The 126,081-nt window shown below is 45.9% G+C and overlaps 2 protein-coding genes across 3 annotated transcripts; both read right to left on the bottom strand.

Moving 5' to 3' along the window:
- Positions 1–41,040: 41,040 nt before the first annotated feature.
- On the bottom strand, positions 41,041–58,088 carry LOC140209557 (venom prothrombin activator oscutarin-C catalytic subunit-like). The gene is made up of 4 exons (XM_072277821.1): positions 57,927–58,088; positions 47,185–47,345; positions 44,981–45,011; positions 41,041–41,899 (listed from the first exon to the last, which is right to left on the bottom strand). The coding sequence occupies exons 1-4, from the start codon at positions 57,988–57,990 to the stop codon at positions 41,748–41,750; spliced, it is 408 nt and encodes a 135-aa protein (XP_072133922.1). The 5' UTR covers positions 57,991–58,088; the 3' UTR covers positions 41,041–41,747.
- A 5,962-nt stretch (positions 58,089–64,050) lies between these two features.
- Positions 64,051–116,389, bottom strand: irf6 (interferon regulatory factor 6). Of its 2 annotated transcripts, XM_072278966.1 has the most exons (9): positions 116,017–116,386; positions 92,155–92,331; positions 83,028–83,232; positions 82,301–82,380; positions 80,426–80,459; positions 75,264–75,407; positions 74,156–74,548; positions 69,914–70,032; positions 64,051–66,010 (listed from the first exon to the last, which is right to left on the bottom strand). In XM_072278966.1, the coding sequence occupies exons 2-9, from the start codon at positions 92,326–92,328 to the stop codon at positions 65,783–65,785; spliced, it is 1,377 nt and encodes a 458-aa protein (XP_072135067.1). In that variant the 5' UTR covers positions 92,329–92,331; positions 116,017–116,386; the 3' UTR covers positions 64,051–65,782. The 2 variants fall into 2 exon arrangements, with proteins under 2 accessions (XP_072135067.1, XP_072135068.1); XM_072278967.1 differs by lacking the exon at positions 75,264–75,407 and having other exon boundaries at positions 116,017–116,389.
- Positions 116,390–126,081: the final 9,692 nt, after the last annotated feature.

The following is a 126,081-nucleotide window of genomic DNA, read 5'->3' as shown; positions in this document are numbered from 1 at the left end:
CTGGTCACTACAGTGTTGCCATGCTTCCGGCGCTAACAGAGCATGCACACAACTCACTAATCCCAAATAGCACGTCTTCGGAATGTGGGAGGAAACCAGAGCACCCAGAGGAGACACATGTGGTCACAGGAGAGGGCAGCAATTGAACCTCAATCATGATTGCGCTCAATGGCTCTGTAAAGCATTACACAATGTTCTATGCTACTGCGCAGCCCTTTTGTTGTGAGGAAGCAGGGTCACGGGTTTGGTGAGTGAGACAGAAGACACTGATTATGAATAAGCACATTAACCGTTTATTTACAAAGAGTAAAACATCTAACATGTCAATCAAACATTCAAGCCATCCCAAGTTACAAAAACTACAACACTGAACAACCAGTAACACTTCAAACTCAACAGGTACTTCATTAAGTCTTTCCAAATTACACAACTACAAAACTAAACATTCAACAGATACTTAGCTAAGTGTGCGTGTGGGCCCTCCTGTATCTGTAGCATACTTTCCCAGTGGTTCTTCAGTGCTAGTCACGATTTCAGTGTGAAGTGAGCCCCTGGAGACAGGACAGACAGCCAGTCTCTAGCACGTGCTATTCTTATACCCCTGAGGCACTCAGAACCAGACACTGGCGCCGTGGCACACAAGGCAACTAGTGGGAAGGGGCTGCCGCACTCCACAAATGGGTCAATTGCCAACCAGCAAGGCGTAAGTGACTGTGGACTGACAAGTGAACTAAGCCTTCACATTACACATTTCTATTTAATGACTAATTCATAATTATGTTTAATTTTGTTTTTTCCTGTGAACGCAGCAGGAGGAATTTCTTTAGGTAGAGGGTGGTGACTCTGTGGAGTTCATTGCCACAGGCAGCTGTGGAGGTCAAGTCATTGGCTGTATTTAAGGCAGAGGTTGACAGTCAGGGCATGAAGGGATACAGGGAGAAGGCAGGAGATTGTGGCTGGAAGGGAAAATGGATCAGTCACGGTGAAATAGTGGGGCAGACTCAATGGGCCAAATGGCCTAATTCTGCTCCTATATCTTATGGTGTTATATGATGCTAATGCAGATAAATTTTCATTGCACATGGACTTGTGCAGACGACAATAAACTTGGCTTTGACTTTGTCTTTCCCCCTGCACCAGCTGACAAAGATGGCTCACCGCCACCTCAAACTCAGTTGATGGACAATCAACTTTGGCCTTGCTAACATTACCCACAATCCACATATAGATAAATAAACAGTAATTATGACATGGGATTAGGCTGCCTGATGCCGGCCCCCTAGGCCTGAGTCAACGTAGTGGTAGTATTAGGCTGTCTCAATTTTCTGTTGCAGTATCAGCAGAGAGTTAGTGTAAACTGAACAGGATTAGATAGTTTCGCCACTGCTAATAGTTCCTGATGACCTAGGAGGAGGATATTTGGCCCAACAAGTTGATACCGGCTAACAGACCAATCCGACCAGCCACATTCTTCCATTTATATCCCATCAATCAATGCTTTTTCATATGCTCCTTAGTGCCCCCTAGGTCCTCCTACCACCAGCTGCATTGGGAACAATCTGAACTGCTCAGGAACAGGGAGGCACAAGGGCGTAGTGGTTAGCACAACTCTTTACAGTACCAGTGACCTGGGGTCTGTGAGGAGTTTGTACGTTCTCCCCGTGACCACATGGGTTTTCACCAAGTGCTCCACTCTCCTCCCACAGTCCAAAGATGTTACCGGTTGGTAGGTTAATTAGTCATTGTAAATTGTTCAGTGATTGAAGGCCTCTGCAGGGCAGGACCAACCATGGATGTTGCATCCTGGCTGTCCAGATATGCAAGCCAGGGTAGTACAATATGGAGAGCAAGCTGTTGCCAATGCAGCAAGCTCCCCCTCTCCACACAACTGATGAATCTAAAGGAATGGCAGAGACCGATACAGTTTGGCACCAGCAGCCTCGCGAGAGTTACCAGTTCAGCATTGAACTCAAGTACGACTGCCTTAGAGACTCCAGCTCCAGGGTTTACTCCCAAAGCCTTCCCCATGAATGGGTATAGCTGCCAGGCAGCAGAGAATTGAGATCCTAGATCAGCTGCCAGGGACGGCTGACGAGCCTCATCTGTCCAGTGACTGGACTAGGGTTACATCAGGGGGTTACTGGGCGGCTCAGCTTCTGTGAGAGAGAGGAAGGGGGAGAGAGATAAATAAACACTTCAGCACTGTGCCCTGGTCAGATATGTGCCATTCTGATGTGTTCCCAATCAGAACAATACTTAATTCACATCATGAGCTTGCTTAGGCCCTGCTTCTAACTGGAAAGCTCCCACAGAAAGGACTTGATACGGATCAAAGGCTCACCCAGACAAATTCACCACAGAGACACAAGATTCTGCCGATGGTGGAATGTGAATCAACACACAAAGTGACATTTTGGGCTGACACCCTTCTATTATGCTGCACCATGGACCCAAGCGCAGGATCACACTGAGACCTGGAAGGGTTAAACAAAACTAGGAATTTTATTAACAAAGGAGACAAAACAAAACAGTACAACTTACAAGGTCTTGGATAACTTGACTAGGCAAGGTGTAGGACGACTGAGAAATGAGGGGTTAGCACTGCTCTTTAAATACACTCTATGGCATGTAAGAATTTAATTGGATACCAGCAAAGTCTCGGAGAATTAATTGGAAGTAATCAAGTGAATGGCAACTTAAATGTAAACTAGAAAAGGCCCAACAATAACTTTAAAAAAATGAAGCTCAACAATATGGATATTTATATTTAATACAAACACAGAACACAAAAACAAAACAACAGCAAGAACTTCGAGCCCACAGAAAACTCTACTAATGACCTGAGGTTGTGACATCTCACGTGGACTAAGGTATGGAAGGGGGGATAGCCAGTGAGGGGAAGGGGTGGAGCCAGAACTGGTAGTTGCTTGGCAGGTGTGATTAAAGGCAGATGATGATGGAGTCTGTTGGGAGATAAAGATCTTCACCTGAAGTGTCTCTTCAAAGGACACTGTAGAGATCCTCTTCAACATTGGCATCTGCTCTGTACACTTGATACCAGACGGAAAGGCAGCATGGGATATCAGGAGAAATCTTAAAGCATAGAATACAACAACACAGTACAAGCCCTTCACCCTATGATGTTGTACTGACCCTATAGCCATCCATCATCAGGGATCCCCACCCAGGTCATGCTCTCTTCTCACTGCTGCCATCAGGAAGAAGATACAGGAGCCTCAGGACTCACACCACCAGGTTCAGGAACAGATATCACCCCTCAACATCAGGCTCTTGAACCAGAGAGTTGAACTTCATTCAACTTCACTTGTCCCATCACTGAACTGCTCCCACAACTTATGGACTCACTTTCAAGGACTCTTCACCTCATGTTCTTCATATTTACTGCTTATATATTTATTATTATTTTCTCTTTTTGTTCTTTCACAGTTTGTTGTCTTCTGCACTCTGGTTGAACATCCAAGTTGGGCAGTCTTCCACTGATTCTGTTATGGTTATTATTCTATGGATTTATTGAGTATGCCCACTGGAAGTGAATCTTAGGGTTGTATATAATGACATATATGTTCGTTGATAAAAATTTTACTTTGAATTTTTGAACTTTGAACCTATTTTAAGATCACTTTAACCTTTCCCTCTTATATAAGCCTCCATTTTTTTCTAGCTGAGAGTTTCCTAAATGCCCCTAATGTACCTGCCTCTACCACCATCCCTGCAGTGCATTCCTTACACCAACCAGCCACTCTGAGTAAACACCTCCAACATTGCCTCTATACAGTACTTTCCTCCAATCATCTTAAAATTAACCCTTGTATTAACCATTTCTGTGACGGGAAAGTGTCTATGATCTATGCTCTTATCTTCTTGTAAAATTCTATCGGGTCACCTCCAATCCTCCTTTGCTCCAAAGGGAAAAGCCCTAGATAGCTCAGCCTCTCCTCTAATCCAGCCAGCATTCTGGTAAATCTCCTCTGAACCCTCTCTAAAGCTTCCACATGTTTCCTGTAATGAGGCAACCTGCATTACAAGTGTGGTCTAACCAGGGTTTTATAGAGCTGCAACATTACCTGGTGGTCCCTGATCTGAGTTCCCGGATTAATGAAGGCCAACACACCATACACTTTCTTCACAACCTTTATCAGTTTGCTGGAGCAGAAAGCTTAATTGTTTTTCAGATTTCTGTACAAGTTTGCAGGGTCTGACTTCCCTCTGGAAGCTCAGACCACAGTCCAGCGTTGAAGGGGCTGTCACCGTGGTGTGGCATAATGCCCGGACCTCCGGGAGTGTACATTCTACCGTCGAAGCTCCCAGCCTAGACACTCCACCTCCTGCTCCCAATCTGCCGCCATCCTCCGTGGCAGGAAGTGGAGGCACCTCCTGGTCTGTGTTTCCAGCAGCACGGGGCGCGGTTACCTGACCTGTCCATTACAGACACGTCCACCCGCATCACCAGCCGGCTTTAAACCCTTGGGAAGCCTCTGTAACACGTCCGGGAAAGGCCAGTTGCTTTCAGCCGTAGGTTCTTTGGACTTATTGCCAGAGGAGATGAGACCATTGCATGGAGCACCACGCTTCTCCAATACATGGGAGTCTACCGCGGGGGATCTGGCCAGAGAACTCGCAGGACCTGGAGACTACAATCGCGACCCGAAGGGGTGGCTGGTTCGGCTTCCTTTCCTACCGAAGCTGGGTGGTGCTCATGAACCAACTGCTGGTCTTCATCTCGCGGTACCGGATGGACACCATGGTGATATCTGCAGCGTTCTTGAGTCTCACATTTGGTCAGGGCAGACAGTCGCTCGTGTGTGTCCGTACACGGTCGGCGCTTCTCCCCCTCTTGACCCTGAAGAGATTTGTGTACGTCGAGCGCCCTCCTGAGCAGCTTTAGGGGCCGCTGTCTTCGCGAAGAGACGCGGCTACCTCCGACGCTCGTCAGCCGCGCTGCTCGGCGGAGGCTGCCTGGCTTCCATCAGGACCTACTTAAGAGTCCGGAACAAAGCTTCCTTCGGCTGGTTCCACCTCCGCTGGTGGAGGGCGGTGTCCCGGCTCAAGTCTATTGTGTACCGGAGCGAGTCTGGCTGGGCGCACCTCCGCTCAGCTGGAACAGCTCATCTCACTCAGGCCCCAGAATCTTCAGCGGTCTGTCATCGACACCTACAAGTCCCATTCAGAGATGTAGGTAGAAGGTACCTGTATGGACTGCTAAGCCACACCATCCATTTCCTAGCCATGGCAGTCCAATTTTCAACTGAAAGTCCCTTTATGAGGCGTCCCCCACTTGCACGTTAGGGTCCCGGGATGGAGGCTGCTGGACAGAGCCGTGCTCTAGAATAAATTTCATTTGCTTCTACGCGGATCTCCCAAGTTGCCTGTCGCTTCTGTGGGCTGGGAGAGACCATGTACCACAAGTGCACGGGTGTGCGAGGCTGCGGCCCCCGTTCGCGTAACCGCGGAGACCGCTCCTCGCCTGCTGGCTATATTTCAGCTTCGCTCTGTTTATTTGCGGTCATGGGGGGGCGGGAGGGGGGTGGTCAAAGAAGGACGAGGATGGTTTAGTAAACATGCTCCTGGAACAGGCAAAGATAGTTTAAAGTGGAGTAGCAGAGCTCCTCCCACCGCCCCCCCCCTCCACCCCCGCCGATTTGCCTGGATATTTTCCAAGGTCCTGGCCGCTGTCATACGGATGGAGGTACAGAAGATTTAGGTTCCCACATCACTAGGTCCAGGAAAAGTTATTACCCTTCAACTATCAGGCTCCCGAATCAGCGTGGATAACTTCACTCTCCTCAACTCTGAACTGATTCCACAACCCACGGACTCACTTTCAAGGACTGGACAACTCCTACTCAGTTTGTTTATTTGCCTCTAACTCTGGAGACATTTTTTATAAACCTACTGGTTGCCATAATTATCTTGACTATAACTCCTCCCACGCAACCTCCTGTAAAAATGCAGTTCCCTTTTTGTCCGTTTCTTCGCCTCCGCCACATCTGATCCCGGGACACGGCCTTCTGTTCCAAGACATCAGAGATGTCATTCTTCTTTAAAGAACGGGGTTTCCCACTGATGCTACCCTCGCCCGCATCTCCTCCATTTCTTGAACATCCATGCTCACCCCATCTTCCCGCTGCCTTAACAGTGATAAGAGTTTAAAAACGCAAACACGAGGAAATCTGCAGATGCTGGAAATTCAAGCAGCACACACAAAAAATGCTGGTGAACGCAGCAGGCCAGGGAGCATCTCTAGGAAGAGGTACGGTCGACGTTTCAGGCCGAGACCCTTCGTCAGGACTAACTGAAAGAAGAGCTAGTAAGAGATTTGAAAGTGGGAGGGGGAGCGGGAGATCCAAAATGATAGGAGAAGACAGGAGGGGGAGGGATGGAGCCAAGAGCTGGTCAGGTGATAGGCAAAAGGGATATGAGGCTAGAGAAGGGAGTGGATCATAGGATGGGAGGCCTAGGGAGAAAGAAAGGGGTGGGGAGCCCAGAGGATGGGCAAGGAGTTATAGTGAGAGGGACAGAGGGAGGAAAAAAAAGAGAAAAAAAGGGAAAAGAAAAATAATAAATACACAAATAAATAAATACATACATACATACATACATAAATAAATAAAGGATGGGTTACGAAGGGGAGCTGGGGCATTAGCGGAAGTTAGAGAAGTCAATGTTCATGCCATGAGGTTGGAGGCTACCCAGATGGAATATAAGGTGTTGTTCATCCAACCTGAGTGTGGCTTCATCTTGACAGTAGAGGAGGCCGTGGATAGACATATCAGAATGGGAATGGGACGTGGAATTAAAATGTGTGGCCACTGGGAGATCCTGATTTCTCTGGCGGACAGAGCATAGGTGTTCAGTGAAACGATCTCCCAGTCTGTGTCGGGTCTCGCCAATATATAGAAGGCCGCTTCGGGAGCACCGGATGCAGTATATCACCCCAGCCGCCTCACAGGTGAAGTGTCACCTCACCTGGAGGGACTGTCTGGGGCCCGAATGGTGGTGAGGGAGGAAGTGTCAGGGCATGTGTAGCACTTGTTCCGCTTACGAGGATAAGTGCCAGGAGGGAGATCGGTGGGAAGGGATGGGGGGAATGAATGGACAAGGGAGTCGCGTAGGGAGCGATCCCTGTGGAAAGCAGAGGGGGGGAGGGAAAGATATGCTTAGTGGTGGGATCCTGTTGGAGGTGGCGGAAGTTACGGAGAAGTATATGTTGGACCCGGAGGCTGGTGAGGTGGTAGGTGAGGACCAGGGGAACCTATTCCTAGTGGGATGGTGGGAGGATGGGGTGAGAGCAGATGTGCGTGGAATGGGAGAGATGCATTTGAGGGCAGAGTTGATGGTGAAGGAAGGGAAGCCCCTTTCTTTAAAAAAGGAAGACATCTCCTTCATCCTGGAATGAAAAGCCTCATCTTGAGAGCAGATGTGGCGGAGATGGAGGAATTGCGAGAAGGGGATGGCATTTTTGCAAGAGACGGTGGGAAGAGAAATAGTCCAGGTAGCTGTGAGCGTCTGTAGGCTTATAGTAGACATCAGCAGATAAGCTGTCTCCAGAGATGCTGAAGAAGTAGGCTCAAAGATGGAGCCAGCAGAAGAAGAGTTCAGCGTCATGGCAAACGCAGAGCTCGCTGAGGTGTGGGCGAAGGAGGACAAAGGTAAGGCCCTTACTCAGGACAGAACACTCTGCCTCACCTACCATCCATTGGCCTCCACATTCAACACATCATCCTCCGCAACTTCTGCCATCTCCAAAGGGATCCTACCACTAAACGTATCTTTACCTCCCTCACCCTCTGCTTTCCAAAGGGATCGCTCCCTCAGTGATTACCTTGTCCATTTGTCCCTCCCCACTGATCTCCCTCCCAGCAGCAAGCGACCAAAGTGCCTCACCTTCCCATACACCACCTCCTTCACCCCAAACAGTCCTGCTAAGTGAGGCAACACCACCTGAGAATCTGGTGGGATCATCTTTTGTGCCCCATGGTCCCAATGTGGCCTCTTCTACATTGGAGAGACACATCATAAATTAGGGGACTGCTTCATCAAGCACCTCCTCTCCATCTTTTTATTCTGGCTTTTCCCCTTTCCTTTCCAATCCTGAAGAAGGAGCTTGGCCCATAACATCAACTGTTTATTCCTTTCCATGGGTGCTGCCTGACCTGTTGAGTTCCTCCAGTATTTTGTGTGTGTTGCTTGGCATTTCCAACATCTGCAGACTTCCTAGTGCTTGTTAGTTTACTTATCTACCTATATTTTTGTGTTTGCATAATTTGTCTTTTGCACATACTGGTTGTTTATCAGTCTTTGTGTGTAGTTTTTCATTGATTCTATTGTATTTCTTTGAATTACTGTGAAGGCTTCAAGAAAAATGAAGCTCAAGGTAAGATATGGTGGTATATACATACTTTGATACAACGTTCTCTCTAATTGTTATTTACAGCTGAGTGGACCAACTATTGCTCTGAGCAGGTAATTTTTACATGGGCTGAAAACTGAGCGGCTCTTTAATAAAACAGTAGGTAAACCAAAATTCCAGCTGCATGGCAACGAAGGCTAGTGCCTGGGAGCATTTCTGTTACTGCGTGGCCGCACACCAGTGCTGCTTAGAGGGAACATTGCTTTGATAATAAATTAACCTTAATTTGAATTTGATTAGCTGTAGTTACTTTCTCCGGCAGCTCATTCCACATACACACCATCCTCTGCATGAAGTGGTTGCCCCTCAGGTACTTTGCCCCGCAGCTCAGCAAACCCCGATTTAACCCTAGCTTTATCACGGGATAATTTGCAATGACCAATTAACCTACCAACCGGTACTGTCTTTGAACTGTGGGAGGAAACCGGAGCGCGTGCAGGAAACCCGTGCGGTCACGGGGAGAAGGTACAAACTCCTTACAGGTGGGAATTGAACCCGGTCCGCTGGTACTGTAAAGCATTGTGCTAACCACTAAGCTGCCATGCTGCCCCACCTTGAATCTGTGTCCACTACTTCTTGATTCCCCAATAAGCCATCAATTTCCATTCAATTTCTGTGACGCCATCTAGCAAGTATGGCAAGTATTTTATTCCAGTGCGACAGGTAACCAATATTTTACATAGCATTGAAATTTTATCACATAGGCAAAATGTTGATGTTTTACTGTATATTATTCTGCTTACTCAAAACTGAAATTAACATGCTGAGTTTGTAGTCAAATTACACATTTAAATCTTGATGTTCATTGACAGGAGTCTTTGTTCTGCATGAAGATGAGGGAGTCGTATGCCACATTAATGAATTCCTGTGCAAGTTGAATCAGATTCCGGCGACTCTTGATAATTTCCTTCTGCTTTTCAGTGATTCTTCTTTGGAAGGTGAGGATGGAAGGGAAGTCACACTTGTTCCAGGATATTGCTGAGCGTGGGGAAGAAAAGATTGAACAGTAAAGTCTCTTAAAGAGCAATGGTTAAAGCTCAAGTTCAAACTGCAAAGTTCAAAGTAAACATTGTTATCAGAATACATAAATGTCACCATATACCCCCCTGAGATTCATTTTCCTGCGGGCATACAGCAAATCTGTAAAACAGTAACTGTAAACAGGATCAATGAAAGAGCAAGTAGAGCACAAAAAACAACAAACTGTGCAAATGAAAATATAAACAAATAGCAATAAATAACTAGAGCATGAAATAACAAGATAAGGAGTCCTTAGAGTGGGAACATCTCAATGGATGACTGTAGTTATCCTCTTTTGTTCAAGATCCTAATGGCTAAGGGATAGTAACTGTTCTTGAACTTGGTGGTGGAAGTCTTGAGGCTCTTGTACTTTCTACCTGATGGTTACAGCATTAAACCAATATGAGAACATAGGAGGTTTCAGCACAGTACAGACCCTTCAGCTCATGATATAGTGCTGACCTCTTAATCTACTCTAAAATCAGTTTAACCCAGACATTCCCAATCTGGGGTCCATGGACCCCTTTCTTAATGGTAATGGTTCACGGCATAAAAAAGATTGAGAACTCCTAGTCTAGCACTTCCTTCCTGCATATTCCTCCATTTCTTTATCATACATGTATCTGTCTAAGAGTTTCTTAAATGTGCCTAATGTATCTGTCTTTACCACCACACTTGGTAGGGTGTTCCACACACCCACCACTTTCTGTGTAAAGAACTTTCCTCTGACATATCCACTATACTTTCCTCTAATCACTGTAAACTTATGCACCCTCATATTAGCCATTCCCACCCTCATAAAAAGTCTTTGGCTGTCCACTTGATCTCTGCCTATCATCATCTTGTATATCTCTATCAAATCACTTCTCATCCTCTTGCTCCATGGACAAGGATAGATCTGGTCCTAGGGTTGAGGTTCTGAACTGGAAGAAGGCCAAATTTGAAGAAATGAGAAAGGATCTAAAAAGCATGGATTGGGACAGGTTGTTCTCTGGCAAAGATGTGATTGGTAGGTGGGAAGTCTTCAAAGGGGAAATTTTGAGAGTGCAGAGTTTGTATGTTCCTGTCAGGATTAAAGGCAAATTGAATAGGAATAAGGAACCTTGGTTCTCAAGGGATATTGCAACTCTGATAAAGAAGAAGAGGGAGTTGTATGAAATGTATAGGAAACAGGGGGTAAATCAGGTGCTTGAGGAGTATAAGTGCAAGAAAATACTTAAGAAAGAAATCAGGAGGGCAAAAAGAAGACATGAGGTTGCCTTGGCAGTCAAAGTGAAGGATAATCCAAAGAGCTTTTACAAGTATATTAAGAGCAAAAGGATTGTAAGGGATAAAATTGGTCCTCTTGAAGATCAGAGTGGTCGGCTTCGTGTGGAACCAAAGGAAATGGGGGAGATCTTAAATAGGTTTTTTGCGTCTGTATTTACTAAGGAAGCTGGCATGAAATCTATGGAATTGAGGGAATCAAGTAGTGAGACCATGGAAACTGTACAGATTGAAAAGGAGGAGGTGATTGCTGTCTTGAGGAAAATAAAAGTGGATAAATCCCCAGGACCTGACAGAGTGTTCCCTCGGACCTTGAAGGAGACTAGTGTTGAAATTGCGGGGGCCCTGGCAGAAATATTTAAAATGTCGCTGTCTACGGGTGAAGTGCCGGAGGATTGGAGAGTGGCTCATGTTGTTCCGTTGTTTAAAAAAGGATCGAAAAGTAATCCGGGAAATTATAGGCCGGTGAGTTTAACGTCAGTAGTAGGTAAGTTATTAGAGGGAGTACTAAGAGACAGAATCCACAAGCATTTGGATAGACAGGGGCTTATTAGGGAGAGTCAACATGGCTTTGTGCGTGGTAGGTCATGTTTGACCAATCTGTTGGAGTTTTTCGAGGAGGTTACCAGGAAAGTGGATGAAGGGAAGGCAGTGGATATTGTCTATATGGACTTCAGTAAGACCTTTGACAAGGTCCCGCATGGGAGGTTAGTTAAGAAAATTCAGTCGCTAGGTATACATGGAGAGGTGGTAAATTGGATTAGACATTGGCTCAATGGAAGAAGCCAGAGAGTGGTGGTAGAGAATTGCTTCTCTGAGTGGAGGCCTGTGACTGGTGGTGTGCCACAGGGATCAGTGCTGGGTCCATTGTTATTTGTCATTTATATCAATGATCTGGATGATAATGTGGTAAATTGGATCAGCAAGTTTACTGATGATACAAAGATTGGAGGTGTAGTAGACAGTGAGGAAGGTTTTCAGAGCCTGCAGAGGGACTTGGACCAGCTGGAAAAATGGGCTGAAAAATGGCAGATGGAGTTTAATACTGACAAGTGTGAGGTATTGTACGTTGGAAGGGCAAACCAACGTAGAACATACAGGGTTAATGGTAAGGCACTGAGGAGTGCAGTGGAACAGAGGGATCTGGGAATACAGATACAAAATTCCCTAAAAGTGGCGTCACAGGCAGATAGGGTCGTAAAGAGAGCTTTTGGTACATTGGCCTTTATTAATCAAAGTATTGAGTATAAGAGCTGGAATGTTATGATGAGGTTGTATAAGGCATTGGTGAGGCCGAATCTGGAGTATTGTGTTCAGTTTTGGTCACCAAATTACAGGAAGGAAAGAAATAAGGTTGAAAGAGTGCAGAGAAGGTTTACAAGGATGTTGCCGGGACTTGAGAAACTCAGTTACAGAGAAAGGTTGAATAAGTTAGGACTTTATTCCCTGGAGCGTAGAAGAGTGAGGGGAGATTTGATAGAGGTGTATAAAATTATGATGGGTATAGATAGAGTGAATGCAAGCAGGCTTTTTCCACTGAGGCAAGGGGAGAAAAAAACCAGAGGACATGGGTTAAGGGTGAGGGGGGAAAAGTTTAAAGGGAACATTAGGGGGGGCTTCTTCACACAGAGAGTGGTGGGTGTATGGAATGAGCTGCCAGACGAGGTGGTAAGTGCGGGTTCTTTTTTAACATTAAAGAATAAATTGGACAGATACATGGATGGGAGGTGTATGGAGGGATATGGTCCATGTGCAGGTCAGTGGGACTAGGCAGAAAATGGTTCGGCACAGCCAAGAAGGGCCAAAGGAACTGAGTAACACCATAAGTAGCCTTTACAGGGTGTCTTTTATGGAAATGTTCCTGCAATCATGATGGTTTCATGGCTTCATTAGACAGTACAGTATTACAAATGAGACACATGGGCCATCACTGATCTGACGAGAACTGTGCTGTAGTTTCTATGGTTTCTATGCTTTCCAAAGAGAAAAGCTCTAGCTTGCTCAACCTTTCCTGATAAGACATGCCCTCTAATCCAGGCAGCATGTTGGCAAATTTCCTCTGTGCCCTCTGTGAAGCTTCTATATCCTTTCTATAATGAGCAGCTGGAGTGCTTGCTGCATTTTACTCATAGTCATAGTTATAGTCATAGTTATAGTCATACTTTATTGATCCGGGGGAAATTGGTTTTCATTACAGTTGCACCATAAATAATTAAATAGTAATAAAACCATAAATAATTAAATGGTAATATGTAAATTATGCCAGGAAATAAGTCCAGGACCAGCCTATTGGCTCAGGTTGTCTGGCCCTCCAAGGGAGGAGTTGTAAAGTTTGATGGCCACAGGCAGGAATGACTTCCTATGACACTCTGTGTTGCCTCTCTGTGGAATGTGTCTCTGGCTGAATGTACTCCTGTGTCCACCCAGTACATTATATAGTGGATGGGAGACATTGTCCAAGATGGCATGCAACTTGGACAGCATCCTCTTTTCAGACACCACCGTGAGAGAGTCCAGTTCCATCCCCACAACATCACTGGCCTTACCAATGAGTTTGTTGATTCTGTTGGTGTCTGCTACCCTCAGCTTGCTGCCCCAGCACACAACAGCAAACATGATAGCACTGGCCACCACAGACTTGTAGAACATCCTCAGCATCATCCAACAGATGTTAAAGAACCTCAGTCTCCTCAGGAAATAGAGATGGCTCTGACCCTTCTTGTAGACAGCCTCAGTGCTCTTTGACCAGTCCAGTTTATTGTCAATTCATATCCTCAGGTATTTATAATCCTCCACCATGTCCACACTGACCCCCTGGATGGAAACAGGGGTCACCGGTACCTTAGCTCTCCTCAGGTCTACCACCAGCTCCTTAGTCTTTTTCACATTAAGCTGCAGATAATTCTGCTCACGCCATGTGACAAAGTTTCCTACCGTAGCCCTGTACTCAGCCTCATCTCCCTTGCTGATGCATCCAACTATGGCAGAGTCATCCGAAAACTTCTGAAGATGACAAGACTCTGTGCAGTAGTTGAAGTCTGAGGTGTAAATGGTGAAGAGAAAGGGAGACAAGACAGTCCCCTGTGGAGCCCCAGTGCTGCTGATCACTCTGTCGGACACACAGTGTTGCAAGCACATGTACTAAACAAAGAAATAACTTTCTCTGCAGGTGAACAGAGGATTCTTCAAAGGGATCTGAAGAATGGCCTCATCCAAAAACGTCAACTGTTTCTTCATTTCCATAGATACTGCCCTGACTTGCAGAGTTCCTCCAGCATTTTGTGTGCGTTTCTCTAGATTCCTAGCATTTGCAGATTTTCTTGTGTAAAAGATGATCCTTGTTGTTTTCAGTCATGAAAGGAGGAGCAAGTTAAGCTTGGAAAAAGTTTATATGAAGGCCATTTCTGTCCTCCAAGCTCTCAAATGAACCTCTTGACCATGGCTGCATGTTTTTATCCACTGAGCTGCTGCCACATGATTCAGTGATTAGATATTTGCATTAATGAGCAGGTGAGCAGGTGTTCCAATAAAGTTTCCACTCAGTGTGTGTTGTGAAAATCCCAGGAGATCAGCAGATTCTGAGATATTCAAAACACCCCATCTAGCACCAAAGATCATCCCACCATCAAAGTCACTGAGGTCACATTTCAATCCCATTCTGATGTTTGGGCTGAACTACTGAACTACTTCTTTTCTAGTTACGTTTAATGGTGGTAGGCAGGCCACCGTAAGGTGTATTACAGCCATCTACTGACCATCTAGGTGGTGGGGTGGAGATACATCTCTACTAAAGGAGGTGTAAGGTGCTCCTTCCTCTGTTAGCCTGCAGGTCACCCTTGGGCAAGGTGTAGCACCTGCTTAGCCCCCTGATCAGGGTCATGTGAAGTCATGGGAGCAGGTGGTGGATGGTCATATGAGCAGCTGGTGCAGATCACAAGTCCTGGTTATGTGACCGCTGACACCAGGAAGACAATCTCTGAAGAGTATTGATAATGGCTGGAGTCACCCATCTTGTACAGACACTGCCCAGAAGAAAGCAAAGGCAAACCACTTCTGTAGAAAAATTTGCCAAGAACAATCATGGTCATGGGAAGACCATTATTGCCATGACATACGACAAGGCACATAATGAACGAATGAACAGAGCATCATTCAAGCGCACCAAATACTTCTCTTCCAGAAAGTCTCCTTCCAGCACCCCTTTCACATCTGTGTCACTACAACCTCACATAGTACTATGAATATTAAATTCCCCTGACCATTATCTCACCTTACATTCCATTGTAGGACTTTTAAAAAAAGGAAAAAAAGAGGGGGAAAAAAGAAAAGAAAAATATTAACAGTCCTTCTCCGACCATTAGCTAGCAAACATTTAGCATTCCATTGTGAAAAAAGGGAAAAAAAAGAGAATTTCTGAAAATTATACCAAAACAATAAGTACTAAGTTTCCAACACCAGTGTAGACTTGTTTTCTACACTCCAGCTTGCTGTCTCATTCTGTGCTCTGAGGATTCAAAGGGTTAGGATAGTCAGACCAGAAGACACAGGAGCAGAATTAGACCATTCATCCCTTTGCCACCATCCTATCACTGCTGATTTATTATCTCTCGCAACACCATTCTACTGCCTTCTCCTGCTGCCACCCTGACTAATCAAGAAACTATCAACTTCCACTTTCAATATACCCAATGATTTGGCCTACATGGCAGTCTGTGTCAACGGCTTCCACAGACTTACCATCTGGCTAAAGAAATTCCGGTTCATCTCTGTTCTAAAGGGAAGCCTTTGTATCCTTTGCATTCTTTCCCACTGTCCAATGTGTCAACTTATAATGTTCCACCAATGCCCAGGTTAGAACACTCTCAGCCTGACATCTCTGTACACTTCACTCCTTGGCTGCCTTGTCCACAAAGGTGTACCACTCAGTTTAGTTGACAGGGTGAGTGAGAGGATTTATGGCTGAAAGGAACTGATCAGAGCAGGCACCATCTGAGAAAGAGCAAGCTGAAGATTGTTGGTCCCATTCCTCATGTTATTGTGAGGCCTCACTTGGAGTGTTGTCAGCAGTTTTGGGCCTCTTATCGAAGAAATATCCTGCTGACATTGGAGAGGGTCCAGAGGAAGTTCACGAGAATGACCCTGGAAATGAAAGAGTTAATGTATGAGGACTATTTGATGACTGTGGGCCTGTATGTGCCGGAGTTTAGAAGAATGATGGGCAATCTCAGAAATTATATGGTGAAAGGTAGAGCACTGAGGAGTGTGGTAGAACAAAGGGGTCTGAAAATGCAGGTTCATAGTTCATTGAATGAGGCAGCTTAGGTAGATAGGATCGTAACAAAATCTTCTGGCATGCTGGCCTTCATAAATCAAAGTACTGAGTACAGGAGGTTGGATGTTATGTTGAAGTTGTATCAGACATTGGTGAGGCCTAATTTGGAGTATTGTGTCCAGTTTTGGTCACCTACCTGCAGGAAAGATATAAATAAAGTTGAAAAAGTACAGAGAAAATTTACAAAGATGTTGCCGGGACTGGATAACCTGAGTTATAAGGAAATATTGAATAGGTTAGGACTTAATTCCTTAGAAAGCAGAAGATTGAGGGAGATTTGATAGAGGTATACAAAATTAGATAGAGTAAATGCAAACAGGCTTTTTCCACTGAGGCTGGGTGGGACTATAACTAGAGGTCATGGGTTAAGGGTGAAAGCTGAAATGTTTAAGGGGACATTGAGAGGGAAACTTCGTCACTTAGAGGGTTGTGAGGGTGTGGAACAAGTTCCCAGTGCATGTGGTGCATACAATCTTGATTTCAATGTTTAAGAGAAGTTTGGATGGGTGCATGGGGCACTATGGTCCTAGTGCAGGTGGATGGGAGTAGGCAGTTTAAATAGTTCTGCATGGACTAGATGGGCCAAAGGGCCTGTTTCTGTGTTGTGTTTTTCTATGATTCTATTACTCTCTCTCATTGAAACTTAAAATATTGAAAGGCCTAGTCAGAGTGAACGTGGAGAGGCTACTTCCTATAGTGGGGGAGTCTAGGACCAAAAGGCACAGCCTTAGAATACAAAGATGTCCCTTTTAGAACAGTGGTGAAGAGCAATATCTTTAGCCAGAGGGTGGTATATCTGTGGGATTCATTGCCACAGACAGCTGTGGAGGCCAAGTCATTGGATATATTTAAAGCTGAAGTTGATAGGTTCTAGATTAGTGAGAGCATCAATGGTTACACAGAGATGGCAGGGGAATTGGTTTTGGAGGCCATGATAGAATGGTGGAATATATTCAATGGGCTGAATGGCCTAATTCTTTTCCTATATGGACTCAATTTTGCTTCGCCATTTGGTGGCTGATCTGATTTTGGAGTCAGTTCCACTTTGCTCATCACTATCAGGTGGCGATCTTCACCCCTAAGGTAGTCAATGACTCCAGCGAAGGGTAATCTTCTGAAAAGATACTCAGAGCGCAAGGCAAAGATACAAGTCAGCATTTTGGGTTGTAGCTCCACATCAGGAGTATGGGGGCAGACGAGAAAGGATGGACTATAAGATAAGATTAGCTTTATTTGTCACATGTCCATTGAAACATACAGTGAAATACTCCATTTGTGCCAAGGACTAACACAGTCTGAGGATGTGCCAGGGGCAGGCCCAGAAGTGTCACCATACTGGAAGAAAATAAATCTCAAGGTCGTATGCGGTGACTTAGGCATACTTTGACAATACATTTACTTGACTTTGACTGTCTGTGCCAACATGTATGCCAACCCTAACCCATATTCTTTGGAATGTGGGAGGAAATTGGAGCACCTGGAAGAAACCCACACAGTCACAGGGAGAACATACAAATCAATTACCGATAGCAGTGGAGTTTGAACCCGGGTCGCTGGTGTTGTATTAGTGTTGCGCTAACCACTACGCTACTGTGCCGCCATATTCTAAATGTAAACAATAATTTAGAAATTAATCACTTGTGCTTCTGAGTATGTTAATCACTCAGTCCACAATCCAAAGGTCAATGTGTGACCTCATTGACCTTTAGAATTTCATCTGTACCTCTGATCGACCTTTGCCCTTTGATCAACCTTTGGCCTTTGATCAGGACCTCTGATCAACCTTTGGGCTTCTGACCAGCCCTTGGTTTCGATCCAGACCTCCAACGAGCTTCGGGCTTTGATCTGGTCATCTGACCGACCTTTGTCATTTGATTCAGACTGTAGTGGACAAAAGTCTTGGTGCGTGTGAGGAAGGAACTGAAACCCTCCTGCCTGTACCACTCCCCATCTACACGCACGGGCGAGGAGACTCACCCAGGCTGGACCAGTCGAACTCAGCTGGAGACACTGGCTGTCTGTCGGCCGCTGTGGAGCTATTTGCTTCTATCGTGGTAGTTGGCTTCAGCTTCCCAGGAGCAGCGTGCTCCCCCCTTTCATTGACTTCATGTGAAAAGAAGATAAGAACATTAGAGGCGTTCAGACAGGCAGATAAACAAACCAGGAACAGAGGGATATGGATCATGTACAGATGGATGAGCAGTTTAAATTGACACCGGGTTCAGTACAGACATGGTAGACCAAAGGGCCTGTTCCTGTTCTATATTCTATAACGTGAAAAACTGAAGTGGGAGGAGGACATTCAGCCCTTTGTCTCACAATGAAACGGAGGCTGACTATTTGATCTTAGTGACACCTTCCTGCTCTATCAACAGGCAGAACTAGTGAGAGAATTAGGGGGTTCTGAATGAAGGTCAGTACTATCACGCATCACTTAAAGATAAGGTTCTTTATTCATCGGAATTCTAAAACCAGAGGGATGTGGGTGATGGGCGTGGTTCCTTCTAAGGATGTGTGGGTGCATGGCTGCACAATAACTGCAATGCTCATACGCACATAGCCTTTGTTGCCATGCAGTTAATATAATTTGGAAAGTGTGCTAGTATAATTTTGAAATCTGTGTTAATATAATTGTGAAATACCCTGTAATTAATTTTGTGTTAATGAATACAATCCACAAATTTTCTAAATAATATAAATTTTACTTTGAAACATTTTAGCACTTCAAAATATTTACATTATCAGTGTTTCAAGTTACAACACTGTTACAAATTGTAACATTAAGCACAGAATAGAAGTCAGACTGGGTCATTGTTAATAACCACCAGCCTGTCAAATACCAATACCATCTAAGTTTAAAAGTTTATGAAACATGAAAGATTTTCTTTGTCATATTGTATTTCATTATACCCTTCAATTGATAAATAACATCAAAAGTATGTGATTTTTCAATTTTCATTCTAAATATTCATAGTGTGCATATTACAATAAAATAATATTTAAAGTGCTGTGTATTTTTTAGACTGTGTAAAAATGTCCTGCTCAGAGCAATGGTTGGTCCACACAGCTTTTAAAAAAAGAGGAAACTTTGATCACCTGCCAGGGATGAAGAGAGTGCAGAAGTCTCAAGCTATGATCTGACAATTCCTATCAACAACCTTCACCCAAAGTCACCAACGTGGGAGGAACACCGTCAGCTGGGGGAGTTGTACAGACGGGAGGAACGGGTTGCACTGAGAGTTCGTTGATACTTACCATCATTTGTGTGACAGCCAGTGGGAAGCAACAAGATGATCCCGTAACTTGGGGCGAGCGTCATCTTGCTTTGTCACCGTCCGATCCGATGTATTGGAGAGACACGATGGGGGATTTTGCAAATGGATCTACCTCATTCAGATCGCAGTTACACTCTTTAAATAGTCAGTATTTTGTCTTTGTTTTGGAAATATTTATGTTAATAAGTAACCAACGATTTTGAAAAACTTTCACAAGAGTACAGAGAACATGAATTTTTGGAAGTCAGTTCTGGTACTGAATAAACTCTTCTCGCACTTCCAGCCAGGTACAGGTATTGATCATAACCGACTCTGCCATCTCAATCAGGGATGATGCCCGTCTCGACAGGTGATATTTATATCTCCCCCACCCCACCCCTCCGGAGCCCGTCCTTCCTGATTGGTTAGTCCTTATCCAATCAGGTTTCCGCTCTCCCACCTCGTTTACAGTCGAGTTCCAGTTCTTACTAAGGGCTACTTAGGCTTTGTTAAAATTCTTTTCCTCTTGTTTTATTTCAATGGCTTCTTTTACCAGGCGGTCCCAAAAGCCGTTGGCGCGGCACAATAGTTGTATGCCGTCAAAGTCAATCTTATGGCCATTTGCGAATGCAGTGTTCCGCTACGGCCGATTTCTCCGGGTAACCCAAACGGATACCCCTCCTGTGTTCCTTGATACGCGTTTCCACCGTGCATCCCGCCTGGCCGATGTACGCTGCTCCGCATTCACAGGCAATCCTGTAAACGCTGGCCGACCCGAGTCCCAGATCTTCTTTGACCCACATAAACTGTGATTTGCGCTTCCTTGCGGGTTTGTGGATGGTATTAAATTGGTAATTTCTCAGGATCTTGGCGATCCTTTCTGAAACCATGGAAATATAGGGAAGACAGGCGGTAGTGACGGGTTCCTCTTCCTAGAGATGCTGCCTGGCCTGCTGCGTTCACCAGCAACTTTGATGTGTGTTGCTTGAATTTCCAGCATCTGCAGTATTCCTGTTGTTTCCTCCTCGTTATTCGGTTTCCTGGGTTTTCCTTCGGACCTCTTGAGAGCCCGATTGATTTCCTTCACCTTGTAGCCATTCTGTAGGAATGTCGTGCATAATCGTCTTAATTCATCTGGGAGACTCTCTGGGTCCAAAATAGTTTTCGCATGGTTAATTAAAGTAGAAAGAACCGCTCTATGTTGAGAGGCGTGATGGTAGCCATTCTTGTTGAGGTACAAGTCCGTGTGAGTGGGTTTCCGATAGACGCCATGTTCATTGTTCGCAGTAGTTCCCCTAACAGAGGAAGTCCGTCGATCTAAGTGTGTGTTCCAAAAGGTCAGTGGTGTCCTTATCAAACCTTGACCGCCGGAGGTCCTTAATGGGAACTCTTGTGAACAGGGACACCACGTCCAAACTGACCGTTATGTCCTCCGGGTTCAGCTGGTTGTTGGTTATCGTTTGATGAAGTCGATGGAATTCATGATGTGGTTCTCACAGCCCCCAACAAAGGGAGAGAGCATGATGGTTAAATGACCCATAGTGCCTGGAGGGCCAGTCGTTCGTTAAAAGGGGAACGACTATGAAAGAAGGGACGGAGTGGCCATATGTTGGGATTGTCTTTGTCACTGGCTATTGCTAATTTCTACATGGAACACTTTGAGGAGAGAGCTCTGAGTCATCTCCCTTAAGCCCCAAGTGCTTCTTCAGATACGTCAATGACACCTTCAGAGTGTGGCCTCGTGGACTCCGGCACTGCAACAGTTCCACGACCAGCTGATCAGTATACATCCAAACATTCAATTTACAATGGAGATGGAGAAGAATGGTTGCTGACCTTTCCTGGACATTCTAATACGATGGAAACTGGACGGTAGCCTCGGACATGGCGTCTGTTGGAAACGCACTCACACGGACGTATACTTCGGCAATAACAGCCACCATCATGCCTCCCAGAATGGAGCGGTTCTTTCTACTTTGATTAACCGTGTGAAAACTATTTCGGACCCGGAGAGTTTCCCAGAGGAAATAAGATGATTATGCACAACGTTCCTACAGAATGGCTACGAGGCGAAGGAAATCAGTCAGGCCCTTAACGGGCCGAGGGAAAAACCAGGAAACCAAACAACGAGGAGGAACCCGTCACTACCGCCTGTCTTCCCTGTATTTCCACGGTTTCTGGAAGGATCGTTAGGATCCTGAGGAAATATCAGATTAATACCATCCACAAAGCCGTAAGGAAGCTCAAATCACAGTTTACGCGGGTCAAAGATGACCTGGGACTCGGATCGGCTGGCGTTTACAGGATCCCCTGTGAATGCGGAGTAGTGAGTATCGGCCGGACGGTGCAAACCCGCAACGGGGAGCACAGGAGGGTATCCGTTTGGGTCACCCGGAGAAATCGGCCGCAGGAGAACACTGCGTTCGATAATGGCCACAGGATTGGCTTTGACGGCACGGAACTACCGTGCCGCGTCGATGGCTTTTGGGACCGCCTGTAAAGGAAGCCGTTGAAATAAAACTAGAGGAAATGAATTTTAACAAAGACGGAGGTGTCGCTCTTAGTAAGAATCGGAATTAAATTGTAAGCAAGGCGAGAGAGCATAAACCTGCGTGGAAGAGGACTGACCAGTCAAGAGGGGTGGACGCCGGGGGCGGGGGAATGAGGGAAAATAAATACCACCAGACTAGACACTGACAGGCATCATCCCTGATGAAGATGGCAGAGTTTGTCATCGAAACGTCGGTTATAATCAATACCCGTACCCGGCTGGAAACCCGAGAAGAGGTTATTCGTCATATACGCCGGGAAAGCACTAAATCCTTTTTTCAGAGCTGGTAATGTTGACAGGAGAAAAGACGATCACCCAAAAAATTAAAGAGAACGTTAATGATAGGATTTTCTGTACTACCCAAGACCCAGGTTGTGTGATCTAGGACAGATCCCACTGCTGAGGTAAAAAAAAAATAATAATACAGTCTCCGTATCTAACCAGAGTGGTAGATTCACTGCTGACTTCTGCCATCTCTACTCAGTACCGGGGCTATTATGTGCTGACTCCAATCCAACCAGCTACCTGCAGGGTACGTTAGGATTAGTTCACCCACTGTGTTAGTTCACCAACTGTGTCATTTCCCCAATAAGTTCTTAGTGGTCTGAGCTCTTCTGGAGATGCACTGCTCCTTTCCAGGGCCTACTTGTCTTCAGCCACTTTCAGGAAATTTTGCTCGCCTACTTAAGGTGTTGTTTCAGGGTGCTTCTCTATCTGTGTGATCGGCGGCAAGTTCCTCCCAGGACTTAGTGTTGATATCACGTTCCATTTGCAGACATACTTGTAACGCAGTTGCGGACGCCCAGTGGTCCTCTTGCTTGAAACCAGCTCACCATAGGGAATGTCTTTTAAGATGCAGCCATTCTGCATGTGGCTGACATGGCCCAGCCAGTGCAGGCTAGGGCGGCCAGCACCAGAGAGAACCTCAACATTGGGTCCTCTGTCGCTCCAGGAGACGCCCAAGATGTGACAAAGGCTCCTTAAGTGGAAGGTGTTGTGCTTTCTCTCCTGCTTAGTGTATGTTGTCCAGATCTCGCTGCCATGCAGCAGTGTGCTAGTAACACAAGCAGTCTTTGTTTTGACTGAGAGTCTGCAGTTCTCCCGGACTAGTGTGGTGAGGCAGGCAAGAGTTGTTGCAGCCCTCCTGATGCACTTGTTGATTTCCGCATCCAAGGAGAGGTTGTCATCAATGACAGGCCCCGGGTGTGCGAACTGATAAAGATCTTCCAGTTTGTAGTTATCAGTGGCAATGACTGGTGGTGCCTCCAAATCTTGTCCCAAGACGTTTGTGTTTTTCAGGCTGATAGTCTCAAATTCCTTGCTGGCTTGGGAGAAGCGATCCACCAGGCTGTGGAGGTACTGCAGAGTGAGGATTGTGACTGCTGCATCATCAGCAAACAGCACCAACAGCAAGAGTAATGAACTGATTTGTAAACCCTACACAGTACAGAGTGGGGAACTATTGTGTATTTAACATTTCAGTAATATTCAAGTAACATATTGTTTGATTACATATTTGTTGTTTACATAATGTATTGCATGGGTTATCTGTAAAAGCATGTAAATGGCATACATTATCACACCACCACGCCATTTGTACATGCGTTGCTTAAAGTAAAAAAAGAACTAAGAGTTGCATTACCAGGTCCTTTGTTTTCATTTCAATTATTTTTTTAAATTTTGGACTTACAAAACATAAGAACCACTCATAAACAGCTACAGTTTTAACAGTAAGTGTCCTAAAGTTGGGCAGTGTTGATAACATAGCAATGAACATGTACAATATTTCACACATAATCAAAATCATTTTCTCTAACTTCCCATAATTTCTCCACCTTTCCCATTCTCTCTTTTTCCATTCTCCATTTTGGTTCTCCTCATCTGCCTAACACCTCCCCCTGGTACCCCTCCTCTTTCGCTTTCTCCCATGGTCCTCTCTCCTCTTCTACTGGATTCCTTCTTCTTCCACCTTTTACCTCTTCCATCTATCACCACTCAGCTTCTCACTTCATCCCCCTCTCCTATCAGATTCATTCTTCTTCCGCCTTTTACCTCTTCCACATCACCTCCCAGCTTCTTAATTCATCCCCTCTCCCACCCACCTACCTTCCCCCTCACCTGGTCTCACTTATCACCTGCCATCTTGTATCCCTCCCCCTCCCCCACTTTCTTATTCTGGCTTCTGCCTTCTCCTTTCCAGTCCTGATGAAGGGCCTCTGCCCAAAACATCAACTGTTGACTGCTCCTATAGGTGCTAATGGCTGATTTACTATTGCTCTCAACCCCATTCTCCTGCCTTCTCCCCAATACCTTTGACACCCTGACTAATCAAGAACCTATCCACTTCTGCTTTGAAAGGTCTTGGCCCAAAAATTTGGCTATTTATTCCTTTCCATAGATGCTGCCTGACTTGCTAAGTTCCTCCACTATTTTGTGCGCATTGCGCAATATTTCACCTCCTGTTATTATAGCAATGCATTAATCATCTCAGACTATGTGCTGAATTATAAAGGAAGAACACATACCCTTATACGCCTTCCAGAACTGCTCCTGTAAAACAAAACATCCAGTTATCATTTACACAGAACATAGCATACAGCACAGGAAAAAGCCATTCACCCCACAGTCTGATGCCCAAGTTCAATAACCTGCGATATACAGTCGGTGGCATGGTATTGTAGTGGATCGTGTAACACTTTCCAATGCCAGAGGTTAGGGTTCAATTCCCACTGCTGTCTGTAAGGAGTTTGTACGTTCTCCCTCTGACTGCATGTGTTTCCTCTGGGTGCTTCAGTTTCATCCCCCATTCCAAAGACGTGTGGGTTAGGGTTAGTACGTTGTGGGCATGCTATGTTGGCACTGGAAGCATGGTGACACTTGTGGGCTGCCCCTAGCACTTCCTCCGACTGTATTGATCATTGACACAAAATTAGGTATTTTACTGTATGGTTCAATGCTTTGACGTACATGTGACAAATAAAACTAACCTTTCTAATTAATCTAATCCTTTCTGTCTGCACATGGTCCATATCTCTCCACCCCCCCATCTGTTTATGTGTCTGTCCAAATTTGCCTTAAGCGCGACTATCATATCTACTTCCATCACTCGCTCCCCACGACCCCATCACCCTCTGGCAGCATGTTCCAGACACCTACCACTGTCCAAAACTTGTCCTGCACATCACTTCAAACTTTCCCCTTCTCACCTTAAAGTTATAACTCTGGTATTTAAAAATGCAAACACGAGGCAATATGCAGATGCTGGAAATTCAAGCAACACTCATCAAAGTTGCTGGTGAACACAGCAGGCCAGGCAGCATCTCTAGGAAGAGGTACAGTCGACGTTTCAGGCCGAGACCCTTCGTCAGGATGAAGGGTCTCGGCCCGAAAAGTCGACTGTACCTCTTCCTATAGATGCTGCCTGGCCTGCTGCAATCACCAGCAACTCTGGTATTTGACGTTTCTTCATTCAAAAGGTCATAAAACCATAAAATATGGGAGCAGAATTAGGCCATTTGGCCCTTTGAGTCTGCTCCACCATTTCATCATGGCTGATTCATTTCCCCCTCAGCTCCCATCTCTTGCCTTCGCCCTGTAACCCTTCATGCCCGGACGAATCAAGAATCTATCAAAGTCTGCGTCAAGTATACCTAATGACTGGGCCTACACAGGTACCCGTGACAACAATTCCACATGCCCCATATTGTATGACGTGGGCGATCATGGTCTTTCCATGACCATGACTGTTCTTGGCAAATTTTTCTACGAAGTTGTTTGCCATTGCCTTCTTCTGACAGTGTCTTTACAAGACGGGTGACCCTAGCCATTATCAATGCTTTTCAGAGACAGTCTGCCTGGTGTCAGTGGTCATATAACCAGGACTTGTGATATGCACCAGCTGCTCATACGACCGTACACCACCTGCTCCCATGGCTTCATGTAACCCTGATCGGGGGGGTAAGCAGGTGCTACACCTTGTGCAAGGGTGACCTGCAGGCTAGTGGAGGGAAGGAGCGCCTTACACCTCCTCTGGTAGGGATGTATCTCCACCCCACCACCCATTTCTACCCTGGGAAAATATTCTGACTGTTTTGCCTTTCTATGTTTCTCATAATTTGATCTAATGATGCACAGCATATGAAATAAAACAATCTAAATCACTCTGGATCATGTAGACCTTGTCAAATTCCTTACTGACATCCAATAGGGACACCATCCTCTGTGCTGTCCTTCACCTCTTCCCCAAGAATCTCAGTCAGGGTTGTAAGACATGATCTGCCCTGCACATAGCCACACTGAGTCTCCTTAAAACACCTTGATTTTCTATACGTGAGTAAGTACAAGGCCTTTTCTTGCTGGAATTTAGAAGAATGGTGGGGGGGAGTTTCATTGAAACCTATTGAAAGCTGAAAGGCCTAGATAGAGTGGATGTGGAGAAGATGTTTCCTATACTGGGGAGTCTAGGACCAGAGGGCACAGCCTCAGAATAGAGGGATGTCCATTTTTAGAACAGAGATGAGGATGGATTTCTTTAGCCGGCGGATGGTGAATCTGCGTAATTCATTGTCACAGGTGGCTGAAGGCCAGGTCCGTTGGGTATACTTAAGGTGGAGGTTGATAGATTCTTGATTAGTCAGGGCATGAAAGGATACGGGGAGAATGCAGGAGAATGGGGTTGTAAGGGAAATGGATTAGCCATGATAAAATGATGTAGCAGACTTGATGGGCCGAATGGCCAAATCCTGCTCCTATAGTCTTATGGTCTTACAGTACATAAGACCATAAGATTTAGGAGCAAAATTAGGTCATTCAGCCCATCAAGCGGGTCAGGTTGGTGATATCAGAGGGCAAGGTAGGTTGGTGGAGGAGTGGGGCTGGAGTAATGTGGGGATGGGTTGGTAGAGAGCTGGTATTGAAGTTTGGAGATAGGTACGGGGTGATGGATAGGGGGAGTGAGAGCAAAGTGGGGGATTGGACGGATGCTAGAGGGGCGGTGCTGCAGTTGGAGGGTGGATGAGGGTTGTGGGTGGATTAGGGAGTGGGTGTGATGTGAAGTGAAGATTAGCATTTGGGCATGAATAGTATAGGGGGACATGTGGGGACCAACCTGTGAGTAATTATCAACTAATGAGGAATACTGACGTGAGGAATTTTTCACACTGGAGAAATTATTGTTTTGTGTGGAATTATCAACCTGTGAGGAATTATTGATGTATGAGGAATTATCAATGTGTGAGGAGTTATTGACATATGGAATTATCACCTTGTAAGGAATTATCAACGCATGTAGAAGTACTGACATGTGAGGAATTATCGAAGTTTGAAGAATTATCGACATAAAGAACTATCGTCATGTAAAGAATTATTGACGAGTGAAGAATTATCAATGTGTGAGAAATTATAGACCTGTGGGGAATTATCAACGTGTGGGGAATGATCGATGTTTGAGGATTTATTAATGTCTGAGAAATTATTGACATGTGAAGAATCCTCGGCATCTGAAAATTATCAACATGTGAAGAATTATCAACCTATGAATGAGGAATGTGTGAGGGATTTTAGATGAAGGAGGAATTATTGACCTGTGAGGAATTATTGACATGTGAAGAATTATCAACGTGTGAGTAGTTGTCGAGGTGTGAAGAATTATTGCCATGTGGGGAATTGTTGACAAGAGTGGAAGTATTGACTCAGAGGAATTATCAAAGAGTGAGCAATTATTGATGTTTGAAGAATTATTGATGTGTGAGGAATTATTAACATGTGAGGAATTATCAACACATGAGTAATTATTGACATGAGAGGAATTATCAACAAGTGTGGAATTATTGACATCTAAGGAATTATCGACCTGTGTGGAATTATCGCCTTGTAAGGAATTATCGATGTGTGAGGAATTATTGACGAGTGAGAAATTATAGACATGTTAGGAGTTATTGATGTTTGAGGAACAATTAACGTGTATGGAATTATCAAAATGTTGCAAATTATCAATGTGTGAAGAATCTTCGACATGTGAAGATGTATCAACATGAGGAATTATCTATATGCCTGGAATTATTGGCCTGTTAGGAATGTTCAAAGTGTGAAGGTTATCAACCTATGAGGAATTATCAATTTGTGTGGAATTATCAATTTGAGAAGTATTATCAGCCTGTGAGGAGTTATTGATGTGTGTGGAATTATCATCGTATGAGTAAGTATCAAGGTGTGAAGAATTATCGGCATGTCAGGAATAATTGACAAGTGTGGAAGTATCGGCATGTGAGAAATTATCAAAGAGTGAGGAATTATCAATTGTGAGGAATTATTAATGTGTGTGGAATTATTGGCATTGGAGGAATTAACAATATGTGTGGTATCGACATGCAATGAATTATTGGCATGTAAGGAATTATTGACGAGTGAGAAATTATTGACATGTGAGCAATTATTGACATTGAGGAATTTTTGACATTTGAATAATTATTGAAATGTGAGGACTTATCAACATCTGAGGAATTACCGATGTGTGTCGAATTATTGATGTGTGAGGAAATATTGACATCTGAGGAGTTGTCAACATGTGAAGAATTATCGATTTGTGAAGAATTATCGCTGTGTAAGGAATTATCATTGTCTGAGGAATTATCTTCGTGGGAGAAATTATTGATCTGAGAGGATTATTGACTTGTGAGGAATTATCAATGTGTTAGGAATTATTGATGTGTGTGGAATTATCAAAGTCTGAGTAACTATTGACGTATGAAGAATTATCAGCATGTAAGGAATTATTGACAAATGATGAATTATTGACTCGTGAGGAATTATCATTGTGTGAGAAATTTTCAAAGAGTGAAGAATTATCGACGAGTGAGGAATTATCAGTGTGTGAGAAATTTCCAAAGAGTGAAGAATTATCGACGAGTGAGGAATTATCAGTGTGTGAGGAATTATTGATGTGTGAGGAATTATGGGCCTGTGAGTAATTATCAATATGTGAAGAATTATAGACGTTTGAGGTATTATCGACCTGTGAGGAATTATCGATCTGGGAGAAATATTTTGATGTGTGAGGAGATCACTGGCAGGTGGTAAGAGTGGACTCCCTCACCTCTGCCCCTCTGACTCTCAACACTGGTGCCCCTCAGGGCTGTGTCCTAAACCCCATCCTTTACTCTCTGTATAGGAGGCGGGAGGAGAAGATGGCAGCGCGATGCAGTGCGCAGAGCTCTCCGGTGAAATGATATCGTATCTGTTAAATAGGGGCCGTGGACAATTCTGATTTGATGAAGACAGACGTGAGAAGCAGAGGAACATCTGGAGAAATTTCTGAAATGCCTGGTTTCGCTGCTGTTGTTACTGTGTGATTGAGAATCTCTGGAGGATAGGCCCCAAAATCCCCGGCTTTGCCTGCTGCTGGTGACCGAGGCTGAGGTTGATGCGTTCGGATAGAGATGGTGCTCGGTACTCGGTGTCGGAGGGCTGATCAGAGCTCGAAGTTTTCGGACAACTCAGAGTCGGACTATGGTCGGGCATGGCAGGGAGAGTTTTCTTCCTTCTCCCATCTGCGTGAGATGTGGGACTTTCGAGAAACTTTGAACTTTTTTACTGTGCCATGGACTGTTCTTCATCAAGTTATGGTATTGTTACACTGTTGTAACTGTATGTTATAATTATGTGGTTTTGTTAGTTTTTCAGTCTTGGTCTGTCCTGTGTTTTTGTGATATCACACCGGAGGAATATGGTATCATTTCTTAATGCATGCATTACTAAATGACAATAAAAGAGGACTGTGTGTCCTCATAATCTAATCTAATCTAATACCCATAACTCTGTCTCCACCCACAGCTCCAACCTGCTAATTAAATTTGCTGACGATACTACATTGATTGGCCTAATTTCAAATAATAATGAGGCACCCTATGGAGAAGAAGTCATCACCCTGACACAGTGGTGTCAAGAAAAGAACCTCTCCCTCAATGTTGCAAAAACAAAGGAGATGGTTGTGGACTACAAGCGGAATGGAGACAGGCAAACCCCTATTGACATCAATGGATCTGGGGTTGAAAGGGTGAACAGCTTTACGTTTCTCGACATACACATCACTGAGGATCTCACATCGTCTGTACATACCAGCTGTGTGGTGAAAAAAGCACAAAAGCACTTCTTTCACCTCAGACGGTTGAGGAAGTTTGGTATGGGCCCCCAAGTCCTAAGAACTTTCTACAGGGGCACAACTGAGAGCATCCTGACTGGCTGCATCACTGCCTAGTATGGGAACTGTACCTCCCTTAATCGCAGGACTCTGCAGAGAGTGGTGCGGACAGCCCAGCGCATCTGTAGTTGTGAACTTCCCACTATTCAGGACATTTACAAAGACAGATGTGAAAAAGGGCCCGAAGGATCATTGGGGACCTGAGTCACCCCAACCACAAACTGTTCCAGCTGTTACCATCCTGGAAACGGTACCGCAGCATAAAAGCCAGGACCAACTTGCTCCGGGACAGCTTCTTCCACCAGGCCATCAGATGGATTAATTCATACTGGTACAATTGTATTTTTGTTATATTGACTGTCCTGTTGTACATACTATTTATTATAAATTACTATAAATTGCACATGGCACATTTAGACGGAGTCGTAACATAAAAGATTTTTACTCCTCATGTATATGAAGGATGTAAGTAATAAATTCAATTATCATCATGTGAGGAATAATCGATCTGCAGCGATTTATCAACCTGGGAGGAATTATTGATGTTTGAGGAATTATTGTTATGTAAGGAATTACCGACATGTGTGGAATTATTGATCTGTGAGGAATTATCGACCCATGAGGAATTATCGACCTGAGAGGAATTATTGACGGGTCAGGAGTTATCAACATGTGAGGAATTATTGTCCTGTGAGGAATTATCGACGTGTGTGGAATTATCGATGTCTGAGGAATTATCGAAGTATGTGGAATTTTTGAGCGAAAATACTCACAGTTTGATGCTCATCGTTTAGATACTCCCCAGCCTCTTCCTTTGTGCATGTTTCCTCAAAGCATTCCCTCTGCAGGTCATTGTCCACCAGCTCCTCAAGACCAACGTTGGCCCTGCGCACACGGGACAGGAAACTGCTGGCCAGTGATTTCTGCTGGAACACTGAATGACAGGCAGATTAGCAGGCTGTGTGCTGGACATTTACTTCAACTGCTCTGCCTGTGACCCACAAGAACCTACAAAGAGTTGTAGGCACAGCTCAGAATATCATGGGTACTAGCCTCCCCTGTACGGACTCTGTCTACACTTCTCACTGTCTCACTAAGGCAGCCAGCAGAATCAAAGTCCCCACCCACCCTGGAGATTTTCTCTTTTCCTGTCTCCCATTGGCCTGAGAGCACCTACCACCATGCTCAAGGACAGCTTCGACCCCACTGTTATCAGACTTTTGATTGGTTCCCTAGTACGACAAGATGGAGTCCTGACCTCACAATCTACCTCATTAGGACCTTGCACTTCATTATCTGCCTGCACTGCACTTTCTCTGTAACTGTAGCACTTTTATTTTACACTATGCTTTTGTCCAACTTCAATAATGACATGATCTGCACGGACAGTACACAAAACAACATCTAAAAAGAGATTAGCTCGATTTGTCAGGCATCCATTGAGAAGGTGAAACGTACGGTGAAATGTGTCACTTGCGTCAACGACTGACACAGTTGGAGGCTGATGCTGGCGGCAGACCGCAAGTACTGCCACGCTTCCTGTACCAACATAGCATGCCCACAACTTACTAACCCTAGACCGTACCGTTGCAGTTTGTAACTTCAAAACATTAAATTAATTCAAGGAGACCCGGTAGTCCAGGAATACGAGTGTAACTTCATCTTTACTTTAAGTGAGACGCGCATGTATCACATGGTAGTGTGATGACGTAATCAATTAACATACTTTTACATGTAACCCGTAATTAATTATTTAAATGAACAACGCTACTTAACTAAATGATATACATACAAAATTACTCAAATATTAAATACACAAAGCATACGTCTTTGAAATGTGAAGGGCGCTGGAGGAAACCCTCACGGTCACGGGGAGAAAGTAGAAACTCCTTACGGACGGTGGTGGGAATCAACCCCCAATCGGTGATCGCTGGGACCGAAAGAGTTTCGCTAACCACTGAGCCACCAAGCTGCCCTGTACTTTTGGCAAAAACCACAATAAGTTTGGAGAAATACTTTGATTCCTGGCACCATCACATCTTGCCCTCACCCGCCACCTGTGTGAGCTAGGAGATGAGTGTCACCTTTCCCTTAGGGAAGCAACCCAGCCAAAGTTAGTCCTTGCAGTTCCAAACTGTGGCTGTTCACCTTGTTCTGCAGTTTCACCTGGATGATGCCAACAGCATTAGCTGTTATCTTCAGGAGGGGAGACTGGATTTGATAACACAGAGCCGTTAGAGTGAAGGAGGGTGAGAGGTGACTTGATCAAGGTGTATAAGATAACAAGAGGCATAGATTGAATGGATGGCCAGAGACTTTTTCCCAGGGTGGAAGTGGCCAATACAAGTGGTCATAATTTTAAGGTCATTTGAAGAAAGTACAGTGGGGTCATCAGAGGAAGGTTTGTTACATAGAGAGTGTTGGCTGTGCTGCCTGGAGTGGTGCTAGAGAGAGATACACTAGTCATAGTCATAGTCATACTTCATTGATCCCGGGGGAAATTGGTTTTTGTTACAGTTGCACCATAAATAATTAAATAGTAATAAAACCATAAATAGTTAAATAATAATATGTAAATGATGCCAGTAAATTATGAAGTAAGTCCAGGACCAGCCTATTGGCTCAGGGTGTCTGACCCTCCAAGGGAGGAGTTGTAAAGCTTGATGGCCACAGGCAGGAATGACTTCCTATGACGCTCTGTGTTGCATCTCGGTGGAATGAGTCTCTGGCTGATTGTACTCCTGTGCCCACCCAGTACATTATGTAGTGGATGGGAGACATTGTCCAAGATGGCATGCAACTTGGACAGCATCCTCTTTTCAGAGACCACCATCAGAGAGTCAGTTAAGAGTCAGTTAGGGGCAATTATGAGAGTCTTGGGCAGGTGCATGGATGATAGAAAAATTGGAAGAGTGTGTGAGAGAGAAGGATTAAATTGATTTTAGAGTAAGTTATATGGTTAGTGCAAGATCATGAGCTGAAGGAGTTGTACTGTGCTGTCACATTTTCATTCATTCATTTGTTAAGTGTCATGTCGTATGAAGTGGCCGATCATTGTCTTCCATCCATGACCACGAATCTCCTTGGCAAATTTTTCTACAGAAGTGGTTTGCCATTGCCTTCTTTACAAGATGGGTGACCCCAGCCATGATCAATACTCTTCAGAAATTGTCTGCCTGGTGTCAGTGGTCGCATAACCAGGACTTGCGATACGACCATCCATCACCTGCTCCCATGGCTTCACGTGACCCTGATTCCGGGGGGGGGGGGGGCCTAAGAAGGTGCCTCGCCTCGCCCAAGGGTGATCTGCAGGCTAGTGGAGGGAAGGGGCACATCGCATCTCCTTTGGCAGAGACGTATCTCCAACCCATGTCCATGATGTTCTATGTTCCTTGAAATTGTCAAAGCCTCCTCGAAGAAATGCCATATCACCACTGAGCCTTGAACCCCAGCCCATGAGCTCGCTGATTGGTGAAGGAATAGTCCAAGACCCATTGAGAACTTTGAGGTCACATGGAAGCTCAGGGTGAGTGGTGCACCAGCTACCCACCTCAGCAGCTTTCCTTCCACTCCGTCAATCACTACCCACCCCATTTGCTCAAGAATTTACCGACCCCCACAGTGGCCTCCTCATTCCCAGCAGGGCCCCTGGAACCAAAAAAGAAGTAAGCCACCCCCAGGCTTATCAGACCCACTGAGCTGAAGAAATCAAAAGAGTGCCTTTCAGAGTTTTCTTTTGCTGACAGAAGTGCCTTCTTCAAAGGAGCTGGATGACATACTCTCAATATTTTAGACACAGCTTCTTCCCATCCGCCACCATGTCTCTGAATGGTCCCTGAACCCATGAAAACTACTTCACCATTTTTGCTCGTTTTTGCACCAACTAGTTATTACATATTTCTTATTGTAATTTACAGTTTACTGGTATGTTATTTATTTTATATAGTACATGCTGCCACAAAACAACAAATTTAAAGACATATATCAGTGATAATAAACCTGATTCTAATTCAAATTTATTGTAGTTATTATTAACTCTCTGCCCTAAGAACTTATCCTGGTAAGCGTTAAATAGATCATGGCTGGAATTACTTACCGCAATATACTTGACTGGTCAGAAAGAGAAGGAAGAAGATTACTCTGTTTTTCAAAATTTCATTCATTCTATTTTCAAAATGCTTTCCTCAGTCTATAACAGACACAGAAGTAATTATATGAAATTATTTTGCATGGTTTGTACATTATTTGTAATTGAGTCCACAATTTTTTACTTACTGCAAATATTTAGTGAATAAATAACTAGTCAGTAAGGTCACAATGGTACTAAGTTGACAAAACAATTCCAGTAAAAGATATTTCAACACTGTAGACTTTTGGGCACATGTCAAAGGCACATGCCCTGCTCCTGCGTGAGAAATGAGGCTGTGTCTGGGATTCACGGTCTGGGAGTTATAATGGGTTGGGTTTCATGTTCTCACACTGGTCCTGAGATTGTTCCAATGGAGTCAAATTGTTCCTTAATAGTCTTTGTGGCACTTTCTTATCAGAAGCAAGATTCATTTACTGCTTGGTATCTACAGCACTTTCTGATTTTAGATGGATTTATATGAAGTTGTTTTAACAATGTTGAAGCAATATTGAGGTGGCAGGGTGGAGATACGTCTCAACCAAGGGAGGTGTGAGGCGCTCCTTCCCTCCGCTACCCTGCTGGTCACCCTTGGGCAAGGTGTAGCACCTGCTTAGCCCCCCGATCAGGGTCATGTGAAGCCGTGGGAGCAGGTGGTGGATGGTCATATGAGCAGCTGGTGCAGATCACAAGTCCTGGTTATGTGACCACTGACGCCAGGCAGACAATCTCTGAAGAGTATTGATAATGGCTGGGGTCTCCTATCTTGTAAAGACACTGCCCAGAAGAAGACAATGGCAAAGCACTTCTGCAGAAAGATCTGCCAAGAACAATCATGGCAATGGATGGAAGACCACGATCGCCCCGTCATGCAACACGCCATGTAATGATGATGATGAAGAGATATTACAGATTTCTTCTGACAAATAGAGAGCGCTCTGACTGATTGTATCACACAGAGTCTGGTAGGGAGGCTCCGATGCACAGGATCGAAAGAGGCTATGGAGAGTTGTCGACTCAGACAGTTCTATCTTGGACACAACCCTCCCCACTGTCAAGGGTATTTTCAAGAGTAGGTACCTCAATAGGGCAGCATCCAGCACTAAGCACCCTGCACATCCATAAAACCATAAGGCATAGGAGCAGAATTAGGCCATTCAGCCCATTGAGCCTGCTCCATGACTTCATCAGGCTGATCCATTTCCCTCTTAACCCCATTATCCTGCTTCCCCCCATAACCTCTCATGCCCTGACTAATCGAGAACCTATCAACGTCTGCCTTAAATACACCAAGTGACCTGGCATTCACAGCCGCCTGTGGCAAAAAATTCCTTTCCCATCCTGCTGAGGTGTCTCCGCTCCAAACATCGACCATTCATTCATTTCCATGGATGCTGTCTGACCTGCTGAGTTCCTCCAGCATTTTGTGTGTGTTGCATTAGGGATTTGTTTATAAATAATTCCATTCAACCCGATCAAAGGCTTTCTCAGCACCTAAGGATATCACACATTCTGATATCTCTTTAGAAGGAGAATAAATAACATTCAATAAATGACGAATATTAAAGTGGGAATATCGACTTTTAATAAATCCAGTCTGATCATCAGAAATAATAGATAGCAAAGTATTTTCAATCCTACGAGCCAAAGGTTTAGATAAAATTTTAGTATCAACATTAAGTAGGGAAATTGGTCTATAAGAAGAACATTTAACTTTGGGCCCGATTTTAATCAATGGAGTAAATTACTTTATCTCTCTCCCTCCGCTCAGGTTCTTACTAACTCTCAGAATTCTCAACGTGGAACCAGACAAGGTTGTCCTTTGAGTCCTTTGCTTTTTGATTTGGTCTTAGAACCTTTAGCCATTCCTTTCCGGGAATCTAGTGATGTCACTGGTATTTTAAGGAGGGGTATTACTCACAAAGTGTCGCTTTATGCTGATGACCTTTTGCTCTACATTTCTAATGTGGAGTCTTCTTTACCTTCCGTACTTTCTTTACTCTCCTGCTTTAGTCAGTTTTCAGGATATATACTTAACTTTCATAAGATTGAACTTTTTCCTTTGAATAATTTGGTATTAGTTAACACTAACCTTCCTTTTAAAATTGTGAGAAATCAATTTACTTACTTGGGCGTAACAATAACTAGGAATTATAAATTCCTTTTTAAAGAATTTTTTTTACACTTCTGACTTATGTTAAGAAGGCACTATCAAATTGGCCGCCTCTCTCTTTATCGTTGATTGGCTGAATTAATTCTATTAAAATGAATATTTTGCCTAAATTTTTATATTTATTTCAGGCTGTACCTGTTTTTATTCCTAAATCCTTTTTTGATTCTCTGGATTCTATTATATCTTCATATATAAGGAAAACTAAAATATCTTGATTAAATAAAGTTCATCTTCAAAAAGCTAAAAAGAATGGAGGTTTAGCTTTACCCAATTTTAGGTTTTATTACTGGGCAGTCAATATATGGAACCTTACATTTTAGTTATATTATATTAATCGAGAGGACTGTCCGGTTTGGGTTTCTTTAGAAGCTAATTCTGTTAATAAATGTTCTATCATTTCTCTTCTCGGATTCTCAATTCCTTTATCGTTAAGTAATTTAACTGATAATTTTGTAGTTTAAACACTCCTTGAGGATTTGGGTACAATTTCGAAAATATTTTGGTTTATTGAGTTATTCACTTTCAAATCCCATTTTTTCTAACTTTTTTTTAAAACCTTCTATGACTGATGTAGTTTTTAAAGAGTGGAATAGATTGGGTATTAAATGTTTTCAGGATTTGTTTGTTGGAGATAGTCTCTCTTCATTTGAACAACTGTCAGCTAAGTATAGCCAACCCAAAACCCACTTCTTTCGATATTCACAAATTAGAGACTTCTTGCGTTCTCAAGTACATACATTTCTTAAGAGTCCAGATAAGAATTTACTTTTAATTTGAAGCCCTTCCATAATGGATCTATATCTAATATTTATGGTATGTGTTGGGAATGAGAAATATTCCTTTAGAATTAAAAATCTCTGGGAACAAGATTTACAGATTCCAATTTCTGAAGATACTTGGAATGAAATTTTTAAATTGGTGAACACCTCATCGTTATGTGCCCGTCATTCCCTTCTACAATTCAAAGTGGTTCATAGGGCCCACATGACTAAAGATAAGCTCTCTCATTTTTATTCGGATATATCTCCCTATTGTGATATATGTAACAATGGAGAAGCTTCATTAATTCATATGTCTTGGACTTGTCCGAGTCTTGAAAAATATTCGAAGGAAGTGTTCCAAACTTTTTTGGTGCTTTTTAAAGTAAATTTTAAGCTTAATCCTTTTACTGCCTTATTTGGTATTGTTGGAGGAAATGATATTATTTTGGAGTCACATGGTTTGCACATTTTGGCCTTTATGTCTCTTATAGCCAGGAGAGCATTGTTGCTTAAGTGGAAGGATGTCACTCCACCTACTCATACTCATTGGTTACATGATGTTATGTCATGTTTAAATTTAGAGAAGATTCATTGTTCAATTTCTGAACCTAGACAAGATTTTTTAACATTCTGGGGACCTTTTCTGAATTATTTTCAAAATCTTTGATTTGCTATTAAGCACAGATGTTGGCTAATAATATGTTTTGTTATACGATAAGGATTTTTTCCTTTTCTTTTTTTTTAACCAAACAGCTGTTTTTTTTTCTGGTAGTGAGTTTAGATTTTTTTTTGTATAACAAAATATATCTTTTCAATATTATGTTTAAGTTTAATGTATATGGATATGGGGTTATGAAACTATATTTGTGATTCCAATATATTGTAATCGATATATATTATATATCTTATTGTACTCTGTATTGTTTTATGTAAGAAATCAATAAAAATATTGAAAAAGAAAAGGGATTTTACATGGTCTTTACTTCTCTGACCTCAGTGATCTGTATAATTCCTATTCTGTGTTTGTCTGTACCTTTGTGCTTGTAATGATGCTACAAGCAATTTTTTTCCACTATCTGTATCTCTCTGTAGTTGTGCACAGGACAATAAACTTAACGACTTGACACGAAACCACAGTAATGAAAAATCTTTTTTATATATATGTAGTGTCTTTCTCAAGTGTTGGCGCGTGGCCAAGTGGTTAAGGCGTTCGTCTAGTGACCTGAAGGTCGCTAGTTCGAGCCTTGGCTGAGGCTGCGTGTTGTGTCCTTGAGCAAGGCACCTAACCACACATTGCTCTGCAACGACACCGGTGCTAAGCTGTATGGGTCCTAATGCCCTTCCCTTGGACAACATCAGTAGTGTGGAGAGGGGAGACTTGCAGCATGGGCAACTGCTGGTCTTCCATACAACCTTGCCCAGGCCTGCACCCTGGAAACCTTCTAAGGCGCAAATCCATGGTCTCATGAGACTAATGGATGCCTATATCTTTCTCAAACAACTTTTGCCCAAGCTAGGACATGCACAGCAAGACCTCACAAAGGAAATTGGAACAACATCAAGATATGCACTAGAGAGTATAAGGGGGGTAATTTCAAAGGGGATATGAGGGACGAGTTTTTTTTTTACACTAAGTGGTGGGTGCCTAGAATGCACTGCCTGGGGTGATGGTAGAGGCAGAAGCATTAGAGACTTTTAAATGATGTTTAGATAGGCACATAGATTTGAGGAAAATGGAGGGATGTAGGCATTGTGTAGCAAAAGAGATTAATTAGCCATTTGATCACTAATTTATTTGGTTTGGCACAACATTGCAGGCCAAAAGGCCTGCTCCTGTGCTGTACCGTTCTGTGGTCGACGCTCTATAAGCTGTTTCAATGATTTAATGCAGGGGCCATCAGGAAGATCCACAGCTTCAAAGTAAACTAAACATCGACGTTGGAAATCAGAAAGAAGCATGCTGGAAACGCTGAGCCAGTTGGGCAGCAACCGTGGAGAGAGACACGGAGTTAATGCTTCAGAATGTGAAGGCTTCATCAGGCGTTGGTCTGATCGCACTTGGAGTATTGTGAGCAGTTTTGGGGACACTTATCCAAAAAAGGATGTGCTGACATTGGAGAGGTTCCACAGGAAGCTCACGGGAATTATCCCGGCAATGACAGTGTTAATATACTGTATCAGGAACGTTTAATGGCTCTGGGCTTGTATTTGCTAGAGTTTAGAAGAATAAGGGGGTATCTCATTGAATCCAATTGAATATTGAAAGGCCCAGATAGAGTGGATGTGGAGAGGTTATTTCAAATATTGTGGAAGTCTAGAACCAAAGGGCACAGCCTCAGAATAGAATAACGTCCATTTAGGACAGAGATGAGGAAGAATTTCTTTAGCCAGAGTGTGGTGAATCTGTGGAATTTATTGCCAAAGATGGCTGTGGAAGCCAATTCTTTGGGTATATTCATTCCCCTATACTTTCCAATTCACCCCTCTGTTGTAAGTTGAAACACACTCGTGTCCAGACTTGTCCCGGTTCTGGTAGTTTATCAACCTGAAACATTAATACTGTTGACACAAGAGATTGGAAATAATGTGTAAAACACACACACACACATACTCAACAGGTCTGGCAGTTTGTTGAGAGGGAAATGAACAGTCAACGTTTGAGGTTGAGACGCTTAGCGATTTCCTGGCTTTCCAAATGTTTCCAGCTTCATCTAATTTTATCAGACAATTTAAAGTAAAGTTTAGACTGACAGTGTAACAGTCTAAAGCAATGAATGAAGTGTCAATATAGACATTTGCCTCAGAAGAAAATGAATCCCCTCCCAGACTCTGTAACGAAAATCAAACCATGGCAATTGGTTGTACTTAATGGTACTCAACTAATCCAAATGAGCACATCTACAGGGAGCACTGCCCCAAGAAATCAGCATCCACCATCAACAACCCCACCATCCAGGCCATGCTCTCTTCTCACTGCTGCCATCAGGCAGGAGGTACAGAAGCCTTAGATCCCACACCATCAGATTCAGGAACAGTTATTACCCTTCGATCATCAGGTTCCTGAACCAGCGTGGTTAACTTGACCCACCTCAACAATGAACTGAATCCACAACCTACAGACTCACTTCCAAGGACTCTGCAACTTGTGTTCTCAGTATTATTTATTTTATTTACACAGTTTGTCTTTTGCACATTGGTTGCTTGTCTGTCTTTGTCTATGTCTAGTTTTTTCCAAATGCTATTGTATTTCTTTATTTTCTGTAAATGCCTGTAAATAAATGAATCTCAAGGTAGTACATGGTGACGTATATTTAGTAATTATGGAGTATTTGGGAGCTGGTGAAAATAACATTTAAATGTCATTTAAAGTTAAATTGGATAGCTATATGGACAGGAAAAGAATGGAGGGTTATGGGCTGAGTGCAGGATGGTGGGACTAGGTGAGAATAAGAGTTCGGCATGGACTAGAAAGGCCGAGATGGCCTGCTTCCGTGCTGTAATCGTTATATGGTTATATATGGTTATAATCATCTCTAGACAGGCCGCATATTCTTTTTTCATTAGTGAAGTCTTTGGACATCAACAACTGGAATAAAAGAGAAAACATTGGAAACACACAGCAAGGCAGTCAGCATCTGTGGAGAGAGAAACAGAGTAAGTGGTCCCGTTTTATGAATCGCCGCCAATACTGTGCACCAATACTCCGCTCTCTCTGCACTGATGCTGCCTGACCTGTTGAGTAATTCCACCATCTGGTGTTTTCAGTTCTGTACGCCAGCATCTGTAGTTCGTTGGCTTCTTGCCGACAATGTCGGCTGATTCATGCAGGTACCATCAGTGCAGAGTGTGGAAGTAATTACCTGTGGCACACTCATATTGGCTGAGGTATGCTCCAGAACCTCCAAACAAACAATAAGTAAACAATGATATTTAATTTTTTAAATTTCCACCAACACACACTTTATTAAGAATTGCATCAAACATCATTCATAGCTTCAGGCTGAATAGTTAGCTCATTTCGGATACAATTACTGTGATCAAGAGGAATTTAGATGGACATTTAGACAGGCAGGACAGAGAACACAGAACAGTACAGCCCAACAGAGCCCTTTGGCCCACAATGTTGTGTTAACCTTTCAACTTATTCTAAGATCTATCTCCTACATACCCTTCCAATTTTATATCATCCCTGTACTTATCTAAGAGTTTCTTAAGTGTCCCTAAGATACCGACCTAATGGAGGTAAATAAAATTAGCATAATCATCATTATGTGCCTTGTCATATAACGTGGGCGAACTTGGTCTTTCCATGACTGTGATTGTTAAACATAGAACATAGAAAAAAAAATAGAAAAAATTGTTCTAGGCAATTTTATTTTACAGAAATGGCTCACCATTGCCTTCTTCTGGGCAGTGTCTTTACAAGGTGGGTGACCCCAACCATCATCGACACCCTTCAGAGATTGTCCGCCTGGGCATCATAACCAGGACATGTGGTACGCACCAGCTGCTCATATGAATTAGTATAGATGGGCAAAAAGCTCAACATGGACATGATGGGCCAAAAGGCCTGTTTCTGTGCTAAATAGCTCTCTGATTCTCTGAGTCCTTCACAGCCTCCAAGGATAGAATGATATTATTTACTATCAAGGCAGTCTCCTAACTTTTCCATGAGTGCATTTTCTAAGTCTAAGACCTCCTCCTTCTGTTCTCTGAGCACTTTTCGAAGTTTATTAATTTCTTTTTGTTTGTTATGAAATTTCCCTTCATTTCTCAGGATAGGAGAACCTGGAAAACAGAAACACAAGATGTTTGTTACTCAAGCCAAGTAAAATCACCACAAACATGGACAGTCAGGCACTGGCCTCACTCAGTTTGGAACAAGAGAGTTATTCCATGAAGATGTGAAAGGAAGAGATCGATAGGTTGAAAAGCATGTCTGGATACTGCCCGTACAACTTCAAGGACACACCTAAAACTACCGTACCTATAAGGTGCATACAATGGTACAACTGAGTGGTAACCAGAGGCTGAAGGGAGGTCAGGGGGGAATGGTCGAGTGCGGTTGTTGGACGACCTACTGGTGGGAATGCGGTGGAGTTGTTGTTTCGAGACGAAGGGAGAGATGCAGTAACTGATAGAGAGCCTGTCGGCCGGTTTGAGATGGGTACCAAGGAGGGAGTGACGCGTTGTTTGAAGTGAGCGGCAGAGAAGCAGTGTACGACACAGGTTTTTGGCTACAGCTGGCTTCCAACACATCAGGGTGATCACTTAGACCCTTATCCCTACATCGTTCAACTCCTTCACTCAAATTATCTTGAATAGGAGTTGCAGCAAATGCCCTAGCCAGTAACTCAGTCTTCCTTATTTCGGTAATGGTCATTTTGCCCTGATCAATCAATGCTGAACTATTGTCCCTATGAATCCCCCCATTAAAAGACTTGGAGTCCTGGTACTAGCTATAGAGAGCACCACCCAGATGTGCACCGTGATCCCGGAAGCCTTTGTGGGCTGCGCATTGGAACGCCATCCGGGAGTTCTGTAGGCTGGAGAGGAGGAGAGTGCACGCCAGTCATTGCTGCTGACCTTGGGCTGGCAAAGAATTACAGGGCATCCTCTTGGTACAGTGCTGCTTTAGGGTGAGATAAGTTCTTGCAGCATTCACGACACTGGATTCAGTCTGACGCTAGGAAGACGATATTTGGAAAGTACAGTCCAGTTGGTGGTGGTGTTGCACCTCGAAGAAGGAAGAGGGTAGAGGGAGGAGGGGGAAGGGGAAGAAACCGGAGGTTTTATGTTCCTGACATTGGAGGAAAGTATAGAGGGGGTGGGAATGTCCAAAGTTATTTTTTTAAATTCAGAAAGTGGTGGGTGCATGGAACAAGCTGCCAGGGGATGATGGTAAAGGCAGATGTATAAAGAGACATTTAGATAACACATGGATGATAGAAAAAAGGAGGATAAACATGTATGACAATAAACTCAACTTATGAGTGTCATGACCTTGGTTGTTGCTAGAGTTCTCTGAGGAGTCTGAGCTTTTTGCAGTTTTTTTGTATTCTTTTGTGTTATTATTGCACTTTGGGTTTTCATGTGTTATTGTTAGGTCTTCTCTGGTTGGCATTTAAGTTACAATTGTCCTTGATATTTTTTTGTTCCTCTCCACACCGTGTGGTGTATCGGGCGTCAACCTTGCTGTTACTGTAGCGCTTGTCTGTTTTTTTAAAGGAGGCCGTGTTGCTAGCTCGACACTCAATCCAGCGTAGTTGGAAAGCATGCAAGGAGTTGGACGGATTCTAACCCAGGACCACACGTCTCGAGTCCGATGTGGATGCCACTACACCACTAGCCGGCAAATTGTCCTTGGTTGCTTACAAGTAACTCTGAAAGACTTTGCAGGTGTCCAATTAAGTATTTTTGAACTTTAGTCTCCTATTAGAATTGTTGATTGTAAGGTTGCTATTAGTCTGGGGTTTTACCAACTGCGAACAGATCCTTTCATGCCCTGGAGTTTATTTAAAGGGGCAGTGCTAACCCCTCATTTGCTCAGTTGTCCTGAGCCTTGCCTAGTGATGTTCTGGCTGAGTTATTCAGCGTTATCCAAGACCTTGTAAGTTGTACTGTTTTGTTTTGTCTCCTTTGTTAATAAAATTCCGAGTTTTGTTTAACCCTTCCGGGTCTCTGTATGATCCTGCGCTTGGATCCAAGATGCAGTGTGATGAGTCCCCACCACGCCTCTTGCGTTACAGCAGTGTCGATACTCACAGAGTTGTTGTAAAACACTTGGCCCATTGTGAACGTCACGAGAGAATTACAAGTCATAACAACACCCAATAAAACGTTGTTTGTCAGAAATGTTTTCATTGCAGAATTCCAACATCTGCACTCTCTTTATTTTGATCTCTCTGGACATTCTCTCTTCTCTCTCCTCCCATTGGGCAGAAGATACAAAAGTCTGAAAGCACGTACCACCAGGCTCAAGGACAGCTTCTATCCCACTGTTATCAGACTACCTGAATGGTCTCCTAGTATGATACGATAAGATACTTGACCTCACGATCTACATTGATCCTCAATCCTAACTTCACTATCTTTTCCTTAGAAGGTTGGAGAAATTCGACATGACATCGAAAATGTTGACAACCTTCTGATGTGCAGTGGAAAATGCATTGACTAGCTGTATTTCAGCCTGGTATGGGAACACCAATGACTTTTGAATGGAAAATCCTACAAAACATTGTGGATTCAGCTTCACAGGTAAAGCCATCCTAGCAATTGAGCACATCTATATGAAATGCTGTCATAGGAAAGCAACATTCATCCCCAGCACCCAGGACATGCTGTTTTCTTGCATCTGCCATCAGGTAGAAGGTACAAGAGCCTCAGGACTTGCACCACCAGGTTTGGGAACAGTCACTACCCATAAACTATCAGGCTCTTGAACAAAAGAGGATAATTACACATCTATTGAGATGTCCCCACAACTAATGATCTCACTTTAAGAACTCTTTACCTCGTTAATTCATGCTCTCATTATTTATTGCTATTTATTTATATCTGCATTTGCACATTTTATTGTCTTCTGTGCTCTACTTGTTCTCTCATTGATCCTGTTTACAGTTACTATTCTATAGATTTGCTGAGTATGCCAGCAGGAAAAAGAATTTCAGGGTGGTATGCAGTGACATGTACGTACTCTGATAATAAATTTTACTTTGAACATTGTTATAATCTTGCACCTTATTGTCGACCTGCACTGAACTTTCGCTGTAACTGTAACACTTTATTCTGCCTTCTGTTATTGTTTTCCCTCGTACTACCTCTGTGCACTGTGTACAAGATAACAAGAGGCATAGTTCAAGTACTTACAGCCTACGATGTAATGCTTCCAGAACGCGGCCTGCAAAGAAAAAAGTTGGGATTTATTACTTGAATGTGACACAAACAGAGCCAAACCCATAAACAACGGTGTTCACTTATTTAAGGGGAACGCAGGAAGAAAGTGCTCCATAGCTCAGTTAGTGAACTGGATTACAACAGAGCCAGGCTGCAGGGATTGGAGCAGGGCAATTCGTCAGGAGCGGTTGTCCAAATGGGCTGCATAGTTAGGTGGGGCAGAATTTGTTAAATGTATCCAGGAAAGTGTCTTCAGACAGTGCGTAGATGCCCCCGCCTGAGGGAAGGGGTAACACAGGGTCATCTTTTGGCAAACATGGCTATGCAAGTGGCCGCACTGTTAGCTAGAAATCAGAGATGTTAAGGGACTTAGGAGTCCTTGTGCAGGAATCCCTAAAGCAGGGGTTCCCAACCTTTTTTATGCCATGGACCATTAACCAAAAGGTCTGTGGACCCCAGGTAGTGAAGCCCTGCCCTAAAGGTTTACTTTCTATCTGTTAGGTAGAAATCAGAGGTGCAAAGGGACTTGGGAATCCTTATGCAGGATTCCCTGAAGGTTCACTTGCAGGTTGAGTCAGTGCTAAGGAAGCCAAATGCAAAGTTGGCATTTATTTCGAGAGAGCTAGAATATAAAAGCAATGATGTGATGCTGAGGCTTTAGTAGGCATTGGTCAGACTGCACTTGGAGCATTGTGAGCAGTTTTAGACCCCTTATCTAAGACAAGATGTGTTGGCATTGGAGAGGGTCCAGAGATGGTTCACGAGAATGATCAATTTAGTGAAAGGGTTAACATATGAGAAGTGTTTGATAGTTCTGTGCCTTTACTCACTGGAGTTTAGAAGAATGAGGGAGCGGTATTTCATTGAAACCTATTAAATATTGAAAGGCCTAGGATAGAGTGGATGTGGAGAGGATGTTTCCTTTAGTGAGGGGAGTCTAGGACCAGAGGACACAGACAGAGTGGATGTGGAGAGGATGTTTCCTATATTGAGGGGAGTCTAGGACCAGAAGGCACAGAGAGAGTGGATATGGAGAGGATGTTTCCTATCATGGGGGAGTCTAGGACCAGAGGGCACAGAGAGAGTGGATGTGGAGAGGATGTTTCCTATAGTGAGGGGAGTCTAGGACCAGAGGACACAGATAGAGTGGATGTGGAGAGGATATTTCCTATAGTGGGGGAGTCTAGGACCAGAGGGCACAGATAGAGTGGATGTGGAGAGAATGTTTCCTATAGTGAGGGGAGTCTAGGACCAGAGGACACAGATAGAGTGGATGTGGAGGGGATGTTTCCTATAGTGGGGGAGTCTAGGACCAGAGGACACAAATAGAGTGGATGTGGAGGGGATGTTTCCTATAGTGGGGGAGGCTAGGACCAGAGGACAGAACCCCAAAATACAAGGACGTTCCTTCAGAACTGTGATAAAGAGGAATTTTCTTAGCCGAAGGGTGGCAAATCTGTGGAACTCATTGACACAGATGGCTGTGGCAACCAAGTCATTGGGTATATTTAAAATGGAGGATGATAGTTTTTCATTCCTAAGGGCTTCAAATTTTATGGGAAGAAGGTAGGAGAATGGGTTGCGGGGAATATTAAATCAGCCATGATGGAATGGCAGAACAGACTCAGTTGGCTGAATGGCCTAATTCTGTTCTAATGTCTTATGATCTTAAACCAAGGTCCATGTATAATAATGTCACATTTACACTACCCACAGGTACTTAAGTAACCTCATCAGTCTGACCAATGTTTGTCACCTCCTACTTCCATGTTACCACTCCATTAGGGTAATGTAGCACAATTCTTCACAGTACCGGCGACGTGGGTTCAATTCCCGCCACAGCCTGTAAGGAGTTTGTATGTTCTCCCCACGACTGCATGGGTTTCCTCCGGGTGCTCTGGTTTCCTCCCACAGTCCAAAGGCGTGGCAGTTGGTAGGTTAATTGGTCATTGTAAATTGTCCTGTGATTAGGCGAGGATTAAATCAGGGAATTGCTGGGCGGCGTGGCTCGAAGGGAAGGGCCAGAAGAGCATACTCCACTGTGCACGTCAATAAATAAATAAATTATTCAAACACTTTGAATTCTCTGAGTGGTGAATGAATGAGACACTTGGCTGTGGGAGAAGAGGTTGGCTTGGAAACAAGAGGTAAATTGGACCTAAAGACTTCATCCTTACCGTTTTGAAATCATCTTCAAAAATCTCTCGGGCTTCTTCCTTTGAGCATGTTTCTTCCACACACTCTCGCTCCAGATTCCCTTGTCTAAACTCTTCTGCAAAGCTGTTTGCTCTGCGGATTCGAGACAGGAGCTGCAGAGCGGAAGGTTTCTGTAGGAAGACTCAACAACACATCCACAGTATTAAACATCTGGTGCCTGTCTGCTGACAGAACTGTGTCATGAAGTTGGACCACTGCCTCCGAAATGCTTTGGTGTGTGATAGAACATAGCACAGTACAGACCCCTTCATCCCACAATGTTGAGCAGAACTTCTAACCCACTTCCAAAATCAATCTAACCCTTCCTTCCACATAGCCCTCCATTTTTATATCATACATGTGACTATGCAAGAGTCTCTTAACGTCACTGCCTCTACCACCACTCCTGGCAGCGCATTCCACACAACCACTACTCTCAGTGTAAAAAAGCTACCTCTCACATCCCCTATACTTTCCTCAAATTATCTTAAAATTCTACGCTGTTGTTCTATGTTATTGCCCTCCTCATTTCTACCCTGGGAAAAAGTCTCCAGCTGTCCACTGCATTTATGCCTCTTATCACCTTCAATATCTTTATGAAGCTATCTCTCATCCTCCTTCTCTCCAAAGAGAAGCTTCCTAGCTCACTCAACCTTTACTCATAAGGCACGCTTTCTAATCCAGACAGCATCCTGGTAAATTTTGTTGGTATCCTCTGTAGAGCTTCCACATCCTTCCTATAACGAGGTAACCAGAAGTGAACACAATACTCCAGCTGTGGTCGAACCAGGGTTTTATAGAGCTGAAACATTACTGCAAGACTCTTGGACTCAATCTTTCAACTAATGAAGGCCAACACATCTTAACCACCCTATCAATATGTGCAGAAACTTTGAGGATGTAGTGTATTTAATATTTCAGTAATATTGTAAATGTGTTGTTTGTTTAGGCATTATTTTTTGTTTACATAATTCATTATGGGTTATATGTAAAAGTACATGAATGGTCTATGTTATTATGCCACCGTGTCATATGTGTATGACTCACTAAGAATAAGAATTAAGTAGAGATGTTGTTCCTAGCTCCATGTTTTCTTTTGTCTAGTTTTATGTTTTGGAGTTACAAAACACAACAGCGGTGATGAGTAAGGTTTAAAATGAACCCAAGGGGACTACTTAACCTGTTGTAGCATAGCACAATTTTTCCCCCCTTTGAAAGAGGAGAGAGATGCTAAAGCTGCAAGACCAGCTCCAGTGGAAGCTAATAGATCAAGAAGGCCACTCAAGAAGGGAAAATGTGAGGATCTACGGAGTTCCCGAAGGAACTGAAGGTAAACCCGGATTGATGATTCCCTTCGAGGAGAAGCTGCTTAGAGAGAACCTTGATATACCGGACGCAAAAGACCTACAGATAGAAAGGGCTCACCGCGCGTTGGCACCACAGCCTCCGGCAGGTGCCCAGCCCAGATCGATTCTGGTCAGATTTCTCAGTTACAGAACGAAGGAAGAGGTGCTTAAACGGGCATGGCAAAAGAAAGGTTTCATGTGGAGCAACTGTAAAATCAGTTTAGACCATGATTACGCACCGGGGATCCTTGCCAGACGGAAGGAATATGCAGAAACACGGAGAGTCCTGAAGGAAAACAACATCAGATTCCAGACCCTGTATCCAGCTCGGCTGAGAGTCTTTTATGATGAAGGGACAAAAACTTACGCTACGGCGGAGGAGGCAACATTGGACCTGGCGGACCGGGGACTACATATTAAAGTTATCACCCAACCGGAGTCGCTACTGGAGGGGATTTGGCAGAAGTCGTGGCAGTTAGTGGGGTGAGGATGCTCCACACAAACCAGAGTGTCAAACTACAAGGAAAAGCTGCAAATATTCAGACGCGAATGTACAGAGAACACAGACTAATTAAGAGAAATGACTGAAAAGAATAAATCAGACTTAAAGGTAAAATGAAAGCTGGTATCTGAAAATAAACTAGATGGAATAACTTGAATGATAGCAATATGGTCGAGACATAAATAGGAGAAAATTCTCTATGATTATTCAAACTGCTGAGGGCCCTCTAACACAGGGTGAAGATAGAGGTTATCCCTCTGAACTGAGGCGGGTTGGTGCTCAGGCCTCACTGTGGGAAGTCGGGAAAAATTTTCAAATGTTACACGTTCAGAAATGTCTAGGGTGTGGTTATATGTTTTGGTTTACTGTTGAGAAGGGATTGCTTACTGTTTGGTTAGAAAAGGAGAGTGTTTTTTTTCTACTAGAGAAAAATGCAAATTGAATTGGTAAAAATAATTTCCTATAATATTAATGGGGTTTTGAATCCAATTAAAAGAAATAAGATTATGTCTAAATTGAAAAAAGAGAGGGCACAAATAGCTTTCCTCCAGGAAACACATAGGAGCCAATCTGAACATGGAAAATTAAAAAGAATGGGCTTTAAGCATGTATTTTACTCATCGTATAAATTGAGCCACAAAAGAGGGGTAGCTACTTTAATATCAAGTACTCTTAATTATGAACATATTTCAGAGACTAAAGACAAAGATGGAAGATTTGTAAAAATTACGGGAAGAATAGAAGGTACAGAAATAACACTGCTGAATGCACTGTTTATGCTCCTCCAGGTTGTGGATAGTCATGTTATAGACACATTTTTGACCTAATGGTCAGTTCTCAAGGGGTAGTAATTTGTGGAGGGGATTTTAATATTAGATTAAATCCTATATTAGATTCTTCAAGAATAGTTACTCAGAATAAACCTCTGACTCGGAAAATGAATTTATTGATGGAGGAGTTGGGAATTATAGATGTGTGGGGGGAATTACACCCCACTAGTAAAGATTATACACATTACTCTTTCCCTCATTCAGCCTATTCAAGGATAGACGATTTCTTTATCTCTAATACAGATAGACTCAGGATAAAAAACTGTAATATTGCAACAATTGATCTGTCGGATCATAGCCCAGTCTCTATGTCTCTAATCCTGGAAAGGAAAATGAGGAAAACACTATGGAGGCTAAACTCACATATACTCAATAACCTGAAAGTAATGGAGAGATTAAGGGGAGAAATCAAAGAATACCTAGACCTTAATGACACGGGAAAAACATCACCAGTGATCTTATGGGATACATTGAAAGCTGTACTGAGAGGGAAAATTATTTCCATTACCACTCACATGAAAAAAATCAATGCACAAAAATTAGCAGACCTTCAAAGAAAATTAAAACAACTTCAAGTTGTAGATAGCAACAAAAGTAATTCAAATTTAAAACAGGAAATTAGGAAATTACAAAGTGAAATTGACGATGTTTATACATTGGAAACTCAAAGAAATTTTCTTTACCTGAGACAAAAGAATTATGAAGTAGGAAGTAAATCAGCTAGATTATTAGCATATAAGTTACGAAAACAACAAGCAGACAATACAATTCATAAAATAAAGAATCCGAAGACAAAGCTTGTGGAGAGTACAATAGGGAAAATTCAAGAGAGTTTTGAAACGTATTATCAAGAGCTGTACTCCCAACCCTGGGCCTCCAATGAGCCCTATGTAGACAGTTTATTGAATTCTTTAGATCTACCTAAATTTACAGATTTACAAAATGAAAGTCTATTAGAACCAGTAACTGCCAAAGAATTGAATGTGGCCATCTCTAGGTTAAAGGCTGGAAAGTCCCCGGGTTCAGATGGGTTTACCTCAGAGTGGTACAATTCCCTGAAGACACAGTTAGCCCCATTACTACTTAACACCTTTAATTGGATCTTGCAGAGAAGAGAAACTGCACCTTCCTGGAGAGAAGCGATTATTTCAGTTATTCCTAAAGAGGGTAAAGATAAACTAGAATGTGGCAATTATCGGCCAATTAGTGTTCTTAATTTAGATTACAAACTATTTACATCTATATTAGCGCGCAGATTGGAAAAGCTCTTACCTGGCCTAATCCACTTGACCAGACTGGATTTATTCAACAAAGACAAACACAGGACAACATAAGGAGAACTGTACACATATTAGAACAGGTTAATAAGAATGAGACAGAGACAATTAGGATTAGACGCTGAGAAAGCTTTTGATTCAGTTAGTTGGGCATTCCTATACAGAGTGTTACGAAGATTCGGCTTTCAAGAAAAGTTTATTAAAGTGATTCAGACTCTATATGACAGCCCTACAGCCCGAATTGAGATAAATGGGGACCTCTCTGACTCCTTTATTTTAGAGAGAGGCACTAGACAGGGATGCCCAATTTCTCCTTTCCTTTTTGCGCTATATATTGAACCGCTTGCCCAACTAATAAGACAGAGCGAAATTGTAAACGGTATCAAGGTGGCAGGGATTGAACAGTAAGTGGCATTATTCGCAGATGATGTTTTAGTCTATCTGAGTGAACCAGAAAAATCATTTATAGGATTGTTTACACTGTTGGATGACTTTGGGAAAATATCAGGTTATAAAATAAATGTAAAGAAAACGCAGGTTATGTCCCTAAATTATACACCATCCAAAAAAATTACAGGGTACGTATGATCTTAAGTGGGAAGCTAAATCATTAAAATATTTAGGAATAACCCTGCCGAAGGATCTTTCAATGCCGTCACAGGTAAATTATGGGCCATTAATCTCAGAGATAAAAGCAGATAGGCATAGATGGAATCTTACCCCCTTTCTAAGTTTAAATTCAAGGATAAATACTATAAAAATGAATATTCTTCCTCGGTTACTGTATCTTTTCTGTGGAGGTGGATGATAATCAATTCAGGGAATGGGACAAATGGATTTCCCGCTTCATTTGGCAAGGAAAGAAACCTAGAATTCGATGTAACACCTTACAGTTAGGGAAGGAAGGAGGAGGTATGGTTCTTCCTTGCCTGAGAAATTATTTTTATGCCTCACAGATAACCCCTCTGTTATATTGGTGTAATAGGGAATATAAGGCTAGATGGAAGGAAATAGAATTTGGATTGGTTGACAGTTTTCCTCTACAGGCCTCAATAGCTGACAAAGGATTGATGGCCCAATTGGAAAAATTTAAAAGCAGTTGGATAAATCTTACATTAAAAGTATGGCAGAAGGTGGTTAGTTCATGTGGAATTAATAACATGTTAAAACTCTTCAGATGGTGTGCATATGATACCGAATTCCTTCCTAACAGAGGAGATAAAAGATTTGAACTATGGATAAAGAAAGGTCTTACAACCTACCTCTCATTTATACATAAAAGAGTATTACAAAGTTTCCAAATCCTGCAGGACAAATATGGCCTAGAACACAAAGACTTTTTTAGGTACCTTCAAGTACGAAATTATGTTAACCAGAGTTGTAGATATACAGACTTATCAACAGTAGAATTAGAATTTTTCAAGATTCTTAATTCGGCTTGCGGTTCAATATCTAGTAAATCAGTTTCTCGATTATATAATGCACTCTCCCATGCTAAAAATGTAAACACATTGTATATTAAAGAGAAGTGGGAGAAAGAAGCGGGGTTGGTACTTTCAGAGGAGGCTTGGGAGAAAATCTACAGCTTTCAATGGTGCTCAACTAATTCTTTGACTTGGAGAGAACATTGTTGGAAAAATATTATAAGATACTTCAAGACCCCATATCAGGAAAAATATAAAGATACAAATGTGATGTGTTGGAGAAGGTGCGGCTCCAAGGAGGCAAATCATTTCCATATTTTCTGAGATTGTCCTAAATTAAGTCTATATTGGGAAGGTATTCATAGAATATTAGTTAAGGTACTTAGGACCCAGATACCTCTGAACTTTGAGACGCTCTATTTGGGGCATGTATTGTTTCTTGAACAGAAGGAAGATATAAAGTTGCTGCAGGCCCTTTTAGGGGCAAGTAAGAAATCAATCACTAGAAAATGGCTAAGTCCAATACCACCTACATTAGAAGATTGGCATGAAATTATCTTGGAAATATTTAAAATGGAAAAGTTGACTTACTCCCCAAGAATTCAAAAAGAAAAATTTTATCAAATCTGGAATAAATGGATTGAATATATAACCCCAAAGCGAGCAGACTTTAGATGACTCTCCTAATGATTTATACTGCTCTTCTCATCAACACAGTAATATTGCTAACATAAGCACCCCTAGTCTAAATGTTTACTGTTTTTGTTTTTTTTTGGAAAACAGAGAATTAATACAAGTAAAGGAAAAAATTTGGGTAAGGGATAAAAAATGATAAAATTAGGTAAATAAGTACATAGGGATTAGATAATTATGTTTGCGGGCAGGAGCAAGCATGAACAAGTTAGGATATAAACACCTACAATGGTTGTTACATAGGCTTACATATAACATTTTGGACCAGAAGAAGTGATCCAGAAGAGATATATGGAAACTATTACTAATCTACTATTATTACTAATTTTCTTAACAATTAATACCATTACTTAGCCTAATAGATTAGAATTTCCACTGTACATAATTATCTATTTAAGTGTCTAATTTCTTTTTATATCATCTCAATGTGTACTTAAGAATGTATAAATAATTATAGTTTTATATATATAAAAAAATGGAAAAGGTTATACATGTGAAAAAAGTACATGATACTTGTGAATTCCTTATCCAAATAAAAAAATAAAATTAAAAAAAAAGAAAGAGGAGAGAGATCCTAGAGTTAAGAAAAAAAGCACAACATGTGTTCTTTGGAAGAGGAGAGATGGCTGAGTGTTTAAAAAAGGCAGAAAATGGATGAAATTCAAGGATTCATAAATAGTAAGTACTGGGTGATAATAACAATAGTAAATAAATAAAAAGAAGAAATGGCTGGCTACACTGGACAGATTGACATGTTCGATTCCACGACAAATAATTAGAATACATATACTGAGTGAATTGAGCAGTATTTTGAAGCAAATGAAATAGCCAATGCAAAACCAGTGCCAGTATTACCAAGTGTAATTGGGAGACGAGCATACAGTTTGATTATAAGTTTAATTGCTCCAAACAAACTAGCCAAAATGAGCTTTGCTGATAACATGAAAGTAATGCAAGAACATTTAGAACCAAACCATTGTTGATTGCAGAATGCTTTAGGTTTCATCAGTGGAATCAGAAAGAAAGGGAACCCATGGCAGCTTAGTTGGCTGAATTGAAGCAGTTGTCTGAATATCGTCAGTTCAGTGTTGAGCTTAATGATACACCAAGAGATTGTTTAGTTTGTAGAATCTTACAAGAAAGCATTCAAAAATGACTCCTAGCTGAAGCACAACCCACATTTAAAAAGAGCAGTTGAAATTGCTGTATCAATGGAAACAGCAGCTAGAAACACAATTGAGTTGCAGTCAGGAATGAAAGTGAGTAGGAACAAAATTGCAAACTGGTCTGGCCAAACAAAATAGCTTTGGAAAACTCAAATATATCAAGGGCTAAAATAGTTTTAAATGAAAATGCCACACATAAGTTTTGCAAAGCCCATCTGGTTCCTTATACCATCCGTGATAAAGTAACCAGTAAGCTAGATCGCATGGAGTCTGAAGGAATTCTTTTCAAGGTTGAGTGGAGCCCATGAGCAATGCTAGTGGTTCCAGTAGTCAAGGAGGATGGGTATTTCAGGATCTGTGGTGATTTTAAGGTCACTGTCAACCCAGTACTGGAAGTAGATGAATACCCTCTGCCAGGATAAAGTGCCAGATGCTACAAGGCTGCCCAAGCAATCAGTGTTTCATGGATGACATCATTGTTACTGGCAAGGATAACAAGGAGCATCTCCAAAACCTCAAGACAGTGTTAACAAGATCAGAGGATTATGGGCTAAGAGCACAACACAACAAGTATGAATTCCTCAAACCAAGCATCACGTACTGTGGTCACACCATTGATGCACAAGGATTACACAAGTGTCCCAAGAAAATTAAAGCAGCAGTGGATACCCCAAGCCAAAGGACTTGTCACAGTTGTGGTCATTTTTAGGATTTGTCAATTACTATAACAGGTTCCTGCCAAACCGGGCTACAGTGCTCCACACCTAGTATTCATTGCTACAGATTGGGAAGAAAATGCAATTGATAAAGTAGTGTGAGGTGGCTTTCCAAAAGGCAAAGGAAGTGATGACTTCAGACACTGTACTAACACATTATGATCCATTGTCCAGTGAAGCTTGCCTGTGATGCCTCGCCTTATGGTATATGTGCAGTCATGTCACATGTTATGGGTGATATTGCCTTTACATCATGTTCCCTTACTGCTGCAGAGAAAACTTACAGACAAATTGTAGAGAGGCCTTGAGTCTGTTTTGGGGTGTAAAAAGTTTCAACTAGTCCTTGTATGGGAGAGATTTTACTCTTGTACTGATTATCAACCACTGGTGTCCATTTTCAATCCACAGAAGGGTGTTCCACTAACAGCAGCAGCAAAAATGCATCTTTGTTGATAGGCTAGAGCCAGTGGTTCCAGGTAAGGACCATTTAAGTTCCCAATTTCATCATCTGGAAATAAAATCATTGGGTACCCAAACACAAAATTAATTTCCCCCAATTCTTTGGTTAGCCTAACAATTTCAACGTCTACATATCAAGGTAGGCTGATCCAGAAGATGCATGGAATAGACATGACTTGGCAGTTTGTATTCAGAATTGGTTTGCCCACAGATGACAGTGATAGTGGAGGTACTTTTCTGGCTGGAAGTCCATGACCAATGGTGTTCAGATATATTGCATATACATGTTAATGGCTTGGAGGAAAATACAGAAAAGCTGGAGATATATAACATATACTTGTTAATGGCTTGGAGGAAAATATAGAAAAGTTGATTAGAAGTTTGAACATGGAACACAGAACATAACAGCACAGTAGGGGCCCTTCAGCCCACAATGTTGTGCTGGCTCTTTAACCTACCCGAAGATCAATCTAACCCATCCCTCCTACATAGCCCTGAATTTTTCTATCATCCATGGGCCTATCTAGGAGTCTCCTAAAAGCCCATAGAACCATAGAACACTACAACATAGTGCAGGCCCTTCGGCCCTCGATGTTGTGCTGACCCATATAATCCTTTAAAAAAAGTACTAAGCCCACACTACCCCATAACCCTCTATTTTTCTTTCATCCATGTGCCTGTCCAAGAGGCTCTTAAATACCCCTGATATTTTAGCCTCTACCACCGTCCCTGGCAAGTCATTCTAGGCACCCACAACCTTCTGTGTAAGAAAACTTACTCTGATGTCTCCCCGAAACTTCCCTCCCTTAACTTTGTACATATGCCCTCTGGTGCTTACTATTCCTGCCTAATGTGTCTGCCTTTACCACCACTCCTAGGTATGTTTTCCATACACTGACCACTCTATGTGTAAAAGATCCTCCCTCTGACATCTTCCCCTATAGTTCCCTCCTAACCTTTTAAAGTTAAGCCCTGTTAGCCATTTCTGTCCTGGGAAAGAGTCTGAGTCTTCAGCTATCTGCTCGATGAGAGGGCACAGTTTTAAGGTGATTAGAGGAAAGCATAGGGGATGTCAAAGGTAAGTATTTTTCTTTTAGAGAGCGTGGTAAGGGCATGGAATGCACCAGGGGTGGTGGTAGAGGCAGATACATTAGGAATATTTAAGAAACTCTTCTAAGGTAGGCACATGCATGTCAGAAAAATGGAGAGCCTTATGGAGTTTGTTTGATCTTGGAGTTTGTTAAAAGGTCTGCACACATTGCGGGCCAAAAAGCCTGTATTATGTTGTAATGTTCTATGACCTATGATCTCGACCTCTAGTTTGCAGACAGAGAAATTGGTGGTGATATAGACAATGAAATCAATATTTTCTTTGATGTACGGTATTTCATTATACCCTTCAATTAATAAAAAAAATCAAAAGTATGTGATTTTTCCATTTTCATTCTAAGTATTCATTGTATACATATTACAAATAAAAAACATTTAAAATGCCGTCAACACACATCAAAGTTGCTGGTGAACGCAGCAGGCCAGGCAGCATCTCTAGGAAGAGGTACAGTCGACGTTTCAGGCCGAGACCCTTCGTCAGGACTAACTGAAGGAAGGGATAGTAAGAGATTTGAAAGTAGGAGGGGGAGGGAGAGATCCAAAATGATAGGAGAAGACAGGAGGGGGAGGGATGGAGCCAAGAGCTGGACAGTTGATTGGCAAAAGGGATACGAGAGGATCATGGGACAGGAGGCCCAGGGAGAAGGAAAAGGGGGAGTGGGGGAAAAACCAGAGGATGGGCAAGGGGTATAGTCAGAGGGACAGAGAGAGAAAGAATGTGTATATATAAATAAATAACGGATGGGGTATGAGGGGGAGGTGGGGCATTAGCAGAAGTTAGAGAAGTCAATGTTCATGCCATCAGGTTGGAGGCTACCCAGACGAAATATAAGCTGTTGTTCCTCCAACCTGAGTGTGGCTTCATCTTTACAGTAGAGGAGGCCGTGGATAGACATATCAGAATGGGAATGAGATGTGGAATTAAAATGTGTGGCCTCTGGGAGATCCTGCTTATAGTTTTCAGGCCATGTAAAAATGTCCTGCTTAGAGCAATGGTTGGTCCGTACAGCTTTAAAGGAAATTAGAGGAAACTTTGATCACCTGCCAGGGATGAAGAGAGTGCAGAAGTCTCAAGCTATGATTTGACAATTCCTATCAACAACCTTCACCCAAAGTCACCACCGTGGGAGGAACACTGTCAGTTGGGGGAGATGTACAGACGGGAGGAACGGGTTGCAGTGAGAGTTCGTTGATACTTACCATCATTTGTGTGACAGCTAGTGAGAAGCAACAAGATGATCCCGTAACTTAGGGTGAGCTTCATCTTTGTTTGTCACCGTCCGATCCGATGTATTGGAGAGACCCGATGAGAGATTTTGCAAATGGATCTGCCTCACTCAAATCACAGTTACACTCTTTACACAGTCAGTATTTTTCTTTGTTTTGGAAATATTTCTGTCAATAAATAACCAACGATTTTGAAAGAATTTCACAGGAGTACACAGAGCATGGATTTCTGGAAATCATTTCTGGCAATGTTGACAGCAGAAAAGCTGAGCACCTTCCTTCTCAGTCTGTTCACGCATTGATGAACTAGGACAAAGGAACGTGAGCCAGCAGCAGATGTTGCCATTTACACTTGATTTTGTGTTAACTAAAAATCTGAGGCAAAATCCACCTGCATTTGGAACTGCTGGCAGTGAACGTGATCTCTGGCTCCTGTAAGCGTTCACTCCACACCCCCTATTTTACCCACTAGAGTTTAGAAGAATGAGAGTGGATCTCATGGAAACTTATTGAATATTGAAAGCCTAGAAAAAGTGGATTTAGAGAGAATGTTTTCTATAGTGGGGGGAGTCTAAGACCAGAGGGAACAACCTCAGAATAGAAGGACATCCAATTAGAACAGAAACGAGGAGGAATTCCTTAAGCAAGAGGATGATGAATCTGTGAAGTTCATTACGATAGACGGTTGTGGTGGCCAAGTCATCTAGTTTATTTAAAGTGGAGGTTGCTATGTTCTTGATTAGTCAGAGCATTAATGACAGGAGAATGAGGTTGAGAAGGGGTAACAAATCAGCCATGACCGTACACTATAGCAGACTCGATGGGCTGAATGGCCTGATTCTGTTCCTCATGTCTTATGGCAAAGATGCAGCAGGTATTACAACAGGCACGTGCTGTCAGTGGGTGCTAGGAAGGGACACAGCTCTCCCATGCCGTGGGAGTGGAGGGGGCGAGGAAACAAAAGGCAACGGTCTCATTGCTGGTGAAGCAGGAGGGGGCAAGTCTGGTGCACGAGGCGCTGTTTCAGGATAGACTCAAGAGGGGCTCAGACACTCAAGACTGCCCTGGAGGGAGGCAGAGGGAAGGAGGTTGAGGTACTGAAGGAGGCAGGGAGATTCTGGAGTAACAATAGGTTGGATTTAGAAAGAAAAAAACAGCCCAAATGATCCATGACAACTATAGTTCCATCCAAGCCTATCCCATTTGAATGTACTTGTGCCATATCGCTCTAAACCAGGGATTCCCAATGTGGGGTCCACAGACCCCTCGGTTGATGGTATGGGTCCATGGTATAAAAGAGGACGGGAAGCCCCACTAACCCTTTCCTATAAAAATCCCTATAAAAAGTTGTTATTGTGCCCGTCTCAATCAGCTACTTTGGCAGCTCATTCCTCGGCATGTCTCATGAGGAAAGGTCGGGCGATTAGGGCTTTTCTCTTTGGAGCGAAGGAGGGTGAGAGGTGATTTGATGGAGAGGTGCAAGGTGATAAGAGGCATGGACAGCCACTTTTCCCCAGGCTGGAAATGTCTTAATATGAGGAGGCAAAAATTTTAAGGGGATTGAAGGAAAACTTCGGGGGTGGCGTGGAAAGGATGTCAGAGGTAGAATTTTTACAGAGGTGGGTGTGTGGAACCAGGGGTGGTGGTAAAGGCAGATGCATTATGGACATTTCAGAAACTTAGATAGGCACATGGACGGTAGAAAACTGGAGGACTATGTGGGAGGGAAGGGTTAGATAAAAATGCTTAGCTACTAAGCCCAGTGGAACCGGTTCTACTGACAGGAGATGGAACTGGCGCCTTAAAAAACCAGTCTCTTCGGGCAGATGGGGCTCATCAGGCGTGGTTGGCAGCTCATCTCAGAGAAAGAAAACTCTGATCTCAAACCTCCGCTGCCTTGCAGCTGTACCCACTCATGGGGAAGGCTTTGGGAGTAAACCTCGAGGGAAAAATCTGGAACTGGAGTCCCTGAGGCAGTGCTACGTTGAGTTCAAGGCTGACTGACAACTCCTGCAACGCTGCTGGTGACAAACTGTACCGGTCTCTGCCGTTCCTTTGGGTTCATCAGATGCGTGTACAGAGGGAGCCTGCTACATGGGCAACAGTTTGCTCTCCATATCGTACTCTCCAGGCTTGTATACCTAGACAGATAGGATACGACATCCATGGTCAACTCTGACTGACAGAGGCCACAGGCAGGTAAGAAGGCCGGCATTACATCACAGTCTGAAGGGACTACATCGTTCTAGTTCTCAAATCCAATTAGACAAGAGTATATCCCAGAGTGGCAGTGGTCACCATCAGAGCATATTTTTTTGAGGTGAGTGGAGATGTCAAAGGAAGTTTTTTTTAATTATATACCCAGAGAGTGGTACTATATTACCCAGAATGCACTGCCTGCAGTGGAGGTAGAGCCTGATATAATAGGGACACGTAAGATAGACAGAAGGGTGTGAAAAACATGGAGGGCTGAGAAAATAGATTTCCAAAACTGTTTCAATTCAGAACACGACCAAAACATATGTGTCAATGTAGCTGTCTCAGTTTTACATCTATCACACTGACTATCAACATTAGGAAATATTTTAGACAGTCTCTCCTTTGTCAAATAGTAATGATGTACAATTTTAAATTGGATTAAAGAGTGACTGGCACAGATCGAAGAAGAGTTAACCAACTTCAAAATTCGCAGCCAATCCTTTGTTATCAAGGTCATGTTAAGCTCCCTTTCCCAATCTTGCTTAATCTTAAGTAAAGGATAATTGTACTGTTGTAATAGTAATTCATAAATTTTCCCAATAAAACCTTTCACTAAAGGATTCATTTTTAAAATAATGTCTAACAGGTCAGAATCTTGTATATATGGAAAATTACTTAAATATTCTTGTAAGAAATGTCTGACCTGAAGATATTGCAAGAAATCTAAGTATGATACAGAGTATTTAGTTACTAATTTCTCAAAAAACATCAATCGGCCATCTTGGAACAGGTCCATGAAGGAAAAGACTCCTTTATTCCTCCAAAGAAAAAAGGCAGGATCACTAAGCAACACACATCAAAGTTGCTGGTGAACACAACAGGCCAGGCAACATCTCTAGGAAGAGGTACAATCGACGTTTCGGGCCGAGACCCTTCATCAGGACTAACTGAAGGAAGAGCTAGTAAGAGATTTGAAAGTGGGAGGGGGAGGGGGAGATCCGAAATGATAGGAGAAGACAGGAGGGGGAGGGATGGAGCCAAGAGCTGGACAGGTGATTGGCAAAGGGGATATGAGAGGATCATGGGACAGGAAGCTCAGGGAGAAGGAAAATTGGGGGGGGGGGCGGAATCCCAGAGGATGGGCAAGGGGTATAGTGAGAGGGACAGAGGGAGAAAAAGGAGAGAGAGAGAAAGAATGTGTGTATATAAATAAATAACGGATGGGGTACGAGGGGGAGGTGGGGCATTAGCGGAAGTTAGATAAGTTAGTGTTCATGCCATCAGGTTGGAGGCTACCCAGACGGAATATAAGGTGTTGTTCCTCCAACCTGAGTGTGGCTTCATCTTTACAGTAGAGGAGGCCATGGATAGGCTCTGTCCGCCAGAGAAAGCAGGATCTCCCAGTAGCCACACATTTTAATTCCACGTCCCAATCCCATTCTGACATGTCTATCCACGGCCTCCTCTACTGTAAAGATGAAGCCACACTCAGGTTGAAGCAACAACACCTTATATTCCGTCTGGGTAGCCTCCAACCTGGTGGCATGAACATTGACTTCTCTAACTTCCGCTAATGCCCCACCTCCCCCTCATACCCCATCTGTTACTTATTTATATACACACATTCTTTCTCTCTCTCTCCTTTTTCTCCCTCTGTCCCTCTGACTATACCCCTTGCCCATCCTCTGGTTTTCCCCCCCCCTCCCCCTTTTCCTTCTCCCTGGACCTCCTGTCCCATGATCCTCTTGTATCCCTTTTGCCCATCACCTGTCCAGCTCTTGGCTCCATCCCTCCCCCTCCTGTCTTCTCCTATCATTTTGGATCTCCCCCTCCCCCTTTCAAATCCCTCACTCACTCTTCCTTCAGTTAGTCCTGACGAAGGGTCTCAGCCCGAAACGTCGACTGTACCTCTTCCTAGAGATGCTGCCTAGCCTGCTGCGTTCATCAGTAACTTTGATGTGTGTTGCTTGAATTTCCAGCATCTGTAGAATTCTTTGTGTTTGAGGATCATTAAGTGAAGGTTTAAATAAATAATTTCAATAAATTAAACTAAGAAGTTTAAATTTTTTGGAGATTAAAAAAATTACGAAACTGGTACCAAATTCGTAATGACTGCTTAATCATAGGATATAAATTTAGATCAGAGATAAATTTCTAAAGCTTTAAAAATTAATTTACAACCTAATAAATTGACAGTTTTGTTCAGTATAATCCCTCAATGTATTCATGGTATTTCTATATCAGACTAACATGTAATTGCATTTGTCACATTATTGGCCAGAAGGGCTATTTTATTAAAATGGAAAGATGCCTCTGCTCCCACTTTGATACAATGGTTCTCTCAGGTGATGTTATGTCTTAGTTTGGAGAAAATCAGAAGTCGAACTCTTGATCCTAAATTTGACTTCGAGAAAAGGTGGGGTTCTTTTGCCCGCTACTATCATTTGATTTGATTTAATTAAGAAAGTTCCCTTCTGATTCTGTGTAATTAGTTCTGGTTGGCAGATTGATGTTTTTCTTTTATGGAAGCTTGTATGGTGTACAGCTCTGGGGTTGTGCTCCCAATGGGTTTTTTTCCTGTTAATAGGGGTTTTTTTCTTGGTAGGGGTTCTTTTTTCCTAAAAAAAGTTTTAACATTTTATTTTTTCTTCTTATTATTGATATATTGTTTAACTTTGTTAATCAGTTTCTCATTATTTTATATTGACATGTTGACTTGATTACTTTAATGTATTTTTGTTGATCTTCAATAATAATTAATAAAAAAGATTTAAAAATGAAAAAGATGAAAAATGGAGGGTTAGACTGAGTAGGAGGGCAGGGTTAGATTGATTGTGGACTAGGTTTCCATAGGTTGTCACAGCTTTGTGGGCCAAAGGATACTGTTCTGTATCAGGGACAGGGCAGGAAGGAAAACCAGCTTCCAACTGTTTCTTTCTCTATTGGGCCAAATTCTTTAAGAATGAGAAGTGATCTTTAGAGAAACATGTAAAATTATGAAAGGGCTAAATAGGATAGAGACAGGAAAGCTGTTTCCACTTGGGAGTTCAATTCCAGCGGTCCTGTAAGGAGTTTGTACATTCTCCCGGTGACCACATGGGATTCCTCCACGTACTTTACTTCCTGAGGAAACTAAAGAAATTTGGCCTGTCCCCTAAAACCCTCACTAATTTTTATAGATGCACCGTAGAAAGCATTCTTCCAGGGTGCATCACAACATGGTATGGAAGTTGTCCTGTCCAAGACCGGAAGAAGCTGCAGAAGATCGTGAACATGGTGCAGCACATCACACAAACCAATCTTCTGTCCTTGGACTCACTTTGCACCGCACGCTGTCGGAGCAGTGCTGCCAGGATAATCAAGGACACAACCCACCCAGCCAACACACTTTCCGTCCCTCTTCCCTCCAGAAGGCTCAAGAGCTTGAAGACTCGTACGGCCAGATTTGGGAACAGCTTCTTTCCAACTGTGATAAGACTGCTGAACGGATCCTGACCCGGATCTGGGCCATACCCTCCAAATATCCGGACCTGCCTCTCGGTTTTTTTTTTGCACTACCTTACTTTCCATTTTCTATTTATGATTTATAATTTAAATTTTTAATATTTACTACCGATTTGTAATCCAGGGAGCGGGAAGCGCAGAATCAAATATCGCTGTGATGATTGTACATTCTAGTATCAATTGTTTGGCGACAATAAAGTATAAAGTACTCCGGTTTCCTCCCAGAGTCTAAGGACATGCGGGTTAGTAGATTAACTGCCTGTGATTGGGCCGGAGGCACCTGCTCCTCGCTTTATCTCTGAATAAACAACTAAACCCACTGGATAGGTAGTGGGGTTTTACCACCCACCACCCTCAGGAAAAATCAGAGCATTCAAAATGAGGCACAATCCAATTTGTGAAACCATCTAAAATTTAATTAAATAGTCACAAGACAACAAGGTTTAAAAAATGTTACAATGTATGTGCACTTTCAAATAAACGACAACGCAATAGACATGAAATAACATAATATGTGCTTAGTAAAATAAATCTCCCAGTATTATTTACGGTATTTTGATTGTCCTAGATGAAGGATTTGATCAAAAATAAAATTATCTGCTACTTAAATGAGAAATCAGTAACGTTCTTGCTTTGACCACCATCTTTCCAAATTCCACTCCAATCCTGAAGCATTCCACACATTGTATCAGATCAGATCATCTCACACGTCTTGGCTCAAGTAGGATATATTAGTGTCAGATAGCTAAATACGATGGACTACGTGAAACTCAATATGTAGCCATACACAAATGTCAGTTTCCTTATATAAAAGTGGAGAGAACTAAAGTTTCATCTTCTGACTACGCACTAAATTGTACAATACACAAATCTCTAGAACTCTGCCACGGATGGTCCCAAGCCTGGCTGCTTAGGGAGGAGGGTCAGGCATGGGGCAAGCAACCTCATCCCATAAAAACCCTGAGCAACAGAAACGCCAACAGAAGTTCTGAGTTCCTCGCCCCTGGGAGAGGAAAGGTCTGAGAAGATGGGTACCACCTGGGACAAGGTGAAAGACTGTCCCAGGAGAGAGGAATCTGGTGAGCCGCTGTTAGCAGCCTACACCCCAGAAGGGGTAAATAAGCAAATTTCTAGAGGACACTTTGCCATAAAGCAAAAGAAATCATTTTGTATAAAATGTGCTCAGTACTGCAGGCCAAAATTTTACCTTGAGACAAAATGCAACATAATTAAATTCCAATTTCTTTCGAAACAGCCTCTTTACCAAAATATTAAATCATGCAATCTTATAATACATCAACTTGTACTTATATCATTTAATCTTAAGGTGTCCCAGTGTTCCATGTTCAAAGTACACAGCTGCCTTTCCTTTTAACTTCTTGTTCTTGAAATTTGGGCTTTATGTTAAAGACTTAAAAATGAAAAGCATTCATGATAAAAAGGCTGGAACCTGAAGGAGCTTTCTGTTAACAGGTCTTTATAAAGAACATCTCAGCAGCAATTTGGGTGTTTTCTGTTAAATACCTTCTCCTGTTCTCTGATTGATTAGAACAACGTGGGTTCAACTAACATTAACATTCCAGATTTGGGCCTTCTGGGGATTCCTCAGACATTGCAAACTCTTCTGTTATGAAAGTCCACAGGGCAAGGACTAAACTTTGTCTGGAGTCTTTGGCAACAAATGTGCTTCCAAAGGGAAACAAGGTCACTTACTGTACAAAGTTTCATTGCAGAAACCGCCATTGCTGGGCTGTCCAACTAACGAGAGTATTACAACTTCCTTTAGGACAGCAACTACATATCAAAAGGACTCCAAACGTTTTGCAACATTGAGTGCATTAAAAAAAAGGGAAGTGATTCCAAAATTAAACCTAATTGGGATCAACTTGCTCCAAACTTACTGCTGATCTTGGAGAGTTCAGCATCTTGCATTAACTTACTGACCAAGGTTTTAGATGCGTGGACGGGAAAGGACAAGACATAGGGAGCTTGATTAAATGAAATTAAAATCATCTTGGCACAAAGTGCTGGTCCTTGGGTTCTTGAATGGCACCATCATGGGTAGGGCAATGAGACTACGAGTGATCGATGATGTTCAGACCTCCATCTGCAGCAGGCCGGACACATTACTGGGCTTGTAGTGGGGCTGCCATCTGCAGAGGTGGAGGGTGAACTGGCCACGTCTCATGTCCTTGGTTGGTCTGCAAGAGGTGATACAGCTGTTTCAGGTGGGAGACTATATTGTCTTTAATGTCCGGGGTGGAGATCTGAAGTCTGATGCTGCTGCTGTCGAAAGAGCGCGTAAACTCCCCGTTAAACATCTCATAGATCATCCGTGCAACCACAGGTATCACCTGAAGATCAGAAGGCACACAGATGGGTTAGGACACAAAGAAGAGCAAACAGTTTAACATCCATGACAGAACAGGGTATTGGTTCAAGTTTCAAAGCCTCAAACCAGAATCAGGTTTAATATCACCAGCATATGTTGTGAAATTTGTCATGTTGGCAGCAGCAGTACAATGTAATACATAATAATATAAAAAAAGAAAACTGAATTAAAGTGTATATGAAATAGTTAAATTAAATTAGTGCAAAAACAGAAGAAAAATTAGGTAGAAATGTAGTGTTCATGGGTTCAATGTCCATTCAGAAATCGGATGGCAGAGGGGAAGGAGCTGTTCCTGAATCACTGAGTGTGTGCCTTCAGGTTCCTGTACTTCCTTCCTGACGGTAACAGTGAGAAATTGGCATGTTCTGGGTGATGAGAGGTCCTTAATGACGGACGCCACTTTTTTGTGGCACCACTCCTTGAAGATGTCTTGGATACTATGGAGGCCAGTACCCATGATGGAGCTGACTAATTTTACAACCCTCTGCAGCTTACTTCGATCCTGTGCAGTAGACAACCCCCTCCTGACCCACCCACCCCCACCGGACGGTGATGCAGCCAGTCAGAATGCTCTCCATGGTACATGTGTAGTAATTCACTCTCAAACACAACCCACTGTTGTAAACACAGGGGACCTCTGCAGCCCCTTCACCAATGGCACAGGAACATCTGAGGTTATACAGAAGGATTTTCCACTTTCATGATTGATAGCCCAGAAGTGTGAAACCATTTTCCTATATCCAGTGAACATCAAGCACAGACTCGATGAAGGTGCTCGAAATTTAAGAAGCGTTCAGAGAAGACCAAGTCCAGAGATAACACTTGCAAAGTCAACAACCAGAAGGCTTAGGTCAAAGGTAATCAGTCAAATTTCCATTAGTAGACTTTTGGATCTGAGGGCAGAGTCTCAGAAAGAGGGGAGAACCATTTAGAACTGAGATAACGAGACCTCCTTCAGCCAGAGAGTGGTGAATCTGTGGAACGATTGCCAACAAATATGTCACCGGGTGTACCTAAGACAGAGATCAATAGGGCCTTTGATAGGTAAGGGTAAGGATTATGGGGAGAAGGCAGGAGAAAGGGTTGAATAAAAAAGAATCAGCCATAATTGAATAGCAAGGCAGACTCAATAGGCTGGATAGTCTAATTGTGCTCCAGGATCTTATGGTCTAAAAAGTGACAGTGTTCCAAGTTCAACTACTGGCTGTATCCATTTTGAAACTTCTTTCTTTTAATGTATAGACGTATATATTTTTTTCCTGTACTCTGTATTCTTATATATTAATAAAAATATTGAAAGAGAAACTTCTTTTTAAGCACGCGCCTGTCAGACTACTGGGAGGTACTTCACTAGGAACCTGTATAATGAAACTGGAGAAAAGGTTCATCAAAGTGAAAGTTTTCAATATTGCTGGTATAAAACAGACTGGGGGCCAATTATTTCGGGTCATTAAGGGGATATCACTGATCTGAGCAGCAGTCAATCAGTGACCAGAAGCGTGAGAAGGTTCAGGTTTGCCGATAGAGTACACAAGGCATCGGTTTGTGGCAGTTTGGTGTTTGAGCAGCGGCCAATCAGCGATCAGGATTGATAGGCAGAAACAAATAAAAATAAGGTATGTGGCAAGTGGAGCGTCCTTTGTTGGAGTGGTTATTTGAGGCTTTAGCTCTTTGAGGCTTGAGTGAGACAAGATGAAAAAGCTGCAGGAGGATTATTTCTCCAGTTTAATTACTGTTCCCTTCTTTATATAGTTAGAACAGTACGGATACCAACCAAGATAGTTGAATGGTTGCCTTGTGGGATGTGGGAAGGCAGACAGACCTCCAGTGTCCCTGAAGACTACAACTGCGAGAAGTGCACCCATCTGCAGCTTCTAACACTCCACATCAAGGAGGTGGAACTAGATGAACTCCAGGTCATTAGGGAGACTGAGGGAGGTGAAGATCGGACAATTAGGGAGCTAGTTGCACCCCAAGGTGCAGGACACAAAAGAATGGGTGACAGTCAGGAAGGAGAAAGGGGTTGAACAGCCAGTGCAGAGTGCCCCTGTGATCAACCCCCTCAACAACGGGTATACCACTTTGGATACTGCTGGGGGCTGAGGGGAGACGACGTAGCACAGGAAAGTCGCAGTGGTCAGGTCCCTGGCTCTGTGGCTCAGAAGGGAAGGGGGGGGAAGAGGCAAGCTGTCCTGATAGGGGATTCATTAATTAGGGGAACAGAAAGGAGGAAGAATGAGATTCCCGGATGGTATGTTGCCTCCCATGTGCCAGGGTCTGGGATATCGCGGATCGAGTCCTCGGCATTCTTAAGTGGGAGGGTACGAGCTGCCAGCGCAGTGGTGCGTGCGAGCTCAATTTCAACGTTTAAGAGACGTTTAGATAGGCACATACATGGTAGGGGTACGGAGAGCTGTGGTCCAGGGGCAGGTCGATGGGACTAGGCAGCTTCAATGGCACAGCACAGACTAGATGGGCCAAAGGACCTGATTCTGTGCTGTACTTTTCTATGACCCTAATTTAAAATGACCAATTAACCTACTAACCGATACATCTCTCAAATGTAGGAGGAAACTGGAGCACCTGGTTTTACAATTTACAATGACCAATTAAACTACTAACTGGACTGTGGGAGGAAACTGGAGCACCCAGAGGAAACCCACGTGGTCACGGGAAGAAAGTACGAACTCCTTACAGAGGACACCAGAACTGAACTATGAACTCTGACATCCCTGAGCTGTAACAGCGTCATGCTAACCACAATGATATAATGGCATATCCGAAGAGGAAGGGGATGAAGTGCACGTCTGCGCACATTATAGTCATCTGTAGTTCCTGGCACTTATAACGGGAGAATTAGTGATCAACCTAGCTTCGGAAGTAGAATATAGTATACATTTCATGAACTGAGACAATTTGCACATTGCAACTAAGTGTGAAATCTGTGTGAAATTGACAGATATTTAGTTATGGTGATATAGAGCACTACAGCACAGAAACAGGCCCTTCAGCCCATCAAATTAATGCCGAACTGTGACGCGATCAGTGCTCCCCTCCAGTGTTCACTCCACGGAAAATAAACTGGATTACATTCGTCTGTGGCTGCACTAGCTGGCGATGAGGAACTGCTATGTGCTTGCTCTTGCAGAAACGTGGCTCCAGGACATCAAATTCACCATCAATCTACAGACCACAACACTCAGAGACTTGGGCTACATTTGTCTTTTTTTTGTGATTTTATGTTTTTCTGCTTTCGTAATATATGCATTGAGTGCTGTTGGTACTGTCTTTTGCCCCTTGGCCCCAGAGCAATGCTGTTTCATTGGCTGTATACATGTATATTGTTGGAAACCACGTTAAAACATTTTTGTTTAATGTATTACTTTTTATAAGATTTGTACTTTTTTTAATCAAATTCATGTAGTGTTCACACCATGTGATGATTCATCCTCACTCACTGGCAGAAAGCGGTATAGCAGCTAAACTAACGGTTTGTCACCTTTCTCATTTTTCATTGGCTATATATTAGCACATTACCCACGTAATGTAAATAGCTTTAGTTATGTAGCCTATTAACTAGGTTATCCGTATCCAAGGAATCTCTTATCTTATCAATAAAAGCAATTGATTTTTCAGAGGTGTCATCTTTATTCCTTTTGTCTTTGCACTCATTGTTTCTCTTGGCATTGTTTCTCAGCTCTTTATTTAGTTTGCTTAGTATTTTATCTTTGTTTGAACTCTAAAATAAACTGAAATCTTGGAATTAAGACTACTCATCATTCCCGACTCCTGGGAAAACCCCAAGGATCAGAGATCCAACAGTATGATTGAGTGACAGTTAAACTTATTTAGACAGACACGTCACCTGCACCATGATCAGCTTTCTTTCCTTTGGTTTCCCATCGGGCCACTCCTCACCAAAGCACAGGTAAATCTCAAACGAAGGCACTTTATTGCTTTGACCCTTTTGAAGATCAATCAAATCTGCAATTAAAAAAATACAATCAAATTTCTGAATTTCCTGATGTTCTGGTTGCCATTTGCGCAATTGTTTTTGCGTGTTGGGGGTGGGGGGGAAGAGTTGACATTAGAGTCGATATTTTGCTTTGAACAGTTTCCACGGTTTTATTTGTTTCATGGCCGTCTGGAGAAGACAAGTCTCGGAGTTGTATACTACATACATACTTTGATAATAAATGTACCGTGAACAATAGGGAGTTCCGAATCAGAATCAGGTTTAATCTCACTGACATCTGTCGTGAAACTTGTTGTTTTCTGGCAGCAGTACAGTGCAATACACTAAAATTATAACCATATAACCATAACCATATTACAATTACAGCACAGAAACAGGCCATCTCAGCCCTTCTAGTCCGTGCTGAATGCTTACTTTCACCTAGTCCCACTGACCTGCACTCAGCCCATAACCCTCCATTCCTTTCCTGTCCATATAGCTGTCCAATTTAACTTTAAATGACGGTAGAGGCAGGCTCGATACTACTACTGGAAGCTCGTTCCACACAGCTACCACTCTCTGAGTAAAGAAGTTCCCCCTCATGTTACCCCTAAACTTTTTCCCCCTAACTCTCAACTCATGTCCTCTTGTTTGAATCTCCCCTACTCTCAATGGAAAAAGCCTATCCACATCAACTCTATCTATCCCCCTCATAATTTTAAATACCTCTATCAAGTCCCCCCATCAACCTTCTACGCTCCAAAGAATAAAGACCCAACTTGTACAACCTTTCTCTGTAACTTAGGTGCTGAAACCCAGGTAACATTCTTGTAAATCTTCTCTGTACTCTCTCTATTTTGTTGACATCTTTCCTATATTCAGTGACCAGAACTGTACACAATACTCCAAATTTGGCCTTACCAATGCCTTGTACAATTTTAACATTACATCCCAACTCCTATACTCAATGCTCTGATTTATAAAGGCCAGCATACCACCCTATCCACATGAGATTCCACCTTCAGGGAACTACGCACCATTATTCCTAGATCCCTCTGTTCTACTGCATTCTTCAATGCCCTACCATTTACCATGTATGTCCTATTTTGATTAGTCCTACCAAAATGTAGCACCTCACACATATCAGCATCAAACTCCATCTGCCATCTTTCAGCCCACTCTTCTAACTGGCCATTACAATAAGAATATATAAAAATATAAGTAGTGCAAAATTCAGAGAGATAATAAGCCAGTCATGATGGAATGGCGGAGAAGACTCGATGGGCTGAATGGCCTAATTCTGCTCCTAGGTCTCATGGTCTTAAAATAGTGAGGTAGCGTTCATGGACTGTTTAGAAATCCAACGGTAGAGGTGAAGAAGCTGTTCCAAAAAACATTTGAGTATGTGTCTTCTCCCCAATGGCATAATGAGAAGAGTGGGGAGAGTTGTGGGATGTCCCTAGCACACCCTTGGTTGTCAACACAAATGACACATCTCACTGTATGTTTCGATGTGCATGGGATAAATAAATCTGAATCTGAAGCTGAAGCTGAAGCTGAAGCTGAAGAGGGCATGCCCTGGGTGGTGACAGCCCTTCACGATGGATGCCACCTAAAACCCCAGTACCACCACCTCTGGCAGCCAATCCCCGGCACCCACGCTGTGGAGCCGCTGCCACTTGTCAATCACCACAGAAGGTCTACAGCAGATACAATGTCACTGGCTCTCCACTCGACCTTCGATCACCTGGACAATAACAATACCCATGTCAGGCTGCTGTTTGTTGACTACTGCTCAGTGTTCAACACCATCGTACCCTCAGACCTAATCAAAAAGCTCCAGAACCTGAACCTCTGCCCCTCCTTCTATAACTGGATCTTCGACTTCCTCACCGGGAGAGCGACAGTCCATACAGATCAGAGATAACTTCTCCTCACTGACAATCAACACTGGTACACCCGTGTGCTTAGCCCACGGCTCTTCCCCCTCTACACCCATGGCTGTGTGACTAGGCACAAATCAATAGCCAGCTGTAAAATTGCCGATGGCGCAACTATTGTTGGCAGGGTTTCAGATGGAGACGAGAAGGCGTACAGAAGTGAGGTAGATCAGGTAATTGGGTGGTGTCGCATCAAACCTTGCGCTCAGCGTCACATCAGGAAGGGAAAGCATACACACCATCGAGGGATTCACAGTGGAAACAGTGAGCCACGTCAAGTTCCTAGGTGTCAACATCTCTGAAGATCTATCCTGAGCCCAACATACTGATGCAATTACGTAAAGAGACACAACAGTGACTATATTTCGTTAGGAGTTTGAAGAGCTTTGGCATGTCACCAAAGGCTCTAAGCAAATTTCTACTGAGCTTTCTAACTGGCTGCATCTCTGTTTGGTACGGAGGGGCCAGTGCACAGGATCGGAAAAGGCTACAGGAAGTTGTAACATGGACACCAGGATCAAAGGACATCTTCAAAAAGCCATACCACAAAAAGGTGGCATCCATCATTAAAGGCCTCCACCATCTGGGACATGCCCTCTTCTCATTACTACCATCAGGGAGGTGGCATGAGAGCCTGAAGACAAACACTCAATGTTTTAGGAACAGCTTCTTCCCGTCTGCCATCAGGTTTCTGAATGGACACTGAACCCATGTGCACTACCTATCTGTTTCTGCACTCTTCTTGCACTCTTTAGCTTAATTTTTTAAAATATATTTCTTATTGTAATTTATAGTTTATTTTATTATGTATTGTGCTGTCCTACTGCTGCAGAACAAATTTCACGCCGTACCATACACCAGTGATATTAAACCTGATTCTGATTCTCATTGTAAAAAAAACATCTCCTTTAAACTTGCTCCCCTTTCATCTTTAATGAGTACCTTCCAGTACTTGGTATCTCTAGTCTTGATAAAGGATTCTGACTGTCTACCCCATCTATGCCTCTCATAACATTACAAACTTCTATGAGGTCTCTCCTCTGCCTTCGCTGTCCCAGAGAAAACAACCCAAGTTTGCCCCAGCGGTTTTCAATCTGGGGTCCACGGACCCCTTGATTCGTGGTAAGGGTCCATGGCATAACAAAGGTTGGGAGCCCAGGCCCAACCTCTCCTTATAGCTCATCCCCACTAATGCAGGCAAAATCCTGGTGAGCCTCTAATGCACACTTCCCAAATTCTGCACATCCTACATGTTTGGTCCATAACCTTCGAAGCCTTTCCAATACACACAGCTGTCCAACTGCCTCTTAAATGTTGTTATATTGTAGCTGCCTCAGCCACTCCTCCTGGCAGCTGGCTCCTCAGCTACGTGGAACAACATCTTAGCGGAGGAAAACAGTGGAAGGTGGGATGACCAGTGGTAAGGAGGAGCAGATAGAGACACAGGATTGAGTGCTCTGGGGAATGAAGCAGAAAAATCTGACAATGACACATACCTTCCTGATGAGCTAAACACATCCTATGCATGTTTTGAACGGAAAGGAGTGGGTATGTCAGCACGCACCTCGATGGTCTCTAGTGCACCTAATAAACCTATAGTCACCTTCACAGACACAAGGTCAGTCACCCAGATGTGAAAATCCAGCTGTGGCCCAGATGGTGTCCCGGGTCGTGTCCGCAGATCAGCGGTTCCTAACCTGGGGACCACAAACCCTTCGGTTAATGGTAGGAGCCCACGGCATTAAAAATGTTGGGAGTCGCTGCTTTAGATGCTGTGTGGATCTACTGGAAGGGGTATCTGCAGACTTCTCCCCGTGTCAGGCTGTGGCTCCCACCAGCTTCATGACGCTGCTGGTGCCAAACTGCATCAGTCCCTGGTGTTCCTTTGGATTCACCAGCTGCGTGGAGAGGGGCAGCCTGCTGCAAGGACAGTAGCTTGCTCCCCATATCATACAGCCTTGGCTTGCTATCACCTAGACAGCTAGAACACAACATCCACAGTCGACCCCGACCACTGGGGGGGCCTCCTCAGACTTCCTCTGCAGCCGTTACACTTTATTCTGCATTGTTATTGTTCTATCTTTCTCTACCTAAATACACTGTGTAATGATGTGATCTGTATGAACAGTGTGCAAGAGAAGGTTTTCACTGTGACAGTGATAAACCAACACATGACCAAGACCCAGTTAGCCTGGAGCATCAAACAACTCACCACTCAAGAAGGTCTCTAGGCAAAAGAGTTTAACTTTCTTCTGCCTTTCGATGACGTGCGGAACGGCGTTGCCCCCTGCGCAGGGTCCAGACCAGTACACCTTGCACTGACAGAGGCGGATGGCGTAGATCGCGTGCCCGCTGACCTCCAGGATAAGCCCCCGATCCATCACGTCCAGCAGCCGATTGGTGAACAGGCGCTGCTTCTCATTGAGGATGTTGTCCGTCCCGGGAAACTTGATCTGCTCGAGAGAAACTGGGCCAAACAGCTCCTCCTGGTTGGGCATTGGCCCCAGGTCCCCGTAGAACAGGCGGCATCCCTGAGGGTTACTGACGGTGAGGGGAGGTCCCAGCTCTTTGCCCCGATACTGAAATTGGATCTCCAGGTCTGTCACTGAGTGGAATAGGTGGGAAGGAGGAAAAATCAGAGTGATGTGCTTCAATCTAAAGGTAGAGAACTCTACAACTATACCTTTGTACATTCTGATGTTTAGTTGGACAACCACACTAGTATAACATTGGTAGGTCATAGCAGTATTGTGTTCATTTCAGGTTACCACAACACAGGACAGACACAATTGTACCAAACAGGGTGCAGAGCAGATTCACCAGGATGTTTAATACAAAGTCAAAGTCAACTTAGACCATAAGATATAGGAGCAGAATTAGGCCATTTGGCCCATCGAGTCTGCACCGCCATTTTATCACGTCTCTCAGCCCCGATCTTCTACCTTCTCCCCGTATCCCTTCATACCCTGACCAATCAAGAATCTATCACACTAAGACTTGGCCTCCACAGCCGCCTGTGGCAAAGAATTCCACAGATTCACCACTCTCTGGCTAAGGAAATTCCTCCACACCACTGCTCTAAAGGGATGCCCCTCTGTTCCGATGCTGTGTCCTCTGGTCTTTGATTCTCCCACCATAAGAAACATCCTCTCCACATCCACTCTATCGAAGCCTTTCACCATCCAAAGAAACGGGGCTCAAAACATTCCAAGTGAGGCCTCACCAGTGCTTTTCAAGTCTCAACGTTACGTCCTGCTTTTGTTTGCTAATATACTTATAATTGAAGAGCTACAGGCGGGTCTACGGTTTGATGTGCTTACTGGGCAGTGAGCTGATCCATGTTTCTGGCGTACTGAACATCTCTGCCTGCAGGTGAGAGTCTCCCTGTAGGATCTGGTCAGGGTCGGTCTTTATCCACTCACTGGGAGAGCAGCCGGCGACGCTTGCTGGAGGCATCGGTGAGTCTGCAAACGTTAGATTGCACAGTAACAGTCATCAGCACTGCCGATTAAACACGTGCATTTACACTGCACCCGTCACATCCTTTGCAGAGGACCACAAGATACAGGAGCAGAATTAGGCCATTTTGGCCCATCGAGTCTGCTCCGCCATTTCATCATGGCTGATCCAATTTTCCTCTTGGCCCCAATCTCCTACCTTCTCCCTGTATCCCTTCATGCCCTGATCAATCAAGAATCAGCCTCTGCCTTAATTATACATAAAGACTTGGCCTCCACAGCTGCCTGTGGCAAAGAATTCCACAGATTCACCACTCTCTGGCTAAAGAAATTCCTCATTTCCGTTCTCAATGGACATCCCTTTAGTCTGAGGCCGTGTCCTCTGGTCTTAGAATTGGCTGCACTTGACAGCCAATTCCCAAGTGGGTCAGCTGTGACTAAAATTAATTAACATTGACCAGCTTAGTTGCCATAATTTACTTCAGGCCACACAACAGCGAAACTGGCCATTTGGCACAACCTGTCCCACACCAATCAGAATCTTGGCCGGATTCGCAAGACCGATAGGGAGTCAGGTAGAGTGATTTGGGACCGTTTTCACTGGAACAAAGGTGAACGAGGGGTGATCTCATCGAGGTGTATAACATCATGAGGACCACGGATAGGGTGAACGCACACAGTCTTTTCCAGGCCTGGGGGACAGATGCTTCAGGTGGGTGGGGTGGGGGGAATTTATTTATTGGTGCTAGTTCATTACTCTCATGTACCGCCATACAGTGAAAAGCTTGTCTTGCACACTGTTTGTACAATCAAATCATTACATGGTACATTGAGCTAGAACAAGGTAAAACATTCACAATTAAGATTAAAGGGGTAAAAGCTACTAAAAAGTGCAGAGCAGGTGATGTGCAAGATCATAACAAGGTAGATTGTGAGGCCGAGTCCCATCTCATTGTACAAGGAGATCTATTCTGGAGTCTGATAACATCAGGATAGAAGTTATCCTTGAGCCTGGTGGTATGTGTTTTCAGACTTTTGTAAAATTTAATAAGAGCTTGACGGGCAGGTTTTTCCAACCCGACGATGGTCAACATTTGGAATGAGCTGCTAGAGAATGTGGTTGAGGGAGGTACAGTAATAATATTTCAAAAAGGTACCATATTTGGACAGGTACATGGGTTTAGAGCAGGGCTTTGTAACCTGGGGTCTACAGACCCTTCGGTTAATGGTAGGGGTTGATGGCAGAAAAAAAGTGGAACCAAAGACATTCGTAAATTTCTACAGATGTACCATGGAGAGAATTCCAACTGGCTGCATCACCATCTGGTATGGGGGGGTGGGGGCTAGTACACAGGGTCTAAATAAGCTGCAGAAAGTTGTAAACTCAGTCAGCTCCATCATGGGCACTAACCTCCCCAGAATCCAGGACTTCAGGGAGCGATGCCTCAAAAGGGTGGCATCCAGCATTAAGGACCCCCATCACCCAGAAGATACTCTCTTCTCATTGTGACCATCAGGGAAGAGGTACAGGAGCCTGAAGGCACACACACAATGATTCAGGAACAGCTCCTTCTCCTCTGCCATCCGATTACTGAACGGACTTTGAACCCATAAACCTGATTGATTCTGAACACCTGGTTTAGAGGGATCATAGTCATAGTCATAGTCATACTTTATTGATTCCGGGAGAAATTGGTTAAATCTCGGCCAAAGGTGGGAAAATGGACCCAACTCAGATGGGAATGTTGGCACAGACCAGTTGGGCCAAGGGGTCAGTTGCCATGCTGTGCGACTTCCTCAATTCTAACTGATCTCTCTCTTCTTCTGAGACTGCGCACCCTCGCTCCAAACCTCTCAAGTAGAGGAAACGTCCTCCCAACATCTACCCTCACACCCTGTAAGAATTTTGTTCAGATTCAGAGAGATTACCACTTGTTCTATACTCTAGAGAACAGAAGTATAGCCTCGTCTGCCTCTCCCCACAGTCAAACCCAGTTTCGCAGTAACCAAGCTGGCAAGTTATTAATTCGTTCCCTCCATACCAAGTCTACATTTTTTTTAAAGATAAGGAAACCAATATTTTACCCAATGCGTCAGGAATGGCTCACTAAGGTCCCGTGTGGTTGTGGTAAGAAATCTTTATATTGTACACTCCCTTGCAAATAAAGGTTATTTATTTATTATTACTATTTCTCTCTTTTGTATCCGCACAGTCTGTTGTCTTTTACACACTGCTTGTCCGTCCTGTTGGATTTATCGTGTACGCCCACAAGGAAATGAATCTCAGCATTGTATATATTGACAGAGATGGACTTTGATATAACCGCCTGTTGCTCCACAGATTAGCTTGTGAACAAAGGCACTTGGCTCCCCTAGGCACACAGTTTAACATTTCCCAACCTCCAGCCACATAAGCAACTCAATATTTGTATTTTAATTTTCTCTGCCAGACCAGATGGCCTCATTTTCCCACACACTGCTCCACCTGCCAGACTGTAAACAAACTTGTATAGATGCACAGCGGAGAGTAGCCTGACTGACTGCATCATGGCCTGGTATGGAAACGCCAATGCCCAAGAATGTTAAAATCTACAGGGAGTGCTGGATACAGCCCAGTCTATCACAGGCAAACCCTCCCCACCGTTTACCCGGAGCGCTGCCACAAGAAAGCAGCATCCTAGGTTCAAAGCTGAAAGTAAATGCATTATCTAAGTACATACATGCCACCATACACAAACCTGAGATTCATTTTCTTGCAGGTACTCCCAGTAAATGTAAAGACACATAACAGAATCAATGAAAAGCTGCAGACAACAGAGACGGACAAACAACTGATATGCAAAAGACAATGAACTGCGCAAATGCAAAAAGAACAGGAAAAATAATAACAATAAATAAGCATTAAATATTAAGAACATTAGTTGTACAGCAAGTCCATAGGTTTTGGAATCAGTTCAGTTTAGCAGTAATTGAAGTTATCCCTCTGGTTCAAGAGCCTGATGGCATAGGGGTAGCAACTGCTCCGGAATCTGGTGACATGGGACTCGTGTCTCCAGCACTTCCTTCCTGATGGCAGCAGTGAGAAGAGAGCATGGCCTGGGTGGTGGGGGAATTTGATGATGGATGCTGCTTTCCTGCAATAGTGCTCCTTGTAAATGTACCCAGTGATGGGAAGGGCTTTACCTGTGATGGAACATTCGTCACTGACACTTTTCATCCTGGCCATGCTCTCTTCCCGCTACTACTATCAGGCAGGAGGTACAGGAGGCTTAGGTCCCACGCCACCAAGTTCAGGAATAGTTATCACCCTACGACCATCAGGCTCCTGAAGCAGGGTGGATAACTTCACTCACCCCAACACTGAACTGACTCCACAACCTGCAGACTCACTTTCAACGACTCTTTACAACTCATGTTCTCAGTATTATTTTTGATTTGCACAATTTGTCCTTCACACATTGCTTGTTTGTCAGTCTTTGCTTATATATAGTTTTTTTTTGTAAATTCTATTGTATTTCCTATAAATGCAAGAGAACAATTTCAATATTGTATATGGTATGCCTATGGACTCACTTTCAAGGACTCTTCATCTCATGTTCTCAATATTTATTGCTTATTTATTTACTATTTCTTTCTTTTTTTATATTTTTACAGTTTGTGTAATTTGCACACGGGCTGAAAGCCCAAGCTGGGGCGGTCTTTCATTGATTTCATTACGGACTTTTGAGTATGCCCACAAGAAAATGAATCTCAGGGTTGAATATGGTGACATATACATACATACTTTGAACCTTGATAATAAACTTACTTTGACTTTACTCTGCATTCTCATCACCACTCATTTTCCCACCTAGTTCACGCCATTAACTCAGAAGATTCCATTTGGCTCCCTTACCCATTATCTATCCATTGATATAAGCTGGGACCAGGCATCAATGCCTACACTTCCCCAGTTTTCTATGGAAGGGAGGTTGCTTTCCATGATGAAGATATGATAAGGGTGTTTAAGAAGCTGTTAGATTGGTGCATGAATTTACAGAGGATGGAAAATTCAGTTCCATTGTGGTTTCTGCCCAGTCCAAAGGGAAGACATCAACAATTCTCCTCAAAATTTCCGAGCAACTGTTCACTTCAGAACATGTTGCAGCTCTACAACCCTGGTCAGACCACACTTGGACTATTGTGCTCCGTTCTGGTTGCTTTCACTATAAGAAGGCGTAGAGGAGATTTACCAGGATGCTTCCTGGATGAAAGATCATGGGCTGAAGGGCCTGTTCCATTGAGCACATCTACATGAAACACTGTCGCAAGAGAGCAGCATCCACCAAAGACCCCCACCCAGGACATGCTCTCTTCTCGCTGCCGCCATCAGGAAGGTGGTATAAGAGCCTCAGGACTCCCGCCACCAGGTTCTAGAACAGTCACTACACCTCAATCATCAGGATCTTGAACAAAAGGGGATAACTGTGGTCAACTTCACTTGCCCCATCACTGAAACGTTCCACAACCAACGGACTCTCTTCAAGGACTCTTCATCTCATGTTCTCGATATTTATTGCTTAGCTAATTATTATCATTATTTCTTCTTTTTGTATTTGCACAGTTTCTTGTCTCCTGCACTCTGGTTGAATGCCCTAATTGGGTGGTCTTTCACTAATTCTGTTATGGTCACTATTCTATAGATTTATTGAGTATGCCCACAAGAAAATGAATCTCAGGGTTGTATATGATGACATATATGTACTTCAATAATAAACTTACTTTGAACTTTAATTAGTCACCACCCGTTAACCCAAAATGGACCTCATCATTTCCTTTCTGTGTTTCTTTTAAATTAACCAACACTGATTCCACTCAGTAACCTTATTGAAATCTTCTGCGCCACACCCACTGTTTCCTTGTCTACTCTACCTAAACACTCTCAAGGGTACTTACTTCCCTTCACCACTCAAGTTTAATGCAAGTTCTAAACTAACACAGGCAAGCTAGAGATAGGGTAGATGCCAAAGACCGAGAATACTTACCATTTAGGTTGAGAAATGGGAAGCTCTCCTGCATCTGCACATAAAAGAGGGGGAAATTAGTACAACCGCAGGTGACCCGACTGATGGCCAAGATGTATGTTGCTCGAGGGGACAATAGTAACAATCAAAATAGGACTTGACGACGTTACAGAGAACATTGACCTGTGGCGCCACTGTAGTGTAGTGGTTAGTGCCCCAGATCTTTACAGCTCCTGGCATCGGAGTTCAGAGTTCAATTCTGGTGTCCTCCATAAAAAAAGAAGTTTGCATGTTCTTGCGGTGTGCTGGTGGGCTTCCTCCGAGTGTGCTGGCTACCTTCCACGGTGTCCAAAGACGCACCAGTTAGTAGGTTAATTGGTCATCGTAAATGGGCCTCTGATTCGGCTAGGATTGAATCGGGGATCGCTGGGCAGCACGGCTCGAAGGCCGGTTCTGCGCCGTATCGCTAAATAAACAAAACATTAACAGGGCTGGGACAAAGCTGTCCCTTCAGAACGGAGATGAGGAGAAATTTCATTTGGGAAGAAGGCAGCGAATCTGTGAAATTTGTTGCCACAGACTGCAGTGGTGGCCCAGTCACTGGGTACATTTAAAGTGGAGGTTGGGAGGTTCTTGGTTACAAGGAGAAGGCAGGAGGATGGAAAATAACTCAGCCGTAATGGAATGATGGAGCTGACTTGATGGGCCAAATGGCGTGGTTCTGGTCCTGCATCTTACGGTCTTATGGAAGGTGAAGTAAACAAGGCTGTGTGAACTGTAAATGGGTCGAGTTGTTTCCTTCTCAGATACAACACATGACGGTGAACATACCGTCTTCAGTTCTGGCCGCCTCATTATGGAAAGGATGTGGAAGATTTAGAGACGGCACAGAGGAGATTCATCAGGATGCTGCCTGGACTAGAGAGCATGAAATATGAGGAAAGGTTGAATGAGCCAGGGTTGTTCCCTTTGGAGAAAAGGAGGATGAGAGGTGACTGGATAGAGGTGTTCAGGAAGTTAAGAGGCATAGATTGAGTGGAGAACCTGCCCCCTTTTTCCCCAGGGAGTACAATTTCAAGGAGGAAAGTATGGTGGTGGGGGGATAGCAGATGTAGTTTTTAAAACAAAAAGTTGTGGGTGCAAGGAATGCCCTGGTGGTAGAGGCAGCTAGGTTGGGGACATTTAAGAAACTCTTAGGAATATGGACAGTACAAATAGAGAGGAGGGAAAGGTTAGATTAATGTTGGAGAAGGTTAAAAGATCAGCACAATATTGTGGGATGAAAAGCCTATGCGGTTCTATGCTCAATCTCCACAGCAGCAGGGGAATGGAATTTCAATTCCCAGATTCCGGATGTTACGGAGAACCTCGAGGCTAGGTGCCAGAGGAACACGGAAGGCTTGTCTAAGCGCCAGAGGGAGCATGACAGTTCTCCAGTTCCTCACCCACCTGCCCAACCGGGGAATCTTCAAAGAACGTAGAACATTAAAGCACAATTCAGGCCCCTTGATCAATCACATTGTGTCGACCCATCTAGCCTACTCAAAGATCAATCCAATTCTTCCACCATATGTAACCCTCCCATTTTCTTTCATCATGTGCCCATCTCTACGAGTCTCTTAAAAGTCCCTAATGTGTCCACCTCTACCAGCACCCCAGCAGAGTGTTCCACAAACCCACCACACAAAAAAATCTACCTTTGATATTCCCCCAGACAATTCAATATCGGTGGCTCTCGGTCCAATAAAGTGTCCTTCACCTTATACAGCAATCACCGTGGCTACAGTGACCCAGACTGGAGCTGCATAGCACTGAGAGATAGGATGGGCAAGAACCTCCAAAGTTTGAGGTGGAGTTATCCTGAGCAATATTCCCATTTCCAAGAGTTCCACTCACCTTTACTTGGGGCTGAGAACTCGAGTCGTCGTCCTCCTCATCTTCCAAGTCCACGTCGTTTTCCTCCCACGGAACCGACCCTGCAACACGCACACCAACGTGCTCATTTTACTTCAGGTCACCACAGTTCACTCCCCACTCAAGGTCCAAAAGGTAGTTAGAATGTGAAAAGTAACAATCCCAAAACCCCTGCACAACACCACTAGTCAACGGCAGCCAACCAGAAAAGGCTGCCTTTATTCCCACTCTTTGCCTCCTGCCAGTCAGCCAATGCTCTATCTGCATTAGCCTCGTTCCTTTAATACCATGGGCTTTTAACTTGTTAAGCAGCCTCATGTGTGGCACCTTGTCAAAGACCTTCTGAAAATCCAAGTACTGTATACAACATCAAAAGATTCTCCTTTGCCTTTCCTGCTTATTATTTTGTCAAAGAATTCCAACAGGTTTGTCAGGCAGATATTCTATCCCGTATACAGTCTCTGGCCTATGAAATTATACTTGCTTTACTATGACTCTGGGATGTTCAATTTTATTAAATTCAGCTACATAAATGCATTACTGTTGGCAGATAAAGAGCATTAATGACACTTGTTGCCGTCTGTTGGAAATTCCCCAAAATTAATTCATGGTAACAACAGTTCACCGTAACTTTTGCCACACACAGACTGAGAGCTGGTGTCCATACCTGTGCCAGAGCCATCATTATAAAGCAGGAGGGATTTCCTACCTGGATTGCTGTGTCCACCGTTAGCCTGGGGGATGTCGCACACTTCATAAATCTTCAGCGGATTCATGGGGATCTCTTTGGTGCCGTCGTAAATGAGGTTGAACTCGCGGCTTTTGTTGAGCGCGCAGCGAAGCTGAGCTTTCCACTTGGCGGGATCCGGTTCGTCGATCCCCTCCTGGTATTTCCCCGTCTCCACAGCCCAGGCCTGCGGGTTGTGCACACTGTGATCAATCCCTCGAGTGACATGGCGTGAACCTGCACCATCAAGCCTCATTCCTCACTGCCCTGCTGACCAAGTAGGCTGCCCACTCCACAATAAACGGGTCAGGACGAGAACACAATCTGTCCCGTCACCTCTCGTCACTTGTCACACCAACTCCTGGTGTCTCAGAATCGGGTCTATCATCAATCACTGACTTAGATAGCATGAAATCTGTTGTTTTGCAACAACGGTACAGTGGAAAGGCATAAAATTACCATAAATTACAAAAATAAATTAAATAAATAGTGCAAAAAAATAGATTGGCTTTACATGTACACAGAAATATTGAAACACACAGTGAAATGCATTACTCGTGTTAACAACCAACACAATCCGAGGTTGTGCTGGGGGCAGCCGGCAACTGTCACCATGCTTCTGGCACCAACATAGCATGCCCACGACTCACCAACACTAACCCTAACCCATACGTCTTTGGTCTGTCGGAGGAAACTGGAGCAACCGGAGGAAACCCATGCGGTCACGGCGAGAACACACAAACTCCTTACAGACAGTGGCGGGAATTGAACCCAGGTCGCTGGCACCGTAAAGTGTTTTGCTAACTGCTACACTATCGTGCAGTAGAGTTCATCAGGATGTGAGAACTGTACAACTGGCGATGGGCACAACAGCCAGAGCCCACCGTTCCCTGTGAGGAGTTGGGACATCCTTCCGGTTGGTAGGTTATTTGGTCATTGTAAATTGTCCCTTGATTAGGCTAGGGTTAAATGGGGGGGGGGGCACTGGGCCTATTATGTGCTGTTTCTCTGTAAATAACAATCTAATGGGTAATGCTCAGAGGTGATTAACACCGTCCACCAGAAAATAAGCAACGTTGCTCCCAGTTCAGTGATTACTGGCCAATCACGCTCGGAATGCTGACCGACAGCACCCAGTCAACACTGCTCCCAGTTGGGCAACACTGATTTTTAAATTCATATTTTAATTTTAGTTGCTGTACTTCAAGAAACCGCACAGAACAGGCCCTTCTGGACCAACGAGCCATGCCGCCCAAAAACACAGATACTTAACCCTTGCCCAGTCACTGGACAACTTACAATGAACAGCTAACCTTCTAACCGGTACAGCTTTGGACTGCGGGACTGCGGACAGCACCGGAATTGACCTCCAACGCCCCGAGCAGTAATAGCGCCACACCAACCGCCGCACTACCGTGGTGCCACAGCCTTGCTTTACAAAACCCTCCAGGGCTGCATCCCTCTGACCACCCCACACTCAGGTTTCTGCGTGTGCCCGTGTTGTGTCCCTGCAGGTCCGAGTCTGTGTCCACTAAAGGTCAGGGTTCTGTGTATCTGGGAGGGAGGGAGGACAGGCTGTTGTTGTTTTGTTCTGCCAAGCTCAGTGGGCACGTGATGGTGGCATCGGAATGTGTGGCACACTTGCGGGCTGCCCCCAGCCCACCTTCGGGTGTGTTGGCTGTTAATGCAAATGACGCATTTCACTGTATGTCTCAATAAATAAATTTGCATCTTACACCACTAATGGCCTGGATCCCAGGACACGGATTTCCTTCTCGTCTCCTTCCATTCCCACTCGATTCCCCCTTCTTCCTCAGAACCCACCTCGTCTGGTTATCTGCCCTAAATCTCCTGGTTACAGCTTGCTCTACTACGTTCCAGGCGTGACAAGTTTCTGTCTGACGAGTTACTGTTGTTTCATATGGGAACTTCCTTCCTTGTGGTATTTTTTGCCTTTCAGTTTAATATAAATTAAAAACATTATCTAATCATACACACAAAAGATTCAGCAGATGTTGAAAATCTAGAAGAGCACAAAGCGCTGAAGGAACTCAGCAGGTCAGGCAGCATCTACGGAGAGGTCACCCTTTTTGGATTGAGACCGAGGTCCTGATGAGGGATCTTGGCCTAAAACATCGACCATTTATTCCCTTCCAAAGATGCTGCCTGACCTATTGAGCTCTTGCAGCATTTTGTGTATGTTGTTCAAAATTTTCTAATATCGTTTTCTCCCCACCCCTCTATTTTTTCAAAATTTAATCCATGGGGAATTTCCCAAGGACACGGGAATGCGGAGGATCACCATGTCTCGGTAAACATCCAATTATCAGCAGAGGTGATGCCAGGAGGAAGGCAGAGACAGGGAATTTGTGATGTGTTGAAAATCAGACAGAACAGAATCTATCAGCCCGGCAATGTAACGTGGCAGGGGAACAGATCCTTTGGAGTACAAGCATAAACAAACCCCACTAAACCCAACAAAATTGCAGCCAGTCACAATATTCGACCCCTGTCAGTTGTGCTCTGTTAACCTACAAAAGTTGAGGTTTGATAACGCAAAGGTCAGACCACGCTTGGAGTACCGTGAGCAGCTTTGGACCCCTTATCGTTCACGAGAATGATTCCAAGAATGAAAGAGTTAACATACGAGCAGTGTTAGATGGCTTTGGGCCTGTACTCGCTGGAGTTTAGAAGAATGCAAGGTGTGAGGGGTGGGAAACCCATCAAATGTTGAAACGCCTATATAGAGTGGATGTGGAGAGGTTATATCCTATAGTGGGGAGTCTAGGACCAGAGGGCACAGCTTCAGAATAAAGGAATATCCATTTAGAACAGGGATGATTATTAAGCTCTTTAGCTAGAACAAGGGTTCCCAACCTTTTTTTATGCCATGGACCAATACCTTAAAGCAAGGGGCCCGGAGACCCCAGGCTGGGAACCCCTGGGGACCAGAGGGTGGTGAAACTGTGGAATTCATTGCCACAGACAGCAATGCAAGTCAAATCATTGGGTATTTGTAAAGCAGAGGGTGATAGTTTCTCGATCAGTCAGAGAGTCAAAGGTTATGATGAGAAAGCAGAATAGGGTTAAGAGGGATATTGTCAGACATAATGGAATGGCAAACAGACTCAAATTCAACACCATCCACCCTGCTCTGCTGGGGGAGAAGCTGACAGCGATGCAGGTGGATGCTTTCCTGGTGTCATGGATTCTTGATTACCTGACTGGCAGATCACAGTACGTGTGCTTGCAACACTGTGTGTCCAACAGAGTGATCAGCAGCACTGGGGCTCCACAGGGGACTGTCTTGTCTCCCTTTCTCTTCACCATTTACACCTCGGACTTCAACTACTGCACAGAGTCTTGTCATCTTCAGAAGTTTTCGGATGACTCTGCCATAGTTGGATGCATCAGCAAGGGAGATGAGGCTGAGTACAGGGCTACGGTAGGAAACTTTGTCACATGCTGTGAGCAGAATTATCTGCAGTTTAATGTGAAAAAGACTAAGGAGCTGGTGGTAGACCTGAGGAGAGCTAAGGTACTGGCGACCCCTGTTTCCATCCAGAGGGTCAGTGTGGACATGGTGGAGGATTACAAATACCTGGGGATACAAATTGGCAATAAACTGGACTGGTCAAAGAACATTGAGGTTGTGTACAAGAAGGGTCAGAGCCGTCTCTATTTCCTGAGGAGACTGAGGTCCTTTAACATCTGCCGGACGATGCTGAGGATGTTCTATGAGTCTGTGGTGGCCAGTGCTATCATGTTTGCTGTTGAGTGCTGGGGCAGCAGGCTGAGGGTAGCAGACACCAATAGAATCAACAAACTCATTCGTAAGGCCAGTGATGTTGTGGGGATGGAACTGGACTCTCTCACGGTGGTGTCTGAAAAGAGGATGCTGTCCAAGTTGCATGCCATCTTGGTCAATGTCTCCCATCCACTATATAATGTACTGGGTGGACACAGGAGTACATTCAGCCAGAGACACATTCCACCGAGATGCAACACAGAGTGTCATAGGAAGTCATTCCTGTCTGTGGCCATCAAACTTTACAACTCCTCCCTTGGAGGGTCAGACACCCTGAGCCAATAGGCTGGTCCTGGACTTATTTCCTGGCATAATTTATATATTACTATTCAATTTTTTTATAGTTTTATTACTATTTAATTATTTATGGTGCAACTGTAATGAAAACCAATTTCCTCCGGGATCAATAAAGTCTGACTATGACTGTAAATGGTCTGAACGGGCTAATTCTGCTCCTGTGCTTTGTGGACTCCTGCAGAGAGTTACGTGCTCATCTTCCAGTCAGGCTATGGGTAGCTAGTGGTTAGCACACTGCTTTATAGTATCAGCGACGCAGGTTCAATTCCCAGCACCATCTGTGAGGGATTTGTACGTTCTCCCCATGACCGCGTGGGTTTCCTTCAGCTGCACCATTTTCCCCCCGCAGCCCAAGGAGGCTCCGGTTAGCAGGATAATCGGTCGTTGCAAATTGTCCCTCGATTAGGCTAGGGTTAAATTGCTGGTTGTTGGGCAGCGAGGCTCAGAGGGCCGGAAGGGCCTATTCTATGCTGTATCTCAATCAATCAAAGACAAGCTCTCCACAGATAACCACAGGGGCCGAGGATTGTGCAGCAGACTGTGGGAGGAGGTCAGTGGGAGCGTGGGGGAGGGGGGCCAATAGCTAGTTGATGTTTGGGGTCAAGATCCTCCATTTTGTTAGTGACTCCAGACTTTGGCATCTGTAGTGTCATGTCTTCCAGATTGGGGATTGTTTTAAGGTTAAAGGGTATGGGGAAAGGATGGAAGGTTAACTAAAGGTCCTCACCAGGGTATCAGAGGTGGAGAAGTTTGCAACTTTAAATTCCTCTTTTTTATTATTTCAGAGGACCTGTCCTGGTCTAACCCGTAAGTGCAATTATGAAGAAAGCACTTCAGCGCCTCTACTTCCTTAGGATTGCAAAGATTCAGCACGACATCTAAAACCTTGACAAATGTCTATCAATGTGTGGTGGAGAGTACATTGATTGGCTGCATCACGGCCTGGTACAGAAACACAATTGCCCTTGGACGGAAAATCCTACAAAAAGTAGTGGATATGGCCCAGTCCGTCACAGGTAAGGCCCTCCCCTCCATTGAGCACATCTACACAGAGTGTTATCACAGGAAAGCAGCGTCCTTCATCAGGACTGCCACCACCCAGGTCAGGCTCTCTTCTCACTGCTGTGATCAGGAAGAAGGTACAGGAGCCTTAGGACTCACACCACCAGCTTCAGGAGCAGTTATTACCCCTCGACCAACAGGCTCTTGAACCAAAGGGAATAACGTCATTCGACTTCTCTCACCCCCTTATTGAAATGCTCCCACAGCCAAAGGACTCACTTTCAAGGACTCTTCATCTCATGTTCTTGATATTTATTGCTTATTTATTAATTATTATTATTATTCTTTCTTTTTCTATTTGCAGAGTTTGTTGTCTTTTGCACTGTAGCTGGAGGAGTCTTTCACTGATTCTGTTATGGTTATTATTCTATGGGTTTACTGAGTATGCCCACAAGAAAATGAATCTCGGGGTTGTATAAGGTGACATGCATGCACTTTGATAATGTATTTACGTGTGGGCACGTGGCCAAGTGGTTAAGGCATTGGACTAGCGACCTGAAGGTCATGAGTTTGAGCCCCAGCTGAGGCAACGTGTTGTGTCCTTGAGCAAGGCACTTAAGCTGTATGGGTCCTAATGCCCTTCCCTTGGACAACATTGGTGGCGTGGAGATGGGAGACTTGCAGCATGGGCAACTGCTCGTCTTCCATACAACCTTGCCCAGGCCTGCGCCCTGGAGAGTGAAGACTTTCCAGGCGCAGATCCACGGTCTCGCAAGACTAACGGACGCCTTCAATTTAATTACTTTGAACTTTAAAAGTTATTGGATTATGCTTGACATACAGATAGAGATACAGCGAAAAACTTGGATTTGCATGCCACCCAGCCAGATCATTCCAAACGCGCGCGTCAGGGTAAAGCAGTACGAAGGGGAAAACACCACAGCAGAATGCAAAACTGTCTCATATGTAAAGTACAACCATGTAACAGTTGCTGGCACCTTTAAACTCAAAAGCCCTTTGAGACCAAACTCAACTCCACCACTGCTTTTGGTTGTTAAGCTTTAGAATTCCTAAGCCACTCCCTCTCTCTTTAAACAGCAACTCTGACCACACTTTCCTGCCTCGTCTCCCTCCGGCTGACAGCCTCACCCTACTCAAGAAGCTAAATTCTTGGGACAGTTTCCAATACTCAAGAGGCCCTTGTTCCCTCTTCATGCTGGGAAGGAATAAGGGACAGGATATTTTCACCCCAGAGGCAGGGCTTTGAACATAGGTCGGTATTTGGTTGAGGTAGTCACAAGCATAAACGTCAAACAGAACGCAAGGATAAGAACCTGAGGGACGACTCCAAACCTGTCTGGGAGCACAATATTCAGACCAGCTCCTCTCCCTCTCAAGGCTTCCGATAACGATGTGCACATTCTCTGAGGTAACTGGAGGAAAGTATAGGGGGATGTCAGAGGTAAAGTTTTTTTTCCCGACACAGAGTGGTGGGAATGGTGGTAGAGGCAGATACATTACAGACATCGAGAGACTCTTAGGTAGACAAATAGATGATAGAAAAATGGAGGGCTAGGTGGGAGGAAAGGGTTAGATTGATCTTGGAGTGGATTAAGGGGTTGGCACAATATCATACAGTGCTGTCATGCTCTATTTTCTCAGACATGGAGCTAATCTGCACATATTAGTATTTATAGACCTGAGACCTCCCAACATCACTCCCTCAATTAAAACCGTGTGTTAGCAAGGGAAGAAGAGAAACTGCGCTGGAGCGGTTGAATGCGCGTTTGTAAAACAGGTTTGATTCACCGCCTCCTTAGCCAGAGGGTGGTGAATCTGTGGAATTCATTGTCACAGGCGGCTGCAGTGGTTAAGTTATTGGTATATTTAAAGCGGAGGCTGATAGGTCCTTGGATTACCGGAAGAAGGCAGGAGAATGGAATTGAGAGAGATAATCAGCTACAACAGAATGGTGGAGCACACTTCATGGGCTGAATGGCCTCATTCTGCTCCTATGCCTTGTGGTCTTTCGTCTACTCCTTCTGGGACACTGCGAGTGGCAGATCCTTCTCCCTGTCAGCAGAAGACCACGTACGCACACTCAGAGGCTAATTTATTAGGCACGGGAGGATCCTGAAAAAATAGCTACTGAGTGTAGAGTCATACAACACCGAAACAGGCCCTTCAACCCAAATCATCCACGCTGACAAAGATGTCGATCCAAACTAGTCCCGTTTGCCAGCATCTGTTCCATAACCTTCTAAACCTCCGCCTTAAATATACATGAAGACTTGGCCTCCAGAGCTGCCTGTGGCAAAGAATTCCACAGATTCTCTAGCTAAAGAAATTCCTCTTTGTCTCCATTCTGAAAGGACGCCTCTCTATTCTGAGGCTGCGTCCTCTGGTCTTGGGCACTCCCACCACAGGAAACACCCTCTCTACTGAGGCTTTTCACCATTCAATAAGATTCAATGAGATCACCCCTCATTCTTCTGAATTCCAGTGAATACAGGCCTAGAGCTGTCAAATGCTCTTCATATGACGAGCCATTCAATCCTGGAATCATTCTCGAAAACTACCTTTGAACTCTCTCCAGTTTCAGCACATCCTTTCTAAGATAAGGAGCCCAAAACTGCTCACAATACTCCAAGTGAGGCCTCACCAGTGCTTTATAAAGTCTCAACATTACATCCTTGCTTTTGCATTCTAGTCCTCTTCAAATGAATGCTAATATTACATTTGCCTTCATCACCACAGACTCAACCTGTAAATTAACCTTTAGGGAATCCTGCACAAGGACTCCCAAGTCCCTTTGCACCTCAAAGTTTTGTATTTTCTCTCCATTTAGAAGAGTCAACCTTTGCAATTCTTCTAGCAAAGTGCATGACCATACGCTTCCCAACACTGTATTCCATCTGACACATCTTTGCCCATCTGAGTCCTTCTGTAGCCTCTCTACTTCCTCAAAAACTACCTTCCCCTCCAACTATCTTCATATGCCTGCAAACTTTGCAACAAAGCCATCAATTACGTCATTGAAATCATTGACATACAATGTAAAAAGAATCAGTTCCAACACAGACCCCTACAGAACACCACTATTCACCAGCAGCCAGTCAGAAAAGGCTCCCTTAATACCCAATTTGCCTCCTGCAATCAGCCACTGCTTTATCCATGCTAGAATCTTTCCTGTAATACCATGGGCCCATAGCTTGTTAAGCAACCCCATGTGTGGTACCTTGCCAGAGGCCTTCTGAAAATCCAAGTACACAACGTCAACCGATACTCCTTTGTCTATCCTGCTTGATATTTCTTCAAAGAATTCCAGTAGATTTGCCAGGCAAGATTTTCCCTTGAGGAAACCATGCTGCCTACAGCCTATCTTATCACGTCGCTCCAAGTACTCTGAGATCACATCTTTAACATCAACATTTTCACAACCACTGACATCTAACTGGCCTATCACTTCCATTCTTCTGCCTCTCTCTCTTCTAGGAGAGTGGAATGACATTTGCAATTCTCCAGTCTCCCAGTCCTGGTTATGCAACCACTGACGCCAGGTAGACAATGTCTGTAGAGTATTAATAATGGCTGGGGTCACCCGGCTTTGTAAAGGCACTGCCCAGAAGGCGGCAATGGCAAACCACTTCTACAAAAAAATTTACCGAGAACATTCATGGTGACAGAAGGACCACGGTCGCCCACGTCATACAACACGGCACGTGATGATGATGATGGTTGTACTGCTGCCGTAAAACAGCAGATATCCCGGCATACGCCCGATTCTAATTATGATGTTGGAACAGTCATATAACTCTTCCACATGTACTGTGTAACTCTGAGACTCTCTGAATCTCAAGCACCCAATGTTTCTACCAGATAGTGATCAGGGCAGCACATTTCTCCACTCGAAGAGACCCAGCTGGCAAGCAGGGTTTGTCTGAAGGAAAACATACGAAAGATATAACCATCAAACCAATACAGTAAAAACCATGTACCCACCTTAAAGATGGTGTTTTCTTCCTCCTGTGGAGGGCTGTGGCGGGTCGCGTGCTTCCAAGGAATTTGGAATCGCTTGTTTTCTCGGTGGAGCCAAATAAGTCCCGGGAAAAGTCCACTGTCCACCTGGGCCACAAGCCACGGCTTCAGACGCACCCTGCGCTGGTGCACCGCCATCGCCTGGAACAGAAACCCTCGTTACTCAGAAGAAAATGGAACGGTCACACGGCAGAGATGGAGAAACGTGGGATGGCACCCATCTGCAAACTAAAGTTTAGAAACTTTGCACTGCTTTCAAAGGTGGCGTCAAGCTACGGCCTCCGTTGAGATCCGCGGCTCAGACTTAGTTGGGTGCTTTTTTTTAAGCATAGCGGTTAGTGCAACGCTATTACAGCACAGGCATCGGAGCTTGGAGTTCAATCTGATGTTTCTCTCCCCGTCACAGTCCAAAGGTTAAACGGTCATTGTAGGGTTAAACAGGTGAGCTGCTGGGAGGTGCAGCTCAGTGGCTGGAAGGACCTGTTCTGCATTGTATCTCTAAGTAAATCGGACAAATGGATCTTCATGCCATCAGGCTGGGGGCTTCCGAGATGAAATATGGGAAGCTTAACCTCGCCGTGGCAGTAGAGGATACCGTGGACAAGTTGGAATGTGAATTGAAATGGTAGTCAGTGGTTATTGTTGATTGTCTGAAAGGTAGCGGGCAATAGTCATACTTTATTGATCCCGGGGGAAATTGGTTTTCGTTACAGTTGCACCATAGATAATAAATAGTAATAAAACCATAAATAGTTAAATAGTAACATGTAAATTATGCCAGGAAATAAGTCCAGGACCAGCCTATTGGCTCAGGGTGTCTGACCCACCAAGGGAGAAGAGTTGTAAAGTTTGATGGCCACAGGCAGGAATGACTTCCTATGATGCTCTGTGTTGCATCTCGGTGGAATGAGTCTCTGGCTGAATGTACTCCTGTGCCCAACCAGTACATTATGTAGTGGATGGGAGACATTGTCCAAGATGGCATGCAACTTGGACAGCATCCTCTTTTCAGACACCACCGTGAGAGAGTCCAGTTCCATCCCCACAACATCACTGGCCTTATGAATGAGTTTGTTGATTCTGTTGGTGTCTGCTACCCTCAGCCTGCTGCCCCAGCACACAACAGCAAACATGATAGCACTGGCCACCACAGACTAGTTGTACAAACTGAGAGCAGACAGTGAGGTGATAATCATCAGATAATCTGTGGTTATAATGTAAATGACTGGATAAATATTGGCTCCACTGAAACAATACCTCAAACATCTTAAACACAAGAAGGTCTGCTGGAAATCCACAGCAACACACAGAAAATGCTGGAGAAACCCAGCAGGTCAGGCAGCGTCGATGGAAACAAATCCATCTTGAGCAACACAGACAAGCTCCCAGGAAGTGGTAGGGGCTATGGTAGCGGGTCTGGGTGAGTACAGGGTCGAAGAGTCAGGGGGCGGCAGAGATCACAGTGGGGGAGCAGTGAGAGAGAGTTTCACTGAACACCCAAAGGGAAGGGATAAAGTTATTCAGGGCAGGCATTCCTCACGGAGACTTTACAGTAATAGCAGTTTCACAAACACGAGATTCCTAGCATCCACAGGTTTTCTCGTGTTTATATACCACCCAAACTGATGACATGAATATCGATTTCTCTTTCTGGTCAAAAAAAACCCCTCTCACTCCTCTCTTCTTCTATTCTTCACTCTGGCCTCTTACCTCTTCTCAACCACCCATCACCTCCCCTGTGTCCCTCCTCCTTGTCTTTCTCCTATGGTCCACTCTGCTCTTCTTTCAGATTCCTTCTTCTCCATCCCTTTACCTTTCCCACTCACCTGGTTTCACCTATCACCTTCTAGCCATCCTCCTTCCCCACTCCCCACCTCTTTGCTCTGGCATCTTTCCCCTTCCATTTTAGTCTGAAGAAGGTTTTCACCCGTGTTTATTCATTTCCATAGATGCTGCCCAACCTGCTGAGTTCCTCCAGCATGTTATGTGCTTTGCCTTAAGCATCTGCCTGTTGGGTTGTGGCTCATGTCTAGATGGGCAGACAACACGAGTTGGCCAAAGCTGGAGCCGTGTCTGCAGGTCTGGTCGCCATATGAGAAGGGTGTGAGGCTACAGAGGGAGTAACAGGGCTATCACCAGGACTGGAGAGTTACCACTTTGAGTGTAGAACACTAACCAGCAGATACTACAGGCTTTTCGGCCCACAATGCTGTGCTGACCTTTATAAGCGTTCCTCACAATCACTCTGATTCTGATGAAGGGTCTCAGCCCAAAACATTGACTGTTCACCTCCCTCCACAGATGCTGCCTGACCTGCTGAGTTCCTCTAAGCAACACACATAATGTGTGTTGTTTGAAATTCCAGCATCTGCAGATTTCCTCGTCTTTGAGTTCCTCCAACACTTTTTTATGCCACGGACCCAACCATTAACCTAGGGGTCCGTGGATCCCAAGTTGGGAAACCCTGCTCTGGCATTTTCTCTGTGTGGGAAGGTACCGCCTGGTGAAGAAGATGTCAGTGCCCTGCAATGTATGGGGGTGGGGTGGGGGGAAGACGATGATAAATTACTTTAAGGTGTTGAGATCAAGGGCTATCAGCAGAGGGGTGGGAATGGGGGAGGGGAATGGGAGGGGCTTATGATACACTATGTGGAAGGAAGGCACGAAGTGCGAATACAGAACAGCACAGGCCACTCAGCCCACAATGTTGTACACGAAGATCAATCTAACCCTTCCCTCCCACATAGCCCTCCCTTTTCTTTCATCCATGTACTGATCCAAGAATCCTTTAAAAGTCCCTAATGTACCTGCCTCTACCACCACTCCTGGCAACACGTTCTGCACACTCACCACCCTGTGCAAAAAACTTACCTCTGACATCCCCTTACACCTTCCTCCAATCACCTTACAACTATGCTCCTTCGAATTAGCCATTTCTGCCTTGGCTATGAAATCAATCTATGCCTCTTATCATCTTGTACCCCTCTATCAAGTCACCTCTGATCCTCCTTCTCTCCAAAGAGAAAAGCCCCAGATCAACTTTAACCTTTCAACTTTAGACACGCTCTCTAATCCAGGCCGCATCCTGGTAAATCTCCTCCGCACCCTCTCTCAAAGCTCTCACATCCTTTCTATAACGAGGTGACCACAACATCCTAAGCGTGGTCTAACCAGACCTTCCGAGCGAAATTGGGACCATCGGCTGGCGAGAGTTTAAGCTGCACTGACCTCTCAGCAGGGTTTCTCTGCCTGACCAGTCAGTGACACCAGGTCCCACCAACACCAGCTTTTCACTCTCTCCTCCTGCTCTGGAATATTCCAGAGACAGAAACAGCTCAAGCTTTCCATCCCACCCTGCCCTAACTGACAAAATCATCTGACCCTCCCACACTGGGTACGCGGTCCACAGCTCAGTCCCACCCTCCCACACTGGGTACACGGTCCACAGCTCAGTCCCACCCTCCCACACTGGGTAAGCAGTCTACAGCACAATCCCACAATTTGGGTATGCGGTCCTTCAATTCCCAGCTATCTGATAAACTCCCAGCTGCACTCTAATCCCACCGGGCTCTCTACCTTTGCCAACTTTTCAGACAGAGCTCCAAGCACACACACTCTGAGAGAGAAGGCTCACCGTGTCTCCTTCCCGAACAGTCTCCATGCGCCGAATGGCCTCATTCTCCTCCTAAGTCTTATGATCTCGTTTGCAGACCTCCACCCTGTCCAGGGGTGAGGGAGGGAATCTCCCTGGTACAGGGGGTGACGGGGGGGGGCGGGGGGGAGAATCTCACTGTAACTGGGGTGTCAGAGAGGGGGAGAGTCTCACTGTAGCTGGGGTGTCAGAGAGGGGGAGAGTCTCACTGTAGCTGGGGTGTCAGAGAGGGCGAGAGTCTCACTGTAACTGGGGTGTCAGAGAGGGCGAGAGTCTCACTGTAACTGGGGTGTCAGAGAGGGGGAAGAGTCTCACAGTAACTGGGGTGTCGGGGGAGAGTCTCACTGTAACTGGGGTGTCAGAGAGGGGGAGCGTCTCACTGTAAGTGCGGTGTCAAAGAGCGGGAGAGTCTCACTGTAACTGGGGTGTCGGGGGAGAGTCTCACTGTAACTGGGGTGTCAGAGAAGGGGAGAGTCTCACTGTAACTGGGGTGTCAGAGAGGGGGAGAGTCTCACTGTAACTGGGGTGTCAGAGAGGGGGAGAGTCTCACTGTAGCTGGGGTGTCAGAGAGGGGCAGAGTCTCACTGTAGCTGGGGTGTCAGAGAGGGCGAGAGTCTCACTGTAACTGGGGTGTCAGAGAGGGCGAGAGTCTCACTGTAACTGGGGTGTCAGAGAGGGGGAAGAGTCTCACAGTAACTGGGGTGTCGGGGGAGAGTCTCACTGTAACTGGGGTGTCAGAGAAGGGGAGAGTCTCACTGTAACTGGGGTGTCAGAGAGGGGGAGAGTCTCACTGTAACTGGGGAGTCAGAGAGGGGGAAAGTCTCACTGTAACTGGGGTGTCAGAGAAGGGGAGAGTCTCACTGTAATCGGGGTGTCGGGGGAGAGTCTCACTGTAACTGGGGAGTCAGAAAGGGGGAAGTCTCACTGTAACTGGGGTGTCAGAGAGGGGGAGAGTCTCACTGTAACTGGGGTGTCAGAGAGGGGGAAAGTCTCACTGTAACTGGGGTGTCAGAGAGAGGGGGAGAGTCTCACTGTAACTGGGGTTTTCAGAGAGGGGGAGAGTCTCACTGTAACTGGGGTGTCGAGGGGAGAGTCTCACTGTAACTGGGGTGTCAGAGAGACGGAGAGTCTCACTGTAACCGGGGTGTCAGAGACAGGAGAGAGTCTCAGTGTAACTAGGGTGTCAGCGAGGGGGAGAGTCTCACTATTACTGAGGAGCCAGAAAGGGGGAAAGTCTCTGTAACTGGGGTGTCAGAGAGGGGGAGAGACTCACTGTAACTGGGGTGTCAGAGAAGGGGAGAGTCTCACTGTAGCTGGGGTGTCAGAGAGGGGGAGAGTCTCACTGTAACTGGGGAGTCAGAGAGGGGGAAAGTCTCACTGTAACTGGGGTGTCAGAGAAGGGGAGAGTCTCACTGTAACCGGGATGTCGGGGGAGAGTCTCACTGTAACTGGGGTGTCAGAGAAGGGGACAGTCTCACTGTAACTGGGGAGTCAGAGAGGGGGAGAGTCTCACTGTAACTGGGGTGTCAGAGAGGGGCAGAGTCTCACTGTAACTGGGGTGTCAGAGAGGGGGAGAGTCTCACTGTAACTGGGGTGTCAGAGAGGGGGAGAGTCTCACTGTAACTGGGGTGTCGGAGGGAGAGTCTCACTGTAACTGGGGTGTCGGAGGGGGGAGAGTCTCACTGTAACTGGGGAGTCAGAGAAGGGGAGAGTCTCACTGTAACTGGGGTGTCAGAGAGGGGGAGAGTCTCACAGTAACTGTGGTGTCAGAGAGGTGGAGAGTCTCATTGTAACTGGGGTGTCAGAGAGGGGGGAGTGTCTCACTGTAACCGGGTTGTCGGGGGGGGGTGAATCTCACTGTAACTGGGGTGTCAGAGGGAGAGTCTCACTGTAACTGGGGTGTCAGAGAGGGGGAGAGTCTCACTGTAACTGGGGTGTCAGAGAGGGGGAAGAGTCTCACTGTAACTGGGGTGTCAGAGGGGAGAGTCTCACTGTAACTGGGTGTCAGAGGGAGAGTCTCACAGAAACTGGGGTGTCGAGGGGAGAGTCTCACTGTAACTGGGGTGTCAGAGAGACGGAGAGTCTCACTGTAACCGGGGTGTCAGAGACAGGGGAGAGTCTCAGTGTAACTAGGGTGTCAGCGAGGGGGAGAGTCTCACTGTTACTGAGGAGTCAGAAAGGGGGAAAGTCTCTGTAACTGGGGTGTCAGAGAGGGGGAGAGACTCACTGTAACTGGGGTGTCAGAGAAGGGGAGAGTCTCACTGTAGCTGGGGTGTCAGAGAGGGGGAGAGTCTCACTGTAACGGGGGAGTCAGAGAGGGGGAAAGTCTCACTGTAACTGGGGTGTCAGAGAAGGGGAGAGTCTCACTGTAACCGGGATGTCGGGGGAGAGTCTCACTGTAACTGGGGTGTCAGAGGAGGGGAGAGTCTCACTGTAACTGGGGAGTCAGAGAGGGGGAGAGTCTCACTGTAACTGGGGTGTCAGAGAGGGGCAGAGTCTCACTGTAACTGGGGTGTCAGAGAGGGGGAGAGTCTCACTGTAACTGGGGAGTCAGAAAGGGGGAAGTCTCACTGTAACTGGGGTGTCAGAGAGGGGGAGAGTCTCACTGTAACTGGGGTTTTCAGAGAGGGGGAGAGTCTCACTGTAACTGGGGTGTCAGAGAGGGGGAGAGTCTCACTGTAACTGGGGTGTCAGAGAGGAGGAGGGTCTCACTGTAAGTGCAGTGTCAAAGAGGGGGAGAGTCTCACTGTAACTGGGGTGTCGGGGGAGAGTCTCACTGTAACTGGGGTGTCAGAGAAGGGGAGAGTCTCACTGTAACTGGGGTGTCAGAGAGGGGGAGAGTCTCACTGTAACTGGGGAGTCAGAGAAGGGGAAAGTCTCACTGTAACTGGGGTGTCAGACAAGGGGAGAGTCTCACTGTAATCGGGGTGTCGGGGGAGAGTCTCACTGTAACTGGGGAGTCAGAAAGGGGGAAGTCTCACTGTAACTGGGGTGTCAGAGAGGGGGAGAGTCTCACTGTAACTGGGGTGTCAGAGAGGGGGAAAGTCTCACTGTAACTGGGGTGTCAGAGAGAGGGGGAGAGTCTCACTGTAACTGGGGTTTTCAGAGAGGGGGAGAGTCTCACTGTAACTGGGGTGTCGAGGGGAGAGTCTCACTGTAACTGGGGTGTCAGAGAGACGGAGAGTCTCACTGTAACCGGGGTGTCAGAGACAGGGGAGAGTCTCAGTGTAACTAGGGTGTCAGCGAGGGGGAGAGTCTCACTGTTACTGAGGAGTCAGAAAGGGGGAAAGTCTCTGTAACTGGGGTGTCAGAGAGGGGGAGAGACTCACTGTAACTGGGGTGTCAGAGAAGGGGAGAGTCTCACTGTAGCTGGGGTGTCAGAGAGGGGGAGAGTCTCACTGTAACTGGGGAGTCAGAGAGGGGGAAAGTCTCACTGTAACTGGGGTGTCAGAGAAGGGGAGAGTCTCACTGTAACCGGGATGTCGGGGGAGAGTCTCACTGTAACTGGGGTGTCAGAGAAGGGGAGAGTCTCACTGTAACTGGGGAGTCAGAGAGGGGGAGAGTCTCACTGTAACTGGGGTGTCAGAGAGGGGCAGAGTCTCACTGTAACTGGGGTGTCAGAGAGGGGAAGAGTCTCACTGTAACTGGGGTGTCAGAGAGGGGGAGAGTCTCACTGTAACTGGGGTGTCGGAGGAAGAGTCTCACTGTAACTGGGGTGTCGGAGGGGGGAGAGTCTCACTGTAACTGGGGAGTCAGAGAAGGGGAGAGTCTCACTGTAACTGGGGTGTCAGAGAGGGGGAGAGTCTCACAGTAACTGGGGTGTCAGAGAGGTGGAGAGTCTCACTGTAACTGGGGTGTCAGAGAGGGGGGAGTGTCTCACTGTAACTGGGTTGTCGGGGGGGGTGAATCTCACTGTAACTGGGGTGTCAGAGGGAGAGTCTCACTGTAACTGGGGTGTCAGAGAGGGGGAGAGTCTCACTGTAACTGGGGTGTCAGAGAGGGGGAAGAGTCTCACTGTAACTGGGGTGTCAGAGGGGAGAGTCTCACTGTAACTGGGTGTCAGAGGGAGAGTCTCACAGAAACTGGGGTGTCGAGGGGAGAGTCTCACTGTAACTGGGGTGTCAGAGAGACGGAGAGTCTCACTGTAACCGGGGTGTCAGAGACAGGGGAGAGTCTCAGTGTAACTAGGATGTCAGCGAGGGGGAGAGTCTCACTGTTACTGAGGAGTCAGAAAGGGGGAAAGTCTCTGTAACTGGGGTGTCAGAGAGGGGGAGAGACTCATTGTAACTGGGGTGTCAGAGAGGGGGGAGTGTCTCACTGTAACTGGGTTGTCGGGGGGGGTGAATCTCACTGTAACTGGGGTGTCAGAGGGAGAGTCTCACTGTAACTGGGGTGTCAGAGAGGGGGAGAGTCTCACTGTAACTGGGGTGTCAGAGAGGGGGAAGAGTCTCACTGTAACTGGGGTGTCAGAGGGGAGAGTCTCACTGTAACTGGGTGTCAGAGGGAGAGTCTCACAGAAACTGGGGTGTCGAGGGGAGAGTCTCACTGTAACTGGGGTGTCAGAGAGACGGAGAGTCTCACTGTAACCGGGGTGTCAGAGACAGGGGAGAGTCTCAGTGTAACTAGGATGTCAGCGAGGGGGAGAGTCTCACTGTTACTGAGGAGTCAGAAAGGGGGAAAGTCTCTGTAACTGGGGTGTCAGAGAGGGGGAGAGACTCACTGTAACTGGGGTGTCAGAGAAGGGGAGAGTCTCACTGTAGCTGGGGTGTCAGAGAGGGGGAGAGTCTCACTGTAACTGGGGAGTCAGAGAGGGGGAAAGTCTCACTGTAACTGGGGTGTCAGAGAAGGGGAGAGTCTCACTGTAACCGGGATGTCGGGGGAGAGTCTCACTGTAACTGGGGTGTCAGAGAAGGGGAGAGTCTCACTGTAACTGGGGAGTCAGAGAGGGGGAGAGTCTCACTGTAACTGGGGTGTCAGAGAGGGGCAGAGTCTCACTGTAACTGGGGTGTCAGAGAGGGGGAGAGTCTCACTGTAACTGGGGAGTCAGAAAGGGGGAAGTCTCACTGTAACTGGGGTGTCAGAGAGGGGGAGAGTCTCACTGTAACTGGGGTGTCAGAGAGGGGGAAAGTCTCACTGTAACTGGGGTGTCAGAGAGAGGGGGAGAGTCTCACTGTAACTGGGGTTTTCAGAGAGGGGGAGAGTCTCACTGTAACTGGGGTGTCAGAGAGGGGGAGAGTCTCACTGTAACTGGGGTGTCGGGGGAGAGTCTCACTATAACTGGGGTGTCAGAGAAGGGGAGAGTCTCACTGTAACTGGGGTGTCAGAGAAGGGGAGAGTCTCACTGTAACCGGGGTGTCGGGGGAGAGTCTCACTGTAACTGGGGTGTCAGAGAAGGGGAGAGTCTCACTGTAACTGGGGAGTCAGAGAGGGGGAAAGTCTCACTGTAACTGGGGTGTCAGAGGGGGGAGAGTCTCACTGTAACTGGAGTGTCAGAGAGGGGGAGAGTCTCACTGTAACTGGGATGTCAGAGAGGGGGCAGAGTCTCACTGTAACTGGGGTGTCAGAGAGGGGGAGAGTCTCACTGTTACTGAGGAGTCAGAAAGGGGGAAAGTCTCTGTAACTGGGGTGTCAGAGAGGGGGAGAGTCTCACTGTAACTGGGGTGTCAGAGAGGGGGAGAGTCTCACTGTAACTGGGGTGTCAGAGAGGGGGAGAGTCTCACTGTAACTGGGGTGTCAGAGAGAGGGGGAGAGTCTCACTGTAACTGGGGTTTTCAGAGAGGGGGAGAGTCTCACTGCAACTGGGGTGTCAGAGAGGGGGAGAGTCTCACTGTAACTGGGGTTTTCAGAGAGGGGGAGAGTCTCACTGTAACTCGGGTGTCAGAGAGGGGGAGAGTCTCACTGTAACTGGGGTGTCAGAGAGGGGGAGAGTCTCACTGTAACTGGGGTGTCGGGGAGAGTCGCACTGTAACTGGGGTGTCAGAAAGAGGGGAGAGTCTCACTGTAACTGGGGTGTCAGCGAGGGCGAGAGTCTCACTGTAACTGGGGTGTCAGCGAGGGGGAGAGTCTCACAGTAACTGGGGTGTCGGAGGAGAGTCTCACTGTAACTGGGGTGTCAGAGAGGGGGAGGGACTCACTGTAAGTGCGGTGTCGAAGAGGGGGAGAGTCTCACTGTAACTGGGGTGTCAGAGAGGGGGAGAGTCTCACTGTAACTGGGGAGTCAGAGAGGGGGAAAGTCTCACTGTAACTGGGGTGTCAGAGAAGGGGAGAGTCTCACTGTAACTGGGGTGTCAGAGAGAGGGGGAGTGTCTCACTGTAACTGGGGTGTCAGAGAGGGGGGAGAGTCTCACTGTAACTGGGGTTTTCAGAGAGGGGGAGAGTCTCACTGTAACTGGGGTGTCAGAGATGGGGAGAGTCTCACTGTAACTGGGGTGTCAGAGACGGGGAGAGTCTCACTGTAACTGGGGTGTCAGAGAGGGGGCAGAGTCTCACTGTAACTGGGGTGTCAGAGAGGGGGCAGAGTCTCACTGTAACTGGGGTGTCAGAGAGGGGGAGAGTCTCAGTGTAACTGGGGTGTCGGGGGAGAGTCTCACTGTAACTGGGGTGTCAGAGAGAGGGGGAGAGTCTCACTGTAACTGGGGTGTCAGGGAGGGGGAGAGTCTCACTGTAACTGGGGTGTCAGGGAGGGGGAGAGTCTCACTGTAACTGGGGTGTCAGAGAGAGGGGGAGAGTCTCACTGTAACTGGGGTGTCGGGGAGAGTCTCACTGTAACTGGGGTGTCAGAGAGGGAGAGAGTCTCACTGTAGCTGGGGTGTCAGAGAGTGGGAGAGTCTCACTGTAACTGGGGAGTCAGAGAGGGGGAAAGTCTCACTGTAACTGGGGTGTCAGAGGGGGGAGAGTCTCACTGTAACCGGTGTGTTGGGGGGAGAATCTCACTGTAACTGGGGTGTTGGGGGAGAGTCTCACTGTAACTGGGGTGTCAGAGAAGGGGGACAATCTCACTGTAACTGGGGGTGTCAGAGAGAGGGGGAGAGTCTCACTCTAACCGGGGTGTTGGGGGGAGTATCTCACTGTAACTGGGGTGTTGGGGGAGAGTCTCACTGTAACTGGGGTGTCAGAGAAGGGGGACAATCTCACTGTAACTGGAGTGTCAGAGAGAGGGGGAAAGTCTCACTGTAACCGGGGTGTTGGGGGGAGAATCTCACTGTAACTGGGGTGTTGGGGGACAGTCTCACTGTAACTGGGGTGTCAGAGAAGGGGGACAATCTCACTGTAACTGGGGTGTCAGAGTGGGGGAAGAGTCTCACTGTAACTGGGGTGTCAGAGAGGGGGAGAGTCTCACTGTAACTGGGGTGTCAGAGAGGGGGCAAAGTCTCACTGTAACTGGGGTGTCAGAGAGGGGGGAGAATCTTACTGTAACTGGGGTGTCAGAGAGGGGGAGAGTCTCAATGTAACTGGGGTGTCAGAGAGGGGGAGAGTCTCACTGTAACTGGGGTGTCAGAGAGGGGGAGAGTCTCACTGTAACTGGGGTGTCGGAGGGAGAGTCTCACTGTAACTGGGGTGTCGGAGGGGGGAGAGTCTCACTGTAACTGGGGAGTCAGAGAAGGGGAGAGTCTCACTGTAACTGGGGTGTCAGAGAGGGGGAGAGTCTCACAGTAACTGGGGTGTCAGAGAGGTGGAGAGTCTCATTGTAACTGGGGTGTCAGAGAGGGGGGAGTGTCTCACTGTAACTGGGTTGTCGGGGGGGGTGAATCTCACTGTAACTGGGGTGTCAGAGGGAGAGTCTCACTGTAACTGGGGTGTCAGAGAGGGGGAGAGTCTCACTGTAACTGGGGTGTCAGAGAGGGGGAAGAGTCTCACTGTAACTGGGGTGTCAGAGGGGAGAGTCTCACTGTAACTGGGTGTCAGAGGGAGAGTCTCACAGAAACTGGGGTGTCGAGGGGAGAGTCTCACTGTAACTGGGGTGTCAGAGAGACGGAGAGTCTCACTGTAACCGGGGTGTCAGAGACAGGGGAGAGTCTCAGTGTAACTAGGGTGTCAGCGAGGGGGAGAGTCTCACTGTTACTGAGGAGTCAGAAAGGGGGAAAGTCTCTGTAACTGGGGTGTCAGAGAGGGGGAGAGACTCACTGTAACTGGGGTGTCAGAGAAGGGGAGAGTCTCACTGTAGCTGGGGTGTCAGAGAGGGGGAGTGTCTCACTGTAACTGGGGAGTCAGAGAGGGGGAAAGTCTCACTGTAACTGGGGTGTCAGAGAAGGGGAGAGTCTCACTGTAACCGGGATGTCGGGGGAGAGTCTCACTGTAACTGGGGTGTCAGAGGAGGGGAGAGTCTCACTGTAACTGGGGAGTCAGAGAGGGGGAGAGTCTCACTGTAACTGGGTGTCAGAGAGGGGCAGAGTCTCACTGTAACTGGTGGGTGTCAGAGAGGGGGAGAGTCTCACTGTAACTGGGGGAGTCAGAAAGGGGGAAGTCTCACTGTAACTGGGGTGTCAGAGAGGGGGAGAGTCTCACTGTAACTGGGGTTTTCAGAGAGGGGGAGAGTCTCACTGTAACTGGGGTGTCAGAGAGGGGGAGAGTCTCACTGTAACTGGGGTGTCAGAGAGGAGGAGGGTCTCACTGTAAGTGCAGTGTCAAAGAGGGGGAGAGTCTCACTGTAACTGGGGTGTCGGGGGAGAGTCTCACTGTAACTGGGGTGTCAGAGAAGGGGAGAGTCTCACTGTAACTGGGGTGTCAGAGAGGGGGAGAGTCTCACTGTAACTGGGGAGTCAGAGAGGGGGAAAGTCTCACTGTAACTGGGGGTGTCAGACAAGGGGAGAGTCTCACTGTAATCGGGGTGTCGGGGGGAGAGTCTCACTGTAACTGGGGAGTCAGAAAGGGGGAAGTCTCACTGTAACTGGGGTGTCAGAGAGGGGGAGAGTCTCACTGTAACTGGGGTGTCAGAGAGGGGGAAAGTCTCACTGTAACTGGGGTGTCAGAGAGAGGGGGAGAGTCTCACTGTAACTGGGGTTTTCAGAGAGGGGGAGAGTCTCACTGTAACTGGGGTGTCGAGGGGAGAGTCTCACTGTAACTGGGGTGTCAGAGAGACGGAGAGTCTCACTGTAACCGGGGTGTCAGAGACAGGGGAGAGTCTCAGTGTAACTAGGGTGTCAGCGAGGGGGAGAGTCTCACTGTTACTGAGGAGTCAGAAAGGGGGAAAGTCTCTGTAACTGGGGTGTCAGAGAGGGGGAGAGACTCAACTGTAACTGGGGTGTCAGAGAAGGGGAGAGTCTCACTGTAGCTGGGGTGTCAGAGAGGGGGAGAGTCTCACTGTAACTGGGGAGTCAGAGAGGGGGAAAGTCTCACTGTAACTGGGGTGTCAGAGAAGGGGAGAGTCTCACTGTAACCGGGATGTCGGGGGAGAGTCTCACTGTAACTGGGGTGTCAGAGAAGGGGAGAGTCTCACTGTAACTGGGGAGTCAGAGAGGGGGAGAGTCTCACTGTAACTGGGGTGTCAGAGAGGGGCAGAGTCTCACTGTAACTGGGGTGTCCGAGAGGGGAAGAGTCTCACTGTAACTGGGGTGTCAGAGAGGGGGAGAGTCTCACTGTAACTGGGGTGTCGGAGGAAGAGTCTCACTGTAACTGGGGTGTCGGAGGGGGGAGAGTCTCACTGTAACTGGGGAGTCAGAGAAGGGGAGAGTCTCACTGTAACTGGGGTGTCAGAGAGGGGGAGAGTCTCACAGTAACTGGGGGTGTCAGAGAGGTGGAGAGTCTCATTGTAACTGGGGTGTCAGAGAGGGGGGAGTGTCTCACTGTAACTGGGTTGTCGGGGGGGGGTGAATCTCACTGTAACTGGGGTGTCAGAGGGAGAGTCTCACTGTAACTGGGGTGTCAGAGAGGGGGAGAGTCTCACTGTAACTGGGGTGTCAGAGAGGGGAAGAGTCTCACTGTAACTGGGGTGTCAGAGGGGAGAGTCCTCACTGTAACTGGGTGTCAGAGGAGAGTCTCACAGAAACTGGGGTGTCGAGGGGAGAGTCTCACTGTAACTGGGGTGTCAGAGAGACGGAGAGTCTCACTGTAACCGGGGGTGTCAGAGACAGGGGAGAGTCTCAGTGTAACTAGGATGTCAGCGAGGGGGAGAGTCTCACTGTTACTGAGGAGTCAGAAAGGGGGAAAGTCTCTGTAACTGGGGTGTCAGAGAGGGGGAGAGACTCACTGTAACTGGGGTGTCAGAGAAGGGGAGAGTCTCACTGTAGCTGGGTAGTGTCAGAGAGGGGGAGAGTCTCACTGTAACTGGGGAGTCAGAGAGGGGGAAAGTCTCACTGTAACTGGGGTGTCAGAGAAGGGGAGAGTCTCACTGTAACCGGGATGTCGGGGGAGAGTCTCACTGTAACTGGGGTGTCAGAGAAGGGGAGAGTCTCACTGTAACTGGGGAGTCAGAGAGGGGGAGAGTCTCACTGTAACTGGGGTGTCAGAGAGGGGCAGAGTCTCACTGTAACTGGGGTGTCAGAGAGGGGGAGAGTCTCACTGTAACTTGGGAGTCAGAAAGGGGGAAGTCTCACTGTAACTGGGGTGTCAGAGAGGGGGAGAGTCTCACTGTAACTGGGGTGTCAGAGAGGGGGAAAGTCTCACTGTAACTGGGGTGTCAGAGAGAGGGGAGAGTCTCACTGTAACTGGGGTTTCAGAGAGGGGGAGAGTCTCACTGTAACTGGGGTGTCAGAGAGGGGGGAGAGTCTCACTGTAACTGGGGTGTCGGGGGAGAGTCTCACTATAACTGGGGTGTCAGAGAAGGGGAGAGTCTCACTGTAACTGGGGTGTCAGAGAAGGGGAGAGTCTCACTGTAACCGGGGTGTCGGGGGAGAGTCTCACTGTAACTGGGGTGTCAGAGAAGGGGAGAGTCTCACTGTAACTGGGGAGTCAGAGAGGGGGAAAGTCTCACTGTAACTGGGGTGTCAGAGGGGGGAGAGTCTCACTGTAACTGGAGTGTCAGAGAGGGGGAGAGTCTCACTGTAACTGGGATGTCAGAGAGGGGGCAGAGTCTCACTGTAACTGGGGTGTCAGAGAGGGGGAGAGTCTCACTGTTACTGAGGAGTCAGAAAGGGGGAAAGTCTCTGTAACTGGGGTGTCAGAGAGGGGGAGAGTCTCACTGTAACTGGGGTGTCAGAGAGGGGGAGAGTCTCACTGTAACTGGGGTGTCAGAGAGGGGGAGGTCTCACTGTAACTGGGGTGTCAGAGAGAGGGGGAGAGTCTCACTGTAACTGGGGTTTTCAGAGAGGGGGAGAGTCTCACTGTAACTGGGGTGTCAGAGAGGGGGGAGAGTCTCACTGTAACTGGGGTTTTCAGAGAGGGGGGAGAGTCTCACTGTAACTCGGGTGTCAGAGAGGGGGAGAGTCTCACTGTAACTGGGGTGTCAGAGAGGGGGAGAGTCTCACTGTAACTGGGGTGTCGGGGAGAGTCGCACTGGTAACTGGGGTGTCAGAAAGAGGGGAGAGTCTCACTGTAACTGGGGTGTCAGCGAGGGCGAGAGTCTCACTGTAACTGGGGTGTCAGAGAGGGGGAGGGACTCACTGTAAGTGCGGTGTCGAAGAGGGGGAGAGTCTCACTGTAACTGGGGTGTCAGAGAGGGGGAGAGTCTCACTGTAACTGGGAGTCAGAGAGGGGGGAAGAGTCTCACTGTAACTGGGGTGTCAGAGAAGTGGGAGAGTCTCACTGTAACTGGGGTGTCAGAGAGAGGGGGGAGTGTCTCACTGTAACTGGGGGTGTCAGAGAGGGGGGAGAGTCTCACTGTAACTGGGGTTTTCAGAGAGGGGGAGAGTCTCACTGTAACTGGGGTGTCAGAGATGGGGAGAGTCTCACTGTAACTGGGGTGTCAGAGACGGGGAGAGTCTCACTGTAACTGGGTAACTGGGGTGTCAGAGAGGGGGCAGAGTCTCACTGTAACTGGGGTGTCAGAGAGGGGGCAGAGTCTCACTGTAACTGGGGTGTCAGAGAGGGGGAGAGTCTCAGTGTAACTGGGGTGTCGGGGGAGAGTCTCACTGTAACTGGGGTGTCAGAGAGAGGGGGAGAGTCTCACTGTAACTGGGGTGTCAGGGAGGGGGAGAGTCTCACTGTAACTGGGGTGTCAGGGAGGGGGAGAGTCTCACTGTAACTGGGGTGTCAGAGAGAGGGGGAGAGTCTCACTGTAACTGGGGTGTCGGGGAGAGTCTCACTGTAACTGGGGTGTCAGAGAGGGAGAGAGTCTCACTGTAGCTGGGGTGTCAGAGAGGGGGAGAGTCTCACTGTAACTGGGGAGTCAGAGAGGGGGAAAGTCTCACTGTAACTGGGGTGTCAGAGGGGGGAGAGTCTCACTGTAACCGGTGTGTTGGGGGGAGAATCTCACTGTAACTGGGGTGTTGGGGGAGAGTCTCACTGTAACTGGGGTGTCAGAGAAGGGGGACAATCTCACTGTAACTGGGGTGTCAGAGAGAGGGGGAGAGTCTCACTCTAACCGGGGTGTTGGGGGGAGTATCTCACTGTAACTGGGGTGTTGGGGGAGAGTCTCACTGTAACTGGGGTGTCAGAGAAGGGGGACAATCTCACTGTAACTGGAGTGTCAGAGAGAGGGGGAAAGTCTCACTGTAACCGGTGTGTTGGGGGGAGAATCTCACTGTAACTGGGGTGTTGGGGGAGAGTCTCACTGTAACTGGGGTGTCAGAGAAGGGGGACAATCTCACTGTAACTGGGGTGTCAGAGAGAAGGGGAGAGTCTCACTCTAACCGGGGTGTTGGGGGGAGTATCTCACTGTAACTGGGGTGTTGGGGGAGAGTCTCACTGTAACTGGGGTGTCAGAGAAGGGGGACAATCTCACTGTAACTGGAGTGTCAGAGAGAGGGGGAAAGTCTCACTGTAACCGGGGTGTTGGGGGGAAAATCTCACTGTAACTGGGGTGTTGGGGGACAGTCTCACTGTAACTGGGGTGTCAGAGAAGGGGGACAATCTCACTGTAACTGGGGTGTCAGAGAGGGGGAAGAGTCTCACTGTAACTGGGGTGTCAGAGAGGGGGAGAGTCTCACTGTAACTGGGGTGTCAGAGAGGGGGCAAAGTCTCACTGTAACTGGGGTGTCAGAGAGGGGGCAAAGTCTCACTGTAACTGGGGTGTCAGAGAGGGGGAGAATCTTACTGTAACTGGGGTGTCAGAGAGGGGGAGAGTCTCAATGTAACTGGGGTGTCAGAGAGGGGGAGAGTCTCACTGTAACTGGGGTGTCAGAGAGGGGGAGAGTCTCACTGTAACTGGGGTGTCGGAGGGAGAGTCTCACTGTAACTGGGGTGTCGGAGGGGGGAGAGTCTCACTGTAACTGGGGAGTCAGAGAGGGGGAGAGTCTCACAGTAACTGGGGTGTCAGAGAGGTGGAGAGTCTCATTGTAACTGGGGTGTCAGAGAGGGGGGAGTGTCTCACTGTAACTGGGTTGTCGGGGGGGTGAATCTCACTGTAACTGGGGTGTCAGAGGGAGAGTCTCACTGTAACTGGGGTGTCAGAGAGGGGGAGAGTCTCACTGTAACTGGGGTGTCAGAGAGGGGGAAGAGTCTCACTGTAACTGGGGTGTCAGAGGGGAGAGTCTCACTGTAACTGGGTGTCAGAGGGAGAGTCTCACAGAAACTGGGGTGTCGAGGGGAGAGTCTCACTGTAACTGGGGTGTCAGAGAGACGGAGAGTCTCAGTGTAACCGGGGTGTCAGAGACAGGGGAGAGTCTCAGTGTAACTAGGGTGTCAGCGAGGGGGAGAGTCTCACTGTTACTGAGGAGTCAGAAAGGGGGAAAGTCTCTGTAACTGGGGTGTCAGAGAGGGGGAGAGACTCACTGTAACTGGGGTGTCAGAGAAGGGGAGAGTCTCACTGTAGCTGGGGTGTCAGAGAGGGGGAGAGTCTCACTGTAACTGGGGAGTCAGAGAGGGGGAAAGTCTCACTGTAACTGGGGTGTCAGAGAAGGGGAGAGTCTCACTGTAACTCGGGTGTCAGAGAGGGGGACAGTCTCACTGTAACTGGGGTGTCAGAGAGGGGGAGAGTCTCACTGTAACTGGGGTGTCGGGGAGAGTCGCACTGTAACTGGGGTGTCAGAAAGAGGGGAGAGTCTCACTGTAACTGGGGTGTCAGCGAGGGCGAGAGTCTCACTGTAACTGGGGTGTCAGCGAGGGGGAGAGTCTCACAGTAACTGGGGTGTCGGGGGAGAGTCTCACTGTAACTGGGGTGTCAGAGAGGGGGAGAATCTTACTGTAACTGGGGTGTCAGAGAGGGGGAGAGTCTCAATGTAACTGGGGTGTCAGAGAGGGGGAGAGTCTCACTGTAACTGGGGTGTCAGAGAGGGGGAGAGTCTCACTGTAACTGGGTGGTCGGAGGGAGAGTCTCACTGTAACTGGGGTGTCGGAGGGGGGAGAGTCTCACTGTAACTGGGGAGTCAGAGAGGGGGAGAGTCTCACAGTAACTGGGGTGTCAGAGAGGTGGAGAGTCTCATTGTAACTGGGGTGTCAGAGAGGGGGGAGTGTCTCACTGTAACTGGGTTGTCGGGGGGGTGAATCTCACTGTAACTGGGGTGTCAGAGGGAGAGTCTCACTGTAACTGGGGTGTCAGAGAGGGGGAGAGTCTCACTGTAACTGGGGTGTCAGAGAGGGGGAAGAGTCTCACTGTAACTGGGGTGTCAGAGGGGAGAGTCTCACTGTAACTGGGTGTCAGAGGGAGAGTCTCACAGAAACTGGGGTGTCGAGGGGAGAGTCTCACTGTAACTGGGGTGTCAGAGAGACGGAGAGTCTCAGTGTAACCGGGGTGTCAGAGACAGGGGAGAGTCTCAGTGTAACTAGGGTGTCAGCGAGGGGGAGAGTCTCACTGTTACTGAGGAGTCAGAAAGGGGGAAAGTCTCTGTAACTGGGGTGTCAGAGAGGGGGAGAGACTCACTGTAACTGGGGTGTCAGAGAAGGGGAGAGTCTCACTGTAGCTGGGGTGTCAGAGAGGGGGAGAGTCTCACTGTAACTGGGGAGTCAGAGAGGGGGAAAGTCTCACTGTAACTGGGGTGTCAGAGAAGGGGAGAGTCTCACTGTAACTCGGGTGTCAGAGAGGGGGACAGTCTCACTGTAACTGGGGTGTCAGAGAGGGGGAGAGTCTCACTGTAACTGGGGTGTCGGGGAGAGTCGCACTGTAACTGGGGTGTCAGAAAGAGGGGAGAGTCTCACTGTAACTGGGGTGTCAGCGAGGGCGAGAGTCTCACTGTAACTGGGGTGTCAGCGAGGGGGAGAGTCTCACAGTAACTGGGGTGTCGGGGGAGAGTCTCACTGTAACTGGGGTGTCAGAGAGGGGGAGGGTCTCACTGTAAGTGCGGTGTCGAAGAGGGGGAGAGTCTCACTGTAACTGGGGTGTCAGAGAGGGGGAGAGTCTCACTGTAACTGGGGAGTCAGAGAGGGGGAAAGTCTCACTGTAACTGGGGTGTCAGAGGGGGGAGAGTCTCACTGTAACTGGGGTGTCAGAGAGGGGGACAGTCTCACTGTAACTGGGGTGTCAGAGAGAGGGGGAGTGTCTCACTGTAACTGGGGTGTCAGAGAAGGGGGAGAGTCTCACTGTAACTGGGGTTTTCAGAGAGGGGGAGAGTCTCACTGTAACTGGGGTGTCAGAGATGGGGAGAGTCTCACTGTAACTGAGGTGTCAGAGAGGGGGAGAGTCTCACTGTAACTGGGGTGTCAGAGAGGGGGAGAGTCTCACTGTAACTGGGGTGTCGGGGGAGAGTCTCACTGTAACTGGGGTGTCAGAGAGAGGGGGAGAGTCTCACTGTAACTGGGGTGTCAGGGAGGGGGAGAGTCTCACTGTAACTGGGGTGTCAGGGAGGGGGAGAGTCTCACTGTAACTGGGGTGTCAGAGAGAGGGGGAGAGTCTCACTGTAACTGGGGTGTCGGGGAGAGACTCACTGTAACTGGGGTGTCAGAGAGGGGGGAGAGTCTCACTGTAACTGGGGTGTCAGAGAGGGGGAGAGTCTCACTGTAACTGGGGAGTCAGAGAGGGGGAAAGTCTCACTGTAACTGGGGTGTCAGAGAGGGGGAGAGTCTCACTGTAACCGGTGTGTTGGGGGGAGAATCTCACTGTAACTGGGGTGTTGGGGGAGAGTCTCACTGTAACTGGGGTGTCAGAGAAGGGGGACAATCTCACTGTAACTGGGGTGTCAGAGAGAGGGGGAGAGTTTCACTCTAACCGGGGTGTCAGAGAAGGGGGACAATCTCACTGTAACTGGGGTGTCAGAGAGAAGGGGAGAGTCTCACTCTAACCGGGGTGTTGGGGGGAGTATCTCACTGTAACTGGGGTGTTGGGGGAGAGTCTCACTGTAACTGGGGTGTCAGAGAAGGGGACAATCTCACTGTAACTGGAGTGTCAGAGAGAGGGGGAAAGTCTCACTGTAACCGGGGTGTTGGGGGGAGAATCTCACTGTAACTGGGGTGTTGGGGGACAGTCTCACTGTAACTGGGGTGTCAGAGAAGGGGGACAATCTCACTGTAACTGGGGTGTCAGAGAGGGGGAAGAGTCTCACTGTAACTGGGGTGTCAGAGAGGGGGAGAGTCTCACTGTAACTGGGGTGTCAGAGAGGGGGCAAAGTCTCACTGTAACTGGGGTGTCAGAGAGGGGGCAAAGTCTCACTGTAACTGGGGTGTCAGAGAGGGGGAGAATCTTACTGTAACTGGGGTGTCAGAGAGGGGGAGAGTCTCAATGTAACTGGGGTGTCAGAGAGGGGGAGAGTCTCACTGTAACTGGGGTGTCAGAGAGGGGGAGAGTCTCACTGTAACTGGGGTGTCGGAGGGAGAGTCTCACTGTAACTGGGGTGTCGGAGGGGGGAGAGTCTCACTGTAACTGGGGAGTCAGAGAAGGGGAGAGTCTCACTGTAACTGGGGTGTCAGAGAGGGGGAGAGTCTCACAGTAACTGGGGTGTCAGAGAGGTGGAGAGTCTCATTGTAACTGGGGTGTCAGAGAGGGGGGAGTGTCTCACTGTAACTGGGTTGTCGGGGGGGTGAATCTCACTGTAACTGGGGTGTCAGAGGGAGAGTCTCACTGTAACTGGGGTGTCAGAGAGGGGGAGAGTCTCACTGTAACTGGGGTGTCAGAGAGGGGGAAGAGTCTCACTGTAACTGGGGTGTCAGAGGGAGAGTCTCACTGTAACTGGGTGTCAGAGGGAGAGTCTCACAGAAACTGGGGTGTCGAGGGGAGAGTCTCACTGTAACTGGGGTGTCAGAGAGACGGAGAGTCTCAGTGTAACCGGGGTGTCAGAGACAGGGGAGAGTCTCAGTGTAACTAGGGTGTCAGCGAGGGGGAGAGTCTCACTGTTACTGAGGAGTCAGAAAGGGGGAAAGTCTCTGTAACTGGGGTGTCAGAGAGGGGGAGAGACTCACTGTAACTGGGGTGTCAGAGAAGGGGAGAGTCTCACTGTAGCTGGGGTGTCAGAGAGGGGGAGAGTCTCACTGTAACTGGGGAGTCAGAGAGGGGGAAAGTCTCACTGTAACTGGGGTGTCAGAGAAGGGGAGAGTCTCACTGTAACTCGGGTGTCAGAGAGGGGGAGAGTCTCACTGTAACTGGGGTGTCAGAGAGGGGGAGAGTCTCACTGTAACTGGGGTGTCGGGGAGAGTCGCACTGTAACTGGGGTGTCAGAAAGAGGGGAGAGTCTCACTGTAACTGGGGTGTCAGCGAGGGCGAGAGTCTCACTGTAACTGGGGTGTCAGCGAGGGGGAGAGTCTCACAGTAACTGGGGTGTCGGGGGAGAGTCTCACTGTAACTGGGGTGTCAGAGAGGGGGAGGGTCTCACTGTAAGTGCGGTGTCGAAGAGGGGGAGAGTCTCACTGTAACTGGGGTGTCAGAGAGGGGGAGAGTCTCACTGTAACTGGGGAGTCAGAGAGGGGGAAAGTCTCACTGTAACTGGGGTGTCAGAGGGGGGAGAGTCTCACTGTAACTGGGGTGTCAGAGAGGGGGACAGTCTCACTGTAACTGGGGTGTCAGAGAGAGGGGGAGTGTCTCACTGTAACTGGGGTGTCAGAGAAGGGGGAGAGTCTCACTGTAACTGGGGTTTTCAGAGAGGGGGAGAGTCTCACTGTAACTGGGGTGTCAGAGATGGGGAGAGTCTCACTGTAACTGAGGTGTCAGAGAGGGGGAGAGTCTCACTGTAACTGGGGTGTCAGAGAGGGGGAGAGTCTCACTGTAACTGGGGTGTCGGGGGAGAGTCTCACTGTAACTGGGGTGTCAGAGAGAGGGGGAGAGTCTCACTGTAACTGGGGTGTCAGGGAGGGGGAGAGTCTCACTGTAACTGGGGTGTCAGGGAGGGGGAGAGTCTCACTGTAACTGGGGTGTCAGAGAGAGGGGGAGAGTCTCACTGTAACTGGGGTGTCGGGGAGAGACTCACTGTAACTGGGGTGTCAGAGAGGGGGGAGAGTCTCACTGTAACTGGGGTGTCAGAGAGGGGGAGAGTCTCACTGTAACTGGGGAGTCAGAGAGGGGGAAAGTCTCACTGTAACTGGGGTGTCAGAGAGGGGGAGAGTCTCACTGTAACCGGTGTGTTGGGGGGAGAATCTCACTGTAACTGGGGTGTTGGGGGAGAGTCTCACTGTAACTGGGGTGTCAGAGAAGGGGGACAATCTCACTGTAACTGGGGTGTCAGAGAGAGGGGGAGATTTTCACTCTAACCGGGGTGTTGGGGGGAGTATCTCACTGTAACTGGGGTGTTGGGGGAGAGTCTCACTGTAACTGGGTTGTCAGAGAAGGAGGACAATCTCACTGTAACTGGAGTGTCAGAGAGAGGGGGAAAGTCTCACTGTAACCGGGGTGTTGGGGGGAGAATCTCACTGTAACTGGGGTGTTGGGGGACAGTCTCACTGTAACTGGGGTGTCAGAGAAGGGGGACAATCTCACTGTAACTGGGGTGTCAGAGAGGGGGAAGAGTCTCACTGTAACTGGGGTGTCAGAGAGGGGGAGAATCTTACTGTAACTGGGGTGTCAGAGAGGGGGAGAGTCTCAATGTAACTGGGGTGTCAGAGAGGGCGAGAGTCTCACTGTAACTGGGGTGTCAGAGAGGGGGAGAGTCTCACTGTAACTGGGGAGTCAGAGAAGGGGAGAGTCTCACTGTAACTGGGGTGTCGGGGGGGGGGGTGAATCTCACTGTAACTGGGGTGTCAGAGGGAGAGTCTCACTGTAACTGGGGTGTCAGAGAGACGGAGAGTCTCACTGTAACCGGGGTGTCAGAGACAGGGGAGAGTCTCACTGTAACTGGGGTGTCGGGCGCGGGGGAGAGTCTCACTGTAACTGCAGTGTCAGAGAGAGGGGGAGAGGTAAATATACCTGGGATAAGGGGGTGTCTTACAGAGAGCAGGTGTTAACTGCCTGGGCCAAGCAATATACCAGACTGAAGGGAGGGAGAGGGTTGCAAAAGAATCCTGCCGACAAACTCTCTGGGAGTAAGTCGGCAGCGTGTCTGCCCCCGCGGGGGAGTGGAGTGGAGGGCACCGAATCTCCGGTGGTTCCTCTCGGAAGCTGAGAGATCGAACGCCCGAGGCCGGAACCGGGACGGGAGAGGGGAGAGGGGTTGGGAGAGCAAAGAGAAGGAGACTGGTGCTTGTAAATTACACACAGTAGGCACGAACTAGTCAACACTCCGCCCATCCACACCGCCACTACTTTATCATTTCCCGTCAGTCACCTTAAGTACAAACAGGCGTCACTTTATAGACATACAATTAGTCTATATAAACGATTTTATGTGTTTATATTCATTATGCATGTTTTTTTAGTATAATTATCGTGTTCTTTATCTTTTGTGGCTTTTTTGCGCTGCATCAGATCCGGAGTAACAATTATTTCGTTCTCCTTTGCACTGGTGTACTGGAAATGACATTAAACAATCTTGCAAACACGAGGAAAACAATCTTGAATTGAATTGTCTAACATTGAACAAACCCGAGACACACAATTACCCTCACCCCCCACTCCTCCCAACACACACACACGCACCGGCGCTTCCTGCTCCCTCCTCTACAAGACTACTCCTGGGTCCTTCCGACATATCCCCCCACCCAGCGGCGGTCGGCCCGTCCCCACGGCCAACCCCGCCGGGAGAGGGGTGGGGAAGAAAAAGGGAGGAGGGAGAGAGAGGGAAAGGTGGAAATTTGATGAAAACGAGAGGCCAGAGAGAAAGAGAAATGTGAAAACAGCGACACTGTACCTCGGGTCGAACACCTATCTCCACCTTCCGTCCGCTGTTGTTCCGGGACCGGAGTCCAACTGCTCCTTCCCAGAGCCGAGAGTTCACCACGGGCACGTTCGCTTGCCCTGCCTTGCCTTCCCTTCCCTCTGCTTCACCTGTCCTGTCCTCTCCTCTCTCTCCCTCGGCAGTCTGTCCTTTCTGTCCCGGCGGACGCCCCCCTGTGCCGAGCGGCCGGTTTCGGTTACCCAGGTGCGATCGCTGACTCACCGGTCACATGAGCCACGCACTCCCCTGATCTACCTGTTGGGTTTCGACGAGAGTGCGTCTCTGAGTCACGCCGGTGGTTCGGCGGAGGGCTGCGAGCAGACTGGGGGAATCCCTGCTCCCTGTTCCCAACACGCTCCCCTGGGAATGGAATCTGTGTTCAAAATGTGGAACGGCCCGGCTCCGACACAGTTTGCTTCCGTCGGAATCGTGAATGGTCGAGACTCTTGTCCTCAAAGACCGGCGGAGTCAAAGTCCCTGAGTACAGTATTTACACAGAACCGTGCAGAAATATACGTCTCCAGGCAACATTTGAGACAAATAAGTACATGGCTGAGGGTGGACGGCTATGGTGGATGGGATTGATCAGATTAGTAGTTGGGCACGCGCTAGATGGACCGAATGACCTGTTCTGATACACATTTTAATTCCACATCCCATTCCCATTCATAGTCATAGTCTTACTTTATTGATCCCGGGGGAAACTGGTTTTCGTTACAGTTGCACCATAAATAATAAATAGTAATAGAACCATAAATCTATCCAGGGCCTCCTCTACTGTCAAGATGAAGCCACACTCAGGTTGGATGAACAACACCTTGTACTCCATCTGGGTAGCCTCCAACCTGATGGCATGAACATTGACTTCTCTAACTTCCGCTAATGCCCCACCTCCCCCTCGTACCCCATCCGTTATTTATTTTTATACACACATTCTTTCTCTCACTCTCCTTTTTCTCCCTCTGACTATACCCCTTGCCCATCCTCTGGGTTTTCCCCCCCTCCCCCTTTTCCTTCTTCCTGGGCCTCCTGTCCCATGATCCTCTCATATCCCTTTTGCCAATCACATGTCCAGCTCTTGGCTCCATCCCTCTCCCTCCTGTCTTCTCCTATCATTTTGGATCCCTCCCCCTCCCACTTTCAAATCTCTTACTAGCTCTTCCTTCAGTTAGTCCTGACGAAGGGTCTCAGCTTGAAACGTCGACTGTACCTCTTCCTAGAGATGCTGCCTGGCCTGCTGCATTCACCAGCAACTTTCATGTGTGTTGCTTGAATTTCTTGTGTTTGTGTTTCAGTGGTGTAGTGTTCCTTGACTCTTAACAGTACGGACTTTTCGACTCTCGATGATGCACTGAGCTTATAAACTACTCCATCTTCAAACTAGTCCATCCCTCGCACAGCCCTCCATTTCTCTGTCATGTGTTCCTCTCGAAGAGTCTCTCGCGTCCCTAATGTATCTGCCTCTAACGCAACCACTGGCGAGTAAAACAGTAACAATACAGAATGAAGTGTTACAGCTACAGGGAAGGAGCATTGCGGGTCGACAATAAAGGGCGAGATCTTAATGAGGTAGATTGTCAAGTTAATAGTCCGTACTAGGGGACCGTTGAATAGTCTTAAAACAGGGGCTAGAAACTGTCCTTGAGTTCAGTGATATGTACCTTCTGCTCAGTGGGAGAGGGGAGAAGAGAATCTCTGGGCTGGTGGGATCTTTGATTATGCTGGCTGCTTTACTGTGGCTGTGAGAGTTATAGGCAGAGTCATGGAGGGGCTCCATTTGACAGCACCACAGCCTCTGGCAAGCTGTTCCTGATATCAATTACTCTCTGTAAATTAAATACCTTTCATGCTCCCTTTAGAACCTCGTCCCCTCACATCAAACCTATGCCCTCTTGTTTCAGGACCCATAATATGGTGGCAGGATGGAGGTACGTCTCTACCAAAGAAGGTGTAAGGCATTCAGTCCATCTGCTAGCCTGCAGGTTACCCTTGGGCAAGGTGTAGCATCTGCTTAGCCCCCGATCAGGGTCGTGTGAAGCCATGGGATCAGGTGGTGGATGGTCGTATGAGCAACGGGTGCAGATCACAAATCCTGGTTATGTGACCACTGATAGCAGGCAGACAATCTCTGAAGAGTATTGATAATGGCTGGGGTCACCCGTCTTGTAAAGACACTGCCCAGAACAAGGCAATGGACAACGACCTCTGTAGAAAAATTTGCCAAGAACAATCATGGTCATGAGACCATGAATATGGGGAACAGATTTTGACTTGCGTATCCTGCATTCCACAAACCCACCACTCTCTCTGTAAAAGCTTACCTCTGATATCCCACCTATATCTTTCTCCAATCACCTTAGAATTATGCCCCCTTGTGTCAGCTATTTCTAGCCTTGGAAAAAGTCGCTGGCTGACCATTCTAGCTACAGTATAACTCTTAAACTCCACTGGCAAGTCACTGCTCGTTCTCCTTCGCTCCAAAGAGCCAAGTCCTAACTCACTCATAAGGCATGCTCTAACCTGGGCTGCATCCTGGTAAATCTCCTCTGCACCCTTTCTAAAGCTTCCACACCCTTCCTATAATGAGGCGACCAGAGCTGAACACAATATTCCAAGTGTGGGCTAACCAGGGTTTTATAGAGCTGTAACATTACCTTGTAGTCTTGAACTCAGTTCCCTGACTAACGAAATCCAATGCACCATATGCCTTCGTAACAACCATTCTGTAATAACTGTTCTTCTTTAAATTGAAAATAGTTTGTGAACCTATGGTGCTCATTCTTAAACAACGCTTGGAATTCTCTACCACGAGGAAATCTGCAGATGTTGGAATTTCAAGCAACACACACAAAAATTGCTGGTGAACGCAGCAGGAAGAGGTACAGTCGATGTTTCAGGCCGAGACCCTTCGTCAGGTCTTGATGAAGGGTGTCGGCCCGAAACCTCGACTGTACCTCTTGGAATTCTCTGATACAGTGGTCACAAGGGGATCTTTAATCACACAGTCTTTTAATAATCCTTTCACATAATACTGTATAAGACAAAATCTAAAATAGCCAGGTAAACAAAAGATTCTGCAAATGCTGGAGATCTAAAGCAACACACACAGTGTGCTGGAGGAACTCAACAGGTCAGGCAGCAGCTATGGAAATGAATAAACAGTTGATGTTTTGGACCGAGACCCTTCATCAGAGTGGCACCCATCCCCAGGTACACTCTGCAATGTACTGCTGCAAAATTCAATCATTTACACATTCCACAAATTCCTCTACTATACACTTGCCAGTTTGGTTTGTCCAATCAATAAGGAGTTTTAAATTTCCCGTGGTATTTGCAATTCTCAGAATTAGAATCAGGTTTACTATCACTGACATTTGTCATGAAGTTTGTTGCGTTGTGGTAGGACAGTGCAAGGCATAAAGATCACTAAGTTACAATAAAAAATGAATAATACAAAACAGGATGAGTGAGGGAGTGTTCATGGGTTCATGGGCCATTCAGACATCTGAGGGCAGAGGGGATGAAGCGGTTCCTAAAATGTTGAGTGTGGGTCTTCGGACCCCTATACCTCCTCCCCAATGGTAGCAATGCTAAGAGGGCATCTCCTGGACGGTGAGAGTCGTTCATGATGGGTGCTGCCTTCTTGAGACACCACCTGTTGACCATGTCATCAACGGCGGGGAAGGTTGTATCTGTGATGGAGTTGGCTGAATTCACAACCTTCTTTAGCCTCTTGTGTTCCTGCACATTGCGGCCTGCCCATCGTGTGGTGATGCAACCGCTCAGTATGTTTTGTATCGAACTGCTGCCGCTAAGTTAACAAATTTCATGACATATGCCGGTGATAATGAACCTGATTCTGATTCTCCACAGTACATTTGTAGAAATTTGCTAGAATCTTCGGTGACATAGCAAACTTTTCCAACATGTCCTTTATATTTCCCCACCGTTCTCTGACCCAAGTAGAGGTCATATCCTTTGATTCTATTGATCATTCTCATTGTGACTTCCTCTGCTTTTCCTGATTTCAGACCAAGCCAAACCCATATCACAACCCACTGCCTTCGTATCGTGGTGCTTCCAATGATTAACAATGCCACTGGGTCAAGTCTGGAAAGAGAAAACATTGGAAATCTCAAATGAAAAGCAGGCAGTGCTGAAAACTCAACAGGTTAAGCTGCATCAGAGTCAAAGGTTCAGGTCGAAGCCCTTTGGTCAGGCGTAAGGTTTCTCTTATGAGAAAAGTGACTCGATCTGTACATCCTGTTCTGATATGTCCACCTTCACATTTTCTCTCATCCTTGTGAATCTTCCCAACACTCTCTCCTTTTACAATATAAAGACCTGAAGCTTAGACAAAACTTCTAAAGTGGTCTCACCAAACTTCAAAGCAGCTTTAACAAAATTTCCCTACTTTTTAGTTCTGTCCATCCCAAGATAAAGTCCTGTGCTTGGTTCATTTTCTTGGCAGACTTGCTAATATGCATCCATCCATCCCGCTCCAAGACCTACGACATCCATGTAACAAGGGACCTTCCTATTCTCAACACAGAAACTTACAGCGTCATGTGAAATTGAGTTCAACCCCAATGGCTATTTATTTTTGCCAGTTCTGTATAACGTGCTCCTGTAAATTAATGCAATTCTTCTCCGTGCTGACCATTTTACCCCTTCCATCTCCCACCCAAATTGGTACCATCTGCAAGTCTAGAGAATGTGTCCAGGGCTGTCCAGCTGACTTATGGACACCTCATACGTAAGAAGAGTCACAGTAAGGAACTAAATGAGGCTATTTGTTACACCACCAGTGAAACATTTATTGGTATTGAAATTGGTTTGATATTGTCAAATGTGCTGAGATACAGTGAAAAACGTGTCTTGCATACTGTTCATACAGATCAGATCATTACTCAGTGCGTTGAGGGAGAACATGGTAAAACAGTAACAGAATGCAGAATAAAGTGTTACAGTTACAGAGAAGATGCAGTGTGGGCAGACAGTAAAGTGCAAAGGCCACAATGAGGTAGATTGTGAGGTTAAAAACCCATTTTAGCACACAGGAGGCCTGTTCAAGAATCTGATTCCTATCCTGAAGACATTTAAATCTCTAACGGGATTTCAGTGAGACTCTTTCTCACTGCTCTCCCTTGGTCACTACTGTTCTCCAACTCTTTGACCATGACTCAAACTTCCAGTAATTTCTCCACTCTCCATCTTCTCTCGTTTTCCATTCCCCATTCTTGCTCCCCTCTTACATCTTCTCTTCCCTTAGCTGCCCATCACCTCCCTCTGGTTCCCCTCCTCCTTCTCTTTCTCCCACCGTCCAATCTCCTTTCCTATCAGGTTCCTTCTTCTTCAGCCCTTCACTTCTTCCACCTATCACCTCCCAGTTTCTCAATTCATCCCCCTCCCACAGACACCCACTTCCCCCTCACCTGGCTTCACCGATGTTGAGGTGGACTCCAGATCGTGGTCTCTGGGGGCTTGCATGGTGGGTGGGGGGGCAGGGGAGCTGATGTTTTTGGCCGGAACAAGTGGGGGGAGAGGAGGGAGAGGGTTGATGCCTTTCGCTGTTGGCTGTGTGTGTGTGGGAGAGGGAGGAAGGGCTTTGGGGTTCTAATGTTTTTCTGTCATTCATTCTTTGGAAAGGGTTTCTCTTTGTTTCATGGATGTCTGTGAAGAGTAAGGATTTCAGGTTGTATTTAAAAACGCAAACATGAGGAATTCTGCAGATGCTGGAAATTCAAGCAACACACATCAAAGTTGCTGGTGAACGCAGCAGGTCAGCCAGCATCTCTAGGAAGAGGTACAGTCGACGTTTCAGGCCAGGACCCTTCATCAGGCCGGGTCCCGACGAATTCCTTCGTCCTGACGAAGGGTCCCAGCCTGAAACGTTGACTGTACCTCTTCCTAGAGATGCTGCCTGACCTGCTGCATTCACCAGCAACTTTGATTTCAGGTTGTATACCTCATACATTCTCTGATGTTAAATTGAAATTGAACCATTGAGTTTGTACGTTCTCCCGTGACCATGTGGGTTTCCTCCGGGTGCTCTGGTTTCCTCCCACAGTCCAAAGACGTACCGGTTGGTAGGTTAACTGGTCATTGTAAATTGTCCCGTGATTAGGATTGAATCAGGAGTTGCTAGGTGGCGCAGCTCGAAATGCTGAAGAGCCTCTTCTGGTCTGTATCTCAATAAAATAGAGTCCTTGAAAGTGAGTCCGTAGGTTGTGGAATCATTTCCACGTTGGGGGTGAGTGAAGTTATTCCCTTTGGGTTCAAGAGCCTGATGGTCAAGGGGTAGTCACTGTTCCTGAACCTGGTGGTGCAGGTCCTGAGGCTCCTGCACCTTCTTCCTGATGGCAGCAGCGAGACAACAGCATGGCCTGATGATGGACACTGTCTTCCTGCGACAGCGCTCCATACAGACGTGCTCAGACGGGTAGGTGGAGAACAGCGCTAGGCATTAGGAAGGGACCTTGGTTGGAGCTGTGAGTGACAGATGGTGTAAGTAATGAAAGTAGACCCGTATGTGCTGGTGGGTGAAAATGACAAATGTTAATGTTCATGTCGATTGGGACAAGCTGGAAGTTAGTGGCAATTGGTTAGTGTTCTGTACACTAGAAAATGCCAGAAGACCCACGTGTAACTGCAAAGCTAAATCTCTTTCTCACTCTGACACTGATAACACTCTAAAATCCCTGATCTTCTTATTGCTGATTATTATGACAGTAATCATCGTGCAGAACAGAAAACTAATACCGAGTTGGGTTCAGTTCCTCCATTTGTGTGCGTTGCTCTGGATTTCCAGCATCTGCAGAATCTCTTGTGTTTGGAACTAATATTCTGCTTAAGACACAACCACTGTCTTAAGACAAAATGTAAATTCTTGAAAGAGGGAAAAAAATGAAAGGCCCAGATAGAGTGGACCTGAGAGGGTGTTTCCTATAGTGGGGTAGTCTCAGACCAGAGGGCACAGCCTCAGAATAGAGGGACATCCCTTTAGAACTGAGATGAGGAGGAATTTCTTTAGCCAGAGGGTGGTGAATCTGTGGATTTCATTGCCACAGACAGCAGTGGAGGCCAGGTCGTTGGGTATATTTAGAGAAGAGGTTGATAAATTCTTGATTGGTAAGGGTTATCAAAGATTGCAGAGAGAAGGCAGGAGAATGAGGTTGAGAGATAAAATAATCAGCAATGATGGAATGTTTGCTGTTGTGTGCTGGGGCAGCAGGCTGAGGGTAGCAGACACCAACAGAATCAACAACTCATTCGTAAGGCCAGTGATGTTGTGGGGATGGAACTGGACTCTCTGACGGTGGTGTCTGAAAAGAGGATGCTGTCCAAGTTGCATGCCATCTTGGTCAATGTCTCCCACCCGCTACATAATGTACTGGGTGGACACAGGAGTACATTCAGCCAGAGACTCATTCCACCGAGATGCAGCACAGAGTGTCATAGGAAGTCATTCTTGCCTGTGGCCATCAAACATTACAACTCCTCCCTTGGAGGGTCAGACACCCTGAGCCAATAGGCTGGTCCTGGACTTATTTCCTGGCATAATTTACATATTACTATTTAATTATTTATGGTTCTATTACTATTTATTATTTATGGTGCAACTGTAATGAAAACCAATTTCCCCCGGGATCAATAAAGTATGACTATGACCTATGACTATGGTGGGGCAGAGTCAATTAGCCACATGGCCTAATTCTGCTCCTATCTCTTGTTGTCTTATGGTCTAAAAATACCTTCAGTACTTGTAGTCATATGATGCAGGGCTTTGTCAGTGCTTACACTGATCTGATGGTGTTCCATTCTGTGCCAGAATCAGGATCAGGTATGTTGTCAGTGTCACATATGACATGAAGTGTAACGTTTTCGAACTTCAAACTTCATGGACAAGCATACAGCAGCAGTACAGTGAAAGACTTTAAAATTTATTTTGATATATTAAAAAGTACAGTGCAAAGAATTAAATTACAAAATCGTTAGTTCGTTATGTGCCATGTCGTATGACATGGGTGATCATGGTCTTCCCATGACCATGATTGCTCTTGACAAATTTTCCTGCAGAAGTGGTTGGCCATTGTCTTGTTCTGGGCAGTGTCTTTACAAGACGGGTGACCCCAGTCATTATCAATACCCTTCAGAGATTGTCTGCATAATCAAGACTTGTGATCTGCATGGGCTGCTCATACGACCATCCACCACCTGATCCCATGGCTTCATATGACCCTGATCAGGGGCTAAGCAGGTGCTACACCTTGCCCAAGAGTGACCTGCAGGCTAGTAGAGGGAAGGAACATCTTGCACCTCCTTCGGTAGAGACATATCTCCACCTCACCACCCACAATCTACAAAATAATTATTGCAAAGAAAAAGGAATAACAAAGTACTTTCATGGTGTAACTCTCAGTTTCATCGGCTGCATAAATCTAGGGAAGACAGTCTCCGGCCCCACCAAACATGTGAGATTGAGGTGCAAAACCTCCTGTTTATGGCGATGCTGTGTGATGTGTTAGCCTATTACAAATCAGTACCTCAAAATAACAGACAGTACACCATATGCAATGAAATGATTTAGCTTTATAATTCTTAATTTGACTAAAGGGTTAGTAAAGTAAAACAAAAAGAAAAGGGCCCATTTTAATGAAACAGTCTAATGTGCACAAGTTGGTGCTCGCGGTTTCCCTTTCTCCAATCCTCCATCGATTTCCCTGGGCTTCATCGACTCCCAGCCCCACACCAAGTCCACTCCTTTCTGATGTCTACGACCTCTCCTTTCTGGCATCTTCTCTCTTCATCTTCCACCGAACAAAAGACCCAGATCACCTCAGTCTCAGGCACACAACAAGAAAAAGCACTCCCCCCATTGGACGTCTCACATTCCAAAGCCCCCGTTATTTTTAACCATAACCCAAACACTGCTGCTACAGAAAGACCATTACATTAGCAGTGAACCCTTTCCCGAGGTGTTTCAATGGGCTCATGGATCGTTCAGAAATCTGCTGGTCGAGGGGAAGAAGCCGTTCCTGAATCATTAAGTGTGTGTCTTCAGGTTCCTGTGATGGTCCAAATCCCCAAAGCTTTCAGATCTTGATTCTGTGAAGGATAAAGGGACTTTGGAAAGGTTCAAGGAATGGTGCCTTGTATCTGCCAACATCTGCTGCTTAATGTGTCCTTGGTTTAGGAGAACTTCCTGCCAAAGTTCTCCCAATTTCTGCATGCAGTTTTCTAGAATTATACTTAAGGGGAATATGTATGAAATATTTATCAACACAGTTATCAGAATGATAAATTATCTCAGTAATTATTTGGTAAATTGGTTTATTATAGTACTGAGATGCAGTGAAAAACTTGTTTTACATACCATTCATTCAGCTCAATTCATTACACGGGTAGAACAAGATAAGGAAAATAGCAGAATGCAGAATAAAATATTACAGTTACAGAGAAAGTGCGGTGCAGGTCGACAGTGAGGTGAGGTAGATTGTGTAGTCAAGAGTCTATCTTATTGTACTAGTGAACTGTCCTTTTGCACAGCGGTTGAACGCTCAAAGCGGTGTGCTCTTTCAATAATTCTATTATGAATTTATTGAGTATGCCCGCAAGAAAGTGAATCTCAAGGTTGTTTATGGAGACATACATGTACTTTGAACTTTTCAGTGGTCTTATAACTGTGGGATGGAGGGAGGTACAAGAGCCTGAAGGCACACACCCAATGTTTACTCAAGTATTATTGAAAAATTAAATACACAACAGCGTGTGATTCCTCTTGTTGCTCTGGTTTCCTCCCACTGTCCAACGACGTACCTGTGGGTAGGTTAATTAGTCATTGTACATTGTCCCGTAATCAGGCTAGGATTAAATCAGGGATTGCTGGGTGGTGTGGCTCGAAATTTGTGGACTGCCCTCAGCACATACTTGGGTGTGTTGGTTGTTAACACAAACAATATATTTCACTCTATGTTTCAATGTACACGTAAGAAATTAACTTGGACCTTGAACCCTAATCACCACAACAAGTTCACA

Source organism: Mobula birostris, chromosome 14 (genome assembly GCF_030028105.1).
Source record: "Mobula birostris isolate sMobBir1 chromosome 14, sMobBir1.hap1, whole genome shotgun sequence".
Classification (NCBI taxonomy): domain Eukaryota; kingdom Metazoa; phylum Chordata; class Chondrichthyes; order Myliobatiformes; family Myliobatidae; genus Mobula; species Mobula birostris.
The sequence above is the reverse complement of the archived record's forward strand: the minus strand, read 5'-3'. Positions and strand labels throughout refer to the sequence as shown.

Excerpts from the sequence above, each read along its gene's own strand:
- LOC140209557 (XM_072277821.1), bottom strand. The coding sequence starts at position 57,990 with ATGAAGCTCACCCTAAGTTACGGGATCATCTTGTTGCTTCTCACTAGC. Across the intron at positions 47,346-57,926 it reads TAGCTGTCACACAAATGATG|TCTTCCTACAGAAACCTTCC; the intron begins GTAAGTATCAAC and ends TGTGTTGTTGAG. Across the intron at positions 45,012-47,184 it reads TTGAAGATGATTTCAAAACG|GCCGCGTTCTGGAAGCATTA; the intron begins GTAAGGATGAAG and ends TTTTCTTTGCAG.
- irf6 (XM_072278966.1), bottom strand. The coding sequence starts at position 92,328 with ATGGCGGTGCACCAGCGCAGGGTGCGTCTGAAGCCGTGGCTTGTGGCC. Across the intron at positions 74,549-75,263 it reads ATGGATCAGCTCACTGCCCA|TGACAGACCTGGAGATCCAA; the intron begins GTAAGCACATCA and ends TATTCCACTCAG. Across the intron at positions 70,033-74,155 it reads CCTAGAGACCTTCTTGAGTG|ATTTGATTGATCTTCAAAAG; the intron begins GTGAGTTGTTTG and ends TTTTAATTGCAG.